The 135,075-nt window shown below is 47.0% G+C and overlaps 3 protein-coding genes across 6 annotated transcripts; 1 reads left to right on the forward strand and 2 right to left on the reverse strand.

The window, feature by feature from the left end:
• Nucleotides 1–6,462: 6,462 nt before the first annotated feature.
• On the forward strand, nt 6,463–7,917 carry LOC146545820 (uncharacterized; the record flags this gene model as incomplete). Its single annotated transcript, XM_085231307.1, has 1 exon — nt 6,463–7,917. A coding segment is annotated over exon 1 (1,455 nt), but the record flags the coding sequence as incomplete, so codon positions are not given.
• A 15,505-nt stretch (nt 7,918–23,422) lies between these two features.
• AMOTL1 (angiomotin like 1) lies at nt 23,423–91,566 on the reverse strand. 4 transcript variants are annotated; one of them, XM_085216349.1, is made up of 15 exons: nt 91,405–91,566; nt 85,268–85,403; nt 84,046–84,096; nt 69,746–69,892; nt 66,582–67,476; nt 55,118–55,400; nt 48,279–48,423; nt 47,126–47,215; nt 40,100–40,245; nt 33,911–34,060; nt 30,833–31,149; nt 29,445–29,570; nt 27,501–27,727; nt 26,788–27,057; nt 23,423–26,155 (listed from the first exon to the last, which is right to left on the reverse strand). In XM_085216349.1, the coding sequence occupies exons 2-15, from the start codon at nt 85,350–85,352 to the stop codon at nt 26,052–26,054; spliced, it is 3,036 nt and encodes a 1,011-aa protein (XP_085072475.1). In that variant the 5' UTR covers nt 85,353–85,403; nt 91,405–91,566; the 3' UTR covers nt 23,423–26,051. The 4 variants fall into 4 exon arrangements, with proteins under 4 accessions (XP_085072475.1, XP_085072477.1, XP_085072476.1 ...); XM_085216351.1 differs by having other exon boundaries at nt 30,833–31,023; nt 91,405–91,565; XM_085216350.1 differs by lacking the exons at nt 84,046–84,096; nt 85,268–85,403; nt 91,405–91,566 and adding an exon at nt 77,572–77,710.
• Nucleotides 91,567–126,508: 34,942 nt separating this feature from the next.
• FUT4 (fucosyltransferase 4) lies at nt 126,509–130,655 on the reverse strand. The gene has a single exon (XM_010706125.4). The coding sequence runs from the start codon at nt 130,599–130,601 to the stop codon at nt 129,354–129,356; it is 1,248 nt and encodes a 415-aa protein (XP_010704427.3). The 5' UTR covers nt 130,602–130,655; the 3' UTR covers nt 126,509–129,353.
• Between the last annotated feature and the right edge of the window lie 4,420 nt (nt 130,656–135,075).

Consider the following 135,075-nt stretch of genomic DNA (forward strand, 5'->3'; position numbering starts at 1 on the left):
CCAAGAAGGCCAATGGGATCCTACGGGGCATTCAAAGGAGCGTGGCCAGCAGGTCAAGGCGGGTGATCCTCACCCTCCTCTCTGCCCTGGTCAGGCCTCACCCGGAGTACTGCGCCCGGTTCGGGGCTCCCCGGTACAAAAAAAAGGTCGGGATCTCCTGGAAAGAGTCCAGCGGAGGGCCACGAAGATGATCAAGGGCCTGGAGCACCTCTCTTATGAGGAAAGGGTGAGCAACCTGGCTCTGTTCAGTCTTGAGAAAAGAAGACGCAGAGGGGATCTGATCAATGTCTCTATCTAAGGTGACGGAGGCAAAGGAACAAGGCCTAGCTCTTTCCAGCCGTGCGTGGTGATAGGACAACGGGAAACGGCCAAAATAGGAAGTTCTGCACAAACGTGCAGAAGAACGTCTTCACGGTGAGGGTGACAGGGCACTGGAACTTCTGCCAAGGTAGGCTGTGGAGTCTCCTTGTCTGGAGATGTTCAAGACCTGCCTGGATGCCAACCTGTGCAACCTGGTCTACGGAGCCTGCTTTGGCACAGGGGTTGGACTCGATTCTCTCAAGAGGTCCCTTCCAGCCCCTACAATTCTGTGATTCTGCGTCAGGGAGAACACTGTGTTGCTGAGGAGGAGAGGACAAACAGAGACACTGCTACGGGAGCTGTAAAAGCAAAGGTTCAAATCTCTTGCTCTGTGCTATCAGATATTCTTTTATTTTCTTGCCTACATAGGAATAAAGGAAATTAATTCCATATTTATTGCTGTTGGGCTGAAGGGGTCAAAAGGATGGGAGAGGAGCACCTGACCTCCGTTTACGTCTGTTTACGAGGGTGGATAGTGATAGCACAAGGGGGAATGGCTTTAAACTAAGACAGGAGAGGTTTAGGTTAGATAGTAGGGGAAAGTTTTTCACTCAGAGGGAGGTGACACACTGGAACAGGTTGCCCAAGGAGGCTGTGGATGCCCCATCCCTGGAGGCATTCAAGGCCCGGCTGGATGTGGCTCTGGGGAGCCTGCTCTGGTGGGTGGCGCCCTTGCACATAGCAGGGGGGTTGAAACTAGGTGAGCACTGTGGGCCTTCTCAACCCAGGCCACTATACGATTCTATGATTCTATGACCTCGTGTGCTCATGAAAATTACAGAGTGCAGGGGGATTGGAAAAAGGGGAGGTGGAACAGGGAGGTGGGATTTGGGGGTAGGGTCCCCAGCCCCAAGCTGGGTGCACGGCTGCACCCGCACCGGGAAAGGCATTGTGACATCACAGGGCGGGGCAGGACTCCAGTCTTTATGAACCCACGCTGGCAGCCTCCCTCAGCTCAGACACGTGGGGCGGTCACTCCGTCCTGGTGGCCACTGCTGGAGCTCCGCTCTGGGTGACAGCCACTTGTGTGTTGAGAGTGGTCCGTGGGAGAGAACAGGATGAAGGTCAGCCTGACTCTTTTCCTGATCTTACTTGCCTTCATGTCTCCAATTCCTGACTTTGCCAGCTGCCTCAGCTGGGCCCGGAATTGGGACAAAAAGCTGCTCCTTCCCGAGGAGCAGCAACCCTTAGAAATCGAGTGCCAGGCCTCCAGCTGGCTCTCCCGGCTTGGTCTAACCACCTGCCCCTTCAAGATCGAGGATGGGAACAAAAACCAAGTCCTCCACGAGGAGGACGGCCCGGGAGAAACCAAGAGCCAGACCACCAACTGGCTCTGCTGGTTCGGCCAAACCACCTGCTCCACCAACATGGAGGACGGGAACAAAAGCCATGTCCTTCACGAGGAGCAGCGCCCGCTTGAAACCAAGAGCCAGACCACCACCTGGCTCTGCTGGTTTCCCCTAGCGACTTGCCCCATCAAGACTGACGATGGGAACAAAAAACACGTCTTCCATAAGGAGCAGCGCCTGGTTCAGAACAAGAGCCAGACCACCACCTGGCTCTGCTGTTTTTGCCGAGCGATTTGCCCCATCAAGACTGACGATGGGAACAAAAACCACGTCCTCCATAAGGAGCAGCGCCCGCTTGAAACCAAGAGCCAGACCACCACCTGGCTCTGCTGGTTTCGCCTGACCACCTGCCCCATCAACATTGAGGACGGGAATGAAAACCAGGTCCTTCATGAGGAGCAGCGCCCGGTTCAGACCAAGAGCCAGACCACCACCTGGCTCTGCTGGTTTCGCCTGACCACCTGCCCCATCAACTTTGGGGACGGGAATGAAAACCAGGTCCTTCATGAGGAGCAGCGCCCGGTTCAGACCAAGAGCCAGACCACCACCTGGCTCTGCGGGTTTCGCCTGACCACCTGCCCCATCAACATTGAGGACGGGAATGAAAACCAGCTCCTTCATGAGGAGCAGCGCCCGGTTCAGAACAAGAGCCAGATCACCACCTGGCTCTGCTGGTTTTGCCAAGCGACTTGCGCCATCAAGACTGACGATGGGAACAAAAACCACGTCCTTCGTGAGGAGCAGCGCCCGGTCCAGACCAAGAGCCAGACCACCACCTGGCTCTGCTGGTTTCGCCTAACCACCTGTTCCACCAGGGTGGAGGACGGCAACAAAAACCAGGTCCTCCCTGATGAGCAGATCCCAGTTCAGACAAAGAGCAAGACCTCCACCTGGCTCTGCTCGTTTGGACTAACCACCTGCTCCACCAAGATGGAGGATGGGAAAGAAAACCATGTCCTTCATGAGGAGCAGCGCCCTGTTCAGGCCAAGAGCCAGACCACCAACTGGCGCTGCTCGTTTGGCCTAACCACCTGCTCCACCAGGGTGGAGGACCGGAAGAAAAAACAGGTCCTCCCCAAGGAGCAGATCCCGGTTCAGACCAAGAGCAAGACCTCCACCTGGCTCTGCTGGTCTGGACTAACCACCTGCTCCACCAACATGGAGGATAAGAAAGAAAACCATGTCCTTCACAAGGAGCAGCGCCCGGTTGTAACCAAGAGCCAGACCGCCACCTGGCTCTGCTGGTTTGGAGTAACCGCCTGCCCAACCAAGATCAAGGACGGGAACAACAGCCAGGTCCTTCCCGAAGAGCAGCGTCCGGTTACGTCCAAGAGCCAGCCCTCCAAATGGCTCTTCTGGTTTGAACAAACCACCAGCTCCGCCAAGATCCACGACGGGAATAAAACCAAGGTCTTTCACGAGGAGCAGAGCCCGGTTCACACCAACACACAGACCTCCAACTGGCTCTGCTGGATTGGACTAAACACCTGTCCTGGAAATGGAGATCAAAAACTTGTGCGTCCTGAGGAGAGGCTGCCCACCAACTGGCCCTTCTGGATTGGCCTTTCTCCACACCCCAAATGGGTCCCTGTCAGCAAGCCTGTTGTTCCAAAGGACCCAAAGCAGCAGTCCCCGCACACCGAGCAAAAGGCCTTCAGTCTGCCTGACACCCTGCACCACCTCTGGGACGTCCTTATGCAATACCCGGAAGCTATGATCTTGATCGGTTTTTTGGGAAACTGGTGTACGTCTCGCCTGATCAGGGTTGCCCACCGGCTCCTGAGAGCATTGTGAAGACACTAGGCACAGGTAAGCGATCGAGATTCATACTGCACGGAAGGGACTGCGGGTGGGGAGCAGGGAACCGCAAAGGTCTGGTCTGTGAGGGCTTCCAAGAAAAGCAGACCTCCAGAGGTCCATCAGCTCTCCCCTGAGACTTGCCCGGCCGTAGGGCTGACACCCAGCCGGAGACTCCCATGCAAAACGGGGCCTGCCAGGGGGGCGGTGAGCCCCACGGGCTGCCCCGAGCTGTCCTGTGAGGCTGGAAAAGCGGCACAGGAATCAGAGCCCTGCAGGGTGATGCTTTTCAAATGAGCCTGCATCCCTTTCTCCGCGCTCATGCCGTGTCATTTCCAGGGAACGGAACAAACGGCCTCAGCTTCCACGGGAACAGAGTGATTTCCCCGAAGCACTCCTGTCCATCCGACAGCCTGTGGGTCAAACGTTGACAGTCAGTCGGTGGGGCGGGACACGCCTGAACCTACCAAAGGTTGCTGCACTGAAGGCACCTGCGATGAAAACAACGTCTTCTACTGGGTGGACACCAACCTCCCCCAGATCATCACCTCCATTTTCTAGCAATCATGAAATTAATAAAAACATCATTCCTACAGCCTGTGTCAGTATGGTAGCAGTGGGTTTGGGACAGTGGCAGCACTAAAGGCATTGGTGCAGGAGAGCGCTGCTGTACAGGGACTGGGGGCATGTTCCCAGGGAGGAGGAAGGGCACTGGGGTGGGGATAAAAGAGGCCTCGGTGGCTGTGAAGTGTCCAGAGACAGCCATGCCCGGGGGGAGAGAGCACATTTTGAGAGGGAACCTACGTCCCTGTGAGGTCCCCCAGAGTACACGGGGAGGTCCTGTGAGTGCTGCAGCACGCTGGGAAGCATCCAGAGCACACTGGGAATCCTCAGCTGGGCCAGTTCTGCAAAGATCCTGTGCGCATCACCTTCATAGAGGAGGCTCGCACCAAGGGAGCCTTCCCAGAAAGGGAAAAAACACCAAAGCAGCAAAACACCACAGCAAGATCTGCTGGGGAAGGGGGGGAGGCCCTGAGGCACGGCGGCTCACAATCCCTGGTCTGTTTCGTCCCTCTGATTATTACTGCTGACTGGTAGTTCAGGCCGGCAGCCATGAAGTCGCCGAGAGAAGCCTGTGGGCTGTCAAACGGGACTTTGAGGCACTGGCGTGGTGTCACAGCTCCAGCTCGGTGCAGCCCGGTGCTGTGACTAAGAGGGTGGAGGGACAAACGAACCCATGAACCAGGAAAGGGGGAAGAGAGGTAGTGAAAAGGTAGGGAGATGGGCCTAACAACAAAACAGCGGCAACGAGCTCAGGGAGAAAATACTACTTTTCTAAGGAGGACAGCGGAATGCAAGATTCAGAAAACAGATGAGGTTTTCCAAAAGCAAGTGTCGAGTCTTGAACCTTGGAAGGAATAGCCGCAACTATCAGTACAGGTTGGGACACGACCTGCTGGACAGGAGCTCTGCGGTGCGCAACCTGGAGGTCCAGGCGGACAACAGGTTGGCCATGGGCCAGCAGGGTGCCCTGGGGGCCAAGAAGGCCAATGGGATCCTACAGGGCATTCAAAGGAGCGTGGCCAGCAGGTCAAGGCAGGTGATCCTCTCCCTCCTCTCTGCCCTGGTCAGGCCTCACCCGGAGTACTGCGCCCGGTTCGGGGCTCCCCGGTACAAAAAAAAGGTCGGGATCTCCTGGAAAGAGTCCAGCGGAGGGCCACGAAGATGATCAAGGGCCTGGAGCACCTCTCTTATGAGGAAAGGCTGAGCAACCTGGCTCTGTTCAGTCTTGAGAAAAGAAGACGCAGAGGGGATCTGATCAATGTCTCTATCTAAGGTGAGGGAGGCAAAGGAACAAGGCCTAGCTCTTTCCAGCCGTGCGTGGTGATTGGACAACGGGAAACGGCCAAAATAGGAAGTTCTGCACAAACGTGCAGAAGAACGTCTTCACGGTGAGGGTGACAGGGCACTGGAACTTCTGCCAAGGTAGGCTGTGGAGTCTCCTTGTCTGGAGATGTTCAAGACCTGCCTGGATGCCAACCTGTGCAACCTGGTCTTCGGAGCCTGCTTTGGCACAGGGCTTGGACTCGATCATCTCAAGAGGTCCCTTCCAGCCCCTACAATTCTGTGATTCTGCGTCAGGGAGAACACTGTGTTGCTGAGGAGGAGAGGACAAACAGAGACACTGCTACGGGAGCTGTAAAAGCAAAGGTTCAAATCTCTTGCTCTGTGCTATCAGATATTCTTTTATTTTCTTGCCTACATAGGAATAAAGGAAATTAATTCCATATTCATTGCTGTTGGACTGAAGGGGTCAAAAGGATGGGAGAGGAGCACCTGACCTCCGTTTACGTCTGTTTACGAGGGTGGATAGTGATAGCACAAGGGGGAATGGTTTTAAACTAAGACAGGAGAGGTTTAGGTTAGATAGTGGGGGAAAGTTTTTCACTCAGAGGGAGGTGACACACTGGAACAGGTTGCCCAAGGAGGCTGTGGATGCCCCATCCCTGGAGGCATTCAAGGCCAGGCTGGATGTGGCTCTGGGCAGCCTGCTCTGGTGGCTGGCGCCCTTGCACATAGCAGGGGGGGTTAAACTAGGTGAGCACTGTGGGCCTTCTCAACCCAGGCCACTATACGATTCTATGATTCTATGACCTCGTGTGCTCATGAAAATTACAGAGTGCAGGCGGATTGGAAAAAGGGGAGGTGGAACAGGGAGGTGGGATTTGGGGGTAGGGTCCCCAGCCCCAAGCTGGGTGCACGGCTGCACCCGCACCGGGAAAGGCATTGTGACATCACAGGGCGGGGCAGGACTCCAGTCTTTATGAAGTCACGCTGGGAGCCTCCCTCAGCTCAGACACGTGGGGCGGTCACTCCGTCCTGGTGGTCATGGCTGGAGCTCCGCTCTGGGTGACAGCCACTTGTGTGTTGAGAGTGGTCCGTGGGAGAGAACAGGATGAAGGTCAGCCTGACTCTCTTCCTGATCTTACTTGCCTTCATGTCTCCAATTCCTGACTTTGCCAGCTGTCTCAGCTGGGCCCGGAATTGGGGCAAAAAGCTGCTCCTTCCCGAGGAGCAGCAACCCTTAGAGATCAAGTGCCAGGCCTCCAGCTGGCTCTCCCGGCTTGGTCTAACCACCTGCCCCATCAAGATCGAGGATGGGAACAAAAACCAAGTCCTCCACGAGGAGGACGGCCCGGGAGAAACCAAGAGCCAGACCACCAAATGGCTCTGCTGGTTCGGCCTAACCACCTGCTCCACCAACATGGAGGACGGGAACAAAAGCCATGTCCTTCACGAGGAGCAGCGCCCGCTTGAAACCAAGAGCCAGACCACCACCTGGCTCTGCTGGTTTCGCCTAGCGACTTGCCCCATCAAGACTGACGATGGGAACAAAAAACACGTCTTCCATAAGGAGCAGCGCCTGGTTCAGAACAAGAGCCAGACCACCACCTGGCTCTGCTGGTTTTGCCGAGCGTTTTGCCCCATCAAGACTGACGATGGGAACAAAAACCACGTCCTCCATAAGGAGCAGCGCCCGCTTGAAACAAAAAGCCCGACCACCACCTGGGTCTGCTGGTTTCGCCTGACCACCTGCCCCATCAACATTGAGGACGGGAAAGAAAACCAGGTCCTTCATGAGGAGCAGCGCCCGGTTCAGACCAAGAGCCAGACCACCACCTGGCTCTGCTGGTTTCGCCTGACCACCTGCCCCATCAACATTGAGGAGGGGAATGAAAACCAGGTCCTTCATGAGGAGCAGCGCCCGGTTCAGACCAAGAGCCAGACCACCACCTGGCTCTGCTGGTTTCGCCTGACCAACTGCCCCATCAACATTGAGGACGGGAATGAAAACCAGGTCCTTCATGAGGAGCAGCGCCCGGTTCAGAACAAGAGCCAAATCACCACCTGGCTCTGCTGGTTTTGCCGAGCGACTTGCCCCATCAAGACTGACGATGGGAACAAAAACCACGTCCTTCGTGAGGAGCAGCGCCCGGTTCAAACCAAGAGCCAGACCACCACCTGGCTCTGCTGGTTTCGCCTAACCACCTGTTCCACCAGGGTGGAGGACGGCAACAAAAACCAGGTCCTCCCTGATGAGCAGATCCCAGTTCAGACCAAGAGCAAGACCTCCACCTGGCTCTGCTCGTTTGGACTAACCACCTGCTCCACCAAGATGGAGGATGGGAAAGAAAACCATGTCCTTCATGAGGAGCAGCGCCCTGTTCAGGCCAAGAGCCAGACCACCAACTGGCTCTGCTCGTTTGGCCTAACCACCTGCTCCACCAGGGTGGAGGACCGGAAGAAAAAACAGGTCCTCCCCAAGGAGCAGATCCCGGTTCAGACCAAGAGCAAGACCTCCACCTGGCTCTGCTGGTCTGGACTAACTACCTGCTCCACCAACATGGAGGTTAAGAAAGAAAACCATGTCCTTCACAAGGAGCAGCGCCCGGTTGTAACCAAGAGCCAGACCGCCACCTGGCTCTGCTGGTTTGGAGTAACCGCCTGCCCAACCAAGATCAAGGACGGGAACAACAGCCAGGTCCTTCCCGAAGAGCAGCGTCCGGTTACGTCCAAGAGCCAGCCCTCCAAATGGCTCTTCTGGTTTGAACAAACCACCAGCTCCGCCAAGATCCACGACGGGAATAAAACCAAGGTCTTTCACGAGGAGCAGAGCCCGGTTCACACCAACACACAGACCTCCAACTGGCTCTGCTGGATTGGACTAAACACCTGTCCTGGAAATGGAGATCAAAAACTTGTGCGTCCTGAGGAGAGGCTGCCCACCAACTGGCCCTTCTGGATTGGCCTTTCTCCACACCCCAAATGGGTCCCTGTCAGCAAGCCTGTTGTTCCAAAGGACCCAAAGCAGCAGTCCCCGCACACCGAGCAAAAGGCCTTCAGTCTGCCTGACACCCTGCACCACCTCTGGGACGTCCTTATGCAATACCCGGAAGCTATGATCTTGATCGGTTCTTTGGGAAACTGGTGTACGTCTCGCCTGATCAGGGTTGCCCACCGGCTCCTGAGAGCATTGTGAAGACACTAGGCACAGGTAAGCGATCGAGATTCATACTGCACGGAAGGGACTGCGGGTGGGGAGCAGGGAACCGCAAAGGTCGGGTCTGTGAGGGCTTCCAAGAAAAGCAGACCTCCAGAGGTCCATCAGCTCTCCCCTGAGACTTGCCCGGCCGTAGGGCTGACACCCAGCCGGAGACTCCCATGCAAAACGGGGCCTGCCAGAGGGGCGGTGAGCCCCACGGGCTGCCCCGAGCTGTCCTGTGAGGCTGGAAAAGCGGCACGGGAATCAGAGCCCTGCAGGGTGATGCTTTGCAAATGAGCCTGCATCCCTTTCTCCGCGCTCATGCCGTGTCATTTCCAGGGAACGGAACAAACGGCCTCAGCTTCCACGGGAACAGAGTGATTTCCACGAAGCACTCCTGTCCATCCGACAGCCTGTGGGTCAAACGTTGACAGTCAGTCGGTGGGGCGGGACACGCATGAACCTACCAAAGGTTGCTGCACTGAAGGCACCTGCGATGACAACAACGTCTTCTACTGGGTGGACACCAACCTCCCCCAGATCATCACCTCCATTTTCTAGCAATCATGAAATTAATAAAAACATCATTCCTACAGCCTGTGTCAGTATGGTAGCAGTGGGTTTGGGACAGTGGCAGCACTAAAGGCATTGGTGCAGGAGAGCGCTGCTGTACAGGGACTGGGGGCATGTTCCCAGGGAGGAGGAAGGGCACTGGGCTGGGGATAAAAGAGGCCTCGGTGGCTGTGAAGTGTCCAGAGACAGCCATGCCCCGGGGGGAGAGAGCACATTTTGAGAGGGAACCTACGTCCCTGTGAGGTCCCCCAGAGTACACGGGGAGGTCCTGTGAGTGCTGCAGCACGCTGGGAAGCATCCAGAGCACACTGGGAATCCTCAGCTGGGCCAGTTCTGCAAAGATCCTGTGCGCATCACCTTCATAGAGGAGGCTCGCACCAAGGGAGCCTTCCCAGAAAGGGAAAAAACACCAAAGCAGCAAAACACCACAGCAAGATCTGCTGGGGAAGGGGGGGAGGCCCTGAGGCACGGCGGCTCACACTCCCTGGTCTGTTTCGTCCCTCTGATTATTACTGCTGACTGGTAGTTCAGGCCGGCAGCCATGAAGTCGCCGAGAGAAGCCTGTGGGCTGTCAAACGGGACTTTGAGGCACTGGCGTGGTGTCACAGCTCCAGCTCGGTGCAGCCCGGTGCTGTGACTAAGAGGGTGGAGGGACAAACGAACCCATGAACCAGGAAAGGGGGAAGAGAGGTAGTGAAAAGGTAGGGAGATGGGCCTAACAACAAAACAGCGGCAACGAGCTCAGGGAGAAAATACTACTTTTCTAAGGAGGACAGCGGAATGCAAGATTCAGAAAACAGATGAGGTTTTCCAAAAGCAAGTGTCGAGTCTTGCACCTTGGAAGGAATAGCCGCAACTATCAGTACAGGTTGGGACACGACCTGCTGGACAGGAGCTCTGCGGTGCGCAACCTGGAGGTCCAGGCGGACAACAGGTTGGCCATGGGCCAGCAGGGTGCCCTGGTGGCCAAGAAGGCCAATGGGATCCTACAGGGCATTCAAAGGAGCGTGGCCAGCAGGTCAAGGCAGGTGATCCTCACCCTCCTCTCTGCCCTGGTCAGGCCTCACCCGGAGTACTGCGCCCGGTTCGGGGCTCCCCGGTACAAAAAAAAAGGTCGGGATCTCCTGGAAAGAGTCCAGCGGAGGGCCACGAAGATGATCAAGGGCCTGGAGCACCTCTCTTATGAGGAAAGGCTGAGCAACCTGGCTCTGTTCAGTCTTGAGAAAAGAAGACGCAGAGGGGATCTGATCAATGTCTCTATCTAAGGTGACGGAGGCAAAGGAACAAGGCCTAGCTCTTTCCAGCCGTGCGTGGTGATAGGACAACGGGAAACGGCCAAAATAGGAAGTTCTGCACAAACGTGCAGAAGAACGTCTTCACGGTGAGGGTGACAGGGCACTGGAACTTCTGCCAAGGTAGGCTGTGGAGTCTCCTTGTCTGGAGATGTTCAAGACCTGCCTGGATGCCAACCTGTGCAACCTGGTCTACGGAGCCTGCTTTGGCACAGGGCTTGGACTCGATCATCTCAAGAGGTCCCTTCCAGCCCCTACAATTCTGTGATTCTGCGTCAGGGAGAACACTGTGTTGCTGAGGAGGAGAGGACAAACAGAGACACTGCTACGGGAGCTGTAAAAGCAAAGGTTCAAATCTCTTGCTCTGTGCTATCAGATATTCTTTTATTTTCTTGCCTACATAGGAATAAAGGAAATTAATTCCATATTCATTGCTGTTGGACTGAAGGGGTCAAAAGGATGGGAGAGGAGCACCTGACCTCCGTTTACGTCTGTTTACGAGGGTGGATAGTGATAGCACAAGGGGGAATGGCTTTAAACTAAGACAGGAGAGGTTTAGGTTAGATAGTAGGGGAAAGTTTTTCACTCAGAGGGAGGTGACACACTGGAACAGGTTGCCCAAGGAGGCTGTGGATGCCCCATCCCTGGAGGCATTCAAGGCCAGGCTGGATGTGGCTCTGGGCAGCCTGCTCTGGTGGCTGGCGCCCTTGCACATAGCAGGGGGGTTGAAACTAGGTGAGCACTGTGGGCCTTCTCAACCCAGGCCATTCTATGATTCTATGATTCTATGATAGTGATAGGACAAGGAATCATTTTAAACTAAAAGAGGAGAGAATTAAGTTAGGTGTTAGGGAAGCAGAGCAGTGAGGCCCTGGCTCTCAGACTGGTTGTTTAGTGATTTAAAGTAATACTGCCTGCAATTCTAGTATGTCTAATGCAACTCTTCACTGGAAGGAGACTGAGCTAAATCTGAATGGATTAAATTTTGTAACCCAAATCTCAGCTTTGCATCAAACCTTCCAAAAGGGAGGGAAGCTGGCAGTGTGCAGAAGGTGGAGAAAAGAACCAGAAAAACAGGGATGTCTAATTGCCCTCCGTTGGAATCTGTAGCAATCAGTAGTTTGAATAGCAAAAGATGATTTCTAAATTGTGCTGTCATACAACTTTATAGCTGACATCAGACGTCTGTTAGGATAGATTTTATGCAAACAGAGACTGTGAAGTAGGCTGTATTCTGAGGAGCTTCGGAAGTCAGGGTGGAGGGCAGGATGGGGATGCTGCTCAGTGGCACCAAAATTGTGTCTAGGGGCTGAGTATGAGCTCTGCCTCCTTCAGAGTGTAGCTGCTTCTGTCCCTGCAAGGCTTCTCCTCCTCCCAACTCTTCTCTTAGAAATCCTCTTGCTAGGAAGCTGCATTCTTTGTTCCTTTTGCACCAAGTTATTCCCAGGGGATGGGATTTCAAGCAGTGACAAAGGTTTATTTTTACTGTACTGGAAGAACAAACAATAGGTTAGAGCTGGAGGAGGATGGATTGGCTTGCCAGCCTGCTTACTGTGTATGGGGTTCATCCGTGTCCCCTGGAGTGTCCACTTGGACTTAGGGGCACATGAGCAGTTGGAATTGGTGAAGCATTTGGGTGCTGCAACAGCTCTTCAAGAGGCTGTTAAGTAGACTTTCCCCAGCAAAACCTTCTGCTAGCAATGTCCGTCACGTGTTAACTACAAGGCTTGCTTTGAGCTGCACAGTGCAGGTGGTTAACACTGGGATTTGTTCTGCAGGATGGTACTGCATTAGAACATCTTTTTGGTCTGACTTCCAGGGCTGGGTTTGTGTCAGATAAAGGCACGTGCAAGCTGATTGTGATGACAACAGATCAGTTCTCTGAGAGCTTTAGCAAGTATTTCATGTTGAAAACGTAGCTCTTTTATGTACACATCCTTTATGTTTGCCTTTCAAATGTAGGCTTTTTAAAAACATCTATTTTCGACGCAGGCAGTGGGAGAGAGTTTTAGGGAATCAAGGACCAATAAATAAACAAAGCAGATTAAAGTCCTTCTTTATGTAATACCCTTTCTGCCGTTTGCTCCAATAACAAATAAGAGCTAGCTGGTGCTAGATGGAGGCGTTAGAGCAGCAGATGGTGATCAGGACTCCTGCCATCTATTTTCAGCCACCAGTCCAGGATGGTGGCCTGGTTTTCATTCCCCTGGTCTGACTCACACTGCAGAGCCACGTTATTTGTGGAGCTGGGGATCTTCCCTCCTTCTGGGCCTCTGCTGAGCTACAAACGGAGATGAATCCTGCCCTGTGTGGGGTGTTGGGTGTCATGGCACACTGCTGCGTTGTGCATTGCGCCCCAGTGGCATCTCCTATGAGACATGAGGGTGCAGGAGGTCTGAGCTAACCCTGCAGAGGGTGGAAGCACTCGTCTCCAGTCCCTTGAGTGAGTGATTGGTGCACCCCTAGGGCCTCACCCTGGGGACTGCTGATACCCCAAGTGCTGCTGCAGGTATGGGGTGGCCTTCTCCTTCCTGGCCCCTGCTTTCCAGCTCTGGTTCCCAGCGGAGGACAGAGCTTGGGAGGGTCCCAGGTTCAGTGGAAGGGGATGGGAGACGCTGATCAGGGCAGGGATGGGACTACTTGATTCACACAGACATAATGCCTGCAGCGTATAATGCTACTGAGCAGAGGAGTCACCATGAATGGCGTTGGAGAGACCAAAGCCCACGTGGCATTGCCCATCTGAAGCTGCTCAGGTGTTTGGGTGCGAAGTGAGCTGGGCAGAGAGCTAGTGTGAAGGGAAGTGTGAAGAAGCCTCACCTCATGTCTCTTTGGTGCCCTGCCCTTTTCCAGGCATCCATTTGCTGCTGAGCTGCCCCATGAGCAGCAACAGAGCTTGGGTGTGTGACAGGGCCTAGCAAACAAGAACTGCTACTGCCTTTGGCACAAGGTTATACTATAATCACACGATGTCAAAAGCAAATAGTTCTGCTCCATTAGCAGCAGTCTGTCCTGGGAACGTATTTTAAATTGTGCTCTTCCTTCTTTAATCAGAAAAATGATTAACAACTCCTGACTGCAGGTGGGAGTGGGTACGGAACACCTTTTCTTTTTGTTCTGCTGTGGGCTTGGCTAGCTCCTCTTTGGCTTTTTTGTGGTGTGGTGCAGCTTTGTCACTTTCTTTGGCCCATTTCTCCCCCAGTGGGCTCACTGTTTCTTGTCCTTGCTTCATTTGCATGCTGCCTTTCTGACTTATCTCTGACCAACAGTGTTTGTCTTGCAGGACAACTCAGTAGCAACAAAGAGCAGCATTGGATTATTCTGTTTAAACATCAGTTTAAACATCATTGGTGTGTGTTTTCCTTACAAAACATCTCAAAAGCAATGGAGGGGAGGATTGAGGCCGCTGCAGCACACACTTATCCACGTGCCTCAGGCTGCCCATGCTTGGGGCTCCTCCTTCCCCATTGTCCCCCTCAGCAGCCCCTGCACTTTGTAAGGGTTTGTCATTTTAGGAGCTAAAATGAAATTAAACGTGCTGAGCTGAACATACATTTCAACTTGCTGCTTTAGAAGGGTCAAAGAAAAACCAACTCCAAGAATGAAAAAATGAGTGTTCAGCTTTCATCAAAGCTCCTGGCATCTAGGAAGGCAATTGGGTCATTGCAAAGTAGACACATACTCCAAGTGTAATAACATTTAGAATAACACATGCTTACCCAGAAGTCACATTGTATATGAAGTTCATTTCTATTGAGTGAGGACCTTTTCCAGGAATAGAACTCTTTTTCTTTGGAAATTCAGAACTGCACTTCCTTTGATGGAAAGGGCAAACATACAAATAATTTTGCACTGTGGGCAAATCTGAGCTCACCACAGTCCTCTCCTGTTTGGAGGTGGAAATATCACAGAGAGGGCATTATGGCACACATCTGATGTTTCAGCATGGAGGTGTTGGTGGAACCAAGTCCCCAAGGTTGCACCAGGCCAGCATGGGCTCACAAGGCAAAGAGGATTCCAAAGCACTTCTCCAGGTCCTCTGCCTCCCCCCCAAGCATTACTTTGATAGCTCTGTGGATTAAAGAAATGGTTTTGCTTTATCCACAGCAGGGAGCCAGCTTAGGAGCTGCACCAGTGCTTCAAGCCACTCCAGGAGAGCAATTAAACCCATGGAGTGTGGGCCTGCTTCCAGCCTCGAGGCATTGCTGGCTGCTCCAAGGTGTGCTGCCAGGAGTCAGAACTGATTCTGCACCTCTGGGAACACCGTGGATTTAGGAGTCTGGCTCTGAGCATCTGCCTGCCCTCATTGCAGGCGCTTGGTGCTACAGAGGTGGGACTGAGTGAGTGGTCCTTAGGCTGTTTCTTTTGTGGCTGTGTGACATACCGTGATGAATTCTCCACTCCCTTTTCAACTCTGCTCTGCTGGATGGCCTTGCCTTGTTGCCCATAGCAACATCTGCTTGAAAATAAGAGCTGTGACAAACAGTTTGCTGGTGGCCATGTGAGAATGGTTGACATTATTAATTATAGCTGTTACTACTACCACTGCTATTTATAGCTGCTGGGGTCATGCAGCAGCTATTTTTGCTGGGGATGTGGCAGTGTGTGACTCAAAACAGGGTCACCCAGATGGCATCTCTGCAAGCAGAGCAGCAGTCTGGGGCAAAGGCTCAGCGATCACGGAGGGACTGATTCTCTCCTATTGCCTCAACAGCTGCTTTTCTTGGCAGGGAGCTGATGGGAAGAAGCCTGCAGTGTCAATAGGGAAGCCTGTGGTGTCAATAGGGAATCCTGTTTTTTCCTGGAAAAAAGACACACATACACGTCAATGTGTCCAGGAGAACCAGAGTGGCACATCATCAGGGCTCAGGCTGTGACCTCAAAAGGGACAATACTGCTTGGTGCACAAGTCAGAAACGCCTTCAGATGGGCTGAGCTATGCAGAAGTGACTCATGGTTTTGGATATCTTGCTTTCTGGGTGACTGGTTGAGCTGTTGAGGACTGCTCTGTGCAGGTAGCCTGTCTTCTCTAGTCCCACAGCATGTTTACAGATCATGGCCCCTTTAGTCCCTTTTCACAAATTACAGTTGGGTTGTGGCATCCATCAATCCATACTCAGAGGGCGGTGAGGCCCTGGCACAGCTGCCCAGAGAGTTGTGGTGCTCCATCCCTGGAGGTGCTCAAGGCCAGGTTGGATGGGCCCTGGGCAGCCTGAGCTGGTGGGGGTCAACCAGCCCATGGCAGGGGTTGGGGCTGGGTGGGCTTTGAGGTTCCTTCCAACTCAGGCCATTCTGTTATTCTGTGATTGCAGCCAGATAAATGGGCACAGATGCACAAGTGCTGCACAAGCAGGCTGGGTCCAGGTGCAGCTCTGGATTCCCAGTTTAAGTAATTTGCTCAGGGCTGCCCAGTCAGAGGAGGAGCACAGCAAAAGCTGGTTTCGGCCTTCTCCTTGAGAGCATGGGGTGCTCCTAAACTTCCATTTTTCAGATGGCATGCAGTTAAAAGCAAGTTACTGTTGACAATGATGATCTGACAAATTTTAATTAACAAGTGATAGTTTGTTTCAGAACAAATCATATTTTGAGGGAATATGCTCAGAGGAGGGGATAGACTTTGGCCTCACCAGCTTTCAGTTGTGATCATTTTCCTTTTGATTGTTTACCTTTAAGCAATTTAGTCTGTGAAGCTGAGGTTACTCAACCTTAAATGAAGATGCTCATGCTCACTTGTGGCTCTTCCTCTCCCCTCCAGGACACTTAGCAAACACAGGCTGTCAGAAGGCATCACACCAATCCACAGCTTTCTTAGCTGTGGATTTTTCAACACATTTTTCCCAAATCACCTTAAGATCCTTCTCGAGAGGCGCAGAACAGCACCCAAATCTCTGTGGCACCATCTCCTACTACCCTGGCACACACCAACCACTTGCTGTGCAGGAGAGAGGACTACAGTGGTGTCTACCTGGAGGCCACCATCTGTCCCCAGCAACAATTTCATTCAAATGTTCCCGTCCTGTTGGGGTTACTCATCATGTTGGCTCCCTGTTGTGGGTTTGAGCTCTGCCATCCTGCACTTGCTCTGGAGGGTCCCAGACTGGAACTGAGGTATTTACAAATGGAAAAACTGCAGAAAAGGAATGTGTTAATTTGGTGTTTTCTCTCTTCAGCATTTGAAACTGGTATATATACTTGCCAATCTTCTAATGAACATTGCAAGTATCTATGAATTCAGGATTTTTGTCCTGCTAAATTCATCCTGTTTCTGTTATTCCACTGTACAGGATTGTTCAGTTCCCCCAAAATGAAATGCTTGCTGGTCGTTTGGTTGCTTTTTCTTTTTTGTTTTTTTGTTTTTTTTTTTTTCTTAAACTATTACATATTTAAGTTACCACAAATTCCATTAGCATGTTATTTATTGCACCAGCAGCATTTCCAGAAATATTAAGTATAACCCCAAATTCATCTTTGAGGATCTCCATTAGGTATTTCCCTTCAAGCTGAGAAAACCTTTCTGGAACTGAACACTGATATCCCTCTTAGTCCCTATGCTACCCATCTCAGTTTCCTCCCACTAGGTACTGTCTTCTTCATTTTAACTAACAATTTCTCATGGGACAGCGTAACAAAAATTTGGTCAAACCCAGAGAGAGTTGACTGACTGCCTCTCCTTTGTCTAGAAAATCAGTTATTCAGGAAAGCTCCCAGAGTTCTTGGGCAAGAATTTCATTTGGCAGACACCATAGACAAATGGAGAAGTAGTTGCCCAAGGCATCTTCCTTGCTTTCTTAAATTACTGTTTTCTAATTCCGCTTCTGAAACATCATAGATTAATTTCAAGTACTTGCTGTTGGACTTAAAACTTGATGGCCTGACTCTTCCCTGTCTCTGGGGTGGAGCTGGTCCAGTTCTTTCAGTTTGTATGCACTTAGCTCTTTCAGATTTTCATTCCCTTCAGATGTGGTCATTTCCATATCCTGATGTCCCTCATTCATCTTCACTTTGTCCTGGGATTTAGGATCCTCTTTCTTCCCAAAGGCTGACACAAAACAGCCACCTCATTTGAGGGATGGAGTTCAGTATCTTTAAGCTTCACCACATCCTGGGCATACAGAAACCACATTTCTTTGTTCTCTTCTCATTTGTGACTCATGAACATTTTACTAGTTGTTTTAATTTCCTTTGCAAGATCGAACACAGCTTGACTTTGGCAATTCTCGTGTTACCCCTACACTTCCTGACCTTTAACATAAAATTCTCTTTGCTGGTTAATCCCTTTTTCCATCCACTGCAGGCTTGTGGTTATTCCTAATTTTGTTTTTGTGGTAATTCTTCATCCAATTAAGGCATTAACCTTTCCCCTGAGAGCTTTCCTCTCTTGCCTGGGATATACGATCCATATTGTTGTAAGTTCAGTTGATTTCTCTGAATAATTCCTTTAATTTCTCTAAATTCCCCCTCTGAAATGTTAACTTCTTTTTTATTTAAAGGGAGATGCCTTGAGGGCACTTGATCCAGGATATTTTCTATGACAAATTGTTCTGTGAAGTCTTTATCTCTTAGCAAAGCAAGTGCAAGGTGTTTCACTTAAGGCAATCCCAGATACAAGTACAAAAAGGGAGAAGAGCTCATTGGGAGCAGCCCTGCAGAGTAGGACTTGGGGATCCTGATGGACAAGAAGATGGACATGAGCAAGCAGTGTGCCCTTGCAGCGTGGAGGGCCAACAGCAACTTGGGCTGCATCAACACAGGAGTGGCAGAAAGGAAAGGAAGAGGGTTGTTTCCCTCTGCTCTTCCTCATGAGGCCCCATCTGGAGTACTGTGCCCAGTTCACAAGACATAGAGCTGCTGGAGTGAGTCCAGAGGAGCACCATGAAGATGTTCAGAGGACTGGTGGACCTCTCCTATGAAGAAATGTTAGGCTTGATCAGCTTGGAGAAGGCTGTGAGGAGACCTGATAGCAGCCTTCCAGTACATAAAGGGACTCTGAATAGGAGGGAGACCAACTTTTTATGCAGTTTGAGACAGGACAACGAATCACTTTAAATTAAGAGGGGATGTGTAGGTTAGATGTTAAAAATAAATTCTTTACTCAGAAGGTGATGAGGCCTTGGCACAGCTGCCCAGAGAGCTGTGGTGCCCCATCCCTGGAGGTGCTCAAGGCCATGCTGGATGGGCCCTGGGCAGCCTGAGCTGGTGGGGGTCAACTAGCCCATGGCAGGGGTTGGGGCTGGGTGGGCTTTGAGGTTCCTTCCAACTCAGGCCATTCTGTGATTCCGTGATTCTATGAAAAACGCAAGCAAGAAAATCATTTCTCTTATCAGATACAGGGAAGTTCAGGGAAGAAACAAAACTGCTGTGTCCAGGAGTTGCTGCATCTTATAATGACCATCAACATGCTGATTCATTCAGGTCTTTGTTAGAGACTTCTGTGCTTGGTAGCATCAGCTGTATGACAACAGCACAGCACTCCCTGTCCTTACCTGCATCTAATGATCAAGAGGAAAATGCCACCACTACATGTCGTCTTTTTGTGCTCCCATTTCCTTCCTGCCACTGCTGACACCACCTAGATGAACCTCCTAGACGAGGCTTGCAGGATGTTGTTCCTCTCACACAGAGTAATGCTCTCATTAGTGCATGTTTCTGAGTAGCCATAAGGTCTGCTTAGTCTTCTCTACCTCTGCAGCTGAGTTTTTGTCCCAGCCATCATTTCCACACACTTGCCCAGCCTGACCCCTGTTCTTTGCCTGATCTGCAAACTGCCATGACAAGTACCTGTTTTGCTTGACAAAACCTGCCCCTTTAAAAACAGTTCTGTTGGCTTTCCCTCCACCAGAAATCTTCATCAGTCTAAGCTCCTTAAATCATGCTTTGCCTTTAATGAAGGTGTCACCTTGAAGTACTTGTAGGTAATTGGTTAGAGTCTGGATCCCATCTCCAAGCTCAAGGCTACAGATGGTTCCAGTCCAGCTTCCATCTCCACTCTTGTCTTCTGGCCTTCCCCTTGCCTCTCCTATGTTGCTAAGCTTCAGAACTCCCTCAGTCTGCAGCAATCAGAGAATTTAAGGGGCTTTGAGGTTTAAGGAAAGGCTGAATCCTTTTTTCTTGGGGCCTAGGAAGCAAGGTGCTGTCAAAAATGTGCCTCACTGCTGCCACAAGTCAGTCTCTGCTGGTAAGCTGGGAGGAACTCTGTGCTTTGCCTACCTGAGACCAGCTCAGTCCTGTGGCCTGAAACCTCCAGGGACTTCACACATGGGCTGACTGCTCCCTTCTTCCCAGTGTTATGGTTCTTTCCACAGCTGTATGCCCACTGCTAGTGTGGAGCTCAGACACAGGTCTGGAAGGAGTGACTTGGAAGACATGGGAGGATCTGATAGGGACATTCTGATAGAAGTGGTTGCTCATGCCACCGTGCCCCATGCTGCCCACCACCCAACACACAGCCCCATTTGCCCACTCAGTTCATCTCCTTTTCCACAAAGAACTGCCAAGAGAAAACTTCAATGCAAAGATCCCCCAAAGGGACAGTCCACGTAATTGCATTTGTTGTGCAACCAAACTCACTGCTCCTTATCCTCTGATAAGCTGCTTTAAAAAAAACGGTAAGAAAAAATAATGAAAAATACCAGATTTGGGCTCTTTAAGGAAAGCAGTTGCTGCTGTTGATGGGACGGTGCTCCCTCCCCTGCCCCCTGGGCCCCTGCCAGCAAGCTGAGGTGGAGCTGTGCGACTCAAACATCTCCTCTGCTTAGGGCTTCAAGTGCATTTTTCACATGGGAAAAAATCTTGTAGTGTAGTGTCCAAGGGGAAAGCTGACGTGCTTTGGGTCAACATTGCCAACTCCGAGCAAATGTTTGCTTTAAGGAGGTGTGTGACATTCCTTTCCAAAACCAAAGGGAACCTGGTCTTCAGGAGCTCTTTTGAATTTTAACCAGTTGAGTAGACGAGGAGGCAAAGAGGACTTCTAAGACTGTGTAGTTAAACAGAAAGTTTTAAATTACCAGCCAATTCCTGTTGTGTCCCCTCCATGCAGAACTCAAGCCCAGTGCTCAGGCCTAGGTGTTCTACCTGGATAGGCCCAAATGGCGCTGACATGGCCACAGCCCGTGGTCACAGAGGGGTGACAAGCCTGGACAGGCGGCTGAAGCCAAAATCCAACTCTTCACCTTCGAATGTTTCTTTTCCATTTGTGATGAACTGAGTTTTTCTCTCTCTCTCCTCTCCTCTCCTCTCCTCTCCTCTCCTCTCCTCTCCTCTCCTCTCCTCTCCTCTCCTCTCCTCTCCTATCCTCTCCTCTCCTCCCCTCTCCTCTCCTCCATCCTCTCCTCTCCTCCATCCTCTCCTCTCCTCTCCTTTCCTCTGCTCTTCTCCCTTCTTTCTCTCTTCTCCCTTATTTTTATTATTTCTCTAAAGTTACCATTTTATTTATTAAGGATGGGGATTAGGGAGGCCAGTGGGGTGGGTTAGGTGGGCCAGTGACATCTAGGTACATCTGGGTAACATAATAAGGAGCCCCCAAAAGCTCACCCAGTGATAAAAAGCCCTGTTGAGGCATGGAGGAGCACTGTGCAGCACCTAATGATGAAGGTGCTTTCAGAATGAACAGGCCAAGGAAGCACCCAACCTCACTCACCCCTCTCTCTCCCACCACTTCATCCCAGAGGGATTTTGCCTGCATTCATGTGTTAAACCCAAGCACAGACCCCACTCAGGCGCTGTGCCCAGCTGTCCCACAGGAAGTCTGGCATTCCCGCAGGGTCACAGGTTCAGACGTAGATGGACTGAGGCAGGCTGAAGTAGCCAGTGCGAAATAAAGAAGTACACTAAAATAACTTGCAGCAGAGCGGGTTTGTGCATTGATGTGCTGCTCTCCATGCTTCTCACTGAAGGAGTTCTCCCCCTGACATTCACAGCCCTACACTTTCTGTTCCTGTGTAGGGATCAGTGCTGAAAAACGCCTTTTTTTTGTTTGTTTGTTTAATTTTATTCATATTTCAGCTCTTGGCAACTCTCATTTGCTTTAATGGGCAGCAGTAGATTCCCGTGCCAGGTTCTCAGACTCAGCTGCTACTTTTCACTCCACTTCTTCAGCTAAGGCAGAGATGCTCCTTGCGCACCCCCCCAACATGAAGACACAGACCTTTAATTCTGCATGGATATTCCTCTGCACTGCAGCAGTGTGGATGTGCTTTCCCGCTTCAAACCAGCACTGGCTGAGGACCAAGAAGGGCCATGCAGGGTTACCCCGGAAAATATGTGCTCTGCTATTTTATTCATCTGGAGCTGAAGTGGTTGGTATGAAAGAAAACACCCTGTGGGGCTTCATGCCTCGAGTCAATGGATTCCTGCTCCTTTTATAGCTCAGGAATGCCGGCAAGCTCGGTTGGTGTTTCAGGGCTGTGAAGGCGCAGCTTACAGTCTGGATAACCATTAATCACAGCAGCACAGTGACAGCTGTGCACCTTCTGCTGAGCTTTCAGACGTGGGCAAGGATGAGAGCTTCCCAGGCAACTGAGATCTCTGTCCTAACAGCAACAGAGCTACAAAGAGATGGACTTCAGAGTCTGTTCTGTGGGTAAAGGGTCTTAGCTCCCCACAGGACTCTGCTATCCCACGCCAATGCTGTGCATTTTCTGCGTGTGCAATCCATCAGAGTACCCCTGTCAGAGGGTGCTGAGAGCCCCCAGCAGGATGCTCAGAGCCCAGCTTCACAAGTTGGGCTGCATGCAGCTCCCAGATTTGGGACACCTGGCAACGACCATCTTCCCAGCAAGGGATGTTTATGCTTGGAATGTTTCTACCATGGTGCTGACAGCGCTGGCGGTGCTAGCACAAACTTTGGTGGGTGATGTGCTCCATCAAGTCCAGCTCAGAGCTATTTAAAGACACGAGGAATCAGAGCTTCTCCTCAAGAATGCAGCTCACTGGTGGTTGGATATTTGTTCCATTACAGCACGGGGAGGAGAAAGCCTCTATCCCAGTAACCAACCAGAAGAGAGAGACGTTGCAGCTGTGCAGCATGCTGAATCCAAGTGGATCATGAAAAGGTCTCCTCATTTGGGGCTGGATTGCTCTTGATTTTTGAACGCTTCTAAATGGTGATTTTGTTGATGGCTTTAGCTCTTCTGAGCTCTCTCCCTGTCTGTGCTAAGAGGACGCTGCCCCTCGCTTACTTCTGGCAAGCCTCAGTCAATTAGTGACTTTAACATTTCAACAAATCAGCTCTGGAAGTTTGCTTTGTTGCACTATTTTTTCCAGAGGGTAATACACAAAATGTACTTCACCTGCAGCCAGTGTTACAGAGGTGAAGGCACAATGCAAAAATGGGATGAACCATTACAGCTACATACCCGAGCCCAGCTAGAGTTGAGGCTTTTCCCACCCCAATTCTGCTGTTTCCTCCATTGTTTTTCTTTTTTCTTCAATGAGAAAACAAAGAAAAGAAACTCTGAATAAAACAAGTTAACTCCCCAGCCTTACTGCTCAATCTTGACTCAAAGAAAGATGAAAAGCCAAAATCTAAGCAATTGCAGATTTCTATTCTTGGTAGTAAAAGGCCACCGTGAGTACCCAGATATAGGAGGGATTTAGGTATCCTTCCCACATTGATCCAGTGCCTGTCAAGCAAAGAAGTCCCAGACTGACAGGAATAATGAAAAAAAAAAACCACAAACAATGGGAGTGCTATGCTTAATGGGAATATCTTAAGGGAAAATAGGGCCAAAGTATATTCTGATGCTCACCAAAGCACCTTGACGTTCCACCTTGATTTCCTTCAGGTAAAGCTGATCTGACTAAAACCTGTCTCAGGCTTGGCAAAGCTCTCTGCTTCACAGACCTGCTGACTCGGTGCCCACACACCACTGGTGCCAACAGCCATGGAAAACAGAGGAGGTGCAGCCTATGGTCAGCCAGGTCTGACTTCTTCACTTAGCACACTGGGTGAACTCTTTACAGATTCTTTTCTTCTTAGGGACCGAATATACTCACGCTGGAAAAGTGAAGAAAGAAACGTGTTTATACATTTATTATATACAATATTAAGGCACGAGTTTAAACAGCAAAGAATTGGAAATCTTTGGCTGAACAACAGTATCTATATTTGCTGTGGATGACACGTAATGCTGCTTGTTTACCCACCTATGTACAAATGACCCTCCAGCTGTACAACACTGTACACCAACTCCTCTATACAACCAACAACAATAAAAGAATGACAGTATTTTACAACAAGTTACCAACATTGCCTGGAACGGCTACAGCACCATTTCCCAAACCACCATTCAGTTCCAGGAGCTGGGAAACCCAGCAGGAAGGCAGCAGTGCTCCATGCAAACTATTCATGGTTGGTCTGCAGGGCAGCACTGGCTGTGAGCACACCTTTGGATGGCACGCCCAGCTGCCTGCCTCTACAGAAGTCATTAAGCAGTTCCATCCAAAGAAATAATACAGCCAGTAATGACATGCTTTGGGACTCCCACAGCTGGGTATCCTTATTTCTTGGAGCCAAATGATGGCATATTTACTGTCATTTTCATGCTATCCCCCCGTTTTGCCATCCTCCTGGTCCAGTCCCAGCTGGGCAGCGCTGGCATGTGTGGGGTTGGAAGGTGCCCACCTGCAGCCAGCCACTGCAATATGCAGGCCTGGCCTTTCCTTACAACATTTAAATTAACTTTAGAGGAAAAATAAAATTATTTCACAAGGCATATATTAAGTGGCACGGCATCTTCAAAGGAGTTTTACACATTTGGTTTTGCAAAGCTGCTACTACTCGAAACACACAGCTCTCCTGACGGCACGACCTACCTAGCACTGCTGCGTTTAACAAGTGCAAAAACCAGAAGGAAGGCAACACCAACACATCTGACTACACACACACTCAGGTAAGTGCATGGACTCAGCACAGCAATTTTGTTTTACAACGAAGGTATCTCTCAGCCATGGGGCGCCAGCACCTGCAGCTTTTGGGGTTGCAAGGACTTCAGTTTTCAGCAAAAGTAGAGGGTACAGCGCCTGATGTTTTCTCAGTGTTTCCCCTCCTCTTGAAGCTGATAAGAGGGGAGAGCCTTGAGCCAGTCCTGCACACACGTGTATCCAGCCACAGGAGCACCCACTGCTTTTCCACTCTACACAACTTGGCATAAAATCCCACCAACCTTTTGCCAAAGCTGAATTCTTCCTGATGCCATAGGGGCACACTAGAAGATTTGGGAAGAGAAAAGCCAATAGAAAAATATCCTGGAGAGGAAAACTCCCCTACCAGCTTTTGCAATGCAGGAAACAGTATGTTATGAGTAACACTGCTGTGAGCTGGCTGTCTTACAGACAGGTGCCACCTCCTACAGAAACCAAGGATTTAGCTAAAAATCAGAAATGTTTTGTCTTGGGTGGAGCAGCTCAGCACACAGCAGGTGATGCTCATGCACTGCTTTGCAGTTAAACATTCCAGGTTCAGTCCTGCACCTCTTAATGCAGAGTCCCACATCAACCCGAACGGCAGGTCTGTCTGTTTGCTCAGGGAATGTAAGACTGAAAAGGAACTGTCCTGTCCTGTCTGCAGACATTGCACAGTAAGAGGTATCTTCTGACCTCACATGCAAGCTTGGCTTAGTTCACTGAAATAACTGCAGAAGGCATCAGTGGTTTCTGTTCTTTCCATCTCTCCCGTGTAAACAGCCCTGAAGAGTTCCTTGGGCTACACTTTGTTACAGTTTTGTGCTTGGATTCTCACTTGCTGAAACCTATGTGTTGCATCTGGCTCAGAGTTGGGGCAGCAGAAGATGCACTGAGGCACCTCACCTCTTCCACCTCTGCCCTGCACAGCCCTGTGGTGGAGCTGGCTGGATCCTCCTCTGACTTTCCTTCCTGAAACTTTCCCAATGTTACAAAAGGGAACAGCAGGGTAATCTCCCTCCTTCACATTCATCCTCTGTGGAAATTCCAATGAACAACTGATCCTATCAAAAAAAAGAAGTCTCAGCAGGCTCGGAGTTTGCAAGACACGAATATTTGCACTGTAATCCGGCTCCAAGAGTAATACTTGTCTGGCCAGGCAGAGGCACCTGACCTGCATGTCAGGAAAACCACACCACACCACTTCAAATGAATACTTACAAGAACCTGCTGTGTACATCCACACACCAATAATTCACTAAAATCCAGCAGTGAATACTTTTGAGAAAGGAATCAATACTGAGGAAGATGCAAGTTTCTCCAATTATTGTCAGATATTCTGCTGGCCTCAGAAAAACCAGGATTTGGCTCCTGTCCTGGCTGCAGAGGCAGCAAAACAGAAGCACCCTGTGCACCCAGTCTGTAACCTTCCTTTTCCACCAGAAAATGCAGTTTCCTCTTTCCTCAATGACCACCTTCTCGGGCCACCTTTGGTTTTCAAAGTCCCCTTCCACTCAGAAAGTCCCAAACGTTCATCTCCTCTCTCCTCTTGGGTCCTCTTTATCTCTCGCCCAATGCCAAGTCTCTCTGTAACAGACTCAAGCTTCAGTTCAGGCACAAACTTTCTCCTTCCTTCTTCAAATTCTCAGAGTCAGTTTTTAAGGTGTCCTTAAGAAACATCCAACGATGTCCTTGGACGTGGATGTATGCCCACGAAACCCAGACACCATCCTCTGCTCAGATGAGGACTTCCATCATGTCTGTGTCTGGAAATTCAGGCTTGTGGAGCAAGCTGCTCACCCTGCCTTTGCTGTCGGGCAGCTTTCCGTGGCTGGAGTTCTCTGCAATGGAAACAAGGCAAAGTCAGTCTTCAGCTCAAATCCAGTAACGAATTGTTTGAAGTAAATACAAGACTTTTTTTTTTTATTTTGCAAGGGAGAGGTACAACTGCGTGGCCTAAAGACTGAAAGCCAACTGGAGGGCAAGAGTCCATAAGCCTGAATTCCCTGCACGAGGAAGGCCACAGTAACCCAAAGTCTCAAGCAGCTAGAGGTATTCAGCCTTACCATTGGCAAATAGGAAGTTTCTAGGGGGAGATTTGCTTTTGAAAGTAGAAAAAAGTGTAAGAAACTGACTTTTTCAAAATTGCATTTGTAAAATGTCTCTCCTTGATAAGGCTGTATGCCATCAGTTTCCATATTCCAAAAATAATTGAAGTTGTATTTCTTTACAGAAAAACCCAAACCATAACAACAAAACATTCTCTATTTTACTTTTTAGCCATATGTTTCTTTTAAAAACCAGGTGGCGCTTTCACTAACCGTGGTTTAACCATTGGTTTTTATCCTCAGCAGCAGGAATGATGACATTTGTCACCCTGGGGTATCTTGGGGAACAAGCCAACAGGTGATGGGGAGCTGACATTCCACCGGGTGGCCCTGCTGCCCCAAGGTGTGCTCCTGCCAGCACTCACCCAGTTTCTCCCCGGCTGGCCGTGCCCCCGGGGGCCGTGGTACGGGGCTGTGTGTCGGGGTGGTGCCCAGCCGGCCACGGCCGGGGAAGGAGGCGGTGGCGGGCCAGAAGAGCTCGGTGTTTTTGTCGGTCTGGGTGCTGTTGTCCTTGCTGCCCGTCTTCGTGTGGGAGGCTGCTGGTGCCGGCACGGGTGCACATGACAAGGAGGGCAGAGGGGGAGGCAGCGTGGGGCCCGGCGGGAGCTCGTGGTGCTCCTTCCCCAGAAGCAGCCCTGAAAACACACCGAGCTCAGCCATATCCAGCTCAGTCAGAGGTACTGTCCCATACTCACCCCAGAGCTACATTCCCCCTACCCATCCCAGCCGTACTCTGGGGCAGCACACACACCTTCACACTCCCATTCCACATGGCATCAAAATCTATAATAAGATGAGAGGTAACAGCCTATAGTTGTGCCGGGGAGGTTCAGGTGGGGTATGAGGAAACATTTCTTCTCAGAAGGAGTGGTGAGGCACTGGCACAGGCTGCCCAGGGAGGTGGTGCAGTCACCATCCCTGGAGGTGTTCAGGAACTGTGGAGACTGTGGCACTGAAGGACGTGCTGAGTGGGCATGGTGGGAGTGGGCTGGGGTTGATCTTAGAGGTCTTTTCCATCCTTAACTATGACTCTCTGAAGTGATGGACTAGCCAAAGCTTAACCAAAACCACAACTCACCTATGCTCCCCTTCCAGATCTTCTCCTCTTTCTTCTCCTCAGTGATCTGGTTGCTGGTGAGCGAGGTCTGGCGTGAGTGTGTGCCCGCAGCGGCAGCAATGGAGGGCACGGAGCGAGCGGGTCGCAGGCTGGCACTGTCGGCTTTGCCGGGATCCTTCCGTGAGCGCTGCTGAAGGACCTTGATCATGGCATCCTTCTCGATTATTTTTGCGTGGAGATTCTTTATTCTGCCAAAATACAAATGTTGTGCTTACAGGGTTGGAAAACAAGTTTATACAGGCAGCAATCTGCAGCCGAGGGTAGCAGGTTCCCAGGTACATGGCCTGCTGCTCTGCCATCTCTGCTTTTATGTGACCCAGATGAGGAAGCTCCTTGCAGCGCTTCTAAGGGATAACTGTGCAGCCTGAAACAGGGAGCATTTCTGGCTATTAACCCCAAACAGTTTATTTTGCATGGTTAGCTGAACTCACCTATTGCTGTGGCTTTACCAACAAAGGAGGAGCAATGGGAGTAATATCCTGACTGCTGTGGATTGCTACCTTCACTGAAATAACACAAAAACACAGGCAACATTCCCCCACTGCCATCAAATCCGGAATCTCTCGCTTGGCAGACTGCCACAGGGAGGGGTTTGCCTCAGCATTATCTGAATGAAAATCCTGAGTTAACCTCATAATTCAGGTCTGTTGGCAGCTAGAGGAAAGATTTGTTGCTAAAGTGACGGAAGGAGTTCCCTTTAGTGCCTGTGGCAGCTAGGCTGGGCTCCTGGATCCCACTTAAGCCCAGCAGAAACCATCTGTTTGTAGTGTACAGAGCTGGGACCCCAAACACCATAGAAAAAATTATCTGAAAATTCTCTCCGGGAATTATTAACAACAAATCTTACTTATCTTTGCTGATGTACAACATACGGCCAAATCAACTACATTCTATGGAGTAGTAAAAGCTGAAAGGCCACATCTGAAAAACTTACACATACAAGGGAGACAGACAGTAAGATGCCTTTAGTTTTCATAGTCAAGTGTCTAATTTGCAATGAAAACACAAGAAACTAATCCATCCTTCATGAAGCCATTGGCAAAACTCCATTGGTTCACTAGAAGCAGGGTTAGCTTGCATGTGTGAGTGGAAAACAGAAACCGAACCCAACAGAAACAATCATCTACACTTTCCACAAGCAACACATATCTGTTTTATAGAATTGTCTGCAGACTTATCATTTTGTGGGAAAGACAAAAATGGAACATAGATTTCAAGTGATTTTTCATTAAAAACCTAGAGACATCCCCAAGTACTCCCAAGGGATCTTTACTACTTTTCTCCAAAGAACAGTCTGGATGACAAGTGCAGCCCCATGCTCTAGTACCCATTTGTCTACACAGCCACATCTCCAATGGCGTGCTGAAAATGGAGAAGTGCCATTGAACATTACCTGTGTCCAAAGAAGTGTATACTATATATTCTTCAAGTGCTGGTAAATAAATATATATATATTTAGAGGTGTTTGGGGGGGCTAAATTTTGCAGGCTTATTGCTAAATGCATGTGAATGCCACCCAACATGGACGTGCACAACTGAGCGTATCCAGAAAGAGCAACAAGCAGGCAACTAAGGAGAGCAGATGCTCTACTTGCTGATTATGTAGGAGTGGGATTACAACTTCAGCTTTTACAAAGAGATGCTCTTGTTTCCAGAGGGGGATTTTCACTGAGATTAAGCAAGCATTTAGCTTCCTTATATGCCAACCTACTTTTAATATTGGAACAACCTCAGTTTTTCAAGAAGGTCAATTTGGGTGCAAGGCTTTGGTGCAAGTAGAAGGAGTTATCTAAGGACAGCGAGGAACCAAAGAGCATCCTGATCCCCCTTCCCAACACCCCACCCCACCCAAGGGGAGGAGCCCAGTGGGGTGACCCCAGTCCCAGCCCCACAGCAGTTCCTTACGTGTACTCCATGTCCTGGCAGCGCCGGTTGGCCTGCACTATCTCCTCCTCCTCCTGCCAGCCCCGTGCCTCCAATGTGCTCTCGCCATAGCTGCCATTGTGTGAGTGGCTGGGGGCTGAGGTGTCCCTGGCAAAGTGATGGGACACAGTTAGTTGGGCCCCATGGACCATGAGGATGAGTTTTGCAAGAGAGGTTGGTGCTTGCAAAAAAACCCTCAAATCTCACGTTTGAAGAGTAATGACTGACTGATAAAATGGATGGCTATTGGTTGTCTTGCTGTGGTGTACCCTAGGATCTGGGTTAGTCATTAATGGTGTTAATAATTGGGACCAATGCTAAAATCACAGCTGAGCCCTGTGAGATTAACAACCATCCTGCAGGATGAGGTGAGACATCAAGAGGACTGACTCACCCACTGGGGAAACAGTCCCAAAGTCATCAAGATTGCACCATGAATGAGAAACAAAACTGCATGCTTACGAAGGTAAAAAACAGAGGAAATGCTGTCCAGACTGAAGCACAAAAGGAATGTATCGTACTGAGATCAGCACATATTTAACAAGGCAGATCTCATCTTAGAATGTATTCGGGGATTTGACTCTAAAGAAACTGGGGTGAGACATTAATTATCCTGACCCATCACTGTTGGAGATTTTGCTGCAACATATTGTGTGCTTTGGGGCACCACACTTTGACACAAACTGGAGACTACCCAAACAAAAGCACTGGAATGGGAAGGGGTTCCTACAGGACATATGAGGGATGGCTGGAGGAAGCAGGTTTAATTCAGGCCAGGAAGATACACCAGGGAATGTGTGTCTTCCAACATTTAAAAGGCTATTATAACGCTGCCAGTGACCTGTTAGTCATTGTGCACACCTGAGAAGGACAAGAATAAATTGAAGCAATCTGCAGCCAAGAGGTTTAGTTTAGATGTTAGGAGAACTTTTTTAATTTGAAGCTTAATGAAGCAGTGAAACAGGAGACTTAGACCACAACGCTTCCCTTGTTACAGGTTTTAAAATGAGGTTATAGAACCAGGCAGCAGAATGTGGGCTGGATGCAGCTGATACCAGCAACTCCAGCTGTGTGCTGTGCATAACCTGTGAATAATCTTATCAGTGCTGAGTAATTTGGCATCCCTAGCCTGGTTTGAGCTTGGTGCCTGAGTTTGGTAAACTTTTGGACATGGCTAAAAGGATAAATTCTGTCTTTAACCAAATTATACTTTACAGGTGTCACCTCATTGAGAGATGTATTAACTCTGCTGGAGAAACAGCATGGAAAGGCAAAGCAAAATCCAGCCTTGAGGAAATACCCATTCCTTATTCCTCCCCCACACTTTCTGCTGCAAATAGAGCTGCCTGCTCTCAGCAACACCATCTCACCTCTCCGTTGCAGCCGTGGCTGCAGCATTCATGGCAAAGTGCCTAATGGTGCTCTCCTCCAGATACTTCTGCTCCCACTTGGTCATGTCGGCTTCCAGGGCCAGGATCCGCTCCTCCTTCTCCCTCACCAGCTCCATCAGTGCCGGCGCATTGTGCTCGGGGAGGCTGCTGGGCTGGAAGCTGCCCTGCCTCTGCCGGAGCAAACAGCCACAGGTCATAGAATCACAGGATATCCCAAGTTGGAAGGGACCCATAAGCATCATCGAGTCCAACTCCTGGCTCCACACAGCACCATTCAAACAGGACAGGACCACCACCTGACAAGCACAGGAGCTACCAGCCCTCATTCTCCATATGGACAGCTCAGCCTTGCATTAGCACATCACTACAGGGGCTGTGTTGAGCCACCTGCACGAGGCTGGGAAAGCCTGCCCCTCATTGGATTGCAGGAGTCTGGGCAGACTGCCAAGGTGTCAGATCCCTCGATGCACAGGGATTTTGTGGGACGCACCAAACCAAGGGGAAAAGCAATAAAGCTTTAAAAGATATTTTTCTTGCCTGCCTCTGCTGGCACATCCCAGTCTAGCAGTCCCTGGAGATGCTTTGTGAGGGCAGCAGGAGACTTTCTACCCACATGGGTAGAAGATCCCCAGAGGCTGTGAGGTGGTTCCCACAGGAGGCAGACATGCAGCCATGAATGTGGAAGAGCACTGATTCTTTGGATTTACTCTGATCTATGCAGGTTTATCTTGCTCTGTTACAGGCACTCAACTACAGCACCCAAGCTGCAAGTAAAGCTGCCCTGAGCTCCTTGGTGGAGATGGGACAGAAGAGAAGGCTCTGGGAAGATGTCATTATGGCCTTCCAGTACCTGAGGGGAGCTTATAAACAGGAGTGGGACTGACTTTTTACATGGTCTGATAGTGGTATGACAAGGGGGAATGGCTTGAAACTAAAAAAGGGGAAATATAGGTTAGATGTTAGGAAAAAAATTCTTTATTCAGAGGGTGGTGAGCCAGAGAAGCAGTGGTGCCCATCCCTGGAGGTGCTCAAGGCCAGGCTGGATGGGCCCTGGGCAGTCTGAGCTGGTGGGGAGCAACCAGCCCATGGCAGGGGTTGGAACTGGATGAGCTTTAAGGTCCTTTCCAACCCAAACCATTCTATGATTCAATAAGATCCAGCTCAGAGGCTGAGTGGAATGAGCCCATACTGGGAGGATGGGCACAAAGCTGTCAGAAGTCAATATAAATAAATGGTGAGTTTTTTTAATAAAAAAGCAATTTGTTACAGTTCACAGTGTACAATATTATGCTAAGGGGGAAATCATGTTCGGCTCTTCCTTCTAGACATTTATCTCCTGGTTACAGAAAAGAAGAGACAGCTCGGCAAGACTGCAGCTTTTGGCTTTAATGCAGTAATGACATGTTTGGAAGATACTTTCTGGAATAGTGCAGTAGGGAATAACCCTTAGGAGCAACTGCTGCAACCACTCCTGCAAACCAACCAGTGCACTCAGATACTGTCAAACCCCGGCAGGAAGGCAGTGTTTTGGAAGCACAGTTACGGTCTGTAAAACAGAGCCCTGGGATGCTTCACTCCCAGTCAAAACATCTGCCAGCCCTGCATGCTCAGCCTGCAACTCCAAGTCAAAAGGATATTTTTTTGGTCCCAACATCAATCACAATGACAATACGCTGTTTGGACTCGCTTGGGTCAAGGAGCAGAAGAGACTCTGGCTCACTGTCTCCTTGCCTGCCACATCTCTTCTTGCTGATGAAGAGAAGAAAAAAGCTCCTTTACTCTGTGATGAGAAACAATTTCAGTAGATGTAACTCTGCTAAGAGAGACAGCTCTGACTGAAAACACTGGGGCATCACCGCAAGCACTGCGATTTGTTGCAATGCTGTTTCTCATAAAGCCAGAAGTATAAAAATATCCCAAAGTCTCCCATCAATACTGATAAGAGATGTGAAGTCAAAAAATCTTTCTTCTTCAAATTCTTTAAAGAGGACTGGTGTGGGCATGCAGGAGCTATGGCAACCTAAAATGCAGTTGCTAATTGCAGTTCCAAAAAAACCCATGAAGAAGGCAAGTTACAGAGGCATTCTTCTGACAAAATCATAGACACAGCCAGAACTCCCGCAGCAAGGACTTGGGTGGGAGTCCATCCCAGTTACCTAATCTATCCATTTGTCCTTCTGTCCCAGCCAATAAAGCATTTTCTAGTTCCACACAGAATCACGGAATGGCCAGGGTTGGAAGGGACCTCAAGGATCATGAATCTGCAACATGCAGGGCTACCATCCTCCCCATTTAATACTAGACCAGGCTGCCCAGGGCCCCATCCAATCTGGCCTTGAACACCTCTAGGGATGGGGCATCCATCCAGTTTTACCTTCGCTTAAATTTATTTTTCTCAAATGATCTTTCCTTTCCACCAGCATCAGCATATTATATCCCCAAGTGACTTATTTTTTAAGTCAGAGAAGAGCAGGCTAAGAAGCAATTGAGAAGAGCTACTGGAATACAACATACAATTCCATGATTCTGTGAAAACCCAGAGGACGTCTGTCTGTATAATCTGTTTGCAAACCCCCCAGGAAAGGTTGTCGCAACAGATGAGTTTCTTGACAGATATAGGAGTGAGCCCTCCAGGAGTTACAGCAGCATCAGCCTTACTGATATTGCTATCTTTTACCCAGGCAGAGATTTGATAAATGTTGTGCATCTGCTTGCTCTGCACTAAAGCCAGTACCCATGTATTGGGCACTTGATGCTGGCTGTGAACTGGAAATCCTCCCTGCAACCTCCTCATGCTTTTTTTCCCCCTTTTCACAGATAGCTGCACCTGGGGACTGGGGAGAAAGTAAGAGCCCAGAGTACCCACTCAAAAAAATAACTGCATAAGACACAAGCTACCTCCAGCAGCCCCACAGCAGAGTTCAGCAATCATCCATTGGAAACCAAGGGCTCAATGGGAAAGCCTAGCAGGCAATCCCAGCCCTAAAGCAAAGTGACTCTCAAAAGGGCTGTGAGAAGGCTCTGCACTGAGTCCCACACAGGCTATCCCTGCCTCACCTGCTGCATGCGCAGCGAGTCCAGCTCCCGCTCCAGGCGTGTGCGCAGCCGTCGCTCCATCTGCTCCCTCTTCTCACAGGCAGCCTGAAGTTGTGTCAGTGCCTGCTGTAGCTTCTCCACCTTCTCCACATAGGCCTGCTTCCTACGCAGCTGCAGGTCACAGAATAGAATCAGAGAATCATTAAGGTTGGAAAAGACCACGAGGATCACCTAGTCCAACCATCAACTCATCCCCACCATGCCCACTAACCATGCCCCTCAGTGCCACATCTACACATTCCAGGGACAGTGACTCCACCACCTCCCTGGGCAGAAAATTTTTTTCCCAATATCCAGCCTGAACTCACACTGAAGGAAGCAAAGGTTGGTTTGGGGTGGAAGGGACCTTCAAGGATCACCTAGCCCAAGCCCCTGCCATGGGCAGTGACAGCTGTCAATAGATCAGGCTGCTCAAAGCCTCTTCCAACTCTGAACATCTCCAGGGATGGGACATCCACAGCTTTTCTGGGCAACTTGTTCCAGGCTCCAAAAGTGCTGGTTCTCCTCTTCTACCCCAGCTTTCTGTCATGAATTTTGTCACTGATACTGAAAGTTTTGGGGGATTGTAGCTTCAAGGTTGAAACTTGATTTAAACCTCTGATTTGGTGAGAGTGAATGCTGGAACAAACAGGCTTTGGCAACACCAGTCAAGCCCATCTGTAATCTGGGTGGTAATAGCGGTGTTTGGGGTCACTGCTAAAACCACCATGATCCCGTTTGGGGCTTCTGATCTCATTTATTAGTGCACTTGTTTGGGAAGCTTTTCAGAAGCAAGACAGGAGGCAGAAAAATGCATTAACCCTCAGTGACGCTGGTGAACAACTAGATATATAAGAGACTGAGAGCTGGCTAGGCCAGAGCCAAGACAGTATTCTGAAGCCTATCTTATTTTTAAACACTTAAATTGCTACTGAACTGCAATGTGAGTTCCGACAGACATTTTTTTCCTTGTGTGATGCTGGATTTGCTTAGGTTTCCTCCCAACATTTATAGCGATAATAAAATTAATTTTTCTTAAAATTCTTTTTCCACCATCTCAAATCCATCCAGGTCACAGATGGAGTGAAACTGCTCACAGCGAAAGCAAAACTGATTGAAGCAAAGTTCTGGCTTCCCATCCAGAACCAGCCACCTGCAGTGTGACCTCCCTAGCCCTGCTGTAATTTGGGCTAACGCTCATACTCCCACAAACTGCAGATTATAATCCTCACTGGTGTTTGGCAGGAGTAGGAAGACTGCATTCCTTGGGAGCTGATGACTGCAAAATAGACGCACTGATGGCTTCTTAGTGAATATGCTGTTTTGCAAGTAGAAAAGTGCCTGTGCCACCTCCCAGCTGTGTGAGCACAGATCCGAGACGTGACGTGGGCTCCCAATCCTCATCTGTGTCCCCACACATCAGTCAGAATTTGGCCTTGCAGCAGCCCTTTAGGGCTCAGGATTCACACACTTATGCATGAGTGCTCCTTTGTAGATGTGGGTGAGGCCAAGCACGTTTACTGCCTTAGCAATCAATTTTGTTAGATATGCAACAAGACAGTTCCCACATTCATAAACTTATAGGAAAGTTCTTGAGCCAAATCTGACCTTTTTTCATCCTGTCTGCAGATTTGTAAGAAATATTTCATCCATGTGCACTTAAGAATCAAAGTACAACATGTTGTCATTGAAATTAATGGCTTGCTAGTTGAGTACACATCTGTGAGGGAGGAAGGTTGTAATCAGAAACACATGATTCTAAGCTCCACTGCCTTGTGGAGTCACAGACTCAAAGGAAAAATGGCTGGAAGTTAGCTCAGCAGGTACCAGTCTATCCTCCTGCCACCAGGTAGGATCAACTCTACCTAAGTCACAGGCTGGAGTGCTGGGTGGAGAGGAACATGATGAGCTTCAACAAGGGCAAGTGTACAGTCCTACACCCAGGGAGGAATAACCACATGCATGAGTAGAGGTTAGGAGCTGACCTGATAGAGAGGAGCTCTGCAGAGAAGGACTTGGATGCCCTGGTGGGCCACAGGTTGGCCAGAAGCCAGCAGAGTGCCTTTGTAGCCAAGAAGGCCATTGAAATCCTGATCTTCATCAAAAGAAGAGTGGCCAGCAGGTCGAAGGAGGTGATCTTCCCCCTTCTACTCTGCCCTGGTGAGGCCACAACGGGGGTATTGTGTCCAGTTCTGGGCTCCCCAGTTCATGAAAGACAGGGAACTGCACAGAGGGCCACAAAGATAAAGAGGGGTCTGGAGCATCTCTCTTATGAGGAGAAGAGGCTGGGAGACATGAAAGTGTTCAGCCTGGAGAAGCCTGAGAGGGGATCTTACCAATGCTTATAAATATCTAAAGGGCCAGAATCAAATGGATAGTCCTGGGCTCTTTTCAGTGGGGCCAGGTTCTTTCCAGTGGTACTCAGTGACAGACAAGGAACAGTGGGCACAAACAGCAACACAGGAAGTTCCATATAAACATGAGGAAGAACTTCTTTACTGTGAGGTGACAGAGCACTGAAACAGGCTGCCCAGAGAGGCTATGGAGTCTCTTCCTATGGAGATACTCAAGACCCACCTGGATGCCTACCTGTGCAACCTGCTCTAGGGAACCTGCTTTAGCAGGGGCTGGACCTGATGATCTCCAGGGGTCCCTTCCAACCCATACAGTTCTCTGACTGTATGAAAACCTGGTGGACGTCTGTATAATCTGTTTGCAAACCCTCCAGGAACATGGACACCACAGCCTTCCCCTACAAACTACTTCATGACCTATTTTCCTTTGCTGCTTGAAAACTTTTACCCTAATGCCTAATCTGGCTTTCTCTTTTGCAATTTAAGCAAATTACTTCTTGTTCTGCTTCCAAAGTGTGATCTACTAGAGCAAGAAGCATTTAATGAAACAATTCACGTATTCACAAAATCAGCAAACTTGTCTGAATGCTGCTCTTGTCCCAGTGGTTAGGAAAATAAAGATGAAGAGCTAAGGCCAAAAGGGGCTGATCCAAACCTTGTCTCCATGAAGCAAAAAAGTCTGAGAGACCAGTGGGTCTTACGAAAAAATATCTGCTCTGGGAACTAAACTCCGGTTTGAGTTACAGAACAGCAATTGGGAAAAATCTACAGAGTTGACTGTAAGAGATGGAGGATTCACTGACTTGCTACGTAGGTTGTTTCCATGTTAATGACTCTTTTCTTCTGGGCTGATTTGCTCAGCTTTAGCTCCCAAACACTGCATCTCATTATCTCACCTTATGTTAAAAAGCGATGTTTAATCTGGCTGACAGCAATCGCTTCTTAATCTTCACGTGTATGGACTCAAGCTCAGCCATCTCTTAACTTTAATTGTTCACAGCAAAGAACATCTTCTGGGCTTCAAATAAATTCTATGGCTCTTTCCTGACCCTTCTCCAATTATTCAGTCCTTTCTCTGACACAGTTCCAGCAGCAGTGTCTAAATGACATGTGGTGATAATACCACCTACATACTTCTGAATTAAATCCTTCTACTAGCAAGCACTCAAGATAATGTAGATTTACATAGTATATTATGTTAATTCAACTTAGTAGCTGCTGCTTATTTCTCTTGATTTGAAAAGCTTTTAAACTCAATTACATTTTGGTGCTACAAGAAATCTGTGTGGAATTACAAAGCAGTGCATGAGGTAGAACTCAATAATAATCATCATCTTTATGTGAGTGATTTTTTGTTTCTTTCAGTATATCCCAAATTATAATAAGAATACCTGGTTTGAGATGAAGACTCAAAACTTGAAGATTATCTGGTTTGCATATGTGTCAAACTGATCTCCAAGAAGTGGAGATTGTTAAAATGTGATTTCTTTTAGTGATGGAACAAGCCAAAAGCAAGGGAAAGTGGGATGAGGAGTTTGGGTACATGCTGACAGTCACAGTTTAACCATGCAGTGCCCAAAGTGCTTGGCACCGCACTGCACTGAAACCACAGCAGCTGTGAGAAAGCTCATTTAACTCCTCCTAGAATGAAAACCACTTAAGCACTACTAGCTTAACATGGGTCTGCTGAGGCTGAGAGCTCTGACTAACTCTGGGGAATGTGGTTGCATCACATTCATTCACTGTCAGCCTTTGGATCGAACATACCCTGCGGCACACGAGTTACCACCTCTGTAACACCTAACATGCCCCAGGCATGAGGTTATCATCTATGTAACACCTACTGTGCCCCAGTCTTGAGGTTATCGCCAAGTAATACCTAACATGACCTGGGCAGAAGATCCCTAACCCACTTTGAGCAGAAGATCACTTCTTGAGGAATACCAAACACGGAGGACCTTACCAGATCTCTAGACAGGAATATTTGTCCTCTCTCAGTTTAACTTGTAATCATGCCATCCAGCAAAGGCATATTTTTATTGGAAGACTAGGCTAGGAACTGGCAACTGCAAAGCTTTTAGACACAAAGCCTTAAGACTGCAAATGTATTTACAGGTTAAGGACAGCTTCTTACACCACCTGCCTTCACCAGCGTACGATTAGCAAGTTGGTATTACCTGCCAGTATCGCACTGACAGTCTGTGGAGCAGCCAGAAGCTAAACATGTTTCTTCCCATTCCCTGTGTGATGCTGTGATTGCAGGAGCAGGTGTTGCTACCTAAAGCATTTCTTTATTCAGCCACTTTATAAGAAAATGTAAATAGAAAAGCTCTGGTTACCTTTAAGGCAAACAGTATCAAGTGAGTAATGGACAGATTAAAGCTACACTAGCTCCTGCAGCTATCCCAAAGGGACTGCCCTAAATACACTGGGAAGATGAGCAGTTTAACAAAGGAGCACTTAAACTTAATGGGATCCTCTTTCCTGCTGCTGAGTGTATTTGCCAGAGGCAATGGAGTTTTAAAAATGTTTTCAAACAAGAAGTCAGAATGGTCTAGTGGTCAGGAACCATACAGCATTCACCTTCAGTGCTTGAAAACCACCAGGTTGTGAGTAATCATTAATTAGCCTACATGAGGGTCTGTCTTGAACTGCATCAAGTTACTTGCAGGTATTTGAAAACAGACCTTGTCCACTCCTCACAAGACATCTGGCAGGATTCATCCCCAGGCCAACCTCTGTGAGAGTGCAGCTAGGAAATGAGGACCAAAGGGAACAGACCTGACCAAGAGCATGCCAGCATTCTGTGCTAGGTGAGAATTCTTCCCCTCACTAATGGAGCCTACTCAGACAGTCAAGACTTTTTATTTTATTCCCCATAAAACATCTTCCTTCTTTGCTGGTCCCAGGGCCTGATATTTCAGGGTCAAAAAGTACTATTACAACAGTCCTGTCTTATCTGCCAGAGCACACAGGCTTTCAGCTAACTATTATTTGCAACTTCTCATTGAAGGTCCATAAGGAACACAATAAATTGAGATTTATTGATCTCCAGTAACAGAGCACTGACATCACTCTTGGTTATTGCTAATACCGGGCATTATTTCCATTTTGAACTTGCTTAGCTTCAGATCCAGCTACTAGAAGTTGTACTGTATTTTCCAGTTTGACGAGCCCTCTGTTCTTAGGATTTGTCCTCCTGTTTGAATACTGATTTTCACTATTAGGCTTACATGACCATTTTTAAGAATGCCTTGGGGGTTTTGCATATATGACACTTTGGGAGTCTTGTGGTACAACAGGCTTTTTCAGCCTTTAGATAAATACTGTAATTCCAAATCCTGAAGGTTTTGCCTGTAGCCAGATCAGTTCATTCTTTGAAGACCATAATTCACATGCAAAGTTGCTAAGCCCCAGACTGCTGTGCTGCAGTGCACTCCTGGAATTCTCTGAGGAGATATGGGATGTACCAACATCACATGTTTATATCACAGTTTTGAATCAGTGAGTCACCTTTTTGTCTGACATTTCTACTAAGCCCTAACAATACCTCAGCCATCGACTATTCCAGTTTAGTGATGCTCCTGATTACATGTTGAAAGCTCTGCCCAGAAAACATCTATGGTTGTGGTCTCCTTTAATTGCTTTCCTGGCTCAGTGTTGTACAGCTATGCATTTTCTCTGCTGGATGGCTACCACATGGGAGCAGGAAGACATGCCACACGATGGCCAGAATAGATTCAGGACTGGGATGGAACAAGTCTTATCTGCAAGCTACCATTAGCATTGGAGCAGAGGAATGATGCCCATGCCTCACCTCCTCTTCCAGTTTGATGACTTTGGCTTGAGCATTGTTTAGGGCCTGGTCAAGGATTTCAATGTGCCTGCGTTGATCCTCATTGGCAGAGCGCATGGCTGCCAGCTCCATCTCCAGCTTCTCCTTCTCTTTCAAGTGTTCCTTGTCTGGAAGAAAGACAAGAACATGGTGGATAAGATTTAAAATGACATTAAAAAATAAAGCTAAGTTCAGTCAGCTCTTCTCATAATTTTCCTTCAGCAACAAAACTCACTATCAATTTTGCTGACAACCTACATATCGAAAAGCTCAGCTCCATCTATACGAAGAAATTCTTTACTTGGAGGGCGGTGAGGCCCTGGCTCAGCTGCCCACAGAGCTGTGGTGCCCCATCCCTGGAGATGCTTAAGGCCAGGTTGGATGGGGCACTGGGCAGCCTGAGCTGGTGGGGGGCAACCAGCCCACAGCAGGATGGGAACTGGGTGATCTTTAAGGTCCCTTCCAATCTAAGCTATTCTATGATTCTGTGATCTATCTCTGCTCTGACAGCACTGAGAAACCATTTCAGGAAATACAAATATCGCAGTCTGACTGCTGGATCTCCAGAGTCAGACTGCAAACAGTTAATGAGGAGAGGGAACAGGGGATGGAAGTTTCATTCAGTGAAATCTGAGATTTCAAAATCTGGCCTTCGTTCTGAATCATGGCAAAAATAGAGCATTTGGAAAGCCTCCAAGAAGGAATATTTTCTCCAAAAATTAATTTGGCACCAATTACATCTTGTTTTGACTTTTGACTTTTTTAAACACAGTATTACAAAATGCATTATCCTTTAATTGAAGCAAAAAGTTGCTCCAAAACCATCAAACTGTGGAAGATCTGCCTCTAACATCCAGTTCCCCCAGCAGGGACGCTCAAGTCATGAAGGCCCTCCAGCCACCTCCTCATCTAGTCACTGAGGAGGGACAGGACACCTCACATGGCTTTTTTCAGAAATGAATTGCCCCTTGAAGGATCTTACTCTTCCTTAATCATAAGCAGGATATGATCAGCTTTAATTTACTCCCTCTTCATAGGTGTCTGCAATGAGGGGAGACAAATATGAGCTGAGCCATGTGGAGGAAGGCACGAATGGCTCAGGTGAGCCCAAACCCATCTGGCCACCTCTCTGTCCTAAAAGGAGAAATACAGCACTCAACAAAAACAGACCCTGAAGCAACACAGCCACACCAGCCTCTGCATAGCACTGAGACTGCTGGGCACTCTACTTTGCCGACCAGCACTGGGAGCCATCAGAGTAGGATATGGCTTTTGGCTTTCCACATTGGCCAGGAACTTTAAATCTGACACACAGGCCTCATCATTCAGCACATTTACTTTGGTCTGATTCACCAGAAGAAACATGACTGTCTATTGTATGAAAGTGTAAATCTGGGAAAAAGATCAATTCACTAGATGGTGAGGAAGCCAGAAGACAAATGCTATTTCAGTCTTGAGGCATTCAAGCATCTCATATTAGGACCAGGCTTGCTGTGCTCTGAGCTTGAAATCTGTCATATGAGGACAGTGTGCACAGCACCAGGACCTGAGACATACACTTATGACTCTCATCCAAAGCACTCCAACTAAGTTTTCTATTCCCTCCCCTAAAATGAGGATAAGATCATGTTGTACACAGAAAGACTGTTGAACACGCTGGAAAGCTGGCAAGAAAAATTTACCTAGCAGCACTTTCCTATACTGTATTAATTTTTAGTTAGAAAGGACTTTACTAAATATACCTCAAATTCTCACACACATACAAGGCGTCCTTGTAAGTAAAAAAATTGGTTTTACTGTACTACACTGTGCATATCCCTTCCATTTTGGCATGTAATTTTTACCCAACAGACTCCAGCTAATAACTATTTCTATTTTCTAATGGGCCACTGCCACATCCCATTAATAGTGGCCTTCTACGATGGTGTAACTGCGTCAGTGCACAAGAGAAGAACTACTAGCATCATCTGTTTGGACTTCAGTAAGGCCTTTGACATGGGTCTGCATACAGACCTCATGCTTTAACAAAAGTTTCTGATCACATCAGTCTTGGGGAAAAAAAAAAAAAAGAGAAATGCTTTTATTTGCTTACATCAGTTGAATGAGTGCCCTCAAAGCTACCCATACCTAAACACTATATTATATCTAAATATCAACTTATCTGCCTAATTTAGCAACCATATCGGTATGCCTCGAGCTGTTTTTCTCCTTGCTGTGATACTGCAAAGCAGTGACACTGACAGCCTTTAAGGACACTCCTTGTTCCTGTGGAATGACCGCTGCTGGTGGAAGAAATTATATCAAATGACAGCAGTGAGAACAGAATTGCCTGCAAGAGATTTGCTGAAAACAGGAATCCCTCGCATACCACATTCCTTGAGGTGTTTCCAACAATCTCTTATACACAGGTTTATATTTCTCCATGATCACTCTTTGCTCACAGCTGTTAATTCCAAAGGCGCTCCAGTGACCATGACTTTCTTAAGCAAAACCTGCGAGACTTATTAAGCCTCCTACCAGTCTTGCAACTCCCAACATGGTGAGAGGAGGAGCTCCATTGCCTGACATTCACCAAGTATGGGCCTATATGACAGCACAGTTGCCAGTCCCCATTGATCTGGCTGATTCACCAGGATGGGCTGGGGCACCAGATCTGCCTCTTCTGCTCATCCACTTCCATCAAGACTATGGCAGCTCTGGTGGCCCTGTGACTCCACCTGCAGTGATCAGCAGGACAGGCAAAATCTCAAGTGAGGACAGGACCTTCTTGCCTATTCCAAAGACATTAGTGGATATCATCCCAAAAATATGTAGAATGAATGAATAAATAGATCCCGCTCACTAAGTTTGGCTGTACTGAAAGGAGGTTTTTTGTAGCTTTAGTAGATTCTTCACACATTAACCAGGTCCATGTTGCCAGGTCAAGACTTTGACCAGGTTTGCCAGGTCCATAGAAGCAGCACAGCCAATGTTTATCTGTCCCTCTGCCCTCTGCTGCTCGATAGTGATAGTCTGGGCCAAGCCAAGCATGAAGCTGTAAAGCAGAACTGGGAAATGAAGCATTTCTTTCTGTTCTCACTGTCAAGTCCCAGTGAGAAAACTGAAAAAAAATCCCACACGAAGCAAAAATAAGAAGATAAGAATGGCCTCCCCAGATTTATCAGGCAATGTATTTAACAGGAGGGATAACCAAAGGCTCACTGTCAAAAGAATATTTCTGAAAAGCAGCAGCACAAATGGGTCACCGTCTCTTTTCAGCTCATCCAGCATCCAGGATGGGAAAGATGAAGCCTCTCTGTACATTCACCTCAAACACCTCTGCAAGGAGCAGCTCCCCGTGGAGCAGGCTGAGCCCTGGCTGTTGTGTGCACACCACAAATGCAGCTGCGTTCATAGAACCTGGGCTCCTGTGCTGCAGAAAATGAGACAGCACAGGTCTCCCCCACACTCTTCTCAAGGCTGCATTAACCCCTGCCTCCTGGCCAAATGCCAGAGGAGCTGGCTACAAAATACTCCTCCTGCAGTTTTGCTCATAAATGGCACGTTCCTGGCAGCTCTTGCAAATTTTGCCATGTAAAGATCGAGGAACGGCTGAGAAGCTGTAGGAATTGATGCTTGGGGGAGTTGAAGTCTCTGGATTTGTTTTCTCATACGGTGATTAGCAGGGATTTTTTGGTGGAATTAATAACTGTGATGAATTTCAATGTACTTAACAAGTGGTTCAGCATGTGGTTACTCATAGTCGCTGACCTAAGGGACGCAGAAAAGTTTAAGCTCTGTCCTCCATTATCAGAGAAAGTCACTGCATCACCAGTGTATGGTGGCTTACCTGGTGTAGGGAACCTGCTTTGGCAGGGGGGTTGGTCTTGACGATCTCTAGAGGTCCCTTCCAACCCCTACAATTCTGTGATTCTGTGATTCTTTCCTTATCCTACAGAAGTAAACCCAGCAGCTCAAAGATGCTTTGATTTACAGCTTGGGCACTGCCACTTCCATGTGGCAGTGAAGCTGTGGATGTCCCGTCCCTGGAGGTGTTCAAGGCCAGGTTGGATGGGCCCTGAGCAGCCTGAGCTGGTGTGGGGCAACCAGCCCATGGCAGAGAGTTGGAGCTGGGTGGGCTTGAAGGTTCCTTCCAACCTAAGGCATTCTATGTTTCTATGATTCTATGTCATGAAGCAGAAGCCAGGGAGAATTTGACCTTCACAAGTTGAAAACTGTCACTGGTCTTCCATTCCACTTCCTTTTGGAGGGCGGGGGAAGTCATGTGGAACAGATGCATTTTTTTCATACAACACACTCTCTTCAGGCTCCTGCTCCCTGTGCACATGCCCTTGCTCTGGGGGCACGAGAGCAGCAGCTTTCCCATCTCCCACGTGTGCCCCTCAGGGCTGTGAAACAACAGAGGAAGGGCTTCCCTTTCTTTCACCCCCAGAACTTGCACTGATTATTTCCTATCTTAATACCAAAGGACTCTCAGTCTGCCCAAAACACCACTCTGAAAAACATCTACTGAGAGTTTTCTTTGGCTAGGTTCATTTGATGGGAACATTTCTTCATCTGGGATTTTTTGGGCTGGAGATATGTGCTCAAGTACTGCACAGCACAACTACAGCACACTGCCACGAAGCACGAGGCTTTACTATGACACTATGAAAACTGTCTGCACATCTGCACTAATGGGCCCAGAGCCATGCAGGGTAAACTCAGATGGATTCAGTCTCCAATCCGCCTCAGACACCTGCGAAAACAGTGCCTTGGAGGAACCCCTGCTCTGACAGAGGGGCTCTAAGTCCAGAAATCCCAGAAAAATACACAAAATTTCAGACTCCACCAAAATAAATTCTTCCTGTGATACGCATGTCCTAAGCCTTCTCTTTGTCCTGTGCCTTTGAAACCACCCTCAGTCTCTCCCTTTTTGCAGCACCTGTCTCCTTCTGCCTATAGCTCTCCTGATGCCTGTATGGGCCCAGACACCTACATCGGTCACCGCTTCATGTCTTTCCTTAAATGAGCCCTTTGAACTGAAAAAACATCACATAATTACCATGAAACAAATGAGTTCTCTACTGTGCCCCATACTACAGTAGCATTTTTCATTCCACACAAATGCTGAGCACTTAATTCTTTGAGGCATGCAGCCTGGCTTATGACAAAGAATAGGAGCTGTTGTCACCTTCTGTCCCCATCTCAGAGTGCATGACTGCACTGCACTGCTGCACTGCTAACAGAGAGTGCTGCAAAGAACTGAGAAGTGATGCCTGCAAGGCGTATTTCAGGATGTTTTTCCTATTAGCAGAGTTCTACCACAATATTAATTCTGTGGTTGAAAAAAACAAAACAAGCACAAGACTGGCTTAAAAATGGTAACATTTAGGAAGATGCTAATGTTGGAGTCTTTCTATGAAGCTTTTGGTTTGGGGATGTTAAGGGTCATGTTTTCAAGTTGTTTTCCATAAATCTTCTGAGCCCTCAGAGGAATGTCTGGGGCTATACCCTGCTATCGAGCTCATCACCATATGCCATAGCAGCCCAGAGAACATGACTGAAGGGGAACCTGCTTTACATGTGCCCACTTTTCTATTCTTGGAAGCACTCTGCATCACATTGGTAACATTTAGCTCTCTGGCCTAGACAGGAGAACTCCAAGCATTCAGCCTGTCTTACGTGATAGGATCCAAAAAGCTATATTTGCTCATAAGCTGTGGATTGATGGCAGCAATACGCCAAGTGCACAGCATGAAGTTTTACTGCTCGATATTTAACATGAGAAGCACAGAGCATGTTTATGTGCTGGAAAACAACTCAATTCACTGTATTCTGGGGATTTAACTCCCTTTGCTGATACCATCACATAAATACTGCCAGGCTATCTCTATATGGAGACAGCAGACCTCAGTCTGCAATTTGCTCTGTGCAACGTACCCTGTTTAAACTCCAAAGAAGACAAAATGACATAGCAATGCTATTTTCTTAACAGACCAACCACTTAGATGCACAGCAGTATCTACACGCTCTGGCAGCATCTGCTAATATAGCAAAGTTAACACAGTCATAGAAAAGGTAACTGGATTCTCTTCTGTTGGTGCACATACGCACCGAACTATCAGCAGTGTTGCTGTGCTGGTGTCATTGGCACAGCTGGGAGCTAGGAGGAAGCTCACCTGCACTTGGGCTGGCAGCAAGGCACACTGACTGCTGTTAATAACTCGCAGTTAGAGGAGATGGCTGGCTCTCAGCTAACAATTTGCAGTTGCAGCTCATCTTCCAAGAAAGCTCTCGGTGCAATAAATAAAACAGAAGGATGAGCTGTACACCGCGTTTTGCTTCAATAGGATTTAAGCCCACAAGGGACTGCACAGCTTGGTCAAGCCAAGCCTTTCTGAATGCATACTACAGGTGCTCAGGATATGTAAGAAGTGATATGTGTCAGACAGCATCCAACTGCTCAGGTTTTGGTTTGCTTGGTCACATAGAACCATCAGCACACGGTGGGACATGCTGCAGAACTGTGCTCAGTCATTAAAGAAGCCTAAAATTTGATTAGAAGGGGCAGCAGAAACCATGAAGTCATTGTTTCAGTAGTCCTTTGAGAAAATGAAGGCCCTGCTCTGCTCTTCCACCTGCTAGTCAACCCATGGCACTGACAAGTCAAAAGAGGTTGCTCTGAGCTTTTCCCAGCCAAGAGAAGAATTTGGCATCTCTAAAAATTATGTTCTTTGAAAGATGATTCGTGCAAGCAACACTCAGCAATTTCAAATAAATATTTATCAAAAATAAACTACGTTGTGATACCATTAACTCCCACTGCCTGATTCTGGTGCTCAGATAAAAAAACATTCCAAAACAATCCAGTCTGCAGCTTAAATCAGAATATATGATGAATTAGCTGACTAGAACCAAGCCATAAGAGCAATAACAATTAATAGCAAGGCATTCACCTTCACTTCAGTACATATACATGGGTGTGTACACACATGCACCTTGAAAATAGATTAACACAGTACTCACTCTGAGTGACATAAAGGCCCTCTGTTGACTTATCCTCATGCCCATCGAAGTCTCTGCTGGCGAGCTGCCTGTTGGCTGTCTCCAGTCGTTCTGCACAAAACAGGAAATAATTTAAGTATAAATATATGTATATAAAATTGTAGGCCAACCAAGAAAATAAGATGTGTGCCAGCAGCACAGTATAAATAGACTCTCTAAAGGAGAGTGTTTAAACGGAGGCTGACACATACATAAAAGATGAGACCTTTGACCTCTTCCATGAAGCTGTGTTGTTCAGACTAACAGAAGCTGGGGAGGGGGGGAAACCTCTGCCATCTGCAGCTAATATGTCCAAGCAGTTCATTTCTCATGCTGTCCAAAATGTGCAATACACTTGCCATCTGACTTCACCCAGCTTTGCAGGGAGATGGGTACCTTTCTACAGTGGAATGTGGTGCCGCTAGATGCCCTGGGGGAAGGCAGTCACTTTGGTGACACCAATCCTTGAGATCCTGCTCCTTTTCCATGACAGGGATTCTGCAGCCAGGGATGACTTTCCATTGGAAGGGCAGCTAGAAGGATGCAACTTCCCTGTCCCACTGCCAGCTGCCTTTCAGCACCCATCTCCACAAAACAGACCAGTCAGACTCCTCGGAGGAGTGTACACAAAGCATTTCATTGCATTAAGAGGCATCCATGTAACCCATCCGGCACCCGGACAGGTACCAGTTACTCCATTTTCATTCCCAAAAGGATTTGCTCTCAATTTCATTTATTTTCAGTACTAAAAAGAGATACCCTTTGATACTCGCTACTTCTCTGCAAAGATGCTGAACTTTGAGATATATGGGTTACATAGTGCTGGTCTACACTGGAACTTGCTGTTCAGCTCACTAAGGTTGGATAAGACTTAGGGACTGGCAGTCAAACTGACAATTGCAAGTACTAAATGCAAAGGCATCATTCAAAGCTGTCTTTCATATTTTGCCGGAAGGTTTTTCTACAACCAGCGGAGTGAGAGCAGTTCTGTCTTATGCCAGTAAGCAGGGCCTGATTTCTCAAGCTTATCTAAAACATGTGAAAATACTCCTCTAAAGCCTGCTACTCTGGAGTTTGTGGAAAGTGAAGCACCACGTCAGCTGCGGAAAAAAGCAAACACACAAATTTAACATACCACGGAGATCCCTGTTGAAATCATGAAGTCTCCTAATTTCTCCTTCCAGTTTGTTTCTCATCGCTTTGTCCAGAGACTCCCTCTTAGTGGTGGTCTTGACCAGGCCCTCATAAGCTTCTGAAATCCTCTGAATCTCTATTTCAAACTGAAATGAGAGAGAGCTCCCATGAAAGCCCAGCAGGAAAGCATCCCATTCTAGCATTCACAGAATCATAGAATGGCTTGGGTTGGAAAGGACCTTAAAGACCACCCAGGTCCAGCCATGGGCAGGGCTGCCACCCGTTAGACCAGGTTGCCCAGGGCCCCATCCAACCTGGTTTTGGCACTCTCCCGGAGCATTCTGATGGGGCACAGGTGCTGGGGCGATACCTGTGCCAAATGTCACAGCAACCACTGGCTCTAAAATAAGAAATCCTACACACCACCAGAAATGTTATAAGCTTGATTCTGACCTGATTTCAGCTTTGAACTACCGTAGTCCAATCCTTTATTTCCTTGGCTGAAGACTGCTCCACAAAAGAAGAAACTCTCTACAACAGACTAAAACAATTGTTTCAGATTTTCAATCTTTTAAACACAATCTCCTTGACTTCTGGAAAATTTGCATCTTAAAACCTAAACCCAAAAGACTGACAGGAAGACAGCTCCAGGCAGGCTCTTCTTGTTCTGGTCAAACAGATTCGGCTCTTTTAATCAGCTAGATTAACGTAAGGTATTACAGTTGGCTGAACTCACTGCTGAAGGAATATTTAACACCAAGGTGGGAATCTGCTCCTGCATGCCTCACTCTTGTGTTTGTGGAGAAAAGCCTGATAATGTGCACGGGCTGGAAAACCAAGAGATATATATAGCCTTCCACATACCTTTCTAAATCTGGTGCTCCTTTAGCTTCTTCAGCCATGGGTAGGATGGATTGGTGATTCGTGAAGCTAGAGTGCGAGCCCACCTCCACCTAACACTCTCCAGGGCTCATTAGGCTTTAGCTTTAATTTGCCAGCTGCAGCACTAGCAGAATACAAGCTCCAGCACCAGGGATGCAGTCACCCCTCAGGAACCTAAAAGCAGGCTGCAGCAGCCTGAACCACTTCCTTGATGCCAGGGCCAGACACAGCCTCTAGGCACCTCTGATCCATACACAGAGCAAAGCCTATAGAGCTTTCACCTAAGGGAAGTTGGGGATGCCCAGTTCCCCAGATTTCTGCTGCCAGCTCACTTAGGCATAAAAACTGAAACAAATGAGAAGATACAAAGCCAAAGACACCAGCACTGACATCGCCCTGTGATCCCAGCACCTTTGGATTAGCAGCAGACCTTGCTCACACCACACAGGTGGTGATTTATCAGCTTGCAGGTATTTCACACACACACAAGCTGCTTTCCTAAACGTGTGACAGTATTGGAACCACAGGCACATTAATTTCAGCTAGCAATTCTCTGTGGCTCCATGAGGAGGTTGAATCCCATACTATGACACTCTTTCTTAAGTGAACTACAAATCATTTTTCTGACTTTCCATTTTTGTTTTTCAAAGCAGGACCACCAGGAAGTCCTGTTACATTTCAGATGATCAAACCTAGAAAAGTAGGTGCCTCCTTTTTCCACTCTGCTGGGACGAGACCAGACAACAAGTATGTTTCCAGCACGGGGACAGCACACTCAGAGGAACGCTGCATAAAACCTACCTGCATTGCTGTAAAGCACATGCAAAGATTTCTTTTATCCTTTCCTGCTCTCAAAATGATTGGCAGTGAATTTGTTTCCCATCAACAAGAAATCAGTAATAAAAATATCACGCACTAGAAAATCTTCATTTGAAACTCAGCCTGAATCTGACTGTGGTTCAAAAACAGACAAGGAGTTCTCTTTTTCATGGAATCAAAAACCGATTTGGGTTGAAAGGAACCTTAAAGACCAGTGAGTTCCACCCCTCCTGCCATGGACAGGTTGCCCAAAGCCCTATCCAACCTGTCCTTTTTGAGGGATGTGGTATCCACAGCTTCTTTGGGCAACCTTTTCCAGTACTTTGCCACCCTCTAAATAAATCATTTCTTCCAAAAGTCTAATTGACATCTCCCTCCTTTTAGCTTAAAGCCATTAGCTCTCACCTTATCACTACAATTCTGGATAAAGAGCCCCACTCCAGTACTTTTCTTGTGTCGTTATGTGTATTTTTCCTCACACACACAATAACACAAGCTTATACAAGCATGAACTTTCATGAGAAAATCTGTTTTGTGTGAATTTTCTAGAATCAGAGCATATCAACTAGTTACTCAAATAACAGTACAGTTGCAGCTACTTAGGGCTATGGCTTTTCCTTTAGATCAGTGCGACCTCTGCTAGCTTTACTCCTGTAAGTAGTTAGAGGCTATCTATACTCAAGTTACCCTGCATCATTCTCTGTGACCATTTACAGAAAACAAGCTTCTCTAACTCTCCCTTGGAACAAAGATTTGGCTCAGCAAAATTAATTTTCAAGGCATTCCCCTTTATTCATAATATGATCCTAGGAGGACACCGTGCTCAGTTGGGTGCCCCAACACCTCTTGTGTTTCCCTTCTCACACTCAGCTGTTATCCGAAGCAGATGATGCCTGCTCCAGAGAGCTCCTACCACGGCAGGGCAGATTTTCCAACACAGCAGGGACTTCCCCAGCCCAACAGCCCTGCCTCACACTGCTGGTTAATGTGGGGGCTCTGCTCTGCTCAATCTCTGCTGAGATACCCATCATTCCCAAAGGACGTCACCATGCAAGCTTCCTCCATCCCCAGAGGCAAAGACTTGCCGGAGGAAAATTAAGAACCTCCATCAGCAATGAACAAAATTACAGGACAGCAGAACAGTTATAAGTTATGCTGGCGTTTCTGAGCAGCTCTGGGACTTCCTTTCTTTTCTTCTGCTGAGGCTGCATCTAGAACTGACCTACTCAAACAACCTCCAGAAACAGCATGAGAAAGCACCAGCCCAGCAATTAAAGTTCAGCAAGGTTTGTCCACCAAAAAGCGGCAGAAAAAGCAATGCTCTGCTTTACTGAAAAAGCTAAAAATAATGTGCGCCCTTCCCCTCCAGCTCTTTTTGATAAGAAAACCAGACACCACGTCAAACAGCACAGGGATTAATCGCTGCCTTGTACCTCTCTGCAGAATGTCTGTTCAGACATGACTTAGAATCTGACAGCCCTCTGGGTTGATCCGCTCATGTGAACGCTTGGGAAGCTCTGCGTCAAGCTGATTTTCTCTCTGATTTCTTCTCGTAATTCTGTTAAGAGAATAGAAGTGCGGGGAGGATTGCCCTACCTAGAATAACTTTGGTACACACAGACTAAAAAGAAGTACTTCTCATAACCTTTTCACTTTCAGCAACAGAGAAGAGCTTCCACACCCAACATACAGAATTTAACTCCATTGGTTTTTCAGATGTGGCATTCAGCTGTGGGAACACAGGAGGACCTGCCCTGGCCATGTGCTCAAACATGGAAAAAAAACAACACAGAAAGCATAATGTGTGTGAAGGTTTTGGTTCAGGAAATTTTCCTGAAGAAAGAATGCACTCGAGCATGTGTTTTGCTTTAAGAGTCTGCTTACATTCCCGCAAAGTCAATGGGATTCGAGTCCACACTCTATTGACTGAAGTGAGACTTCAGCCCCACGCCTGAATACCTTTCTGTTGGTGTCTGATGCAATCGACTTGCAGGGCATCCAAAATAAAGAGCAAACCATTTCTAGGAGTGTGAAAGGAAAGCTGCATATTTTTAGGGCATCATACATAGCTTCTACTGAACAACGCAGCTTTTGTGAAATTAATAAATGGAATATTTACTTTTGCCCACAAAGGCCACGGGGAAGCCTTTACAGCCATACTCACAAGTAATGCTGCTGCAAAAATGTTTTGACTAACTTTAGGAAATTCTGTGAATACAGCACAGAGGAGGTTGCAAAGTTAGCAGCAGCATCAAAACAACATATCTCTTTTTAAACCTTTTTGGACTTTCTAGTAAAAAGATTTTCCCAAAGCTAGGTCTTGGGACATGGTCTCTCAGTGCTGGCTCTTCTGTAAAAATGTGTCTCTGATATAACATAGCACAGAAAAACAGAACTCCTAAATTCAGAGAGAGACCAGAAGCCTAACGCCATTTGTGTGTAAGTGGTGGGAAGTCATAAATGAAAGAGTAGCGCAGGATCCTAAATTAGAATGGAAATTAAAATAGTTCAGTTGGAAGAGACTTATGAAGACCACTTAGTCCAATTGCCTGACCACTCCAGGGCTAACCAAAAGTGTATTATTAAGAGCATTACCCAAATGCCTTTTGAACACTGACAGCAATGGGGCATCAACCACTTCAGTAGGAAGCCTGTCCCAGTATCTGACCTCTCTCACAAGTGACCAGACCCATTCACTCGCACCCTCTGAACTCTGCCCTCCAGCCTGTTCCCTTCCCAGCGTAGGGTGAACCTCCTCATCTTACAATTGGACAATCCATGCAGAAGGATATTCTGCTATGAGGGACTCTATCAAATGTCCAGAAAGATTACCACTGCCTTCTCTTAATTCACCAAGCTTACCTTACCATAGAAGGAGATCAAATTATTAAAGGAGGACTTTGCCAACATGAAGCCTGTATTATTCTGTGCCCTTCAGTAGCAGCTAGGATAACTTTCTCCATGGTTTTTCCAGGTACTGAGTTTACACTAACAGGTCTGTAGTTTCCTTCTTTCATGTCTTTCTTGTAGACAGATGGCTAGCTTCCAGTCAGCAGGAACCTTCCTGGACTCTCAGGACCTTTGGTAAATAGTTGAGAGGGATCCAGCTATAACATCTGCTAAATCTCTCTGTACCCTGGGATGAATGCCATCTGACTCCAAGGATTTACAAACCATCAGCTGATACAACTGGTCCCAGACAATTTCCATGACCATACATGAAAAGTCACTGCTCCCCTCAGTCACGATCCTCCAACTCAGAGGACTGGGCAACTCAAGATCTACTAAGGCAAAAAGAGGCATCCTTACTTGTTAGGTGTCCATAAAGTATCAGTTCAATGTTTTCTCTTTGCTATTGACATAATTGTGCTGTCTGACACCACACTGGCCAATATCAATCCAAACTGAACTTTGTTTTTTCTTGTTTTTTCCCCGCAGATGTGAACTGCAGTTCTATAATCTTCCTGCAAAGCCAGATCTTGCTTCCAGAGATCATATTCTTTCTTTTTCTTAATAGTTACCAGGAGGAGTTCCCTATTCAGCCAGGCCAGTCATCTGTCCCACTTGCTTGACTTGTAGCACAGTGATGACTGCTGGCTCCTGGACTTTTAAGAGGTGGTTCTCCAAAACTGATCAGCTCTCATGGACCCCTAGACTCTCCAAAGCAGATGCAAATGAGTTCCCTGAGAAGCTTAAAGTTTGCTCTCTTAAAATCCAAAATGACAATCCTGGGGACTGTTATTTCTCATTACTCCAAAGATTTTGAACTCAACTAATTAATTCATGATCATTGTGGCCAAGAGAACTTAGCTACCTCCACATCTCCCACAAGGTCTTCCCTATTCTAAAGCAACAGACCCCAGAGGGCACCTTTTCTAGTTGGCTTACTAAATACTTGTGACAGGAAGTCATCTTCAGTGTGCTTTAGAAATTTCCCAGACTTGCCTGTCAAAGCAGCATGGCATTCCAGTTTATGTAAATAATTCATATGGTCCTGGGCCCCTGGGACCCAAAGGCAGCAGGCTTGGGAGCACCTCTGCATCGACTTAGATGAGATCCTACTTTTAAGCAACATCTGCTTTGTCTAATTCTCAGCTGTCCTCCCTTGTCAACCCAGGCAGTGCATGAGACATCACCTTTCTTCACTGAAAATGCCCATTGTGCATACAGAAAAGAGGGTACAGGAGCTCTTCACAAATGGGTTTTTGAGCAAATATTTACCAGATTCATTGAGATAAAGTGACAGTTGTTTTTGAACCAAAACATTCAAACGTACCTAAGATTAGCTTTTAGGAATTCAGAGCAATCACTGAAGACCTCTCTGATAATCACACTATCCAAACTATGTCTTTTGGTTGTCCAACCACACCAATCCTCAAACCACATTAACCCCATCACGGCCTGCTAAGCTTTCATAGAGTGGAGTGCCATGCTAGCTCTTGAAATGCTTCTTGTATACAGCTCTACTGCCTATGCAACTTGGCTGCCCCAGAACACTCTGCCTGCATGAGACATGCTCCAGCAAAGCTGTCACTGAACATACAGCTTGGGTTGTAAGGACCTTAAAGATCATCCAGTTCCAATATCCCTGCTAAGGGCCGGGCTGTCATCCAGTACATCAGGGTCCCATTCAGACTGGCCTTGAAAATCTTCAGGGATGGGGCATTCACAGCTTCTCACACAGAAGGTGGTGCCACACTGGAACAGGTTGCCTAAGGAGGTTGTGTATGCCCCACATCCCTGGAGGCATTCAAAATCAGGCTGGATGTGGCTCTGGGCAGCCTGGTCTGGTGGCTAGCGACCCCGCACAAAGCAGGGGGGTTGAAACTGGATGATCTTTGTGGTCCGTTTCAACTCAGGCCATTCTATGATTCAATGATTCTCTGAGCAATCAGAGAAAGATGGAAAGTTCCCAAATGAAGGATACTTCATGAGCTGCCTTGCTGCACCCTACAGGCAGAGGAGCCTGTGGGCATCGGGGCATGGTATTAAGCTTACGGGACACCACCACTGAGAGGCAGTGGTGAGAGACCTGTCACTGTTACGTCCCCATTGCAGTGACAGAACCACGAACAATCTCTTGAGGAACCCAAATGCAGGATCACGGAGATTGTTCCCCATCCCCACACCTCCACATACCTTCTGCAGCTTGTCTGCCTTCTCATAGTACCCCTCCAGCTCCTGCCGCAGCACGTGGTTCTCCTCGGAGAGCATCTCCACCATCTGCTGCGCCCGCTCCACGATGGCGAAGGCGTCGGGTGTCAGCTGCTGGCCCAGTGGCACAGGTGGCTGGGCAGTGGAGGGGGCTGGCAGCGGAGGCAAGGAGCCTGGAAGCAAAGGGCCGGCAGCAGAGGAGGCCTGCGAGGACATGGGGCTGTGCTGCTGGGCCGGCGGCGGCGGGAAGGGAGGCTGGCATTGTCGGCTGCAGGAAAGCACAGGCAGGGATGCGTTAGAGCTGCGCACCCTCAAGACGCACGCAGGGGCTTCCATATAATTACTGCAGGGTTTATTAATAGGGTTATAACTGTACGGTCATGATTTAGTTGCTCCTTAATACCAACAATCACAGCAGGCACTGGGTAAATTGTCTCCTCGCCTGTTGTTGACATTGATGTATACATCTGCTGCAAAGGGATAAAGGAAGCATTGAGTCAAAAGCGGCATTTTTAACAAGGTGCACAGCTAATATTTCAGCCCTCCGCCAGCCTCTCCCTGCCCCCACCTCAGCACAAACCCCACCACGGAGCAGCTTAAGCCGACGGCTGTGACTGGAGCACAAGGGATGCATTACTCACCTTTCAAAAACCGCCCCCTGCCTGGAGCGAGCCGAGGGGCTGAGCAGCCAAATTTGGAGGTGAAAGGAAGTGATGTGAGCAAAGCAGTGTCCCTGCACGGCTTTAGTGAGCGTCAAAGGGAAAGGCTGCTGCAGAGCTGCTGGAAGCACAGCCCTGATCAATCATCCCGTGCAACGAAAGCTGGGTGAGACCTCATTGTGTCACTCTACGACAAATGGCATCCATCACCCACAAGCCTTATATCAGGGACAAGAGCTGGTCCCAGCCCTTGCAAACTGCTTGTGGGCTGTGCTTCCTGGTGATAGATTGCTCTTTAATCCTCCACAGCCAGTTGGCAGTGGCTGGAGGATAACCCAGGAGCACGTTTTGGCAGGGAGGGTAATCCTGAGGCTGGTGCTCAGGTAGGACCACAGTCATGGAATGGATTGTGTTGGAAGGGACCCCAAAGATTAGCTAGTTGGGCAGGGTTGCCACCCACTAAATTAGGCATTTGACCAGGCCACCCAGGGCCCCATCCAACCTGACACTGAACACCTCCAACAATATGGCAATACCTCTAAAGAGGGGGCAAGTCATTCCCTGACTTCCATTCTGCCTTTCACTCCTGCAAGATCAGCAAGCAATGCAAAGCCTCTTTACAGAGGGAGAACTCAGGCAGAGAGGAGCTCAAAGCTTCTCCCATCCCTCCAGATACACCCAGTTTTGACCTTGGGGACCTGGTCAAGGTAGGCAGCCACATGCAGAGCTCCTCAGCCAAGACACCAAAGCCATAACACAGGCTCCAAAATCAACATCATTTCTCATTAAGCACTCTGTAAGAGGTGTATTTTGGCTTAACTGCAAGCTGTTGGTCTTGCACAGCCCACACTGCCTTTATCTCCATACCGTAAGGAGATCTAACGGGTGCACGCATTTACCCTCACAGATCTATGAAGTCTGTTCTGCAGGCAGACAGCTTTGTGCCATATAAATACATAATAAACATGATGACTGCTGTGTACACGGCATCTCAAACCGGGGTTTTCAAAAACTCCCAGCGTTGACCTAATTCTACTTCCAATGATAATAACCCATCACTACCTGCAATCACAGAGAACAAGACGAAAAGTGAATACACTTTTAAAATCCTGCCCTAGAAGCTAACAGATTGGGAAAATGAGCTCCTTCTGGCCTCAGCATGGCTTTCACCTGCCTCGAGCAGCCATGCCCTGAGGCTGGCTGTCCCCTGCTGAGGGGCACACCGTTCAGCCATGCCTGCAGGAAGGTTTGCTGCCTTAGCACAAAGAAGGGCACGTCAGAGTGCAGGGTGCCACTCCAGCAGTGTGCCAGGAGGCCTCGCTCCCCTGCATTTGTCATCAGCCACAGCGCCAGAAAGGAAAGGAGTGTGTGCACCCCTCCCACAGTGACTTCCTGGCCGGTGGGTCTGCAGGCCACGGCCTTCAGACGGAGCTCAGCAAAGCCTGGGCTGCAAAAGGAGCCCCAGCTTCCCTTAAAATGTCCTCAGCGTGATGGGTCTGAGGCAGCTCCAGAGCTATGCACTGGGTTAAAATGCTGGTCCTTGCTCACCTGTTTTTGCAGTTTGCTGCCTTTGCAGGCAATCACAAAACCATGGAATGGTTTGGGGTTGAAAGGGACTGCCGGAAGTTTGGCGCAGCTCCCCTGCAGCTTTTAGGTGTCAGCAAGAAGACTCAACAGCCTCTGTGGGCAAACTGTGTCAGTCCTCCATCTACCTTACAGCATTGAAGCACATCCTGGTAGTCAGAGGAAACCTCCCGTGTTCCTCTTTGTGTTCACTGCCTCCTGCCCTGACATCGGGCACCACTAACAAGAGTCTGGCTCCATCCTTTTTGCACCGTCCCCTCAGGTATTTATGGACATTGATGAGACAGGGGAAGTTCTTTACTATGTGAGTGGTGAGGTGCTGGAACAGGCTGCCCAGAGAGGTTGCGGATGCCCCATCCCTGGAGGTGTTCAAGGCCAGATCGGATGGGGCCCTGGGTAGCCTAGTCTAGTATTATATGAAGAGGTTGGTGGCCCTGCCTGTGGCAGGGCGGTTGGAGATTCATGATCCTTGAGGTCCCTTCCAACTCAGGCCATTCTGTGATTCTGTGAGATCCCTGAGCCTCCCCTTCTCCAGACTGAACAGCCCAGATGTAATCCTTTCCTCATAGCAGAGGTACTCCACTCCCTCATCACACTGGTGCCCTACACTGGACTCTCTCCAGCATGCCTATGGCTCTCCTCTTTTGAGGGGTGCAGAACTGGACACAGGACTCCAGGTGTGGCCTCACCAATGCTGATCACTTCCTTCACCCTGCTGGCAATGCTCTGCCTGATGTAGTGCAGGATGCTGCCAGCCTTCTTAGCATCAAGAGCTAACTCAGTATTAAGAGCTAACTCAACATCAAGAGCATATTGCTGACTCATGTTCAGCTTGGTGTCTCCCAGGTCTTTTCCTGCCAGGCTGCTTTCAGCTGGTTGGCTCCCATCACATCCTCATGAAATAATCACCAAATTGCAGGGGTTGCAAGGGACCTCTGGAAACAATCAGGTCCAATCTTCCGCTAAAGCAGATTCCCTACAGCAGGTTACAAAAGAAAACAACCAGACAGGTCCTGATTATCTCCAGAGAAGCAGACTCCACAGGCTCTCTGGGCAGCCTGTTCCAGTGCTCTGTCACAACTGAGCCATACTGGCATGGATTTTGCTGCTGCCATGGCCACAGGACAAGGGTAGAATGCCTAGCCAAGACTGGCAGTAACTGGTCCTCTAAATGCACTGGATCTACAGAAGAATATCTGCTTCCAGCTGAAGTATTTGGGTAGAAACAGACCCACAGAGGGGCGACAGATCAGTATCTGTTGCACAGAAGGGCAATGAATCTGTGAAAAGTCTGGAGCACAAGTCTATTGAGCTGAGGGAACTGGGATTGTTCAGTCTGGAGGAGACTCAGGGAAGTCCTTATCACTCTCTACAACTTACAGGAGGTTGTGGTGAGGTGGGGGTTGGCCTCTTCTCCCAGATAACTCATAAGATGAGAGGTAATAGCCTTAAGTTGTGCTAGGGGAGGTTCAGGTTGGGTATTAGGAACAATTTATTCTCAGAAAGAGTGGTGAGGCATTGGCACAGGCTGCCCAGGGAGGTGGTGCAGTCACCATCCCTGGAAGTGTTCAGGACCCGTGGAGATGTGGCACTGAGGAACATGGTTAGTAAGCATGGTGGGGATGGGCTGACGGTTGGACTAGGTGATATTAAAGGTCTTTTCAACCCTAACGGTTCTATGATCTGATTCAGGTGCTAGTTGCTGAGACCATTTTAATCCAGGGAAATTTCTTACGAACTGCTCAGAGCACAGGAGGTGGAGGCAGCACTGAGATCACCAGGAAGACTGGTTACAGCATGGAAGCTGTAAAGACTGTTAGCGTAGCTGCTTGGCTCTGCTCCCTCTGGATTCATGGGGAAACTTGAAGCATTCATCTCCCCTTCACAAAGATGTCCTGCAAAAAGTCTGTGAAGCTAAAGCCTCAACAGCACTGTTTCTCAGAGTCCATAAGCACACTGAAATCAGGCATGTACACAGCGAGCAGCCTCATGCAAACATCTTCAGCAGCTGAGTCCTCTCCATCCTCACTTCTTCTGCCTGCAGCTGGTCTGGGCCTCACAGCAGCTGCTCCAGGGGTCACAGTGAGCTAAGGGCTTGTTTTATCTCCCTGAGACCAACCAACACCACATGGCACAGCCCTCACAGTATCTTCACAGGGATCTTACACTCACTGCAGGACTGAAATATTGTTTGCTTGAAAAACTGCACAATAAACAATACCATAAGCAATGGAACAAGGGATGTCACTCACAATGCAAAAGGTGCTCCACAAACTTGTGCAAATGCAGCTGACAGCCAGTCTGCACTGAGATGTGTTACCAGAATTAATGCAGCTAAGTGGGAGCTAGCTCTGTACCAAAACAAAAGACAGCTGGTTTAACGCACGTAAAAGCCCTGCTGTTTGGGCACAGTTATATTGCTACAAAGGACACACTTGCTGTAGATACACGTTTTCTCACTTCTGTATGGGAATAGCTTTGAGCAATGTAACACACTTTTCAATTGATCTCTGAATCCAAACTAGGTGAGATACAGTGATTTTTCTTTTCTTTTTCATGATCAAGTAGTGCGATCTCCTGTTGTAGATACACCCTCTGAACACCTGAGACTGTACTTGTGGGAAATCCCACCTCCCATCAGTCTAACCTTTTCACACATGCTTCATCTGCTTGACTTTATTCCAAAGAATGAGGAGAGGCGCTCAGGACTTCCATTCTCTTGAAGGGTGAATCACACACTGAGTTATTAAAGGTTAGCACACAGCAGCAACAGTCAGACCCCAGCATCCTTACAGCTGGGGCCGCAGGAGAAATTCTCTGAAGCGTTCTCCAACTTGGGAAATAGAACCAGCACACACATGGCTTCTTCTGAAGCGTGGCTGTTCAATATAAGGGGCATTTACCAGTTCCAGCTTCCCTTTTACTTATTTCATCTGTCCTAGTTTAATTACGACTTAATCAACGGTGAAGTGCCTCAATGTGTATACCATAAAATCAACACAATAAGTCAAATTAATAAATCAATATTTGTAGGAATAGGAGCTTTGTTCACATTCAACCTCTTTAAAACTCCAAAGAAACAAAGCAATCAGGATTATCCTGAACTCCTTTGGACTTAGCAAAGAATGACATTCTCAAAATGTTTTTGCTGTACTTTAAACGTTGATCTTGCTCTACATTAGAGCAGGCTAAAACCTTCCAGCCAAGCACAATTCCATCAAAAATTGTTTTTCTTAAAAGCACGAAACTGGGGGATATTCCAAGGTTTGGATAGTGCTGCAACACAGCAGCAACATTTATATTGAAAACATATAATTTTGTTGGCATTCTTCTAGAAATAGGGCTTCTATCAACTTCTGCAATGCAATACAGAAAATGAAAAAAGAAAGAAATTGGCTTCTAGCATAGAGAGACACAAGCAGACAGACAGACAGACAGACAGTGGGCTTTCCTAGGATCACTATGCCGCACTGTCTCACATGATATATAGCTTGCAGCATATGTAACAGCTTGCAATACAGTTTCTTCACCAAAACTCTTCACCACAGACCTCACTGCCATAAGAAATCTCACAGAATTCAGCAAGGCCATCCACAAGCCTACATTTAAGCACAGCATTAATACACCTGTTGGAACTCCTTGGGAGGAGAGAGATCAACACAAGACTGCTGAGGGCAATTTGTAACTGAATAAAGGAATCAGAAACCAACTAATGATAAAGTCTACTCACTGACTCCCAGGCAATGACAAATACAGAAGAGCTACTGCTCAATAAAGCGAGGCAGCATTCAGAAGTAATGAAACTAAAATCCCTGGAAATGTTCTGGGAGGGAAAGTCTACCTTTACATTGGTTCAGGTACAACTCAGCTCACCTCTGTGCAGGGACAGAAAACAGACAGCTGAGTAAGGATGTAGGCTGCAACATACCATGATGCCCTGGAAGCATTCTAGGCCAGGCTGGGTGGGACTGTGAGCAACCTGATCTAGAGGGAGGTGTCCCTGCCTATAGCAGGGCTGGATCTAGGTGATCTTAAAAGTTCCTTCCAATCCAAACCATTCTAAGACTTACATTCGTATTTAAAATGCTTTCCTCCAATCTCTGTAGCTTATCTTTCTCTGAATGCTTTGCCTTCCCTTGCCTTCAGGGCAGACTGGCTTGTTCAGCTTTCACAGGACTTCACCTCACATCCACATCTGCTGTGGATCCTGCACCAAAATGCAGTGACACCTACATGTGGGAAAAAGGCAGGACATCAGAGAAGTCAGTAAGCCCAATCTGCTGGTCATGGTGCAAGGAAACAGCTAGATATCCATTACTAAATGCTGATGGACCAGAAACAGGAGAAGACTTTCAGTAGCCAAAACAAAGTCTTTATAATATCCTGTTTTATGGGAAAAGCAACGGTCCAAGCATCTGGTTTATTTCAAAACCAATTTGCACACTTGGACTCATCTCTAGAATTCACCGTTTTGTTAGTGATGCCTGTTAGTGCTGGAAAGTTGTCGCCCAACTTCTTTGGAGGTGATTGTGTTATGTTCTGCATGGAAAAACCATCATTTAAAAAGACACATGGGCCTTAAGTCGAACCAGAAGAGGTTCAGGTTGGATATTAGGAAACATTTTTTTCTCAGAAAGAGTGGTGATGCAGTGGCACAGGCTGCCCAGGGAGGTGGTGCAGTCACTGTCCCTGGAAGTGTTCAGGAACCATGGAAATGTGGCAGTGAGAGATGGGGTGAGTGGGCATGGTGGGGTGGGCTGGGGTTGGACTAAATGAGCATAGAGGTCTTTTCCAGCCTTAATGATTCTGTGATTAAACATATCCTTCATAGTTAAAAGAGGATATCTTATTTCTTCACGGGGAGTCACATGAAGAACAAACATCCTTTCTAAAGCCCAGTTAACTGCCAGAAAAGGAAAAGGTGTGCTCCTCAGCCCCATTTTTCTGCACCTTAACAACTGGGATAAAAGCAGAGGAGAAAGAGAAATGACACTGGCTTCACGAAAGCTGCTGGAACAGTTTAATCTCTTCATTATTTTACTGAAAGACAGACTAGACCAGGAAATGATAGAAATCTCTTCTGCAGGGACACAGTCAGCCTCCAGGACATGATGCAAGCCTTCAGCCTTCCCTATGGCTGCCAGCACCCACGCCAGCTGGCAGTGCTGCCTCAAACCACGCTTACATTGATGCTGACCTCATCGAAACACATCAGCCAAAGTCAGCGTGGGTGCCCAACGCTGGTGCCAGTCCCAGTGACATCCCTCAGCTCCACCAACCCTCACTTTCCTGGGCACCTCAGGGAGTGAAAGTACCATACTGTATCTCCTTGGTGGGTGCAGACATGTGGTTGAATGAGTAACTATAAACAGGCTGTCTGAAAGCAGCAGTGACGTGTGGGGCAGGTTAAATACACACACATCTGCAGAAGCCACAGGTTGTCCCAGCAGTTAAGTATAGGCTTCTATGTCCAGGCCAGGTGGAATGTTTTTTAGTATATAAAACAGTGTCATAGCTTTAAAATAGCCTAAGTCCATTCGTCAGTTTCATGCTGTCTTTTAAAATACATGGATTAAATCAGAATTAAAAGATGACCACATGAAAGACTTTCTCACATCACCACAAATGAAGACCCCTCAGCAAGGAGTGTTGTTTCAGTTTAAGGCCTCATTCACATTAATTGCATGAGGAAATCATACAAGACTGGACTGGTGCCACGGGGGGCAATGAAAAGGATTCACTGCTCACAATGAGCGATGTGGATCGCTGCTTAAGCAGAGAATGAAGAAACAATATGTACTTGTGCAAGTCCAAATACAAGCTCATCCACTCAGGAATAAATACAGCAGGCTACAAGCAAAGGGTGGGGAACCCTATCCTGGGCTGCCACCACCCTCACATGTCTGAGTGGGTAACAAGCTGGATGGTGAGCTCCTCACAGGCAAACCTCTGACATGGCAAGTGTTTAAGAGATACACAAACAAGGAACATTGAGCCGTGTTGCAGAGGTGATGTTACACCTTACTTGCCTCGTGTCTGGTTAAGCTTTCTATGAGAAATGGCTGTGGGTTGGGTTGTTGGATTTCTTTTTTTTTTTTTTTTTTTTTGAAAGCAGTAAAATAACTAAGGGGCTCCAAGCTCCATTTGTTTAATGCATTAAAGAAAGGACAGCACAGTGCTCCTCACTGTATCTGACAAAGATATTGCAAAATCCGGACTGGTAACTAGAAAATACAGGCAGGAACTAAGACACAGATCTGTGCCAGAGGGGGCAATTAGCGAGTGGAACAAGTCTGTAAAGGCTGTGATGGATTCTCCAGCTGGAGAATGTTACAACCACCAGGACCAAACGTTTTGAAAACTAAAATTAATTTGTGGTTTTGTGTGATCAAATTAGATTATTTCAAAGCCCTTTTACCTGACAAGCTGTGACCTATCTGAGCATGCACCTCAAGAAAGTTAGCATGGATATTCTTCAGGAACAGATGTGCTAGAAGCTAGCAATGAGGAAAGGGAAAGTTTTTTCAAGACTGTTACACTTGGCCAACTTAAAGCATTCAGAAGTTGTGAGTCAGGGTGCAAGGCATCATAACTAATTGAAAAATACTCATATTTTAAAATAAGAATAAATATTGGTTCCTCTTTATTTGCTTTATGAGCTTTTGGCCTTTTAAGCTACAGGCTTTAAGCTCTGCTCTACAATCACGGCCTCCACAAAGGACAGGTCACCAAGTGTAATTTATGTAAATACCATGACTCCTGCAGAAGCCTACGAATAAGAGGTCTTCAGAATAACACTGAGTATCTCTATTTAGAATAGAATAGTTGAGTTCAAAGAATCCTAGAATGGCCTGGGTTGAAAAGGATCTCAAAGATCATCACGTTTCAACCCCCCTGCCATGTGTAGGGTCACCAACTACCAGACCAGGCTGCCCAGAGCCACATCCAGCTTGGCCTTGAATGCCTCCAGGGATGGGGCATCCACAGCCTCCGTGGGCAACCTGTTCCAGTGTGTCACCACCCTCTGTGTGAAAAACTTTCTCCTATTATCTAACCTAAACCTCCTCTGTCTCAGTTTAAAACCATTCCACCTTGTCCCATCACTATCCACGCTTGTAAAAATGTCATACCCTCCTGTTTATACTCTCCCTTCAAGTACTGGAAGGACACAATGAGATCTCCCCAGAACCTTCTCTTCTCCAAGTTAAACAATCCCACTTCCATCAATCTTCCTTCACAGGAGAGGTGCTCCATCCCTCCGATCATCTTAGTGGCCTTGCTGGAAGGGAACTTCCAAGATCATCTACTCCAGCACCACTACTCATGTCTGTAGTATCAGATCCTACACCCTGTATCAGTCCTACTGCTATTTACAGACAAGTTACGAGATTTCACCACTGTGACTATAAAGGCAGCATTCCCTTTGACAACCAGCCACAGGAGAACAAACAAACATCAAATTAAGCAGCAGCTGTGGTTATTCCATCTCCCTCAGCAGTTACCTGCCAATATGTGTGGGTTCCTAGCCACACTTCCCTCCTCACATGAGGACTTGTGGGGCAAAACAGGGAATCAGTGGCCCTACAGGTTGTTTCCAATCCTGATATCTGTGGGTTTTTCCTACAGATCAATGCAGCTTTGTGCTTCTCTCCTCTCTTTTCTGGCATGCAAAGCCACATTCAATCAAGGGATTTCTCAGTATCAACCCCACTGACCAGGTCCCTGGAAAAGTTTTGACACCAGCATCAAAGGGTTTCTTATTTGACATCAGTGCCATTCCCAGTTAGTGCCCAGGTCTGCTTGGCTATACGGGCTCAGCAGAATTGGTTACTGAATCAGCATCTTCCAAGAGTGATCACAAAACCTCAAACCAAACCAACTGCTCTTACGTGCGGATGAGTCCAGCACTGGAGATGTTTATTAGCATAATGGACAGCTGCTGTAGCCCTGCTAGGGCTTCCAGAGAGCACAGCCTCAACTTGACCCTGTAGCTCTCAAGTTCCTATAGCTGTCTCTCAGAATAAACAGATTTTCACTTAGCTCTTTAAAATATCATTTTGCTCTGAAAAACTACACAAGCTCTGGGCAGGGAGCACTGGTAAGCAAAATGTGATAGCCAGGGGAAGACATGCAGCACTGCCCACTGAGACGGACTGCATAGGTCTTCTCCAAGATACAGCCGTTTTGCAATGTATATTTAAAGAAGGAAATTCACACCTGGTTCAAAGTAAAAGCTTCACTTTTCCAAATATGGCAAGGTAGAGCATTTACTCCCTGATTTTTCTATAGAAAAACAAGCGCACCAAGTCAGAGCCATCAAGATCTTTGCAGATTTTGTGTCAGTGAAAACCTAATTAAGCAGCCTCTAAAATGAAAACCACGGTTGCACAATACAGGTTCTGAACCCACCCAGTGAAGCTGGCAAAATACTGCCTAGGAGGCTGCAGGATGAAATGGAGAATTATTTGTGTTTAGGAAGAGCAAGAAAAACAGCTTTGGATGGACAGATGATGAAGGAAGCTGTGACATGGCACAGGCCAGCCCTCGCCTTCAGAGCCGGGCAGCGTGGTGCTGGCAGGAGCCGTGTGGCTCTCAGCAATCAGCTCGCAGGAAATAAACACTGTGGATTATTTGTAATGCGCTTGGAATAAAACCATCCTCATGCAGAGGCCCAGCACAAGGGGCTAAGCTCCATAAAAGTCTCATGTAAGCTTTGTTTGGAGGATTTAAGTAGGGCCTAAGTGATGTATACACTTTATCTAGCCCTCTTTGTAAAGGGAACAATTTCACCCCCCCATCAAGCAAAGAGAAAGGCTTGAAATAAAGAGATGTCTCTATCTCACAATTAAGCTTCATGCAGGTTTTTCACTTTCTTTTCTTAATTTGGGGTTCTGAAGATCTCAAGGATACAGGGCTTAGGTTATAAGTTCCCACATTCTCAGAGAACGCTCTTTATGCAGTTACAGGTGAAATCTCAACTCCAAACTCTTCCACATTAATTACAATAGTAACAACCCAGCTGCCACCCCAGCATTTCAACACCCCGATACAGAGACAGAACAAGAATTGGACACAAGGTTGATTGCACAGCTAGGAATTTTCCCACCTTCCCACACCAAGAACTAAAAAGGTGGTGAAAGAGGACACCTTTAAGGCAACCAGGCCCCCACGGCCACAGGCTGCCAGGCCTGCTCCCCGGGCATTACCTGGTCACCCCATATTCTGGGGGCGGCTGGTAACGGACAACGGCCACCTCGGTCCTAGAGGGCTGCGGGGCCACGTAGGAGGCCTTGAGGACGTCCTGCGGCCCTGCCGGGTGCTGCTCACCATAGAAGAGCCCATGATCAGGGGCCTTGCTGCTGGGGGACACCGCTGCTGCCACCTTGGCCTTGTAGGGGTACTCGGGCGGCGGGCCCCGTGGGTCCATGCCTTTGCTGGGTGTCGGGGCAGCCTTTGGCCCCTTGCTGCCCGCCGGGGCAGGTGGGTGCTGCTTGGCCCCGTTCCTCTCCAGTGAGAGCTGCATGATCCTCTCGCTCAGCGAGCGCACGTGGCCCTGCTTCAGCTCCTTCAGCGCATCGTCCTTATGCGCCTGCCCGCTGCCGGCCCGGCTCACCGTCGGCCTCCCCTCCGTCCTGGACTTCTGGCCAGAGGTGCCGGCGACATAAAATCCCGGCCCCGCCGGTGGCTGCCCCCGGAAATACTGCGACTGGGCCTTGGCCTCCTCGTAGGTGGGGAGCTCCTCGCTGCTGTGTGGGGGCTGCGTGGCCCGGGGCTGCTTCTCCATCGCAGCACCGTCCCCCTGGTGCTCCTGCCCCTGCGGTTCCTGCCGCGCCGACGGCTGGACCATTTGTGGGTCCTCGGGCGCGAGGTTTTCTGTGGAAGAGAGAGTGCTGGCAGTGCTGTTGGAGGGGCCGGCGCTGCCCGTTGCCTGGTGCTGGATGGCCAGCAGGTTCATGTTCTCGCTGGGGTTGCCATACCTCAGCTGCTCCTGGATCAGACGCTGCAGGACCGTACCGGCTGCCACCTCCTCCGAGCCTCGCATCTCCACCTCTGAGCTCCTGAGGAAGGCTGGAGGGTGCAAGGTGCAGAGGGTTTCCTCGGCTGGGTGGAAGAGAAGGCAGCGGTTAGGAGTACACCTTGTTTTGGGCCACCTGAGAACAGCACCGTGTTCTACATAAGGAGGCCTCACTTCCTCTGCTCCTCTTACCCCCTATGGCTGTACCATTCTCTTACACCATTCTCATCTCCTTATGGCAGCTCACCCCTAATTCTGATTAAGATAAGTGACCCCAGCCCTTCCCCAGCCCTCCCCTCAACATTCTCCACATGCCCCATACCCACGGCTCCAACCTCTCTCCCCAGTCAATGGTGGGACAGGGAAACGTGATCTCCTTTAAGACAGGAATTGGGTAAATCCCTCCCTGGAGACGCCTGGTACAGATTACAGAGGAGCCTCCATAGCGATATCAAACCAGCGCATTTTTGACAGCTGAAGTTAGAGAGCTGAATCCCCTCACAAGTGCACTGCATGCCACAATAAGATACAACACAGGATGAGACAGAAAAAGCCTAAAATCCTACTGAAAATAAAAGAGCTCTGAGAGCGTAATTAAAGAGGAATCTGTGCTCTGGCATTCTCTCTTAAAACTGCAATTTCCCTTCTGGCCAATAACACTAATTCTGTGCAAGTCAATACCAACTTTTGTAATTTTGCTGGGTGAATACAAGGAAGACGTTAAGGTTGCAATGTAGTACCAGAACTTTAAGCATCACAGATCAGACAGACAACCATAAAATAGACTGAAGTACTACAGAGACAACTTCTTCGTATAACTTCTTTATCCAGCCTCACAAGCTGCGTTTGCATGGGATAAGGTGTTACAGACACTGTAACTGAAGTGAAGCCACACAGCTCAGGGGTTAGGTCAAATACCAAAACAGTCTCCAGCTCCCTTCTTCATCTTAGTCCTGTTTGTTCTATACAGCAATGTGGGCATAAGTCGTAGAATGTGATGCACACAGTGAAGCTTGCCTGGAGCAAGGCACCTAATGGCATAATCCCTCCCAGCTGGATCCCATGCACCCATCCCAAAGAAGTGTAAAGCATTTGTGTCTGCATCCAAAGGAGTGTTCCTGGTGGATGAAAATCAGCCCTCAGCTCTGCAGAGTCCTCCCACTTTCCTAGGCAAGGAGGAGGAGGTGCTGTTCTGAGTTCAGTTTTTGAGGTCATTTTTGGCAACTTCCCTTCTCTATCCTGCTGTTTCCAATTCTCAAAGGAGCTCCTCAGCAGTACTTGTATTTGTTTTCTTGGCGTTCAAAAGTGGTTAAAAAGTAAAACTTTCTCCTGAGGTCTGCTATTTCCCCATGTTTCACCAGTTACTGGACATGCTGTGGGATGACTTATATACAACCTGGATGCCAGAGGAGAAGAAAAGGCTTTGACTCTTATTCTGTGACAACTGGCCATTTTCACTAACACTGTTTTTGCCATAAAAGCTTAACAATGATTGTAAAGCTTGAAGGAGAGGGAAGATTCCCAGGCTGTTCCACTCCACATCTGCCCTGTAGAACACATCTCTCCTCTGCTTTCCCTGGACAACATCAGTAAGAACCTGTCTGGCTGGGGTGGCAACCTGGCCACCAGAACTCAGAGGGTCTGCCAGCTCCCTGGGACAGTGTTTGAGCCAACAAGATGAATGGCTTAGGTTGGAAAGGACCTTAAAGATCATCTAGTTCCAATGATACAAACCCACTCAGCTAGCTGCACAATAGCCAAACGTCCATCCATATATGCCCCTGAAGCTACGGTGAACTCATACTGCTGTATTTGTATTAGCACACTGCACAGGAGTCTTGCCATGATAGTCGTTTTGCAGACTTGAAATAAAAAACCTCTCTTACAAACATGAAAGCTCACTGAACAAGTTATTAGACTATAAGCAAGAAAAGTAGATAAAGCCAACGTCACATACTCGAAACACCAGAAGGATTTTCACTCCTGCACTAATCATCTATTAGATCCCTGTATTCAGGGGATGTACTTTGGTGGTCTGTTTCTGAGGTTCAAAAGGACCAAGCACTGAGCCACACATAGGGAAGTCCTGTTCTGTTGGCAAGAAGCTAGGCACCTCAGCCCTGCTGCTCAGTAAAGAGCAACCACATCCAGAAGGACAAATAGAAACAGGTGACAACTGACAGTGGGTTATAACACTTGGGTCAAAGGAACACGCCTTTTGCCTGTGCTGGGGATGAGGAGCTGACCTTCATCTCAGTAAATATTATTTATAAATGGTATCTGGTTTGTTAATGCTTAGGGAAAACCCAGACATAACTGTGATGGGTTCATATGGAAGAGTGGCAACTCACTCACCAGCTTTTTCTTTAGCGCTGACTGCTTCAGCTGTTAGTGGAGAAATGTCATGCCTGCCAGCAAACAACTGGTGGTCCTGATAAAGAAAGCCAGTGTCCTCCAGAATCTGGCCAGGGCTGGTGGGCTTGTAGCACGCAGCTGAGGAGCCTGCAAGGAAGAAAAGTGGGATATCATCAAATAAGTTATTTGAGTGATAAAATATAGAGCATTGATTTATGACAGAAGTTCACATAATTTTTGAGAGTCTGAGAGGCCCTGCCGGGGTCAGGCTGAGGAACAACCAGGAAGCAATGAATCATCAGTGCCATCTCACGCCCCAACCCACCCCAGGAACACAGCCAGGCTGACCCAGCCTGGCTTGCAAGAATCAGCAGGCTTACAGGTTGCCAACAGAGGCTGTGGAGTCTCCTTCTTGGAGGTCTTCCAACACCGCCTGGGCTTGGCCCTGAGCACCCTGCCCTGGGTGTCCCTGCTGGAGCAGGGGTTGGAGCAGATGGTTACAGAGGGACCTTCCAACCATTCTGTGAACAGCAACAAGGTCAAGTCATAGCCCCAGGACACGAAGCCGACAGAATAAATAATACTGAATAAAACTGAACAGAACAAATAATACTGGAATAAAACTCGAAGAAAGAATGGGTAAAGAAGAGGAAAGAAGGTGAGGACACAGCCACATGTCCAGTGGAACTACAGTCTGTGAAAGGCTTTACTGCAAAATTTGATCACAAATAACAGCTCAGTAAGACAGAAAATTAGTAGGACATAAAATAAGCCAACACTCTCAAGGGAGTCAAATCCCTTTGTCCAGATGTTCTTAACATGGATGTAGCTGAGAACCCCAGGAACATGTCCAGCAGGAGCAGAGTGACCCAGGTCACAGTGGCACCAGCCAAATGCCCACGCATCCCAGCAGGGCATCTGTCCATCCTAGCAGGACAGGAAGCCCATGAACATAGGGACGAGCTTGCACAAGCAGAGAAGCACATTCTTCTGGCACATTATTGCTGACTCCACCCCTGCACGGAGCAGGGCAGCAGGATCTAGCCCATCCTGATTACAGGCACAAAGTTGCAAAAACTATATTCTTCTGTGCCCAGAGGAGAGGAAACGGGCGTTTGTGCAAAATGTTAATGAATTCATCACTTCACCATTCATGTTATGCACAGATCTGTAAGGCAGTTATCTATATTTAGAGAGCAAGGAGGTGAAGATTGCTCACTTGAGTAAATATAAGCCAAATATGTTTGTCATATTTGTCAAAATTAGCACGGAAGGCTGTTCTAGCATTTGTGCTGATAAAGATGCAAGGAAAACCTCAGAACCCCACTTTCCAACATGACTGCTGTATTGTGGCACAGAACATCCCAGACACCCTTCACTGCTCCTGCACACACACACAGCCCTGCCCTCAGACAGGGAATTCTGCTTGAAACAAAGAGTTGCGAGCCCAGGCTTGTTTTACAAATAATAACTGGATTGGGATGAAACACACAGGGTAAAAAAAAAAAAAAAACAAAACAAAACGGTTTCAGGCATTACAGACAACCTAAACAGCCATCAGCTAGGCGTCACCACTCGGCAAACAAAAGTTAAAAGAAAAACTGCTACTAAAATTTTGCTTTCATTCATCTGCCTGCTGTATTTTGAGTCATTAGACACCCTCGGGTTGTGTCTTCAAGTGCTGTATCTACAGCAAAGGGCACATGAGGAGAAGCAAAGCAAGATGGTTTTGCTGGGAATCACAGCTAAAGACAAGGAGTGAGCTGAGATGGGGCGCACCCATGGAATGCCACCCACATCCAGGCATGTCCTGAGCTCCAGAGCAGCTCAGCTGGGCCAGGAGGGTTCCAGTGAAAGGCAACCTGCCTGGAGTGAGAGTTACCCAACTTCTGATAGCCAAAGGGAGCAAAGAAAAGGTTCCTCTGCTGCAATACCTGTGCACAAGGTCAGTACAGAAGATATCAAAAGAATTCCTTAGAGCAGTGGTCATTTGAGAAAAAACAAGCAGAGCCACATCCAGTGCTATCACTTTGCTGAGGAAGGTATTATCGAAGCCACCAAAGAAAAAAAATCTTACAGGACTTACAGGATTTAGAACCTGACCATCATTAGCTACTTGCTCAGATACCTTGGTTAGCATAGGCTCCTTCAGTCATTACAAGGAGCTTCACCTTCAGAAGGCGACTGAGCCCACCCTCAGTGTAGAGGACTGGGATGAGGATGCTCCCAGCAGGAGGATCCTGACCTCAGGCACTGCCCAGAAGATGTGTTTGGATCAGACCTTCTTCCAGCACAGCTCATGCTGCAGCGAGACATTGCTCTGAGCCTCTTTCTCATGAGACCTCAGACTGCATTGACCAATTTTATAATTTTGTAATACTTTAGGTGAATATAATGCTTTAAATTCATTTAAAGATAAAACTGAGAGAGATACGATGCATGGCTGAAACAGTAGTTTTATGGAAATCCATTAGCACAATTAGTCAAAACCTTTCCACAGAACCACTCTGTTCGCTAACAACCAGTGGGAATGCTGACCAACCATAAACTTAAAACACCAAGGAAAAAACTAAAAACAGCTGGAAGTCCATGCTGCATTTGATTGATCTGAACCACCACTGTAGTGCAACAGTGTCTATACACAATCTGGTCCATAGACACAACCCTCTCAGCTGCTATACATCCAATATCTATTGCATCCACCTCCAAGGCATGATCACATCTCCTGCCGTGGTCAGTCCTTGCTGAGCTCCTCCCTCATTTCTCATTTCCAATGAGGCCCTGGCACAGCTGCCCAGAGAGCTGTGGTGCCCCATCCCTGGAGGTGCTCAAGGCCAGGCTGGATGAGCCCTGGGCAGCCTGAGCTGGTGGGGAGCAACCACCCATGGCAGGGACTGGGGCTAAGTGGGCTTCAAGGTCCCCTCCAACCCAAGACCTTCTATGATTTCTGCCTCACTACCAATTCTCCCAGATCTCAGTGGTTGCCCAACACCCATTCATGTTTCCTTTGTTGAAGATAAGCACATAATTATGCCATATCATTCTGATACAACTACGCAATTCATTTCAAGATTCGTAACCATTTCAATGAATCATTCACTAAGATTAATGCTGGAAATGCAGCAAGGACCCACAGATGCTTAAATATTTCCTGTTTCTGATGTGGTTTTGGTCTGGTTTTGAAAGGGATCTAACCCAAAACCTCATAGGAAGCATACTGCTGTGACTTTACAGGAAAGCCACGTCTTCATAGCAATACCAGCACTTCCAGGAAGCAGATTTCCTCCTCAAAAGCTATTTGGAGTAGGCGGTGTTCTTCCAGCTAACCTACTATGACTTACATCTTTACTAAAACACCCCCAAAATGCCCATTTTGCATGGCCTGCTGCTATTTTGATGCAGCACTGGGAGCTGTTTTCTTTGTGGCTCCTCCACCGTCATTCACCACTCCCAAAATCCTCCATCCTGCCAGATAGAAGCAGTGGGTGTCCTCCAAATAATCTCCTCCCAAGCTGTACTGCAGCTCAAAAAGAGACTGGAGCATTTCAAGCACCTACCAAAGCAGCCATCTGAAATTAAGAGGGAAGTAAGGCGGCTTTGCGCTTTCCCATAAACTCCTCCATGGTCTGTAAGGAGGATCCAAAAATGACAGAACAAAAATGACATCGTTTCAAAGCTCACATCTGTCCTTCTGTCTCACAGCCAAGCCAGCAAGAAATATAAATACCTCATTCCACCTTTGGAATATTTCCTCTGCCCCGTTGCTGGATAAATCACAGTTTGAGTTGGAAGGGATCCTCAAAGGCCACCTAGTCAAATCTCCCGCAATGAACAGGGAAACCTACAGCTCCATCAGGTGCTCAGAGCCCCATCCAGCCTGACCTTGAGTATTTCCAAGGATGAAGCACTCATCACTTATCTCGGGTCAGTGAGAAAAGTATTGATGAAGGAAAACAACATGAGGACAGTCAAAGCACTACTGGTGCCACTCCAAGACTGGGCTATGATTTCCCAATGGGATACGACCATGTCCCAGAAATGAGATGCTCAACGCAGTCCTGTGCTGGGTAGGATGCACAAGAATCCAGTCCTCTGCAACTTAGGGACAGGAACCTTTGCTCACGGCACTGTGCTGTTCCCTTGTCCTAAAAGAGCTCTGGGAGACTTTAGATAGGTACTATCACTTCCCTCTCCAAAAAGGCCATCATCCAAGAGAGCACTGAACAATGGGGGAAACTATCACAGGAAGGTCAGGCTGGGTGTTAGGGAAAGGTCCTGCCCCGCAGGAACAGGCTGCCCAGAGCAGCAGGCACAGTCCCCAGCTACTGAGCTTAGGGAGTGTTTGGACAGCACTCTCGGACATTAGGTTTGGATTTGGGTGGTCCTACATAGAGCTGGGAGTTGAATCTAATGATCTTTTAGGCTCTCTTCCAACTTGGGATATTCTGTGATTCCATGATACAAAGGTTAATGACAAAAGGCAGCAGGGGTAGCATATATTTAAATACATATATAGCCAAACGCTTTCCATTTAACTTCAGCCTAATGCACTGATTTTCATATACATTTCCCCTCAGCAAAAACAAAGCATCCGAACCCAGAGTTAGGAACAAAGCAAAGCAACCACCCTTGGAAGGCAGCTCACAGAGCTGGCAGCAGATCACATGGATGCTGTGAGCGCAGGGCCCAGGCTGCCTGCCCAGTGGATGCCCGCAGATCAGGTGCATGGGCGTGCGGGGGGCACAGATGGTAGCAGTGCTTTCATCTCACTGGGTCATGATTTTTATGAAATGTTAATAATTCATGGGTTGTTTTTTTTTTTTCCCTTCCACCTTCCCAGGTTGGCACGATGAGAAGTGGGCTGCAGATGGGGTATCTGAATAGCAGCGGGATATCATCTAACCTGCACTGGGAGGAGCAAGGAGACATGTTTTTAACACGGCTTCATTATGGCTTACAGAAGAATACGTGTCTCTACTTATTATAAGGTACAAATTTACCTCTGAGGCTACAGCACTGCGTCTACAATGCAGAGCCAGCCTAGGTTTATAATAAGGATTCAAAAGATTGAATCAATAATTGAAATTTCTGCTTTGATCAAAGCGCCATGATTACAACTTGTGTTGGCATTGCTGCTCTGAGATAAAAGGTGAGGTGCTGCTCAGAAGCGAAGCAACACAGGAAGGAACCCTCCGACAAGGAGTGAAGCACAAAGGCTGGCACGGAGCTTGGGAATCAGCATCAACCAGCCATGACATGGACAAAGCATCAACCAAGCAGGAGCTGAAGCTACAACTAACTGTGCTGTACTTACTGCCTTTAAAAGCGATCTCGTTACAGAAATGCCCTGGCACGATCACTTTCATTGGATATTTAAGCCTTTCCCTTAATTAAACAGAAGTGAAACAGGACCCAGGACTGCAAAGACATTGGGATCATTAAGACTGGTTCCCAGGCACTTCCAGCAACCACATCATAAAACTCCCTTCTTGCACTGCATGAGCTGTGCCTTAACGTGGGCATTTTGTGTCCCAGTTCCTCCCATTTGGGAGCAGCTTTGGGCTCCTGTTCCTCCAGCACACAGATGTCCCCCCGGTTCCCACTCGGTCCCCAGTGCTGCTCTTTCTCCAGGCAGTTTCCTGCCAGTAGTGTCCTTTAGGTTAAATAGCTTTCCCCCTGAGTCATTCCCACAAACTTGCAAGCGTACAAAGGAGCCTGGGATACGGACAGAACAAAAATAGTACAAAGACCGTACAGTACTCTTTAACTGAAAACGCAGGCACTGAACTCTATCTTATGCATCTTCATATTTCTCAAGCTTTTCCTTTTCTACACGCAGGCAGCAAGCCACACAGCCAGCACTTTGCTCCATCCACATACAGAACTGCTGCGATAACCCAACCCTACGCACAGCCGCTGCCTTATTCTTATCTTAACCGCCCCATCTAAGGGGAAAAGACATTAAGCCTTCTTCCCACCAGAATATATATTAAAATTATGCACCTTCTGTTATTAAGTCATTACTCACAATTTATAATCAGACGCTTTTAAAGTGCAGGAACACAATAAAGGTGCTACACACAAAGGTGCTAATGAGGTAACCGCCTTCAGCTCCTGCTCCCAAGTGACTGAGCAGCATCCATCCCCTGCACATCCCGCTGCTCCCGCCCTCACGTGCAGCAGGACAACAGTGCTAAGACCTTCTCCCCCCCTTTGTGTCCATACAGCACAACCTGAACCCAATCTGCTGAGAAAGTCACTTCGACCCAAAATAAAAAAAAATAAAAAAAAAAAAAGAAAGAAACAAAACCTCTTCCTACGAGCATAAAGTTTCAACAAAAAGTTGAGTGAGAACGCGAGCTCGCAACCCTCTGATGGCTTCCAGCATAGGGAGGTGCAGCAGGCACATCCTCCCATTCTCCTGCCTCCACCCTGAGCAGCATCACACCAGAGTCAGCCCACAGTGCTGGGCACAGCACCACGTGCTTTGCTCCAGTTGTGGCAGACCTGGTGCCGAGGGAGGGCTCAGCACTGAGCCATGACAAGCAGCACAGGGACTGCCTCTGGGACCCCCAGGCACTGCTATTATGCAGGGATATAAATGACAATCAATGGGGTGACCCCAAATGCTGCCATCCCCAGGGGCCTTGGGGCACACTTGCTCTCCTGCAGTGCTTCCCAAGGGAAGGCAAGGCTGGGGGGAACATCTTGCCTCCACACACCATCCCAGCACACAGTGACTTTGTCTCCTCACCAAAGCCACGCTGGTGAATGTCCTTCCTCCACGAGAGCCGTGGTGCCCCATCCCTGGAGGTGCTCAAGGCCAGGCTGGATGGGCCCCGGGCAGCTGAGCTGGGTGGGGGGCAACCAGCCCATGGAAGGGGGCTGGGAGGGCTTTGAGGCACCTTCCAACTCAAGCCATCCTATGACTCTATATGGCATTTTATTATTATAAAATCATTTTTATCTGAAAGATTCGCTTGGGAGAGTGCCGGCCTTGAGGACTGAACCCCACTGGAGTTGTTCTGTTCACTACCAATGACCACATATTCATACGCACATGCAGGTGTCCGTGTAAACCTCTACGTGGGCAGGGCACAGCCAGAAGCTGCACGCAGGAAAACGAGCACACTGCCCAGCTCAAAGCCGCCCCTTTCCCACCAATCTCCCCCGCCGTATTATTCGGAAGGCAACAGCAGCACAGCCCCGCGCTGCCCCCGGTCCAGGAAAAACAAAAAAAAAAAAAAAAAAAACGCACTTCTTTCCATCGCAAGAGGAAAACAGGCGAGCAGCGACCTTCCTGTAGTTCAACACGAATCGCAAACCCCGGCAGGAGGGCTGCGAAGGGGGAGAAGTTCACTTCGCGTACCATTTATTTATTCCTCCCGTCTCTACGCGTTTCGCTTTTACATAGGACTCGACCTCTTATCTCCGTGCAGGAGAAATATCCGCTCTCCGGCGGCCCCAGCCTCGAGCCGGACCCCTGGGGACGGCGCCGGGCCGCTCCCGGTCCCTGCGGGGCTCAGCGCAGCACCGCCCGCGGACAGCCCCGTTGGAAGTCCTCGTCCTCCCGCCGCGTTCGTGCGGGACAGCACCGCACCGCACCATCACTCGGGGTGCCGCCGTCCCGCACCGCTGCTGGCGAAGCGGAGAGAAAGTCGCCCAAGCGCCCCGGGGAGACGCACGGAGATGGGGCTCCGAGGGGTCTACCGAGCAGCCCACTTTCACCCCAGTTCCCCCGGCACGGCGCCGTCCACCCCGCCGACACCCCGCCACCGCCCAGTACAACCGCGCACAAGCGGATCCCGAGACCACCCGGCGCTCACCTCCGGCTCCGCGCCCCGCCGCCCCCGGCAGCACCGCGGCCATCCGCGCCGCTCCCGCCGCCCCCGGGCGCGCTCCGCTGGGGCGGGGCGGGGGCGGCACCAGCGGAGGGGCGGGGCCATGAGGAGGGGCGGAGCTAATTGAGGAAGAGTGGGCGTGGGCTAGAGGTTGTGGGCGTGGTATGGGCGTGGGGGCGGGGTTTATACGTAAGGCGGGGCCTGGTGCTCGCGGGACCTGAATTCCATCCTAGAGAGCACGCAGGGGATAGAAGCAGCGTCGCCTCCCTCTTGCACTTCTACAGTCATGGAATCGTTTTGGCTGTAAGGGACCCTAAAAGGCCGTCTAGTGCAACTCTCCACCAGCGAATGAGGACACCTACAGCTAGTCCCAAATTAAAGCTTTTAAATGCTTAAATTCTCTGCAAAATCAAGGGAAACTTTGACAATAGATGGTCAGATACCTTGGTTCACCAAAACAACATGCCTTCAGTATTTCAGGTTGCACAGCATCCTCTCCTATCCACCCTGGAGAGGAACTGAGGTTTTTTTATTTGCACACACAGGTGAACCATTAAAATTGGAAAAGGCCCCAGGATCGGCTGGTCTGCCTGGCTGTAAGCAGAGGTGAATGAATGTATCAAGAAACAGGATTAACTGCTGCCTTGTCTCTCAGTTACATGGCAAGGACATCATGAGCCACACTGTCACATTCCCAATGAAAACAGCCTGTTTTTTTTTTTCTTCCTAGTTAAAGGTGTCTTCGCACTTTTTCCCCACATCCCTCATTTTCTGGAACGGCTTTCCAAGTGATTTTCACAGCCTTTTTTTCCTGTTTCATTCCACTTCGATCTATAAAATGCACAGCCATAGAGGGCAGCAGGCTGGAGAGAGACTTTTGTGATCCCTCTGCAGTTGGGTACATCTGAATGCCACCAGGAAGGTTTTGGCCACCTGCATTGTGCCCACCCAGCAGCACCTGGCCAACACCGCTCTACCTTCCCCGTGCTTCAGCTCCACTCTTGGTACAGAGCTTCCCCAGCATGTTCGGAGGCATGGGGAAGGAAGGATCCTTCAGCATCTGGGCACTGCTGCTGCCACCAGGACCGGCTGTCCTGAACTGCAGGCACACCCGAGTATGGATGCTCGTTACATTTGCACCCACCCATGCGTGTAATCACTCAGATTCCTAACGCAACAAGCCAGCAAATAATTGTCCCAGGGCGCCTGGCCCTGTGGCAACCCCAAATGCCTGCAAGCAGTTTCCCTCGATCTGCTGTCCCCTCTGATAGGAGCTTCATAGGCAGTGCTGTGTTTGAAGGAATCTCTCTGCACATCTGCTTTTCCAGCTCTGCCAAAGAGCTTTCATTTCCCCCAAAACCTGACCTGCTCGGTCACCGGCTGCTCAGCAGAGCACTGGCTCCTGGATTCGCTCCAGTGCGAGATAAGGTCAGTGCAGCAAAGAAAAAGAAACAGCTGGATGACTACTGAGCAGTGGGAACAAACAGCGCAGGGACCGGGGCTTTTTTTTTTTTCCCTTCCTTTTCTATTTGTCCAATGGGATTCATTCCCTGTGTGTCCATTCCCCTAGCACACCGTATCACCGACGCAGCGTTTCCTGCAGCCTGGGGTTGCCCTGCTTTTTCAATCCGACTTTTTTTTCTGCCATTCAGCAAGCTCATCCAGAATGGCTGCAGAACCATCTCTGATGGGGAAGGAAGGAGGTGGAAAAGTGGTAGGGGATGAGGGAATGGAAGAAGGGAAGGAAGGAGGGAAAGGAGAAAGCAAGGGGGAAAGGCAGAGGAGCCATCTGCACATGTTCCTCTATGGGGAGAGTTTCTCCCTCCCTGACCTCACTTTCTCCAAGGCCAGAAGTTCCTCCTCAGGGTCTGCCAAGGAGACAATGAAGTGCTCCTCTGTTGGACCACGCAGAGTGTGAAATGTTCTGGTTTCATCATTTGAAGAACAAAAGGAACACAGCAGTCGCAGGCTGACTCATATCTGCTGAAATCCAGCAGCCAAGCAGTGGGAGAGCAGAGAGAAGAGGAATGGAAAGAAGAGGATGCGAGGGCTGCTTGTGGCTTTTTCCCATTAATTGCTGTAGACACAAATACCACTTTGCATTATCCCAAAATTTAAGAGCCCTCAGTGTCCTCTCTCTGACACGGCCACTAAGCAGACAACTGCAAAGAACATATAAGGAAAAGTACAAACACAAATGATGTTTTCTCTAGTACATGAGCCCATTTTCCAGCAGTTCCTGCACTGCAGGAACTTCCTGAGCTGCATCACTGGATCTGAGGCCCTTCATAGACAATTTTTTCCATGTTGTTTTCTAATCAATGTTTGAGCCCATTCATACTTTTGGCATCCTGGACATCCTGTGGCAATGGGTTGCACAATGTAATTGTATGATGTTTGAAGGCATGCTTCCTTTGGGTTGTTTCAAGCCTTTCCTTATTTATTTCCATTCATAACTCCAGTACTTCTACCATATCCTCCTTCAAGTGTTTCTTCCCCACTCCATGAAGGCACAGGCTGCCCAGAGAGGTGGTGCAGTCATCATCCCTGGAGGTATTCAAGAATTGCGGAGATGTGGCCTGAGAGCTGTGGTTAGTGGGCATGGTGGGGATGGGTTGGGGTTGGACTAAGTGAACTTAGTGGTCTTTTCCAACCATAATGATTCCATGATTCTAAGTTGTAGTTTACCCAGTGTCTCCTTTCATGGAAGCTGCGCTGTCCCTTGGTCACCACTGGCTCCCTTGTTTGTTTAGGACTGAAGAATCATAGAATGGATTGAGTTGGAAGGGACCTTCAAAGGCCATCATGTTCCAAATCTCTCTATACCACCTACCAGCTCAGGCTGCCCAGGGCCATCCAACCTGGCCTTGGGCACCTCCAGGGATAGGGCAGAACAGCTCTGTGGACAGCTGTGCCAGGGCCACACTGCCCTCATGGGCAATAATTTCTTCCTTATACCTTGTCTAAATCTCCACTCTATCAGTATAAAGCTGTTACCCCTTATCTGATCACTACATGCCCTCCGTGAGTTTTCTCCAGGAAGCCCAGAAATACACTCACTGCTCGAGGTATGGGTGAGCCATGCCCTGGTCAAACAGCAGCAACACTTGAAGGGGTTTCCAAAAGTTGGGCACAGTAAGCAGAGCTCCAGCCTTTAAGAGGCAAAAAAAAAAAAAAAAAAAAAAAAACATTAGGAAGGGATTTTCCAGCCATTGTTAATTCCATTCTTGGAAACACTGAAACAATCAAAGCCTTTGCAAATGTGCAGAAAAGGAGGATATGGGTAACAGCCAGCGCAGATTCAGCAAGAACAGAGCTGGTCAGACTAAATCAATCTTCTGTGATGAGGTGATAAATCTTGTAGATGAAGGGTGAACTGCAGATGTCCTATACGTTGGCATACATGTAAGGCTTTTTATATTGTGTCATGTGGTATTACAAGCAAGTGGGAGAGAGAGGGAGAAGAAAGTGAGTACGTAGCTGCATGGCTGCTCAAAACCCTTCTCAGAGCTGAGTTACTAATGCCACATGGTTGCACAAAAACCTCTCCTAAATCTGGTGCTGCTCAGCATTTCCAGGAATGACTCAGAGCCCAAGCAGAGCTTTTTATGTTTGCAGTGGACACCAGGCTGGGATGAACTGCCAGCATGCTGGACACAGCGCTGGAGCTTGAGGCAGGCTTGCCAAGGAAGAAAAAAAAATGGGAGTTGGTGATCTGCGGTTAAGAATGCATACAAAGGTGCCAACTGAAGCAGCAGCTCTGTGTCACCTCAGATCCTATGCACGAGCCAGGATTGTGCTCCTGAGAGAAGGGCAGACCTTGCAGAGAGGGGATGGTACTGCAGCCCTCTGCCCTCTAATGGCAGCTGGAGGGCTTATCTAATTTGGGATAGATGAAGAGCATGGAGAAACATGAAAGAGGAGGGAAAAGCACTGCAAGGCTGGAAAAGACATCCTGTGAGACAAGGGATTGGGGTTATTTAATCCAGCAGACAGCTGTGTTAAAGTCAGAACTTTCAAGTACAAAAGACGCAGTGAAACATGAAGAGAAAGTGAACAAACCTTTTACGCCTGCTTTTGGCAGCACAATGCGTAACTGGCTGAAATTACAGATTTAATTAGATACCAAGAAAACCTTTCCAGCCCTTGGAGCAGTGCGACTCTGGAGCTGATTCTGTGTGAAAGCCACTGGGACTCCTGAACACGGGCTGGTTCACCAAGCAAGGTGGTGGATTTGTCTGTGAGACTTGCCTTCAGGCAGCAAGGATCCTCAGCAGTTTTCAGAGTAATGAAGCTGTGTTACGATACTACGGTTTTGTCTTAGGGTGTTACTATTAGTAAAGCACCAGAACAGGTTGCCGGGAAAGGAGGTGGATGCCTCATCCCTGAGACACCCAAGGTCAGGCTGGACGGGGCTCTGAGCACCTGATCCAGCTGTGGGTGTCCCTGTTCACTGCACGGGGTTGGACTAAATGATCTTTAAAAGTCCCACCCAACTCAAACGATTCTATGATTCTCATAGCCTAGATGGCCTATTTGACCAGAGAAGAGCACCAAGATGGTGTTCTCAGGCTTACAGAATCCCTTCAGCACAGCACAGGGTACATCTGAGCTGCAGCCAAGATGGTCTTCACCCCTCTGACATGTGTTGGTTCTCACCACCTCTCGCCTGGCACTGGCACCATGCAGCTGTGCATGACTAAGGTCAGGAGCAGATCCAGCTGCAAGTCCACCCACTAAGACGGAGACAAGGAGAGGTTCAGTTTTCCATTACTCATTTTGCTATCTCACATGCTTTGTCTACCTCAGATGGAGTCTTGTGCTGCATTTGGAAGGCAGAGTGGAAATGTAAGGTGATGCGAGCACTGGTTTCACTAATCTTTTCCAGGCTGAGGGATGTCTGTGCAGATGGAAGTGGTGTCCAAGGAGCTTTTGGGGGTGGGGCTGTGTGGAGGCCATGGGAGATGTCACCAGCACAGCCAACTACCCACACTGGCTGGCTCAGACTATTCCCCCATTAGCACAAGGAAGATGCCAGGACCCAGGTTGTCCCATGTTCCATCCCTCATCCCTACCTTATCCAGAGTCCTACTCCTTGCCTAAGTGTCACCAAGAAGCCAGAAATAAACCTTGTTTTGCACATCTAGAACATGTGCTACTCAACTAAAACCAACCAAATGTTGTTGTCTTTGTCACTGCGTTTGCCAAAACCTGGAAGAAATGGGCACATGTCCCTGAAAGAAAGTACTAGCCAAGGAGAGATGATGAGCTGCAGAAGATCAAGAAGAAAAAGAGCGGTGGAAGCTGTGTCACAGAAGATGTGTTTTAAAGTAACTTCATTTGTTTTAAATCAGCTGAGCAGTGAATGAGGCAGCCAAGGGGAGACTGCTGGCTTTATTCCCATCCCCTGTTAGACACTCATGTGGCCAAGTGCATTAAAGTAGTCTCTATCCTGACACCAAGTGGAGAAGGCTCACAAGAACTTCTTTAAAATGCAATTGTATGTATAAAGCTGCCAGTGAGGACTGCTGCTGACCCAGTCACCCCTTCTAGAGCCAGCAAGGCATCATGCAGTTCATGGGCATTCTGGTATTTTTCAAGATTCTGGCTCTTAGCAGCAGTGATTTCCGTCAATGCACATGACAACAATCACCATTCTGGACTCCTGGACTTTTACCTTCCTATCTCATGTGCCTCATGCAGTGAGCAGCCCAGCACATGCACACTGAGCTTCCTTACTGGAGCCAAGATGGATTTCAAGAGCAGAGGGGAAACCATCTCCTGTGAACTGAAGAGAAGGGAATCCTTCCCAGGGGAGGAGTGCTGGTGCTCTGCCAGTAGTGATGGGCACCATGCTGGGCAGTCCCACAGCTGTCACAGATCTGATCCCAGCATCTTCCCAGCTGTCCTCACCTGAGAATTTCCGTGTGCTACATCCATAACTTTCCTGCATGGTCTCAGGAGAAACTGGTGCCTTGATGTCCCCCTGTCCACCTCACAGCTCATCTCCTTGCCTCACCTCTAATTCATTCAGAGATACCTACTGATGTTAGGCTTGCTTTCCACACCTCTACTTCTGGCTCTCAGGGTTAAAAAAAAAACCTTCACTCTGTTGCAAGGTGTCAGAGAGTTACAAATTGCCAGCCAGAGCTTGGGTTTTCAGCCCAGATCTCGGAAGTGCCCCCAAGCACTGCACTGGGCAAATGGCAACTCCTCTACCGGGAAGAAATTCTGCACACATTTCATACAGAAAGATGCTGAGCACCTCTAACATTGAGCAGTCCTTCCCTCTGATGGATGGCGTTCAAAAGCAACATGGAAAAATGAGCTGGTAATGATGCATTTCAGCAGTGGAAAGCATTTGGCATCTGCCCTGAGTTTCAACTGAGTCATCTCCTAATTGCGCTACTGAGCACAGAAGAAAAAAGAGAGATGAAAAAGTATTGCATGTGGACTTACCCAGCTGATCCTGAGTAAACAGGGCTGGTGCACCTTCGGAAAGCTCATTGTCTGAGGGGAGAAGAAGAAATGCTTGGAAAAGTCAGCTCAGGAGGTAGGTGCAGGTGCCAGGAGAAGAAACTTGCTTTAGGCTCACCCTGTGAGTGCCTTTGCTCTGTCATTGCAAGTTGCTGAGACCCAACAGGATCCAGCCCTAAGCAGCTGGCTCAGACCCCCAGGATCCCCTCCATCACCCTACGGCCCTGTGGCACTGCAGGCAGGGGCTGTGAGCTGCTTGGGTTGCACACCTAGTACAGGCAGGGCTGGGAGATGGCTCTTCTGGAGATGGTGGGGATTTCTTTATTTTCCAGAATTGCATTCAATACCCAAATGCTGCTAAATTCCAGAAACTCAGTGCAATTTTCCAAAATAATAACATTTACAGAGGAGTGCTTAGCTGGGAGATTGCACCCAGGGCTGCTGCGCTCATAATGGATGCATTTCTTTGTCTAACTCAGCTGTGATGCAAAAGGAGGTGATGCTGGGGCTGGCCCAGGGGACCCCAAGCCTCTGGCAATGGGACGTGGAGAAACACACATGGCTTCTGCCCAACGTTTGAATGAGGATTGGAAAGCAAATATCAGCTGCTGTCTGGAAATAAGGCAGAGAAGAACTGATGCAGAAGGTCAGTCTGTTGGCTATTTCCCATTGCCCCAAGAACATTTGGGGAAATTTTTAGAGAGCTTCTGGTGTCGTGGTGTGAAAGCTTAGGTTGGCCAGCAGCCCTTGTTCCTGCTGTCACTGCTAAGCTGGTGTGTCACTGACAGTCTGTCCTGAGCAGTCCCACACAAATCTTGGTGATTGAAGAGAGAAGGGGATATTTTACCAGCTCTCCTCCTGGCTCCTCCCTGCCCACAATCATGCACAGTTAGGGGGTGGTGACACCTAGCACAAGTGGCGTATCAGCTCCCCAAAGTGTAAATTCTAATTTTCTTTTTTTTTTTTTAATTTTTAGCAGATCATTTCAAAGAATAAAGACAAGCAGCGGATTGAACCCCTGCATCAATCTGCCAGCCTCTGCAATTTGGATCAGACCTTTCCCACCTTTACACTGAGCATTCTCAAGCTGGTAGTAGCCTCATGTAGTCCCTAGGACCACCTCAAGCACAGGGAAGGGCAGCAGAACATATGAAGGCTCCAAGCATCACCACTGGACAGATTAAGATCCACAGTGATGTCCTACCTCCTTTCACACCGACAAAGGGATGGATCCCGCCATGAGACAACCAGTTGGCTTCATCCAGCTCCCAGTTTTCACCAAGGTCCATCTCTGATCAGCAGCATCAAAGCTCTGCTTGCGATGCCTCCTGCAACTCTCTCTGGGGAATAACCAAAAAAAAATGCACTAAATGTCTATCCTATTTCATACCACTTCCTGCTTTTCTCAGCAGAGGAAAATGTCTTGTCAATATTTCAGGAAGAAAGGAAAACAAAAAAATCTCACAACTCAAGAGGGAGTGTTGGAGCAAGGAGTATCTGCTTCTGTCAAGCCATAACCTATCACAATGACAAGCACGTTGACTGCGTCAAAAGGCTACTGATCCCTTGACCTTCTCCAATTCCTGCTAATACTGAGAAATTCCTAATCCCTTGCAACATTTATAGAAATAGAAATTTATTTTTCAGGAGGATGGTGTACTGTGAGGGCATCAGTCATGGCAAGGAGTCATAGCACGGGGCTATAGTGGCTCTTATTTTCCCTCCCTGGCCTCTTGAACCTGTGCACCCCTGATGGGGAAGGTACACGGGGGCCATTTCATTCATCCACCTTTCCCTAAAGCGAGGTTATACAGATCTGGAAGGGAATCATACAGAACCACACAAAATTGCAGGGGTTGGAAGAGACCATAGGGAATCATCAACTCCTATCTCCTTGCTAAAGCAGGAACCCAACATGGTAACCCAGTGGAGCCCTTCCAGAAGCAACAACCACTGATTTATTGAGGAATCACACAACAGAAGGGATTTCATTACTATTTGTAAATATCTTAAGTGCAAGAGTCAAGTTGATGAGGGCGGACTCTTTTTGGTGGACAACAATAGAACAAAAGAGAAATGGGCAGAAACTAGAACACAGGAAGTTCCATACAAACATAGGGAAAAACTTCTTTACTGTGAGTGACAGAGCACTGGAACAGGCTGCCCAGAGAGGCTCTGGAATGTCCTTCACTGGACATATTCAAGACCTGTCTGAATGCCTACCTGTGCAACCTACTATAGAGAACTTTTTTTAGCAGAGAGTTGGACTCAATGATCTCCAGAGGTCCCTTCCAAACCCAATGATTCTGTGATTCTGTGAATTGTGTTGGGATGCAAAAATAAGTCACTATTGAGCTTTTTTTCCATCTTCAGGAAGGTGAAGAAGAGATGACCACAGAGACTTTCCTTAATGTTGTCCAAGGTAAACCCAGACCCCAAACAGGGGTTGATGGGGCATCAACAGCTTCTTTGGACATCCTGTTCAGGTGCTTTATCACCCTCAGTGAGACCTCTCCAGGATAAACAAGCCCAGCTCCCTCAGCTATTCTTCATAAAAGAGATGCTCCCACTTTCTTATCACCTTTGCGACTTTCTTCTGGACTCACTCTTACAGCTCCACATCCTTTCTGTAGTGACAACCCCAGACTTGGACACAGATAGGGCCTCACGAGTGCAGAGCAGAGGGAGGACAACCACCTCCCTTGCCCTGCTGGTCACGCATTGATACAGCCCAGGACATGGCTTAATACAGCTGATAAAGAGATGGATGGGCTCTCTCCTCATGGCCAAGATTTCCCCCCAAATCTCCTGTGCATGGGTAACTCCCAGCCACATCACAGGGCTTTTTGTTAAGGCTGTAGCCCCAGGTAGACTCGATGCCCCAGTGAGGCAGGTGGGTTCCATTGGGGTGAATCATGGCCGTGCTGGTGCTGCCCTGGTTGGACAGACGTGTGAGAGGTCACTTTTCCAGGCCTCTTGCTTAACTAGCACCTTCATTAAGCAGAATTAAATCCTTGTGCGTATGTGTTTGCTGAACAGCACCTAGAACAGGTCTCTGCTGCATGCGGTGTGACTGGGTTTTTTGATGTTGCAATTTCACCTGAAGCACAATTACAAGGTGCAGAAACTCTCAGCGAGTTGAATACACAATTAGTTTTAGCTGAAAGAGAAGAGAAAGCATCCTGAGAGAATCAGCAAGGCTCCATTTTGACATTTTAAAAATGAAACATATTTTGTTGTTCTTTCAAATGACGTTTTCCACCTGAGAGTGACCCAGTTTACTTTTTCTTTTCTTTTTTCTTTCTTTTTTTTTTTTTTTAGATAGGAAAAACACTAAATAATCCCAACCAGAATGCCTCATGCAATGCCTATGAAAAGAAATAAGAAAATCCAAGAGAAGAAAGGAAACATTCTCCTTTAGGGGGTGACCCAAAACAAAAAATATTTTCTATTTTTCAGTTCAGCCACTGAAATGGAAAACCTATTATTTGCACAGCTCCACTACTGGAAGGCATCCCATAAAGGCGTACTGTTGGCAATGTATTCCTTCCACCTGCCAAGGGAGAGGTTGGTCTGCAAGTTCAGTAAAAGTATGAGAGGGAAAGAGCGGAAGGGAAATTTACCAACACAATGGAGGAGATTAAATGTCTTTTCCATATTCACTCATTGCTCTAACAGAAGATAGAAGCCACCTTACAGCCTCAGCCCTTTGCCTGCTGTCCCTCTCTGCTCAGTCATATAGACATGAAACCATGCAGGCACAAGCCCTGACCTCCCATCAAACAGAAAATTATTTGCAAATGTATAATTTCTAACTTAACTGATGCAGAAAGTCCATACTGTACAGGAGAAAGAAAAATACTTCGGCATGGGAGGAGGCATGGACCACAGAATCATAAAATCACAGAATCACCAAGGTTGGAAAGACCTCTAAGATCACCCGGTCCAGCCATCCACCTACCACCAGTATTTCCCTCTAAACCGTGTCCCTCAGTACAATGTCTAAGCGTTTCTTGAACACCTCCAGGGATGGTGACTCCACTACCTCCCTTGCAGCCTGTGCCAGTGCCTCACCACTCTCTCAGAGAAATATTTCCTAATGTCCATCCTGAATTTCCCCTGGTGCAACTTGAGGCCATTCCCTCTAGCCCAATTGCTGGTTACATGGGACCAGAGCCCACCAGCCACAAGGAGCATATGTGCAGAGGCCTTCTTAAAATGTAAATGTAAGAGGCATCACCACTCAGCCTAGTGCTTGGCAGGGCTGTGAATGATGCTCTGGCTCCTCAAAGAGCTCAAGCTTGTTACAGTCAATAGCCAGCACCTATTGCCTCCATCTTTTAAGAAGATAAAAAAAACAAATGTCGTATTTCCAGAGTGCTTTCACACGGATCCTGTGCTCAGACTCCATTTAGAGCAGGGGAGCTTGTTTTACGCACCCACAGCTTGCCACCAGCCCGCCAAAACCACAAGACAAGCAAAGACATGACATTCCTGCCGAGATACATGATATCTTGATACAATATAAAAAAAAATAGTGGAAGGAGGGGTAAGTTAAGACCCCATTCACTTCACAGCCTTCATTATACTTCAGCTGACACCCACACAGATCATGAACCACAGTTGCTTTTTTGATTGACCTATAAAGCTCTTCACAACTGCAGAATAAAATAGTGTCGTGCTGAATGACCATTTCAGCAATACTTTACAGCCCCTCTGATCTGTAGGAAGCTGGGAGGGGGCAAGCCTCATTCAGGCTCCTCATTGGGAATATTTCCAGTTTAAAACAATCTGCCGCACAGCATCTATGGGCACCCAGCAGCTGCATTGGGAATTACTTCTTTAGTACCATGAACTGCAGAATGCACATTACCAGAGCAGGAGGAAAATAAAAGTTAATGACTTGAGACTAACCCAGATAGACGAGAGATTGTAGAATCAAACTCTCTATGCTCTAGTACACAGGGCTTGATCTGGGGGACAAGAAGAAGCTGGCAGCTCTCACCCAAGCACTGCCCTCAAAAGCTGCTCCATCTTCATGGCTCACCAAAATGGGTAACTGCTGACCCCACATGAGATGTTGCATGAAGGATCTCCCATTTCTCCGAGTTTCTGTATCTCCTTGCTTACAGTTCAGCCCCAGAGCTGCTGAAAAAGCTCTATAGCTCTGTAGCTATCCACTCGATGGGAAAGACAGAACAGTGGCATTTTACAGAAGCCACAGTCTGCGGGTGGCTTGCATGGTCAAGCTGAACATTTCTGGTCCTTCTTTCTTGCACAAGGAATGAAGGAGGGCACAGTTCCATGAGAAGCTTGTGCCACCTCAGTGCATGGTTAGGGTTGGTGATCACCGTACATACGTTGTAGGTCTGAGCCCCCAGAGAGCTGCATACAAGGACTTGTAGTTTAGTGATATGTTTATTTATATTAAGAATCTTTTGTTTTAGTTTCAGAAGACCTCACGTGAGAAACATTCAGAGCAGGGTTCCACCTAGGGCAGTGATGCAGTGTGGGACACCTTGACCGAGGTACAGCACCAAGCCAAGCTGGTACTGCCTTATGAGATCATTTTGGAGGATGATAGAATCACAGAAAGATTGGAAGAGACATCTGGGTCCATCTGGTCCAAGCTCTGTTCAAACAGGGACACCCAGAGCAGGGTGCCCAGGGCCATGTCTAGGCAGGCTTTGGAAATCTTTAAGGAGACCCCACAGCCTCTGGGCAGCCTGTGCCAGTGCTTCATCACCTGCACAGCACAGAAGTGCTTTTGGCAGACAGAGGGAACCTCTTGTGCTCCAGTTTGTGCAAAAAACAGGGTTTGGGGAAGAGCTGCACAACAGCTGAGGTGGGATCTGCAGGGAAGATTAGCTCTGAGGAGAGCAGGGTTGAGTATCAGGCACCATTTTAGAACAGGAGAGGACATGAGGGGGTCTGGAACTAGATGACCTTTCGTTGATCTTCCAAGCCAAGCCATTCGATGATTTTATGAGAGAAATCTCTGTTTCTGTTCATGTTGCAAGCCCCATAGCAGAGGCTGAGCATTTCTAGTCTGTTTTTCAGCAAGAGAGAATATCAACCCTAGCCTGGCAATTTGAGGCACTTGGGATGGACATTGGCCATCTTGCTGTTCTGCTTCACTACCTCTCCCCTGAAGACTCCTTTAATTAGCTCAAAAGGTGACTAATGAGCTGTTTGTTAATGCCATCATTCAAAAAGCTCTATCTGTGGCTGGACTTAGAGTTTTTTTTAAAGAAGCGTGTTTCAGCCAACTGGCAGAGCATAATCACAAGTTAATTACATGATCTCATGGTAGTTATCTTGAGCTAATACATCATTAATCTGATCTTCCAACAGCTACAGGAGAAGCCCGGAGCCAAGAAGCACTTGTAGGCTCCCCAGTGCCTAGGACAGAAGCCTTTTTCATAAAGATTGAGGGTTGACATAGAGCAGATGTGTCAGGACAGGATCCTCTGCAAGTTGTGTCGCTCCCCTCGCCTCAACAAAAACATCCCATCCAGGAGCTGTGAAACAGATCATCTTCTCCAAAGGAAGCCTTTGCCGTAAGAGCTGTCACCTTGTCTCTTACCCAGTCTGGTATCAGAGAAGTTATTTTTCAGGCAGATGGTCTTGAGTTTCCCACACTGGTGGGGGCAGGAGCTAGAAGCTCCTCTACATTCCTTTAGGCATGTCGTAAGGATGAAAAACAAATTAATAACTACATGAGTTCACCAGTGTAGCCCAATCCTAGCTGGGGACACATATCTACATAGGTACTCAGGAACTAGAACAATAGCCTGAACAGCTTTAAGAATATTCTTAATGTCAGCCATGCCCTTAACCCAGGAGCCCCCAGGAACAGCCCCGAGGCACACACTGGGATGCCCAGGGCTGGTTGTGGTACTAAATGCCCTTGCCTGAGGTTTGGGTGGTTTAAGATCTGTAAGGTCCTCCAAGCTTCTGCAGTGAATAAAATTCCTCTTACTTCTCTGTTTTCTTCCAAATACAGCAAATTAAACTGTAACATAGCAATTCAGATGTTAAAGCACTTAAAGCAAAGATTGCATTCTGATCTCCCTGTGCTAAACGAAGACTACCAAAGACACCACACCTCATTTTTGCCAGTTATCTTCACAGGTGATTATCTGCCAGGTTATTTTACCCATAATAATCACTTATCTAGTTAAGAGATTATAATTTATCCATGCTGTTCACGTATCTTTTGGGAAGCACTGGACCTCCTTTACGGTTTTTTTTGCATTCCAAGTAGGAAACCTTCCAGCTCCAGCCTCATTTTGTACTCCATCTCTCAAAAAGCAGTTAAATAAAAATGGCAGATCTTACCTCACAAAATGTCTGTGATTTCTCCAGCAACAGAAAGTCTCTGCGTCTCTGTGCTGCAAGAGCAAAGCTTTCTTTCTCAGGGAGATATTTATCCCTCCTTCGGCTCCACAAAAACTATGCAGCCATTGCCTGGACTTGCTTTGGGTTTTGTAGGTAAGTCACGGGAATTCAGCTGCTCTTGTGTGTTCAAAGAGCTTCAAAATACTCTAACCCACCTACCGGCGTTACGGTTCCCGCAGGTATGTGAAGTATGCGTTTGTCTTCCTGAGTCATATAATTGTCTTTGGGAAAGTAAAGCCACGGAAGTGAAATGGAGGGGAAAAACAAGGGCTGGCCACTGGAATTCCTCGAAGGTCAGCAGTGACCCACTAAGATCACTTCCAACAGGTGACGGCAGTGTGGTGGAGACTTCACCAGTGCCTTTGTGCCAAGCATGAATCTAAGGGAGAAGCTGGGCTGTCTGCTTCCATTCCTACTTTCCCTATGCTGGCAGTGCCAGGGTGAAGCAGCGGCACCTCTTGAGCCCAATGCTCAGTGAATTGCACAGGTTACAGTACAGACTCTGGCCAGGGGGAAGGGAAGCAAGACGATTCGTGCATGAATGATGGTGCATGGAGACTGAGTCATCAGTGATATGAAGAAATGGTGTGATGCATCTGTGTCTGGGCTAGTTACATCTTGATAAGGGTGGTGGTGGACTTCCTGCATTTTCTGTTGAGTCAAAAGCACCTAGGGGAAGGTGGCACTAGCAAAGGGATTTGTACTACACTCAACTGCTACCTCAAATGGTCTCGGAAAGGGAATAGATACCATAAGAGAATGGAATACCACTGAGGTGAGCTTGGCAGGAAAGTCCCTTGTGCCAAGCATAAGAGAATGTAGAGTAAACAACTCCTTGATCACACTGCCATCTTGCAGGGAAGAATACGGCCTTACTACAGAGCACACAGCTCCAGCAGACATTCACACATGGCATCATTTCATCAGATTTTTCACTTTTTCCAGTTGTTTCATAATGAAGACTTCTCAGAAGTGAAGCTCCAGATCACTCCAGCTCACACAGGCAAACAGCCAGCTTACTTGGGCATAGCAAGGCCTCGCAGGTGAGGCAATTGGAAACAGATCTCAGCTTTAGCTCCATCTCCCAGAAGACCAACTCCAACCTCCATCATCTTTGGCAGCTTACAGTACTCAGGAGGTGATTTCAAAGTTATGAGCTCAACCATGAGGAACTTCCAGCCACCAGGTTAAACAGAAAACCTCAGACCTGAGAAGGCAGCAGCCAAAGGATGGTCCTAGCAGCCATGCGTAGTGAACGACAAGGAGAAATGTGCTGTGCAGGCTTTGAGCCTTTGTGAGTCAGGAAGATTCCTGGTGCTAAGATGCTCCAAGACTGTCCTCAAGTTCAGGCTCACTGAAACAGTGCCAAAGCTCCCCAGCCATCCCCAGGGTGCTAGTTACCCAGGACATACCCCAAGGATGGAGATGACCCAAGGATGAGGATGCCATGAGGTCTTGACTGTACTGGAAGACACAGGGAAAAACCTTAACACTCAGGGAGAACTGAGCCATCAGACATTCAGTACTTGCAGTAGAGGTTTTGGATTAAGTTTGTTTAAAAGAAAAAAAAAAAAGAAAGAAAAGAAAAGAAATCCTGCATAGCAAATGTAATTACAGAGACACAGTGAGTCATTAGTTCCCCATCAGGTTTACAGCAGGCTGCACCAATCTGCCCTTTGGGCAAATGAAGCAAGCCCTTGCAGTCCAAATCCAGCAATTCCCAGTGGGCAGGGGTGTGGAGCTGACCCTGCGTGGCATCACACCACAGAGCAGGGGTTGCCCACATAGGAGCATCCCTGCTTTACTCCCACCCTGTGCTTGAGATGAGTGTCATCAGCCTGCCCATCCTTTCTCCAGCTGCTTCACCCGAGCCTGGGGGGACTCGGTCAGTTGGGTATGAATTAACCTCACCTTGTGGTCTTGATCTCATGTCTCCAGTTGCTCCTGGTCGTTCACTGCACAGAGGTACTCTCTCTGTATTAATGAGGGAGGTCTTGCTCTCAAAGCTTCTGTCTCTTAATCCTAATTTACTCCCTGGTGAAGCACAAGAGCAGAGTGAAGAAGCTTCTCTGATCCAAAAACTAAAGTGAATCATCCAATGCACTGCAGTGCGGCTCGGGCAGGATTTCTGCTGGCAGATGGGAAATACTAGAGCTTCTTGCTGAAGCTGTGCTGTTCTTCAGAAGAATGATTTAAAAATAAAATATTAACAGCACTGTCCTCAGAGGAGGCTGCTTTTGGGGATGACACTGTGCTAAACAAAATCAGACATCTGCAGGGAAAAAACAAAAAGAGAACCCTCACTGATCTTTTTCACTGGGTTCAGAAAAAAAGACAAAAAAGGATTTTTAAAGCAGTGGTGGTAATGGCAACTGTGAGAGGAGTTGTGGCAAAATCAGACCCCAGGGACATGCTCACTGGCCCATATGAAGGATGCTTGTCCTTCCTCCCACCATCCAACTGCATACATGAGTTGTGTGATCCTGCACCTGTTCTGGCTTCCAGCCCATACTCCTTCAATTGAGCTTCACCCAACACCATTGCTCCATGCCCTGATTCCTTCTGGCTCCTCCTGCACAGCCCTGACATCCCCAGTGCCACGTTTCACCATCCTAGGACAAGCTGGTGCTTGCTGCTGCTGTACCTCTCCCCACAGACTCCCGGAGCCCCAGCTCTGGCTGTACAACACACCCTGATGAGCTGCCAAGACTTAGACGGATGGGGCCATGCCTGGGAGGTGCCAGTGCTGCAGGCTGACTCTCGCCCTGCGCATGTTGCAAGCTCTACCTGGAGCAAATGCCTGATGGATACACAAACGGCTGCTGGTTGATGGTCCCACAGTTGTCTCACATGGGTTTAAGGATTTGTCTTGTGTGGGCTGGGATGGTTAAAGAGCAGACCCAGTGGGATCTCAACATGACAGTAAAAGGCAAGTTGGCTTGTGTCCACCACATAGAAGTGAATGTGGAAGTACCGTCACAGTGCTGGAATGATGGGAGACAAATCTTCCTGATCCTTTCTCCAAGAGAAATGCATGGAGTACATGGGGCTGACACGAGTACATGATCTGTGGCCCCTCAGAAGAGAGAGGGAAAAGCAGAAACAGAGTTAGCTGTGGTACAGTGACTTCACATCACAGAAACATAGAATCATTATGGTTGGAAAAGACCTCTAAGATCATCTAGTCCAACTGCCCGCCTATCACCAATATTGCCACTAGACATGTCCCTAAGTACTACACCTACACATTTCTTGAACACTTCCAGGGCTGGTGACTACACTACCTTCCTGGGTAGTCTGTTCCCTTTCAGAGCATTGTAGAGAGTGATACAGCCTCCCCTGAGCCTCCTCTTCTCCAGACTGAACAATTTTGTTTCTGTCAGCCACTCCTAATAAGACTTGTACTCCAGATCCCCCACAGCTTTGTTGCCCTTCTCTGGACGCGCTCCAGCGCCTCAATGTCTTTCCTGTGAGGGGCCCAAAACTGAACATAGCAATGAGCTGCAGCCTCACCAGTGCCGAGTACAGGGGGACCATGACCTCCCTGCTCCTGCTGGCTGCACTATTTCTGATACAAGCAGGATGCCATTGGCCTTCTTGGCCATCTGGGCACACTGCTGGCTCATGTTCAGTGAAGCGCTGAGCAAGACTCCAGGACCTTTTCCTCTACGTAGTCTTCCAGACACTCTGCATCAAGCCTGTAGCACTGCCTGAGGTTGTGACCAAAGTGCAGGACCTGGCACTTGGTCTTGTTGAACTTCATCCCATTGGCCTCAGCCCAGTGACCCAGCCTGTCCAGATCCCTCTGTAGGGTCTTCTTACTCTCAGGCAGGTTGACACTTTCCTCCAATGCGGCGTCATATTGATGCTGTGCCAAAGAAATGCAGCCACTTTTGTGGAGCAGCTCTCCTTTCAGCCACAACTTCATTCAGCCTGACCCCATCACCCCGATGCCAACATCCCAGCACAGAAAGACTTGAATGGTGCCACTGCAAGGACCAGAGCAAGTGCCACATCTGGGGTTTTGATGTAGTCTAGCTCAGGGAGCAGAGCTACACAGAGCACAGGCCTTGTTCAGGGAAAGGCTGTCAAATTCACATCATCATACACTCATGTGCAGAGCTCCCTGGTCTGAAGAGAACAAATGGTGCCCAGCTTGGCCCTTGGTGGGAGGAGGAGGACAGAGCTGGAAGCCCTACTACTCCTGCCACCAAGCAAGGGATTGGCCATAAGTCTCAGATGCAGTGTGGTGGGATGAGCCCCTGTCACCAGGCCCCAGCCTCCCTCTTCAGTTCTCAGAAAAAACTGGAGACTGTGGTTTTCGCTCCACATAATAAATAAACCATATATAATAAAACCAAATGCTGAAATTTCTAAAACCTCATAAAAGAGAAATGCTATTTTCCAGCCAGCTCTTCTTGCTGCTTAAGAAAACAAAACTATCTTCACGAGAAACATATCGGCATGGCGATCACATTTGTTCCAGCTAAAACGTGAGCCTTGCCAGCTCCGTTTCTCCTTTCACATCACTGGTTGACTGCTCTTCAGACTTGCACTTTGCAGCAACCAGGGGCTGTTGATTTGTGCATGTTGGTTAAGATCTCAGCAAGGAACCAAAGTGACAGTTATCCATCCCTTGGGGATTCACAGGAGACTCTGCCAAGCACAGTGGTGCTGTTTAAGTGTTTTGAGCTATTGGTGAGGGATGGCCATAAAGAAAATATGCTCAGGTCTATTGTGGAAGAGCAGTGTCTTACAGAATGCGTCCAGGTGTATCGTGGGAACTGGGGAACTGGGTAGTTTAATTGTTCCATGCAGTTATCATAAAATCATAGAATTATACAATAGTTTGAGTTGGAAGGGACCCTTAACGGTTACCTAGTGAACAGAAACACCTACAGCTAGATCAGGTGCTCAGAGCCCCATCCATCTTGAATGTCTCCAGGGACGGGGCATCCACCACTTCTCTGGGCAGCACAGCTGGTTATTACTTATGCATATTGCAGATCAAATCATCAGTAATACAACACCCGTGGGTAGCAGCTTCGTGAATGGAAATGGCTCCAGCTGTAGGTCAAAGAGATGGAGAAGTACCCTGGGGTGAGAGTTCTTCTCCAGGTTAATTATGCTGTTTCATTTCTCAAGCAATGATGGATCAGACTCCCATCTACAATAAAGTGAGGATGTGGGGGATAGCTTTATCTTTTTTACTCTTTGCTCTGCAGAAATTAATAATAGCCAGAAAGAACTTGCTTCAGCTCTAACATGTTTCCAATAATATCAGTAATCTAAATAACTTCTCTATGGCTTTACCAAGCTGTTCACTGTAATAGCCAATCCTACCAGCTTTGGTTGCTGTGATCCTCTAGACAGAGGCATCTTGGACACGGATTCTTTTCAGAGATGTTGGTGGGGTTTTTCTGTTTTTGTTGCTGTTAGGTATTTTTTGCTACCACTCATAAATGAAGAACAAACTTTATCCATTAGAGATATTCAGCTTTGTCTGACCCTCCCACAAAGGAAGCAACTGCTCTCAAACCTCTTTCTCTTATTGCTGTGACCCACACACTGGAAGCATGCCTGAGCAGATTGGAAACACCTTCTGGCAATCTCATGACTCTTCTTAAAAAGATGACACAACAGAGGCAGCTCTCCCTTTTCCCTCCTTCCAGTAACCGCTCACTCAAAACTCCCCATCACCACAAGTGGAAGACATCTATTCTCCCTTGGGGACTGTAAATCATATTGGATATACTTCTTCAGCTATCCTAAAAGCCAGAGTTAGGATTTATTTTATTTTATTTTGTGAATAACACAACATTACCTGTGTACCTTGCAGGAGAACTGAAGGCGACAGTATCTATTTCTTTTCTCCTCTTGGCGAACTACCATTCCATTGTAACCATTTGCAGCTTGGGCTGCACACTGGGATTTCCACTGTTTTCTTCTAGACATGTAAACCTCCACAGTTTTCCCAAGGGCTCAGGACATGGGGAGCCCAGGGCTGCTCCCCATCCATGAAAGAGATGTGTTCACACAGCACTTGCCCACAGCACCTCCTGCAGCACCCACTGCCCACAGCAGGTAGGAATGCTTTGATAAAGCATTTTTTTTTTCCTCTGGAAAATATTTTTTTCAACCTCTTTTTGGGAATGTACCATTTTCAACAAAACCTCTGCCAGGAAAAGTTTCTCAGGCTGGAATTTTCAGTCAACGTGTGGAGAAGCCACCTGGGACCAGGCAGCAGCCGGCGGTTGGGCTGTGCTGCAGGGACCTCAGATGGCCTGCTTCAAATAAACATCTCCGAGCCAAGCCTGCCACATCATTAACACCACAGTTAAGATCCTGGGCTCCAACTCTTGTTCCAACAAAATTAGTAAATCAAAAAATATAAAGATGAGGCTCGGTCCTCCTGCAAAGTAGGAGGGAAGAAAAGCATAAAAATGAAGAACCACTTCTTCCCAGCCATGGCTCAGGCTGTTTGCTTTCCAGGCAATGGTCTCCACGTGTTTCCCATGATCTCTGTGTGTCCCAAGCTGAGATCCAGTCACCCACAGCATGGCTGCTCCCTGGAAGACATGAGGGGCGACAAGCTAAGCAGGCCACAATGACCTAAGCCCACAGCACTGTGCAGGGCTGAGGCTCACGCTGTGCTAAGCTGGCTCGAGCCTTGTGCCCACCCACGTCCTGTCCTGCCTTCACACATCCCCACACCCCCAGCACTGAAATGCCACATGTGGCTGTGACCGACATTTCCTTCATAGCACAAAGCAACTCCATTCCCACAAGTGGGAAAAAAAAAAAAAACAACACAAACCACTTAAACATCTCTGTGCCAAAAATCTCATCTCTCTCAGCTTGTCTTGGTCAGCTCTTCTGAAATGACGGGAAGGCCCTTCACACCAGGGCTGGTTCTCTGCAGAGCATCTGTCCAGCTGCAAGCTCTCCAAGAAGAGTGGAGAGAATGAGGAAAAAGATTTACAGCAGGCAACTGGTTGAGAAGAGACATCCCATTATCATTAATAAATTCCAAAACCAGACACTTTTTCCTTGGGAAACCTTTCATGAGTTCACAGGGCAGCTCATGGAAGATCTTGGTGGCAGCTTGCCTTCCATGTCCCAGTCATACCATGCACTGGTTAAGGCTGCACCATTATCTCTTGATGGCTAAGAAGGAACATGGGTGCAGACTGGAGGCTGACATCAAGGAGCTGCCACCACTTCAAATATTTTTTGATCTGTTTACTGGCATCTACAGTGTAAACAATCACCTCCAGCTCCAGTCAGGGTTTTCTTTTGAACAGAACTTTTATCTTCTTCCATTTGTAGTCTTCATGACAACCTCTCCTCCCAAAAATGCAATATTTAATCCAAACCGAAATGGGTTTTACTCCCCCCCCTCCCCATTTGTCAGCCCAGCAGCCAAAGCAAACGCAGCCATCCTTACACCCGCACTGCAGGCTCTGCAGGAGCAATAAATAACAGCACTGCTTCCAGCCTACCTCAGGAGGTCCCTCCTCGTTCCTCTGGCTGCATCCAGCTCTCCTGCTGCGGTTTTGCCCCCCCCACCCCCCCCACCTCCTCCTCCCCTCCCACCCCCTACCCCTCCCCATGGTGCTGCTGCCCTGCACAAGAATGGCTCAGAGGTAAGTATTTGTATTGTGGAAATGGGCATCCAATGGCAGTGCTTGGGATGGGATTCAACCTTCAGGGAGTTATTCCTGGCTCCCATCAGGCTGTGTGGGAGCAGAGGGATCTAACACAAGCCTTAAACAGTTAAATTTAGGATTAACACAGTTAAATTTAGGATTAACACAGCTCTAAGATGGCCCTAAACCTTCAGGAGGAGCAGCTCCCACAGCCCCCACCTCTCCACCCCAGTGGCTGCTGCAGCTCTGGGTGGCCAGCACAGGGACAGGGACAGGGACAGTTTCCTCCACGCAGCCCTGAAATGATTAATTTATTCTCAATCCCAGGTTGTGTGTGGTTTGTAGAGGCAGGTGGAAGCTGTGGTTATGTAAATGCAGTTTGGGTTGTTTTGGCACTCTGAAGGAAGCTTCTCGAGTTTACACTCCCTTTCATGAATACCTGACTTTTTTCCTCCTTGATTTCTTGCTCATTCTTGCAAAGCCTCTCCAGCTCCCAGGTCATCATCCTCTGCTGCTGTCACAGGGAACCATGCCAGGAGCCAGAGCTGAGCTGATGGATATGTCTCTCACAGAAGTGTCAGCCTCTATCTCTGTCTTTCCCTCTAGAAGGATGCACTGAAAGTTCACTTTTTCTTCCAGTCTAAACACATTCATGGGCAGTTCATGTCCATTTTTTTCTTAAACCTATGTTCCCTTTAATTTAAAAAGCTTACTCACATCCCCTTTTTCTAACCTAGGAAATTATTTTGAAAAGAGCAGTCATAACCCTTATAAACTGCACTGAGCTGTGTTATATATTTCAGCTGCTATACACTGGCTTCCTAAGGCTTTGACATGCAAAAATTCATCTGCTTAATTTTGTTTTAATATGTTGGACTATTGAAATTACAGGGACTACTCAAAAATAAATGAAACATAACTTTGCTAGGAAATTGTCTGTGTAATTAGCTGCATCTCTGTGTGTTCTGCATCTGAAAATGTATATTCTGTTCTAAAAAAGCCTTGTTGAAAAGATTACAATATGTGTTTTCTGTCAATAGAAACAAATCTCCTTTAATTTGCCTTCTTTCATTACAAAATTAGAGCTCTATGACAAATTAATACCATTAATTTGGTTTAAGAGATGTTATAAGCTTATCTAAAGCTGTAGAGCTGCCTCAATGTCTTTGCAGTAAGAGTAACACAAAGCCCACACCCAAACCCAGCAAGGTGCCCCCTGGGGCTCTCAGTTCTGCTCAGACAACAGCTACTGTCTGTCTGTCTGTCTTTCTGTCAGCCAGGATAGGCCTCTGGATGGGCTCTGAGTGCAGATATAGCAGACGGTTATGCAACTTCAGCAATAGCAGTTCGTTCATGTTCAGTCTGCAGCTCCTATCACTTCTGATTGCTGTGCAGTGATTTTGCATGCAGTTTAATGATGAAAAGACAACAAAACTTCAGCTTTTGTCCTTAGAAATAGAGGACACACCATTTTTAAATATACATGTGAGCATGCAGCATTTACAGAGCGATCCTGCATCTAACACCTCCCACCACCAGGCCACACCTGCTTCACGCTAATGAACTTTCAATACTCAAATAACTATTGCAGGTAAAACTGCTTTTCTTTCCTTTTTTACCAACATAAATTCCTTTGGAAGCCCCATCCTCAGAGGCTATGCTAGGAGATACATTCCTTGTTTCTTCCTGGAATCAGTGACCTCATGGGTTTTTGTATGTGTTCAGTGTATGAGCAGTTTCCTCAGCAGTGTGACTGCACCAAATCAGTCCCAGGTTCTCCATGCACTACCAAACCCCCGTATTTCTAACTCAGAAAATATTTTCTGTATTCCCAAATTACTTTCTATTTATTTGTTTGTTTGTTTGTTTAATCTTACTGTAAGCAATACACAGTTTATGGCCAGTTTTTCTTGACACTGGCTTACCCAGGCAGAAGATGCGGAGCATTTGCAGAGGGTGACTCAGCAGCCTGCCAGCAATGTGGGTGGATGAATTGCCCTACCGAGGTGCCTGTTCTTCACTGATGACAAAGAAAGCCTAAGGCAACACCTTCAAGCTTGGATAGCTCATTTCTGAATGCCCTGCAGAGCATTTGGTTGAACTCCATGCAAAATGGAACTACAGCTGCAGACCACTTCCAAAGCTTTCTCACCTAACTGATGCAGTTCTGTTCCCCTGATTTAGATTGTAAAATTAATCCCAGGTGAACAGAGGTGCTTGTATTCAGGATGAGATGAATCACACCAAAATCCTATCTTGGGATGGGCTGAATCACCCTCCAAAACCTCTCTATCACTCCACCACTACCAGCAGCAGATGACCAATTCCGATTCTCATAGAATCATTGAATAGCTTAGGTTGGAAGGGATGATTGAGCTCCAACCCACTGCCATGGGCTGGTTGCCACCCACCAAGTCAAGCTGCCCAGGAACCCATACGAACAAGATTCCCATAGCTGGGAGAAGAAGGGCACTCCCTGCCATCTCTGCAATCAGTGACACACCAGGCTGGAGCCTCTACAAGCAGCTTTGTTTTCTATCTCTTGCATTTAGAAGTTAGGATCTAATTCTTTCAGTTTCTTACAATTTAGGTAGATTACCTTCCTATGATTACTGACATATTTGCAGAACTATGTGAGAATGTGTGTGTCTCTCCTGTGCTTGCTAGGTGAAGCGTGCTGATGAGCTCAGAGGGTTTTCCCCTGTTCTTCAGACTTCCTCCAAGTCTCTTCGGTGGTTTCTTGAGGATTTTCAGATGCTTTGTGCTTTCCTGTTGGGTGTTCCCTCAGTCTGTAATGGTGGTGCAGACAGTCTTCAGGCAGATTCATGTGTCCATCAGCATGACGGATAAAGATTTCATGTAGTGGCTGCATCTGCATAGAGCAGCAGCTGCTTCTGGAATGCATGACTATGGTCTGGAGTGAGGGAAAAATGTCATTCTTTTGTTTGCCATTAAGCTAAAATAATGTGTTTCAGTTAAATTGCCCACCAACCTTCAGAGAAGTGACGAGACTGTTCTCCAGACTGCAATTAGCTGAAGGTGGTTGCAATAAACTTGAAGTCACCTGCTGCTGATGGGTAGGGTAAAAGATGGCATTTCATTCTGTAGCATCATTCTGTTACGAACACACGCATGCATTTTCTGCTCCTTCTCCAATTCTTTTCCTTGCATTACAGCTTAAATCTTTTGATGGTGATTTGAGTTACAATGATATCCCTCAGTTTACGTGAACAAAACTGCCCAGGTTTGCAAAGTTCAACAACATTTAACCCGTTTAAATCCAGATTAACTGAAAAATTGTGTGGACTTCAACTTATATTGCAGGCATATGCAGAGTTATGCATGTCTATGGCTGTGCCAGTGTAAACCAGTGCAATGTTACACATTTAGACAGAATCACAGAATCTTTAAGACTGGAAAAACCCACTAAGATCAACTCGTCCAACCCCAGCCCTCCCCCACCATGCTCACTCACCACATCCCTCAGTGCCACATCTCAGTTCCTGAACATCTGCAAGGGCAGTGACTGCACCACCTCCCTGGGCAGCCTGTGCCAGTGCATCACCACTCTTTCTAAGGAAAATTTCTTCTTAATATTCAACCTGAACCTCCCTGGTGTAACTTGAGGCCATTCCCTCTCATTGCTGTTACTTGAGAGAAGAGGCCGACCCCCATCTCAACTCAACCTCCTTTCAGGCAGCTGCAGAGAGCAATACGGTCTCCCCTGAGCCTCCTCTTTTCCACACTGAACAATCCCAGTTCCCTCAGCTGCTCCCCATAAGACTTGTGCTCCAGACCCATCCCAGATTTATTGCCCTACTTTGGACACGCTCCAGAACCTCAATATCTTTCCTGAAGTGAGGGGTCACATTTTAACACAGAACATTTCATACTGCATAGCTGGGAGCATACAAAATCTAGAAGAGTCAAAACCAAAGTACTCACAATGGAGCACATGCCATTGTCCTCACTCGTTATTGGCTTGCTTTGGTAGATGCAGGACAGGCACTGCTCCTCAAAGCTCAGTCCAGCTGCAGTTCTGGACCTGGGGAAGGCAGGAGGACATGCAAGTACATTGCCTTTCATCTGCCTCAAGTTACGACCGCCAACGCAGAATTATTTTGTGTTTTGATTTCCCAGAACACATAAAAAAAAAGAGATCAGTGTGATGAGTTAAGCAGGCAAATCGTTTGGGCATGGTGCTGCACGTTAAGAAGAATTCTGTATTTCTGTGATAGTCGTTGCTCTCTGGAGAATCTGGGACAGAAACCTGGAGAAATCAGCCTGAATTCCTCTACCCTGCTGCTTTGCAGAGAGGGAGAAAATTCCTGCTGACCAGAAATGGGCACAGAGGAAACATTTTTGTATTGAATGTCTGTACACTTGCTGCTTTTGGAAGTAGAAAGCATTTTACCTTAAGCGCTCATACGTGCAAGAAAACCATGAGCAGAAAGCCAACATGGCATGTCTAATACAAAATGAAACATGACCTTTTGAGAAGGCTTCAGCTTCTGAAGAGCAAATGTTAACTCTCTATATAAGTCAAAGTATGTTGGCTAAATGAGATGCTGAATTCAAAGCTGTCTTGAATAACACCATCCTCCGATTCAGTTTTTGGCTTTATTTAATATGTGTAGTTAAAAAAAAAAAAAAAAGATGGGGGGGGTTTCAGCGTTTACTGTTATTTACCCATTTACCACATGGGGAAACCTGCTGTCTCTTTGAAAAGGAAGCAACCAAGGGTATTTATGGCATTTTCATTAAGTACATATGGTTAATAGCCCTGTCATACTGATTTGAAGAACTTGTGGTCCCACTGGGTATAAAAAGATGCTGAAAATTAACATAAATTTTGATATTGAGACATGCCTCATTGATGTGATGCAAGAAAATTTTATTTCTTAGAGAACTACTTAAAATTTCCTGTAAATGAACAACAATTCTGCAACTAGAAAAAGAGCCCTTGAAAAGGAACTTAGAAGCTAAATGGCAACTGGTGCCTGTGAGTGACACGTGGTCTGTCTCTATGCAGGTAGTGTCTTTGTGGACAAATGGCAAGCCCCACGTCCCACAGCATTAGTGAGGACTTTGCTCCTGGATTCCAAAAAAAGCAAAAGTCCTGATGCTGTACTGCTCTGGGCACACAAAGTGCTCAGCTGGCCTAATGCAGAGAACAGATTATTCCTTGCTTTAAATACAAACCCAAATATTTTCCCCTCTGCAGTGCAAGAGAGAGTTGGAGTAAAGCTGTGTTGGCAGTTGTGAGAATCCAGCAAGATTTCTGAAGTTACCCCCTTCCCCAGGCAGAGAGGCTGGGTGGCAGCTCCCCATGGCCACTCTGACCAGGGACATCTGTGGGACAGTGCTGAGAAGCCAAACAGTCATAAGATTGCTCTCTCACTGCTAAGGGGCATGGAGCACTTGGGGTCATGCATGTACAGCCAGAGTTTTCCTTCCACTAAGAAAATGGTGTTTTGGGAGGATATGATTTATATGTGTGGTGAAAGGAAAGTCATTTTTTTTTCCAATTTTTGGACTAAGTCTGTACAAACCTCCTTAAAACTCAGCTAAGGGGAAGGCATGACAACTAAGGACAATTCTCCCCCATCCCCACAATTGGACACTCCTGGAGGCTGCTGCTTCTCCTCCCGGAGCCTCTTCTCACCCCACTCAGGTCACCTGCCCTGCCTGCTTGGCCCACACCTTCCTCATCCATCTCCACCTTTGCTGGTGATAATTATTCTGAGACATTTCTTCATGTTTTTACTTATTTCTTTACTCTGAAACCTTTAATATTTCTACTGGAAGCTTTCTCTGATGCCTCTGAATCTGGTTCCCAATCTACATCTAATGCAATATTTCATTTTGGATGACCCAAGTCTCAATCTAATCAGGCCTTAAAGTAATGTACATTTTAGGAATGCACGTATTTGTCTCCAGGCTCTGTTCTCATGCACAACAGCATCATGGCTGTACAACTGTAACAGAAGGGTCCATTTAGGCTCTGGTTACACATGCATTACTTCTGCAGCAACAGTAGGGAATGACTACTAGATTCTGTAAGAAATTTCTGCGTAATACTGAATATAGTCAGCGTCATGAGTAGGCACCATAAGTCTGCTGGCTTCTTACTGCTTTATAGAGAACAATTCAGGGGTGGATCCAAAGCATGCAGCCCATTCACAAGTTTGGTTTGCTCCCTAACATAGGTAGCAGAGCTGCCCATCCCAACCAAAGATGAACCCTTCCTTTTACCAGGAACTACATCTTCAAGATGGTTGCACTCTAAGGACAGTCCCATTCGGGACAAAGCATTACACATACTAAAATATTTGTAAGTTTGCTTTGGATCTGGCACAAGATACGCTGCACAGGGCCATGAGTTGCTGTAAGCCCCATGACTTAGCTCTTTGTGGCTTCCATTGTCCCATTGGGCACTAAAAAGCAGCTAAAAAGCAGGAGGTGGAAGAACTTTTTGTGCACATCAGCATCAAACCCTCCCATTAATATTCTAGGAAAGAGGCTCATTGCATCCATTACAGTATTTAAAGGCAGATTATCAACAGGAAGGAAATCAACTTTTTACATGGGTAGATAGTCATACGATAAGAGGGAATGATTTTAAACTAAAGGAAGATTTAGATTAGATGTCAGGAGAAAGCTTTTCAAAGGGAGGGTGGTGAGGTGCTGGAATGGGCTTTCCAGAGAGGTTGTGGATGCCTCATCCAGGTAGGTGCTCAAGGCCAGGCTAGATGGTGCCTGGGCAGCCTGAGCTGGTGGGGGACAACCAGCCTATGGCAGGAGGTTGAAACTGGATGATCTTTGAATTCACTTCCAACCCACACCATTCCATGATTCTAGGAAAGCCTTTCTTACCCAGTATACTCTTCAATTCTACTTCCAAAAGTTATGAAGAAATGTTCAAGTGAACACTTCTTCCATATATGACTTCAGAATACCTACTGCAGTGCTTATTTAATATCATTTCTTGGCCTGTGAAGTTATTACTATATTTCACTTGAACATAATGGCTCTAAAATTGAGTTGGCAGCAGCACTGAACTGCTGTAAGAAACCGAGGATTCAGGTTGATGTGAATTACTCTACAAGAAGCCCTACAGTTAGATTTTTTTCTTCAAGGAGAGACGTGTCAGGAATTACCTATAGAATCTAAGACTACACAGGTGAAATTGGTCTGTTTGCTTTATATTCTGTTTTTAATGAACTGTTTTTAATGAACTGTGATCAAAAAGCAATTAAAAAGTTAAAATGGATTGTTATGCACTCTTTGCAATGCAACTAACAACTGTCAGCAAGTTCTATATTGGAATTTTAATATGTACTTGTAATTTTTAAAATATGAGAATTTCCATAATATGGAATGAGACAATGAACATTTTAGTAGTTGAATAAATGATAAAATATTCATATCCTTCTTCATTCAGTGCAGGTATAGGAATTGACTGTTTTCTCTGCAATCTGAATGTTGGCAGACAGCCACTGGACATCATCACTCTCCTTTGGATGTCTGGGGCCATACTCTAAAAAGCCAGTTTCCATAAAGAACTGACAAATATTAAATACTTCAAAGCTTTTGTATTTTCAGGGAAAAAGCACACAGAGCAGGTAAGTCCTGAGGCTTCTTGGGTGCAAAAAGACATCTTGGGTCGTGTTTTTGAGAGATGTCAACCTTCTTTTCAGAAGAACCTTCAACTCAGACATTGTGTTAGCACTCACTTCACTCTCTCATGGGACAAACTCAAGATCATTTATGCACCACTCTTGTCACACCAACTGTAAACAACTCACTGTTCCAAAAACTGGGTACACCCCTACCACTTTTCTTCTGGAAATGCTTAATAATTCATAGGCAGTTAATAAGCAAACTATACCTGGAAGAGTTTCATCCATCTTCAAAGTGACACCTGTCACTTTTTTTGACACTACACAAATATATCCAGAAAATGGACAGTGAAAAAGGACAACCATACCCAACTGGAACAGCAGCGGATGAGTAGTAGGAAAGTTCTGTTTATGTTCTAGCAATTACTCTCTTGTTTTTGCATATATTTCCCATTTCCCATGCTGATTAAGGAAAGTAAAGTTTCTTTTTATCAAGACAGCACCTACAAGTGATAAAATATTATGTAACACAATAATCAATAAATTATTGGTTATGTTCCAAAAGAGAACGATTCTAACACATGGTATTTAAAACATAAATCTACCATTTAACACTTTCCATCACAGTAATTTGCATACAAATATCACTTACAGAACATGTGTACGGTTATCAACACCTAAATCTGCCCTAGAACTACATGTGACAAGAGCCTGGCTCCATCCTTTTGGCAAGCTCTATTCGGGTGTTTATGAGATCACCCTGAGCTTCCTTTTCTACAGGCTGAACAGCACTCAGCTTCTCCTCATAGCAGAGGTGCTCCAGTCCTTTCACTGTCTTGGTGGTCCTTCATTGGACACTTCCCAGTCCATCCAGATCTGTCTGGTACTGAGTTGCCCAAGGGGGACCTGGACCCCTCCATACCCTCAAGGTGACATCTCCACAGTGACACATTTACAGGAGTTGGACTCAATGATCCTTCCAACTCAGGATATTCTATGATTCTGTGGCAAATCCAGTCATGGATGAAGGTAATTTGGGCCATGTTGCAACCGCAGCCTTGTCCTCCCTGCTCTTTACGCATTTCCAAACATTTGAGTTAGATGCAAGTTTTACGGGAACAAATTTGCAGGTTTTGCAGATTTTCAGGCTCAGTGATGGTCTGGTTCATCTGAGGTGGTTGGGGTGGAACGGAAACCTCAGCCTGCCCTAATAAGGAAGGCAGAGGCAGTGATAATAGCAGCAGTGTTTGGAAAGCCTTACCTCACCGTGCAGGAATCCAGGTGGGCCACCAGCCCCGCTGCAGAGCCTCCTGCTCTGGAGGGTCTGTACCGACAGCAACCAGCTTGAGCGATGGGAGCTGTGTGATAAGGAATTTAAATTCAGAACAATTGTGATAACGTGCCTCTGACATGCTGCTAAAGCCTCATCGCAGGCTTGACATGGTCGCTGTGCCAGGCCCCTCCAGCCAGGCCACCCCACCAGTGCTCAGGAGGCAGCATCTCTCTGCCAGACAGCAGTTTCCCACTGCAGGTGCTTCCTGCTGCTTGCACAATCCCCACATGCAGTTGGAGGGCTGAAGGATAGACGTGGCTTTGCATCTGGCCCATGCTGAAGCTGGGTACTTGTGTCTCCATAGGGAGACATCAGAACAAATGGGTAGACTCCAGTAGTGAGGCTTCCCAGTGATAGGTTGCTTCAAACCTAGTGATGTGGCTCGGTTACACCGGTGTTTGAATTTACATAGTGATGACAGACATTTTTTTAATAAAGAAGATAGGGAAAAAACACTGAGGAAAGCCAGACTTACAGCTGATGCATCAATAGCATAGAAACAGTGTTTTTCTACTACTGACACATTGAGAAAATGCTCGATACATTATCCAAATTCATCATTTCTGAAGACGGATAAACATCTCTTTGTATGGTTGATCCATCCTCAAATGGCCAACATTCCAAAGGCAACACCACCAACACAACCTGCGTCAGGACCTGCTGAGAAATGAGGCTCATCGCACTTCTGTGAGGCACATGTTATTTAGTTTGGAGTCAAGATAGATAGAGCAAAGAGGAAGCACTGAGTAACTTCAGCAGCTCTGGGCTGCTCACAAAGCATAGCTTTGCAGCAAGGTGAGTTAAGGATGGGCAGCTAACACTGTGCTTACATTGCTGGACCGAGTTAACCTGCTTAAATCTCCAACACGCCTGGCAGACCAGCAGGCCTCTTGGACTGACATGAAGGACAGGCTGATATGTTTCCAGTGCTCCTTTATGGAGGAAGTGCTGTTGCTCAAGCTGCATTATAACTAGATCATAAAACAAAGCTGATAGTAAATACTCAAGTGTTTACAATCATACCTGTATCAGGTCAAAATGCACCTCGTGTAGAGTTTCAGAATGTACTGGGGCCAGAAATGAACAGAAATACCAAAGCAGGAACAGGACTAATACATGCGTCCTTGTGAGACACAAAACTTCACATCTGAATTTCACTGAAGATTTTAACTGCTTGTTCTCTTTATGAGAAATGCTCTCATTTCCACATGTCTTTATAGACTTTTTCATACCAGATGGCAGCTGGAAGACAATATCCACACGATAGGGCTGAAAGTTTCTGCCTAAATTGACCACATCAAATAAACTGATGTTTGAGCTCAAGGTCAGATCTTGCCAAGGTGAAAGGAGCTGAAGCACAGGAGAGTGAGATCCCTGTGATGTTAACACTTCCAGGCACAGAGAGCAAATGTAGAACACTTAAATTTATTGCTGTTCTGGGGAAGAAAAGCAGATGTATTTCAATAGAAGATGTGTGCAGCAGGACCCAGTGTCACTGCAGCCTCTGTGTCTGCTGCAGATCCACTGACTCCTCCACAACAGGAGCAGACTTCTCTTGAAAATGAAGAACTGGCTGTACCTTGCACAAAAATACTTCATTTAGTTTTAAAACCGAAAGTTCCAATTCGGATCAAAGCCTTGGCCCAGGCACACAGACATCAGTGCAGACTGCAGAGCAAAACTCAGCCCCCTCCTTCAGGATGCTGGTACCAGTACCCGGCCTTTCTGCTGTAGGGTTTCCAGTCTCCAAGCTGTCAGAAAGGCAGACTTTATTCCTTCTCTGTCTCCCTCAGGGTCAGAAGTCAAGCTGTTTTTTTTTCAAAAGCAGCAGACTGGTGCTCATTCAAATGGAAGGCAGAACAGCCAAGGCTCGAATTCCCTTGCTGCTGTACTGCCTGTGGGAGTACCACTGGCTGCTCCAGCTCTTCACAGAATTACAGAATGGCCAGGGTTGGAAGCAACCTCAAGGATCATGAATCTCCAATCCCCCTGCCACAGGCAGGGCCACCAACCTCCCCATTTAATACTAGAGCAGGCTGCCCAGGGCCCCATCCAATCTGGCCTTGAACACCTCCAGGGATGGGGCATCCACAACCTCTCTGGGCAGCCTGTTCCAGCACCTCACCACTCTCATTGTAAAGAACTTCCCCCTGACATCCAACCTAAATCTTCCCTCCCTCAACTTGAAACCATCTTGCAGCCTGAACAACTCATACAGTGCAGCACATGCATCAAGCCATTTATCAAATATAAACCCTCACAGGTTTTCTTGGTAAAACCTGATCTTTTAGGGTAACTAGTTCATAGCCACTCTGAATCTGATATGAAATCCCACTGAATGCTTGGCTCCTTTCTGACTGCTTCACACAGATCTCCAGTTCTGCTCTTCTGTAGAAATGTATGGCCAAGAGATGCACCCCAATATCTGCTCTTCAAATGCAATTTTCTCCAACACAGGACATGAGCACTTCCATGAGCTGCCTCACCTTGGTCAAAAAGGAACTGAGCACTATTGGCACAGGCTGCCCAGTGACACCAGGAGTCACCGTCCCTGGAAGTGTTCAAGAACTGTGAAGATGTGGCACTGAGGGACATGGTGAGTGGGCATGGTGGGGATGGGTTGGGGTTGGACATGGTGATCTTAATGGTCTTTTCCAACTTTAACGATTCCACAGTTCTATTATTCTCTGAAGATTGGCAGCTCCAGCAGTTAATCTTTATTTTTCAGGACTGATCTAAACCCAGAAGCAGCATGATGGGGATGATGATCCACATCAGAGCAGGCAGGGCCATGGAGCCACAGATCTGCGGCCACATCTCCTGTCACTGGGTGCAGCCATGTCCAAGGAAGGCTTTCATAGCACTGCCTGACTTGGGAAAGCATCACCTCTACATCTGGATAACTCTGCCTGCATGCCTGGAATGAAGAATAAGGGGTCATGTCCCAGTTCCCAGTGCTCCAGATAAGGGGCATAAGAAAATAACATTGTTAGGAGCCCCAGGCGCCCACTCTCTCTGTCTTTTCCATACTGCTGATTTGTTGCAAAGCTCTTAAACTCTCCTATTTTTACCTACATTACATCTCTCTTGCTCTTTTTTTTTTTTTCAGCTTTCATCTTATTTTACCATGTATGGTGCTACTCTAGTCTTTGTTTTTCCTGCCTGTTACCAATAGTAAGTACTGATTCTATATAAACCTAAGTATGCACTGTACAAAATTGAGTACTTTAAGAGGGATTAAGCTGGTTAAACACAACTGGAGCAAAGATGATTTTAAAAAGCCAGTAAATCCATGAACACATAATAGTTTTCTACAACATGAAAAAGTAAAACGAAGCCTGGCTTTGGAAAATGAATAAATGCTTAACTCCTTCTGTCCACACAGCATGGAGGAGCACAGAGAGCATCTCCCATAGTTTCTATTCAGGGAAGCAGAACCACATCCTTCCCTGGTCAGAAGTTGGCAACTGTTTGGACACCCAAACCTTGTGATTCAGCAAGAAGCAGTTCTTCATGCTTTTTTTTTTTTTTTCCAAAAAAAAAGTCAGAAGAGGAAAGGTCATCCACAGCACCAGCACAGAGCATTGCCATTTCTTCATGCTCACCACTCTGCCATCAGCAGTGAGTGGAAGAAGCAGTGCAAACAAGATAAGTGAAGGGTATTAGGACACATGCAATAATTAAAGTCATGACAAGTGCTCGTGTCTCAGGTACTTTTCTTTTACATGCAAACACTCTTCCTACAATGACCCTGATCTTCACAGCACTTATCACGTTAAGTATTTTAGACAGCATCCAGATGCCCTGTTACCCTCAGGAAAATTGTTCAGAGCTTGAACTGTTGTGCAGGAGAACAGTGTCTATCTTGTGTGTCCATCACAAGAAAGAATTTTGAGCTGCTTAAGAAGAAATTGCAACCCAAGGTACCTGTGGCTTTTTCTGTATGGTGCGGCCAACCTTTGACCATTGGACTATACCAGACTACCCAGGGAAGTGTCCACAGGAGGTGGAGTCCCCCACACTGGAGATATTTAATAGACAAGTGGACATGGCTCTAAGGGACATGGTTTAGTGATAAGACTTGGTAGGGCAGGTTGACGGTTAGTCTTGGTGATCTTGAAGGTCTCTGCCAACCTAACAGATTCTATGAGTACTTCTACATCCTGTGAGGATAGTAGGTATCACATCCACCCTGCTGATTGCTCCTCCCTGGAGCTGGCGCAGACAAACCAACCAACCAACCAATACATAAATAAAGAGGTCAGCGCCTTTCACCACAAAGGAAAAAAGACAAGGTACTTCAAAGAATGAAAGAGGGATGAAGAGCTGAGCATCTACAACCACTGCCTCCTATATCATAACAAAAGGACATTATCAAAGACATATAGGCTGCTCATTCAGCTATTCCAAACATAAAATCATAGAAATCATACAATCATAGAATGGCTTTGGTTGGAAGGGACCTCAAAGCCCACCCAGCCCCAACCCCTGCCATGGGCTGGTTGCCCCCACCAGCCCAGGCTGCCCAGGGCCCATCCAGCCTGGCCTTGAGCATCTCCAGGGATGGGGTACCACACTCTCTGGGCAGCTGTACCAGGGCCTCACTGCCATCTGAGTAAAGAATTCCTTCCTAACATCTAATCTAAATTTTTGCTCTTTTAGTTCAAAGAACATCTCTGTGCCACTCAAGGTAATAAAAAAAAATGTCATTTATAGAAAAGTTTATAAAGAGAGAGCAGGTAAGAGCTTCATTTCCTGGAGAATTGAAGAAGTGCCTTCTGCTTTCTGAATCCTCAAGATAAGAGCCTGTACCTCACTAGCATAAAATGTGACAGCTTTGATGTTCCTGAAACATCATTGATGTTTTAGGAACAGGAGGAAACGTGACTGCTGCAGACAGCATGGCCCTCAGACATGCAGTGCTTGGAGACCTGACAGCACGCAGCAGGAGCCCTGCAGCAACACACAGCCAGCAGCACAGGCGTGCAAACTGATGTGTTACCATTCTTTTAATTTCACCAGAGAAAAGGTGACTCTTGAAATACATCAAACGGGAAACCATTTCCATTTTACATCTCTTTCATATTGACACAGAAATTTGCATTTTTAGATATCACAGCACAACTTTGATCTCTCTCCAGAATGATCACACTAGCTTCAGCTGAATTTCTTGTGATTGAATATGTCGAAGCAAAACCAACTGTAGCAAATTTCACTTTGATACACCTGTAGGTTCCTGACTTTATGGACATAAGTGCAGAGATAGCAAAGAGCAATTAAGTGGCTGTTCAGAAAAATTTCATCATCTCATACGCCTTGTAATAGGTCACTGGGGTATGACTACAGGTTCCCAGTGGTCCATTCTGTCTTTAGTATCTATGAATCTCTACACGCAGAGACTGTCAAAGCAATAGTTCCACACTTAGACCAAAGAACTTGCATCCTCAGGAGGATTTTATCATGTAATCTATAATCATTGCTACTTATTTTTCCAACATTTTTGTGTACCTCTGTAGAAACATGGTCTTTTAGCACTCGGGAGGATAAGCCCAAACAGATCCAGGTGTTCACGGAATTTCCTGCTTTAGGTTAGCTGAAGCTTGTGGCAACATGTATGCTTGCTTTGGAAACATTGTGTGTGCAAGAGCCTGAGCACATGTACAACCATGGAGTGCCACCTTCTGTTTCGCCACGAACACGGAGCTAGAGGAGCACAGACACATCACTTGAAGTTTTAGATAAAAAACTCCTGCCTATTAAAAGTAATGCAACGTCACTTACCCATGTACCTGTTGGGAATTTACCATTTGCTATCACCTGCAGTTTCTGCTTGCTTGTCAAGTGTCATAGCTTCAGCAGCAATCATCCAGCAGCTGTCATTGAGCAAGGCAAAGTCAGCAAAAAACACGTTTCTTTTTTCTGTATATTGCACAGCAGCGTTGCAGACAAGTCTGAGCTTTCTTGGGAAAGGAGCTGGTAGTTTGCAACTGCTGCTTAACAATTGCTGAGTTTAACTGTGAACAATGGGGAATGGCTCATTTCCCTGCACTGCAGTTGTGAACTGTCTTCTCCATCAGAGTGTTAGAGGGTGGTCCATGCATGTCCCTGTATTCACAGGTGCTTGACAATGTGATGGTAGTAAAGTTTCAGTTCACCATCTCCTCAGAAAAGTTCATTGTACAGATAAACTTATGTGAAAATCCATAAAACCCAGATACAACATTTGTGTTTCCATAACTAAATATACCTCAGTTACCAGTTGTACTCTGTACCCACGCGAGGAGCACCAGGGGAGGGTCAGGGCTCTCATCTGCTTCATCAGTGGGATTAAAGAACAGGGAAAGGATGTTTCCAAACATCAGACCTTGTTATTTCTTATGTCTTACAGAATGCCCCTATTAGCCAGGGCACTCTCACCCAATGGTAATTCCACAACAGTCAGCCTCTCAGCTTCTGCTCATTTTCCAATCCTCCCCATCTGCAGGGTGGAAAAAGTGAAGGGGAAATGGAAATATGGAGAAAAGCATTAAATTGTTCATTCTGGGTCCAATGGGAGTTGTGAAGTTCAGATGCAGCGTGTACTACAGTCTTCCAGTTCTGGTTTTGAAAAATGAATAGCAAATCTGAAGGTTCACTACAGTTAATTGCTTTTCATTTGGCCAGCAGAGTACGCAGGATCAGCAGGCAACATTAATCTTACTACACTTGTCCCAGTTGGCCTAATGACTATTATGGCATGATCTATTAATTCTCTTTTCAAAAAACATATAAGATAAATTATTTTATAAATAGAGGACAAAGGCAGTGTTTCATTTTTATAAAAGTGAATTGTTTTCTCTTTATAAAATTAATTTTTTTTACAGCATTCTGTGCCTAATGCTCAATACTTACATCAGAAAGTGACACTTTACATCAGTCATGTAATCATAGAACCATTTGAGTTGGAAGGAACCTGTAAAGGCTATCTCGTCTAACAACCCTGCAATGAACAGGAATGTGTTTAAATAAATCCATCAGCAGCTCTACTCTGACAATGCCAGACAAAAAGCAGAGAAGAAGACAGAGAACTAAAGACATAGCCTTCCATATGACCTTTCTTGTAGTTTACCAGCAGTTCATTTAAGGGAAGCCAGGCTTTGGAGTCAGTGGCTCCCCATGCCAGTGTTGGTGGACGCTGCTTCTTGAGCTCTAGTTTACTTTCGGCATAATGGATCTGATGCCTCCTGGTTTACAGATAACTTTTTCTAAGCAAACCTAACTGTGAAACTAAAGTAAGGAAAAACAGCATAAGAAAAGGGATTTAGAAAAGGGATGCAAAGACACTTGTATCTGAGATGGTCATTTTAGGCTCCTTTTCCAGTTACTGGGACAATACAGGCTAATTCATCTCACCCTAAAAATAACTCATTGGAGTGTCATGGATAAATTATGCTAAAGGCTGCTAAATATCCATTCTTTGTGTGCATTTTTGTGCAGCACAGATAAAACACAGCATTCATTGTGTTTCCACCACAATAATGTCTTTCAAGAGTTATAAGAACAGTGATTCTCCCCCACATTAGTAGAGCTATTTTCATTTTTGTGCAGTTAGAAGAATGTAGAGCAGACCTTCTCACTAATGTCAGTGACTGGCAGGATCAGGGCCCTCATTTTTACATCTTACCACTACCACTAACCATGCTGTACTTGTTCTGTCTGAATCTGGTTTCCACTGTACCAGGGACTGCACAATCAGGGAAACTACTAGACAGTGTCCAAAGGAGGGCTACAAAGATGGGGAAGGCTCTGGAGGGCAAGGGGTGTGAGAGGCAGCTGGGATCCCCTGGTGCACTCAGCCCATGCAGAGCAGGCCGAGGGGAAGCCTCAAGGCAGCCTGTGAGCTGTGTCAGGGGAGGTGCAGCTGGGGGTGAGGGAAAGGGTCTGCACCAGAGGGTGGTGGGCTTGGAACAGCCTGCCCAGGGCAGTGGGCACAGCCCCGAGCTGCTGGAGCTCAGGGAGCATTTGGACAGTGCTCTCAGTGCTGTGTGGAGCCAAGAGTTGGAGTCAATAATCTCTTTCCAATTCAGGATATTTTACAGTTCTATGATTCTATGATTATTTTAGGTTTCGGGAAGTATGAGCAGTTTCTTTTTTGATACATGCTAATCATCATATTGCTACCAGAGGTGAGACACAGGGAGCCTTAGCCAAGCTCTTATTCATTTGTGCATGTTAATGTGCAGATACAAAAATCTGAAGGACTGCAAAATGCGAGGCATCACTTATGCTTGCAGACAACTGACAAGCAAGTAAAACCATTATTAATACTAGGTGAAAATGAGGCAGGTTGTTGGGCTTTTCATGGGAACCATTCAGTTTTCAAGAGCAAGCCCATCCCAGTTGTCACCATTGATGTAACAGTGAAAGAACAGGCAATTCCATGGCTGGTATACAAGCAAAATAAAGTGTTCTGCAAACAGAGGAAATCAGTATTTCTGTGTATCCTTGGATATACGTTCCATTTGGGGTAAAACACTAACATGGTAAACTGTGCTTATTGCTATTGCCATTTAGAAGCTTGGTGCTTTAATTACACTAAAAATACTGGAGGCTAGATTAAGATCTGGCAAAAAAAACAGTCATCAGACCTTTTGATCTCAGTCTCTGCGGGCATGTTCTCCAATACCTGCTAAAGAAAACAGATTGCCAATGAACAGAGATCTGATTATTTGCTTCTTGTCTGACCTGAGGAAGTGCAGTGGAACAAAGCATTCAGTATTCAGATGAGTCCTGGCCTTGGCCGAGAGCCCTATGGCAGCAATGCAGCATGAAAAGCACTGAGATAACGTCCCTGAATCCTGGAAAGGACTAAATGCCTGTGTGCCTAACTGGTGGAACTCTGCTGCTGCTTGTAATGTAAGCACAAAACAAAGCAGAAAGATTTCAGCATCCTGACCTGAGCAAGAGAAGCGTTCTGGGTAACCCGGTGCTTTTGCAGCTGTGCTTTCTTCAGTGTATATATTGTCTCTGTTATCTGTACTTATCTCTGTAGCTGGATCACAGCTGCAGAAAGTGATCCACAGCCAGGCCAGAAAACTGCCAAGTAAAGCCTGTGCTATCAAAACCAATGCTGCCAAGGCCACATAACACCAGAGATCTAGGGTGGTCCTAAAGCTTCCCCAGTACTGACACTGCAGGATTAAGTTTCACTTCTGTAATTGCATTTCACTCACGTTTCTTCCAGGGGATGCTGACCTCTGCAGGGTGTGGACAAAATCCAAGCAGCCAGTTTAAACTCAGAATGCCCATACTGCTCTTTGGGGTATGGTATTGGTGACCCACGCGCCTATGACTCCTCTTGTTCAATGTTGTGTTTAAAACTGATTACTTTTGGGCTAGAAGCCCATCCTTCCTATAAAGAAGAGCACTGCTAGCAGGAAGTTTCATCAGTCAGTGCATGTGTTGCTCTTCAGGGTGTTTTTCTCTCCAAGGCATAGATTTTAGGTCCACCAGGAATGAAATCCATGTGGTTTATGCCCACTGCAAACACAGGAAGACAACACAGCATTATTTCCTGCTGACTCTGTTTGTGCTGCAATTTGTGCTATTGCAAAGATCAAAGGGATGTAAAGCACTGGGAATATGTAAACCTATTACTAAATTAAAGCAATGTAAACACAGCACATGGAAGGAACAGCTTGACCTTCGTTCACTGCTGCTGCTTTCAGAGCAAATGCTGCATCGGTGCTGTGCCCCCATGGTAAGTTCTGCTGTGGCCATGGAGGCAACCACAGCACTTGGATGTAGGGTGATACACCAAAAGCTCTCCATAGATTTTCCCTGAGCTTTGGTAAGTGATGTTGTTTCCACCATCAATTGCTTTGCACTACCATGGTCTCTGTGTCATTTCCACTAAAGGCATGAATTCTTTTAGCCTAAAACTGAAAAGCATCTGACCTGAGATATAATTACTTATTTTCTTTTAGCAGAGTAGAGCAGTACCTGTGAAATCAGATGATTGACAGCCTTGCAAATTCAATATCCCCACAGCACAGCAGATTGCCTGGGCAATGTTTCTTATTCTGCTCTGTGAAAACCAAATGGGCAGGATGCCACCGAAACTAATGCATACTTCTTTCATCCAGCTGTAGCATTTCAGAGGGATCAATATAGAAAGCTTTAATACACTATGAGCACCATGAAAAATGAATGAATCCAGGAGGGACGATGTGGTCAGACTCCTCAGTCAGTCTGTCTCCACAGTAAGGTCTTGGGCCAGATTCAGGCTCCTGATGACTGCCCACACACAAACCATGCTGATACTGTCAGTCACTCAGGCCACTTTTCTTTAGTATTTACTTGTCTCTGGGTACATCTAGACTGCAAGGGCAGTGGAGAACTTCAGTGTTCTTAAGAATATCCATGCAGGGCTGCGTGGAGACATCATGGCAAGCAATGCTGCCCAGTGCCCAGGTCACACTCTGCTCACTACTGTTCCCTGTTCCCCACTGTCCTTTACAGAATCACAGAATCACAAAATTGCAGGGGTTGGAAGGGACCTCTAGAGATCATCGAGACCAACCCCCCTGCCAAAGCAGGTTCCCTACACCAGGTCGCACAGGTAGGCGTCCAGGCGAGACCTGAATATCTCCAGAGAAGGAGACTCCACAACCTCCCTGGGCAGCCTGTTCCAGTGCTCTGTCACCTCACCGCAAAGAAGTTCTTACACACATTCGTGCAAAACTTCCTATGCTGCAGCTTATGTCCGTTTCCCCTCGTCCTGTCTCCACGTACCACTGAAAAGAGACTGGCCTCACCGCTATGGCCGCCACACCTCAGATATTTATAAACCTGGATCAGGTCCCCTCTCAGTCTTCTTTTCTCAAGGCTAAACAGACCCAGTTCACTTAGCCTTTCTTCATAGGGGAGATGCTCCAGGCCCTTCACCATCTTTGTGGCCCTCCGCTGGACTCTTTCCAAGAGATCCCTGTCTTTTTTGTACTGGGGAGCCCAGAACTGGACACAGTACTCCAGATGAGGCCTTACCAGGGCAGAGTAGAGGGGGAGGATCACCTCCCTCGACCTGCTGGACACGCTCTTCTTAATGCACCCCAGAATGCCACTGGCCTTTTTGGCCACGAGGGCACACTGCTGGCTCATGGCCAACCTGTCGTCCACCAGGACGCCCAGGTCCCTCTCTGCAGAGCTCCTCTCCAGCAGCTCATCCCCCAGCCTGTATTGGTGCATGCAATTATTCCTCCCTAGGTGTAAGACCCTACACTTGCTTTTGTTGAACCTCATCCGGTAACCCCTCATTCGGTTACCCCCATTCATTTGCCCCCACAGCACTTACATAGTGCCTTATACAGGCACTTCTTCAGCTCAGAAGGGGAAAGCTGATATCCCAGTACTGCCAGCTTCTGCACGCTGACTTCCTGAAGCAAAGTCAGATTTCTATAGACAGTTTCATAAAGTGAAGCATAATCCTTCAGGTATTAATGGTGCAGCATTCTGCTCCATCTGTTGGATCTTTGATGATGAAGCACCCTGCAGCAAAGTTACACATTTGTCTTATGTAGAAATTATGCACATGTTGCTTTTTCATAGCAAACTCCAAACACAAGCCAGCAGGTAAGCTGCAGGGAATCAACATATATCCATGCACATAAAAGTCTATACATAAATAAGAATTAGTTAGAATTTCTGACTTCACTTGAGGAGTAGAAAGACAAGCTTGAAAGCACAAAAAGCCATCAACTCCACTTTGCCAGGGATGGAATGGGCAGTAACAGGGCAATTAGAAAATTTGTTGTTCACTCCTCACGCCTATTCTGCCAAGCAAGCCCTGCTTCAACATAGAGATCACTTCTGATCTGTCCTGAAGCTCAAAGAGTCAAATGTAAGCTTCTAAGTGGAAGTAATACTGCAATCACTTGAATACAAGGAAGCAGGTCCCAAAGCCACCTTGCATTTGCATAACTTCAGATAGATAACTCATTTGCAATTATCCTCTTCATCTAAACTGTTTCATCTGTTCAGTTCCTCTATCTCCTCCATTTCTGTAGTAGCCCCAGAGCTGCCAGGCCACCATACAACCACATAGGCAGAAGCAGTGAAGTGCATAAGTATGATAATGGTGTTATCTCCAGAGATAACAGTGATCCCATTCTAGATTAAGACATGATTAATTCAAGATTAAGGCAGATATAACATGGAAAAGTGTATGTGTTTTTAAAAGTTTAGCTTATAGGGCTGGCTTTCTAGCAGACAGTGGAGTCTAGACATAGCAAAGGAAGCTTTTCCACAAGAGCTGATGGCACTTGGAATAGCCCCACATCACCTGTGGGCTTTTGGAATCCACAGGACATGTGTGTTGGCAGAGCAGTGGAAGCAGCACAAGGCTCACCAATATCCCAAAGAGATTTCTCCTGTTCATCCAGTTTGCATGTACATTAGCATTCAGCACCAGGAAAAAGGCATTCTGCTTTCTCTTTGGACAGGATGGCACTGTGCCTTCCTAAAGCTGCTTTTGTAAAATATATTAGGTCATGCACAAGTAAATAAACAGGAGATGATCTACAAAGATGTAGTCTTTCTCAGGTCCCTGAGGCCTCACAGACGCTGTATCAATATAGAAACAAGCTAAATCGACACTTTGGCTTGGGGTTTCTTTTGAGGATGTGGGTCTAAGATACGATCTGTCATTGCTTTCAGTGCCTGTTTGCACAGAGGCAGCACACCACCAAATGCAGTTCAGGCACTTACACAACAAGCTACAAGATGGAGGGCAGCAGGATGTCCCAGGGACCGGACATGGCACCTCGTGGGGCTGAGCTGTACACTCAGGTCTGGCTCCTCAATCTGGTGTTTAGGAACACTGACTGTCCCAGAAGCTCTTCAGCTCTCCGAGTGTGGTTAAGCCATCATTAAGACAAGGAGATTCATAATTCTGCTCTTCACCTCACTTCCCAGCCAACTGACAGCTCCCCAGTCTGCCTATGTGCAATCCTGAAAGACCACCAAACTAAGAAAGCCAAGCACATGCCACTTGTTCCATGACACTACTTTTTCTATGCTGAATATCACAACCCATCAGAGCAGACTGAGCTGCCCCTGAGTGCTCCAGCAGCCCATTTCTCATTAAGAGGGAAATGAAAGCAAGATGCAGATGGCCCACAGAAAAAGTGTAACAGATAGGTGTGCAGGGAGATAAACTGACCCCCAGAGCAACAAAATCAGAAAATATTTAAGCCAGAAAAAAAAACAAAAACAAAAACAACCAGCAACAGTCCAAGCACCTACTACATTCAGTTGTCCTACAACTTGCAGACATTGTTTAAAATGCCCATTGTTTAGCCAGCTGGAATGATCAGAGAACTGGTAAAAGCTCATACAGTTGTAAGATCATTAGCTATAAAAAAGACCAATTAAAGTCACTTTTTTCCCTCAATCAGTGGAGTGTATTGAATTTTTCCCACAGTATGTCACAAGTCAGTAACTAGAGCTAGGGAACTACCAAGCACCTCGAAGCCTCACACATTTACAGAATGGAGGAATGGAGGAGTGAGATACTAGAGATTAACCTTTGCTTGATGTCAATTGCCCTGATGGAATTGGTGAAGTCAATGTCTTTGGAAGAAGCAGATAGATGTAGCACTAAAGGACATGGTTAGTGGGCATGGTGGGGATGAGTTGACAGTTGGACTAGATGACCTTACAGGTCTTTTCCAACCTTAATGATTCTATGATTCTAGGGTCCTATTGGTACTCAACCCAGAGGCTGAGCAGAGCATATATCACGCTTGTCTGTGCAGAATGAAACTGCTCCCAGGTGTGAGATCAAAAGGGAATCCTCCCAGCCCTGGTCAGGTCACCAGGGGATGCTCATCAGCTTTCCAAGCTCTTGAAAATTTTTCTTATTAACACATTTCTATCTCCACCTAGGTGATGTCCTTCTGTTTATCTCAAGCTGCAGAAAGTACTGTGTGGACAGAAGCACTGACCAGAACCTCTCAGCATTCCATCCCTTCCATACTGTCACCTAGCAGGGAGCAGGCAGCGGGGGTCTGTCTCTGGAGCCCCATTCATCACTGCTTAAGGGCTGGGTGGCATTTATCAGCCAAACTAATGGGATAAGAAGTGAAAGTTTTGGGGTGTGCACTGGACTTCAGACCAAATCAGCTGTCAGCGGTATCTCACTATTGCTTCTCAAAAACTTGCAGCCCATGATGAAGCAGAGCCTTCATCTCCTTGGTGCTGAGCAGGAGGCCACATCTCCTCTCTGCCATGCAGGTATGTGCAGAAGAAAAAAGGCTAACTACTAACTCACCAGCTACTATAGACTGTTCCTCACATTAACAACTTCCTAATTAGCAGAAATAGAAATGACCAGACTGTAATGACAAACCATAACACAACTTCAGGCAAAGCATCCGGAGGGAAAATTACATATCAAAACCAAAGTATCGTCTTCTACACTCCTAAAATTATTTCCTTGACATGGCTTTCTGAAGACATTAGTAATTAGTACATAATATCCCAGGAAGGAAATGAAGCACCTTAGAAGGAAGAGGTGGGCAAGCTGGTTTCCATCAGTTGAGAGCCTGACCTCATGTTACTTGTTATTGTGAACTGCAAAGCAGAAGAATACCACTGGTACGACTCACAAATAGACTGCTAGAATCTGCAAAGGGTCAAGAAACCTCATTTCCTCTAGTAATAAAAAGTAAAGCAAATGAAAGACTCCTTTTTTTTTTTTTTCTTCTTCTTCATTTTAACTGGAGCTGTCCATGTGAGCATTTCAGCTGCCATCTCTGCCCGCATCTTCCTGCACTGAGCACTGCTCTCCCACTCTTTTCTGACAGTTTTTATAGTACACAGTGAAGGTTTTATTGAATACTCACCTCTGAGGATAAGAATAAAACAAACAGCCGTAACTTGGAGGTGGAGGTTACTTCAACAACTTTACACAAACTTGGCAGAATGCTCACTTTTGTTTTTGTTTTTGTTTGTGTTTTGGATTAAAGCAGCCCATTTAATGACTAATTTTATCCATTACTAAGGGCAGATGCAAAATGAGTAAAATTGATTCCAATGAGAGCAGTGTCCAAACTCTTGTTGACGTTAAACATTCATATACACTCAACTTTCTAGCAAGCAGCCATAGCTTTAGCTGGACTCCTGCCTCTGTGCCATTCTGAAAGGCTCATCTTCTAAGGGCCGGTTGTGTCAGCAGAGGTGACCTCAGGCTATAAGTTCCCCTACACAATCCCAGATAAACCTGCAATTCTCCAGGTGCAAAAATGACTGAAATAGCCTGTGCCTCCCCTTGCCTCCAACCAGCTTCAGTCGGAAGGTTTAAGGTTGTACGTTGCAGTGCATGGTTAGGAAGAGCTCTCTCCTTTCTCCGCTGCACGCTCAGCTCTCTGGAGTTTGCACACACACTTGCTATCACAGATGTTTCCATCCTCACACTCCTCGCTGCATGAAAAGCATCAGCCAGAAAGAGGATGGGAAAAAGGACAGAAGCCTGCAGCAAAAGAACCAGAGGAATTGGTGGTAGCTTTGGTTCCTCTTGTCTTGCAGGAGCAGAGGTAGAAACAAGCAGATGATGCCTGAGATGTGAGCTGATGATACAGCCTCGTACATGGAGTATTCTCTGGTATCAGTTGTGTTCCTGTAAAAGTGAGGGTCTGTCCCAAGGGACCTAAATCAAAGCCCACAGAAGACAGGACTCAGTGCTTCAGCCCAGCCCTACATTCAACAACAACTTGTCCACAGCCACAGTGGAAACTTATACAGCAAAAACCTCCTGATTCTTAGCTCAGGGCTATAAACCCCAAACTTTCCATTTCCAGTTACATCAGTGAAATGCTTTTTTTTTTTTTTTTTTTTTTAATTCTTGCTATTATTTGAAGTGTTCTTGTAAAATGGCAAAATACATTTAATATCTGAACATAGGAATAAAACCTAGATTTGAGATAATGGCAGCAATTTTCATGTTTACAATAAAAAGCCACTGTGAACGACAAGGAAGAGAAACAGCACCATTCAGGCTGTCATCTGCCTCCAAGGACTCAGTGCAGGAAACATTCTTCATCACAGTCACTGCAAAAGACAGAACAGTGAACCTGTAATTTTTTTCATGAATATGCACAATGGTGCTTAATGGGAGCCCAAGTATAGCACAAATTCTGCTCTACTTAAATCATCTTTTCACAGCATAGACATACTGAATGCTTTTTCACACTAAAGGTGCTGAGGCACTGGCACAGGTTGCTCAGAGATGGTGGATGCCCCATCCGTGGAGACACTCAAGGTCAGGCTGGATGGGCTCTGAGCACCCGATGGAGCTGTAGGTGTCCCTGTTCATTGCAGGGGAGCTGGATTAGGTGGCCTTTAAGGGTCCCTTCCAACTCCGTGGATTCTGTGAATGAAGTATTTGAGCTCATCAACCATTTTTGAGATAATGAAAGACTGGAAACCCACAGGGCTACCTGATAAAATCGTCAGAAATAAATTGCTTGTGCTTTCTTTCTTCCTAGATTCAGTGTCCCATCATCCAAAATACCTAGAGAATCTTTTACTTCAGTACCGAATTTGAGGACACAAATGCTGAACTGTCTTCCATAACATTTACAGCCAAGCCATGGGCTGATTAACTTGAAAAGATGTTTTAGTAAATAAAGGGAAACCACAAATCATGATCCAACTTTCAAATGTTGCAGTCTTTTCCTAGTTATTAAAATATGATTAAAATCCTAAGTGTTACTAAAATAGCCCAATTTTTAACTCTATTCTCTATTTTAACCCACACAATAATGGGTTTAAAAAGATCCAAAGTCCTTGAAGGAATTTACCAGTTCAGAAAAGCACTGGCTTCTTAGGGCAAAGCTTTCATAGAATCATAGAATGGCTTGAGTTGAAAAGGATCACAATGATCATCTATTTCCAACCTCCTTGCTATGTGCAGGGTCACCAACCACCAGACCAGGCTGCCCAGAGCCACATCCAGCCTTGAATGCCTCCAGGGATGCACTTAATGGGGGATTTCCAGTTAACAGGGCTTGTGGCTTCAGGGCACTTCCTAAACACTGCACACCTTCCTGTCATAGGAATAGACACAGATATGGTGGCCTCAAGGATCATTTATAACCTGATGGCACAGAAGAAAGAGGAAGATTATACAGAGTGAAACTGCTAAACAGTTAACAGCGATATTTGAGTTATTCAAACAATGATTTTTTCTGATTAGAAATAGGTGTGCATACTTGGATCTGGATTTATCTTTAGTTAAATACCATTTAAATTCATGTTAAATCACCATGCTCACTACATCAGCCTGGAGATTGAATCAGCTCCTTGCTTCCTACACAGGAATGTTTACACACTTAAAACAAATACCATCTTATGCGATTGTTGGATAAAGAGAGAGTTAGAAACTGATCGGCATAACTCACATCTCACTTAAAAGTCAGCAAACAAGCATGAACAAATGGTACCCAATGTTTTGCAGAAAAATATTCCCACCCATTTTCACCACCCAGAGCCCACTCCCGGATGGAAAACTTGCAAGTAAACATCGACCTTTGTGGGCACAGGTAAACAAGGCTTACGCTCTCCTTACAAAACATGGCAGTGACACAGCATAAAGTACTTGAGGGGAAAAAAAGAGAGCACTGTAGCACTTACCACACCCAGGAGGGGCTGGAAATATGAAGAGGAATGCTGAAATTTACCCAAAACTACCCATGCTTTCAGCACCCTGATGGAGCTATAGGTGCCCCTGTGCACAGCAGGGGAGTTGGACTAGATGGCCTTTCATGGGCCCTTCCAACTGAAATGATTCTATGATCACGTGGTACAGAACATGGATCAAGAGAGGTCCATCAATCACTTTTTCTGCAATCAGTGTTAAGAGATCATAGGAATAAGAGGTGTGGGGCATTTGCAGCTCAGCTGAAGACATCAGTGAACAAGCACAAAAAACCCATAGTTGAAAGAGTGGCCGCAGCACTACGTGCCGAACATCAACTCCCATCCATTTCATTTTGAAATTTAAGAGGGAAAAAAAAAAAAAAAAAAAAAAAAAACTGAGCAGTTTCAAATTCTCTGTAGGTCAAGAGAGAGCTTGTTGGTTTGTTTTCTTTTTTCAGGTTTGTACGCTGTGGGTTTTTTTTCTTTTTTTTTTTTTTTTTGAAATGATGTTTTTCCAGCAGTCACCCAACCTCAATAAATGCTCCTTTTCATAGTGGAAATAACCCAGCACAGCCCCTCCTGTGGAAATATTTACCCCTGACACAGCCAAGTTTCGTTCCCAACCTCAGACAGTCTGACTGATCTGTAATGAGTTGCTTCTATTGATGAAGAGGTGGAAGACAAGCACAAAAGGAAATCTATTTAAAAAGCAGTTTTCTACCCTTCACAACGCATAAAGAAGAGGAAATAGAAAAATAGGGTCATTTTATGCTACTTCCTTTCTATAATTTTATTGAATGTTAATCGACATGATTAATAAAAATTACTCCATTCTGTGAAGATTAAGAGATTTTACAGTATAAAATTCCCTGAGATACTTCTGTGAGATATAGAAATGTGGGTGATCCTCTATTCCACTTATAATCAAAGAGTAATTAACTTCATGAAAAACAGCACATGATTTTTCTGTCTCTCCCTCCTCCCCAACATTTCAAGACATTGAATAAAACAGCTTTTAAAAGCATATTCGTCAAGATTTCTCTATTTAGACTGGAAGATAAATCTGCTTAATTTTTATAGACTGACCACATTCTTCGCCTGCAGTGTCTTGTGGAGTCTGGTACCCGATTTACAATCCAACCTGCTATGGCACATTTCTTATTTATCACTGAACATGGCCTCTACAAATGAGTTACAAAGGACAGCCCTCAGTTTCTAACAGCACTCAATTATTAGGTTAGTTCTGTGAGCCCAAGGAACGGATGAACTAAAAACCAATATGGCCTTAAAGAGTTGCTGTATTATTGACTTGCAGCCACAGACCAGGACTTAACTTCCTCCCAAATCTAACGGGAAAAGTGTGCAATGCTTATGCAAGAGCAATGAACACTGCAGATCTCATTATACAATTTGTGAAAATATTCAATGCATATCTTACAAATAGAGCACAGTTTGGTTACCTCATTCCAAAATGATGTTCTGATCATTGCAAGCTGTTTGCTGAACTTTACAAAACTCATTCCCACCAGAATTTCAGTAAGAGAAGCTGAGAATAAAGGATCAGCTGCAATCTGTGGAAATTCCCATGCTCCTGGAGCCTCATCTTCTGCCTGTGGCATTACTACTGACAGCACCAAGCTGTGTGTCTCTAAACTCTCAGAAAACATTTAAAAACTTAGGAGGACTGGGAAAAAGGAGCGCTATTTTGGGCAGACTGATAAGAAGTAGTGCAATCTTCATCTTCTCAAAGACTGCTCACTGCTTTGAAGATCAGATTTTGATGTACACACACACTCACTGTGATAAAAAGCAAAAGGAAAAAACAACAAATCAAAGAGACACTGATTCTATTGTCCTGGCACTCAGCTGTTAGGTTAATGCTATACTTGGAATTGTACTTTTAGAATAATCAAAACCAATTTATTTTACCAGCTGGCAGGGCAGCAGATGATCTTGCAGTGAGGAGCACAGCTGTGCTCTGAACAAACCCTTCATAACAGCTGGAATTAAAACGCAGCACCCCGACAACACCCTGCATTGCACTGAGTCCTCTCTGCTTTCCCAATAAAATCTCTACGGCAGCTCTGGCACAAACAACAGCCACATTCAGAAGTGCTTTTAACCATCTTTCCCTGCACAAAAGCAGAGAACAATAAAAACAGGAGCTTCCGAGCTCTGCCCTAGTAAATCTGTACAAAATTATTCATAAGTTTTAACACTGTGACAGATTTTTTTCCCCAATATTCTTTAGTTCCATGCTTACATAATCACTGGGTGCAGGTAACTTAAAATGCAGCTTCTAAGTTTCAGCAGCACCTACCTGGCAGTTCAAATCAGACCTCATCCCATTCTAACCTAAATAACTCTCACACATTGAGCTTTCACTTGCATCTAACTTTCTTCTCTCCCCACCCGCCTGGTGCCCACGATTTTATTCCACCGTGGCAGCCTGAAAAGGAAGAACTGCAATGCTCTGGGCAGAAAGCGCATGAGGAAGTGGCAGCCTAGAATTCTAGGAACAGAGTAAAAAAAAAAAAAAAAAAAAATTAGGTGGAGGAAATCCCCAAAACCAAACGTGAAGAACAGTAACTTTCTTCTTTCTCTTCATATACTTCCTTCACATAACCTGTGTTTCAGCAACAGCTTAGACCTCATTCTCTACAGTAATTCTCCTTCTGGGAGGTAGCGTTTGGGGACTTAACTTTGGTATCTTTGTTGCCATTATTGTTGTACTCACAACAGAAAGTTAGCCTTTCCACGTACAGATTGTGTATAGCAATAAAACCCCTGCCATCTTCAGCCCTTCCCTGCTTTTGCCTATATGGCAGCAATTTTGCAGAGAAAAACATGCAGTCTCCTGTAAACATTCTCTAATTCCTGAATAAAGGGAGGGTGGAAATGTTCATGCTTTCTGTCTGCCTTCTGTCTTTTCCTGTACTTGAAGCTCTTCTCTGCTTTCAAAAAGGACAACTGTGCTCACAGTAAATACTTTCTGCCATCTGAGCTGTTTGTTCCATTCGGACCCTTCCATACCCTTTTTCCTACGTGGATTTTTTATTTGGCTCAAAGAATTATTATTTGGCTGCTGCAATTTAAAACTGCTAAAAAGTGCTACCGTATCATCACATTCTTAAGTTCAACATTTGTGGCTCAGCATTTGTCAGCAAATAGCTCTGATTTTCATAATAATCACCGTTGGAAATATTTGCTTTTGTCTTTAGAATGCAGAAAGCCAGCACTGATCATGTATCCCCCATACGCAGAAGAAAGTTTCATGGTCCAGGAAGCTGTCATAGCTGACAAAATTGGTTCCAGCTGCACAGCTGAAGGACTTGGCATAGGTTATTCTGCGAACAACTGCAAAGGTTTCAGACCAGCACGACTGCTGAAAGTTTAGCTTCGCTCTTGCAGAATCGCCTTGCCTGATGCTTCTCTGTAATTTCATTTTGCACCATAATAAAAATCTTCTTTTTTGTTTATTTACCTCTGCCTATATGCTCTTCTCACTGAGGACAGACTGGCTCTGGCAGGCAGGAGGTCTCACAGGGTTTCTCCGTACCTCGGTGCATTCACTGCTGGGAGAAGCTGGCCGAGCACACCTCGGGAACGTCAGCTCTCAAACCAGCTGGCCAGATTCCGTACCGTCTTCAATTGATCCCCCGCCGTTCTCACGGCCTCGCACACCTTGCAGTAATGCTCGTCCCAGAAAGACGTGACGTGGACCTCGTACTTGTTCCGCCAGGCGAAATATCTCCTGTAGCTGGGCTTGTTTTTATCGAGGAACTTCAGGTAGGTGGCCAGCAGCCGCGGGCTGGGGAAGTCGTCCACGTGGATGAAGGAGTCGGCGGGGATGAAGCGCTCGTAGTTGGCCCTGCGGGGGCCGAGGACGACGGGCACGGCGCTGGCGGCGAAGGCGTTCCTCCAGAGCTTCTCGGTGATGTAGTCGGTGTGCTGGGAGTTCTCGAAGGCCAGGTAGAACTTGTAGGCCGACACCGTCTTCACCACGCTGCCCTCCAGCAGCGCCATCCCGCGCGCCCCGTACACGTCGATGGGCAGGTGCTCCTTCAGCTGCCGGTAGTAGCGCACGCGGGCGTGCTCCTCGTTCCAGTTGCTGATGACCCAGGCCACCAGCCGGCTCTTGCGGGGCGGCACGAAGGGCCGCGGCGTCGGCGGCGCGTACAGATAGCCGTAGGGCACGAAGACGTCCGAGTCCCGCCGGTACGACATGGTCCAGTTGAAGAGCCCGGCCAGGCCCCGCAGCCCGGGAGAGTGCGAGGGCGACTCGAAGTTCATCCACACCCACAGCTGCCGCGGGGGTCGCGGTGGGGGTCCGCGGGGCAGCCCCTGGGCGCCGTGCAGCGCCAGGTCGCGGTGGTGGAAGAGCACGGCCCGCGCCTCGCCGTACCGCGCGCGGTCGGCGCTCAGGCGGCAGCCTGTGACGTTGTAGCGCCGCCGGCAGTCGGCCGGGCGCCGGGGGCGGCCGAAGGGCTCCCACCACAGCAGCACGGTCACCTCGCCCTCGGGCCGGCCCGCCGCCGAGCCTCGCCGCCGCAGCTCCCGCAGGCAGGCGTACAACAACAGCGCGGCACCCAGCAGCGCGCCCAGCAGCGCCCAGCGCCGCCGCCACCTCCGCGGGCAGCCCGGCCGGACGGCGGGGCTCCGCCGGGGACCCGACTCCATCGAGCCCGCCCGCTGCCGCCCCAGGGGAGCCGCGGGGCCGGGGCCGCCCGGTGCATGCTGCTGCTGCTGCTGCCGCCGCCGCCTCTCAGCGCCCACCCCCGGGCCGGGCCCGGCGCACGGCGGCGCGGAACCACCGGGCTGGGGCGGAGAGATGGTGCTGCAGCCCCTCCCGGCCATGCCGGCCGCCCGTCCCTCTGCACCGGCCCCGGCCCCGGCCCCGGCCCGCCCCTCGGTGCCGCACGGCCCCGCCCGCGGGAGCTCGAGGGCTGCCTTGGACATCTCTGCTCTCTCCGTTCCCTCCCATCCCGCCCCAGGCGGGCACAGAGGTTCAGCTGGAGCTGAAGGGCTTTCCCTTCGAGTATCAGGGACAGACCTTGGGGCATTTTGATGCCCCATCCCTGGAGGTGCTCAAGGCCGGGCTGGGTGGACCTTGGGCAGCCTGAGCTGGTAGAGGCAACCAACCCATTGCAGGTGTTAGGGCTGGGTGATATTTAAGGTCTCTTCCAATCCAAGCCATCCTGTGACTCTATGACTCTTTTAAAAAGGTCATATTTACAAGAGGGAAGTTGAGCAAAGTTTTGAATAAATTACTTGTTTAGAGAAAGGAAAAAAAAAAGAAAAAAAAAAAAAAAAGGAAGAGACAGAGGCCACAGGCGATTTGACTTCCTGCCAAATGCACCAGCTTCAAGCAGCTGTAAGAGGATTAACAAGTTGGAAAAGCAATAATAATTATAAAAAAATAACAATAATTCAAAGAAGAGGATTTCTTAAAATAATTTTATTGTTATTTTAAGACTTTATTGGAACCCAAATGTCTGCATTTAGTTTTTAAATCTCACAGCTATTTACAATTTTTATTATTACCAAGAAATCACTTTTCATAGCTCTGCTTTGCAGGAAGGTATGAAGAAGCCTATCAAGTAGACCACCTGAGATGTATTTCCCAGTCATTTGCTTCAGTGAACCAAGAGGTCATTGATTCTCACACCTTGGAGGAAGAAAAATAATGGCCTCAATTTGAGCCAGGGAAGGTTCACACTGGAAAAACATCTTTTCAGAAAGAGTCATGATGCAGTGGCACAGGCTGTCCAGGGATGTGGTGCAGTCACCGTCCCTGGAGGTGTTCAAGAACCATGGAGATGTGGCACTGAGGGATTTGGTGTGTGGGCATAGTGGGGGCGGGTTGGGGTTGGACATTGTGCTCTTAGTGGTCTTTTCCAACCTTAATGATTCTATAATTGAAGAGTTTTTTTTGACACTGTGCATTTTGTACCCAGCAGCTGAAGATCCAAGGTCCTTTCATGTGAACATGTTGAGGGCAGCAAAGTTACATCAGGAATAAATTCCCCTTGAGTGTTTGAATTGCAGCACTGCATGTGCATACCACATAGAGATGGGTCACAAAAACCTGTGTTAGTCAGGAGAGTGATTGAAGCTCTTTACCTCAGAAATAAAGAACAGTTATGTGTGGGTGATATTATATTAGTAACTAGGTCACGAGCATCTGTAAACTTAATAACTGCACATAACACAAACAGAATAGTTTGTGTTAGAAGGGACCTTAAAGGTCATACAGTTCCAATCTCTGCCATGGGCTGGTTGCCCCCGTCAGCTCACGCTGCTCAGGGCCCCGTCCAGCCTGACCCTGAGCACCTCCAGGAATGGGGCACCACAGCTCTATCGACAGCAGTGCCAGGGCATTACTGCCTTCTAAGTAAAGAACTTCAGAAGGATTCAGAGTAAAGAACTTCACTTGCAGACTTCCACTGTCTGCAGTCTAAGCACTCTTAAAAAAACAAAAACAAAAAAAAAACAACAGCTGTGGTTATGGTCAGTACTGTCTGTGCTCAGAACTAGTGTTGGCCAGAAGGGCTCTCTAGAGGTCACTACTCAGGGAGGACCGGTGCTGCCTTGACTAACAGCAAGAAGTTGAAAACATTCAAGGCCAGAGACACCAGCAGACCTCTGGCAGCCTGTGCCATTGCTGTGCCACCCTCTTGGTAAAGATTTTTTTCCTAATGTCCAACACTGAACCTCCCAGCCTGTAATTTGTGGCTGTTGCCCCTTGTCATCTTCATAACGCCTTCAGGCAGTTGTTGACTGCTATTAAATCATACCTTTGCCTCTTTTTCTCAAGACTAAAGAGCTCAGTCTCTCATTTTATGTGCTGTAGGGCCCCGCATCATCTCAGTAGCCTTCCACTGGACTCCCTCACTGTTCTCAACTTCAACTGAAGTGAGAGGCTGAAAGTGGGCACAATATACCAAGTGCCTCCTCACAAATGCTGAGCACAGAGGGATGATTACTGTCCTCAATCTGCTGCATGCATACCTCATGTTGCTCAGCATGTGGCTTGCTTTACTTTTAAGGAGAGCTCATAATTGGCTCACATTCAACTTACTGTTCATAAAGCCCCCAGGTTCTTTCCAGCATGGCTGTTTATCAGCCAGCCTCCCTTAGGCTGATGTTCCCTCCCTGCACCAGTGTATGAGTTTTCAGCTCTATATACAGAATGTTTTCTCTTCACTGAGTTTCCCAAGATTTCTGTTGGCTCAGCCTAAGTTTCTCCAGGAGTCTCTGAATTGAAGTTGTTCAAACCAGCATGCCGACCCCCCCTTTCTAATTTAGTATTGTCTTCAACATGATGTGCTACCTAACAACAAAACAAAACAGCGTGCAATAATCACATGACCTGCCTGGACAAACAACACTAATTTTAGTCACAAAACAGGAATTTTGGTTCTTTAGCCATTTCTGCAGGTAATGTGAGAAATTTTGGACCCATGAAGATCAGAGGGAGAACTCAATTGACTTCTGTTGAATCATGATTCATCCAATAAATTTGATTGTATCAGCTGCAATGGCCATTCTTATTTTCCTTCAGGAGCATACTTTTGATACAAGACTTTGGAGAAAGCTACACCAGATTCTACTTGCCTAGTCTAGTTTTCATTCCTGTTCCTTGAAGATGTATTGCTAAATTCTACAACCTGGCCAATTAGAGTCCACTGATCATGCCAGACCCAATCCTACATAAAGTGAAGTCAATAAAAATATTGTCATTAATTCTGGGGTTGTGAAACAACTTAACATGGAGGTACTTACAAGCCAAGCAGTGATAGCTTTGAAAAAAAAAATGACTATGCAGCCCTTCTTTCACAAACTGCACCTCAACCAGAGCTGGGAATATGGTGGCTCATACAGCATTTGGCTTTACTAAATTTCTTTTGCACAAAGGTAGTTGTTTCTTTTTTCAAACAGTTTTGTTCCCCCTGACTTGGGAAACACCCACTGACACTGCTTTTGGAGGTTAACCAGCCCAGGACATAGCTGTGGACTGAGTACCATGCACACTTTTTCTACTGAATACATAAATCAGGGAACTGTGGTTTAAGCGCTCCATGGAAATTGCAGTAGCTCCACTCTTGCTGATAGCCAGGAATTTAAAACAAAATGCTATCTGTTGGTAACGAAACTGTTGTAAAATAAAAAATATTTTGCTTATTTGAAGACTAAATGTTTGCAGTCTCTAACAGTGGTAAATGCGTTTTCCCAGCTGGCTTCCTCTTGTACTCTGATTCACTCCGTTTTGTTACACAGGAGAAGCATTTAATCCTAGAAGATTCTTTGAAGTTATTTGTTAACTGTCTTGAAAACAAATTTTAAAATGTACTGAAAGATGTTGTATTTTCACCCACAGCTATCACATCAGCTGTTCTATGAACCAGGGAAATCCTGTGTATTTTTTATCCTAAAGGAATGTGACCAGCTTGAAAGAACACAGGATCTATTTCGTACCAAAATGACACTTATGAGTGGCTTTGAAATCTCTTCTTCATAAATAGCCCCTGTGATAGCGACGCAAGTTTTTGTCAAGTAAGGCCCTACATTCTCTCTGAAAAAGAGTGATAAAAGTTTCGTTCTGTATAAATTGCATGCTGTATTTTAGTATAAAATGTAAATGCCTGTAATTTGATTGACTATTTTTTAAGTTAGGGGTTATGATCTTTCTGCTTGGAAGTTTAACAATCTAAAATATGACCAGAGATAAAATATTCAGTTGAAAGGTGATGCCCATCTCACTGGACGAACAACTTCTGAACAGACGAGCCCAAGTGACTGCACGTGAAGCAAATGTGATGTTAAAATATTCTGCCCGACTACAGTTCCACTTGTGACTGAGCAGGGCTGTATTACAACTGTATAAAATTGACTTTTCCAGGTCAAGGCACAGGCATAGACAGATTTGCTGTGCACACTGTAGGTGGAGGATCTTGTCCCAGCACACTTCCACCTTCTGGGGCAGCACTCATTTTTGTTCACTGGTGTAGATCAGAGCCAAAATTGGAGCAGCTATCCTTCCTGCCAAAACCACACAATCCTCAGGTAATCTGACAGGTGTGTACTATCAAGCTGAAATTTGGCTCAGTGGATATTTGTTAGCAGTTAGCAAGGATGTTCCAGCAGGGGGATTGGATTAGATGATCTTTCGAGGTCCCTTCTAATCCCTGACATTCTGTGATTTTCAGCCTTGTGTTTTGGAGCACTGAATGGCATCTTAAGCAGCAACATTGGCAGCCATTCATACAAAGCAGGTGAGACCTCTGATTCCAGGGAAATGCTCAGATGCTCTCACTTTACCCACTGAGCA

Source organism: Meleagris gallopavo, chromosome 1 (genome assembly GCF_905368555.1).
Source record: "Meleagris gallopavo chromosome 1, MGAL_WU_HG_1.1, whole genome shotgun sequence".
NCBI classification, from domain to species: domain Eukaryota; kingdom Metazoa; phylum Chordata; class Aves; order Galliformes; family Phasianidae; genus Meleagris; species Meleagris gallopavo.

What these genes read in the sequence shown, in the direction of transcription:
- AMOTL1 (XM_085216349.1), bottom strand. Translation starts at nt 85,352, where the DNA reads ATGGACCTTGGTGAAAACTGGGAGCTGGATGAAGCCAACTGGTTGTCT. An exon ending in CCAGAATATGGGGTGACCAG is followed by an intron (nt 55,401 to 66,581) that starts GTAATGCCCGGG and finishes GCTTTCCTGCAG; the next exon opens with CCGACAATGCCAGCCTCCCT. An exon ending in TGCCAGGACATGGAGTACAC is followed by an intron (nt 27,728 to 29,444) that starts GTAAGGAACTGC and finishes GTATTTTGGCAG; the next exon opens with AATAAAGAATCTCCACGCAA.
- FUT4 (XM_010706125.4), bottom strand. Translation starts at nt 130,601, where the DNA reads ATGGCCGGGAGGGGCTGCAGCACCATCTCTCCGCCCCAGCCCGGTGGT.